The following is a 129,548-nucleotide window of genomic DNA, read 5'->3' on the forward strand; positions in this document are numbered from 1 at the left end:
AACAATGCTATTATCAAATTTTCCTAAATACGATTTATTTTATCTAAATATAATTACGTGTTCAGTAAGTTCGATAATAATAATGTTCGCTTTACCTCACTACTTAGATTTAGTTATATTTATTAATATAACTTGGCGTAGAGTTTTCTTGCTTGAAGGTACACTCAGGCACACTATTCTATCTTATTTCCCTTCCTCTTTCTTCAAGTTTTTATAGTTTATATATGAAAGATCTATTTTAATGTTGTTAATGTTCTTAAAATATTTTATTTTAATCGTTCATTACTTCTCTTGCAGTTCATTTATTTCCTTGTTTCATTCCTCACTAGGCTATTTTTCCTTGTTGGAGCCCTTAGGCTTATAGCAGCTTGCTTTTCCAACAAGGGTTGTAGCTTAGCTAGTAGTAGTAGTAGTAGTAGTAGTAGTAGTAGTAGTAGTAATAAAAAATGATAAAATTATAACAATTTTATTATTATCATCATTATTATTATTATTATTATTATTATTATTATTATTATTATTATTATGTTTATTGTTATCATCATTATTATTATTATTATTATATTATACTATACTATTATTATTATTATTATTATTATTATTATTATTATTATAATTATTATTATTATTATTATTATAATTATTATTATTATCATAATTATTATTATTATTATTGTTATGATTATTGTTATTATCATCATTATTATTATTATTATTACATTATACTATTATTATTATCATTATAATTATTATTAATATTATTATTATTATCATAATTATTATTATTACTATTATTGTTATGATTAGCATTATTATCATTATTATTATTATTATTATTATTATTATTATTATTATCATCATAATTATTATTATGATTATTATTATTATTATTATTATTATTCTGGTTGTATATACCTCAACCAAATGACAATCACCTACCTGTAAACATCAGTAACAACAGAAGTCGATTCTTCATCGTCATCTCTTGGGTGCGTTCCGTTAGGTTGAAAGTTGAGCTTAAGCAGATGTCGACTATAAGATTTTGATATTGTCTGGCGTGATCACTTGATCGGTATTCTTTTTTATACTTCTTGAATTAACCTTAGTGTATAGTTATGATCTTATAAGAAGAACATTGTTTTTCGTGGTGTTTTACGTTGTGGTTGATGTCAAAACTCAATATTTTTTTGGCTTGTTCTTTTCGCTTTTTCGACGTTTCGATTTTTCGGTGTTTTTAGTACTGTTCTTCACGCTTTTTCGACGTTTTGCAATTTTTAATTCTCAATTTCACTTTGGTTATTAACACCTTTATGTTTCACCAGTAATATATGATGAATTTTAAAATGTTATAGACTAAGATTCGTTAAAAATTAAAGTAATTATCATCAACATCTGCATTTAGACAGCGTTCGAACGTGACGAAATAATCGCTGGAAATCAAACCCTTCTTCGCAACTAGGCGAAGTTGACGAGGTGACGCGAGCAGACAGACACAACCTCTTCGGAAGGGTCTCCGTGACAGACTGTGGCGAAAGAAATGTAGAACACTGGTTAAAAGAGGCAAAAAGGTTTGCTTCCAAAGAGAATGGATTATGTGCTAGACGTTCCAGGTGTGGAAAGGGGGGAGCGGGGAAATTGTCTGCCAGGTGTGTGGGCAGTGCTAAGTTGGCTTCCAGAAGTTCCAGGTCTGCTGGAAGTTATACCACTGTTGGTTACGAAGACAATTACGAAGGTGATTAGCGGGGAAGCAATATGTTATTGTTGTTATTTGTTTGTTTTTTTAGTTTTCTATTTTCCGGGAACCTTTTTTTTAATTATTTTGGGTATGTGGCTAACTAACTGAAGAGGTTCAAATACTTCTTTTTGGAAAATAGATTGGAAATTGTATCTAAAGGATTGTCATTATCATATACTCAAAGGGCCTCAGTTAGATTTTGCCAGTCGTCTCTATCTTTGAGCTTTTAAATCAATACTTCTTCATTCATCTTCTACTTCCAGCTTCAAAGTCTTCAGCCATGTAGGCCTTGGTCTTCCAACTCTTCTAGTACCTTTTGGAAAATGAAAAGGATAAAATGGTATCTCAATGATTGTCATTATCATCTAATGTAAAGAGCCTCGGTTAGATTTCGTCAGTCGTCTCTATCTTGAGCTTTGAAATTAATACTTTTCCATTCATGATCTCCTTCCCCACGTTTGATAGCCCTCTGCCGTGTAGGCCTGGGTCTTCCAACTCTTCTAGTGCCTTTTGTATAAAAGATATGATGAAATTGTATCTTAAATTATTGTTATCATCTCCTCCTACGCCCATTGACGAAAAGGGCCTCGGTTAGATTTCGCCAGCCGTCTTTGCCTTGGGCTTTTAAATCCATACTTCACGCTTCATAGTCCTCAGCCATGTAGGTCAGGGTCTTCCAACTCTTCTAGTGCCTTGTGGAGCCCAGTTAAACATTTTATTGTAACACAATTAAACTTAAATGCTACGTATGTTGATAAGATAGAAATAAGAGACAATATGTAGGAGAGAGAGAGAGAGAGAGAGAGAGAGAGAGAGAGAGAGAGAGAGAGAGAGAGAGAGAGAGAGAGTGTGTGTGTTTCGTCTCTTGTAATGCAAACAACCTTCATTTTGACTATTAATTCAAAAAGTATTACTTCTTCTTAAACAGTGGCTAAATTCATCAGCACTGAAAATACGTCAATACAAATTATGCCTTTTATCTTATTTTTTTGTAAACAAACAGTATGTCTGTTCATCCGGAAGTTTTTTTTTTTTTTTTAATTATGAATAATAGTAAAAAAAAAAAAACTCTTGGGTAGTGCCATAGCCTCTGTACCATGGTCTTCCACTGTCATGGGGTAGGGTTCTCTTGCTTGAGGGTACACTCGGGCTCACTATTCTATGTGTCCATATTTGGTAAGCAGCTCCTCTAGGAGGAGGACACTCCAAAATCAAACCATTGTTCTCTAGTCTTGGATAGTGCCATAGCCTCAGTACCATGGTCTTCCATTGTCATGGTTAGAGTTCTCTTGCTTGAGGGTACACTCGGGCACATTATTCTGTGTCCATATTTGGGTAGCAGCTCTTCTAGGAGGACAATCCAAATTCAAACCATTGTTCTCTATTCTTGGGTAGTGCCATAGCCTCAGTATCATGGTCTTCCACTGTCATGGTTAGAGTTCTCTTGCTTAAGGGTACACTCGGACCCTATTCTATCTTATTTCTCTTCATCTTGTTTTGTTAAAGTTTATATAGTTTATATAGGAGATATTTATTGTAATGTTAATATTCTTAAGATATTTAAATTTTCCTTGTTTCCTTTCCTCACTGGGCTATTTTCCCTGTTGGAGCCCTTGAGCTTATAGTATCCTGCTTATCTAACTCTGTTAATCATCTCCTCAGATTGAAGTTGCATTTTCTCTTTCATATTGAAGGGCTGTAATAGCTAATAAGAAACGTCCCTGCCTGACGATCTGCTGGACTGGGGTTCGAGACCCGCTCAAGCTCGATGGTTTCTTGTAGTGTCTGCAACCTCACCATCCTTGTGAGCTAAGAATTGCGGAGTTGGGGGAGCCTATAGGTCTATCTGCTGAGTCATCAGCACCCATTGCCTGGCCCTCCCTGGTCCTAGCTTGCGTGAAGAGGGGGCTTGGGCGCTGATCATATGTATATACAGTAAGTCTCTAGTGCATTGTCCTGCTAGGCACCGCTAGGGCACTGTCCCTGTCCTAAATCTATGCCATTCATGAGCGACGTTTAAACCTTTATAAGTGCATGCTACGTTTAAATTGTTGTGAGAGTGATAGATTTAGAAATACATATTTACAAAAGTAGTAGTAGTAGTAGTAGTAGTAGTAGTAGTTGTAGTAGTAATAGTAGTAGTAGTAGTAAGATAGAGAAGAACATTTATTGGAACTTTTGAAACGTTCTCTTGAATCTTTTCTATTTGCAAATGGAATACTTTCTCCTATTAGTTATAACCCAAGTCACGTACGGTGTGGAATTTTAGATGGATGATCAGAGTTAGCATAATAAAACTCTCTCTCTCTCTCTCTCTCTCTCTCTCTCTCTCTCTCTCTCTCTCTCTCTCTCTCTCTCTCTCTCTCACTAGAGGACATTTTCCACACAAGTAAATATTCTCTCTCTCTCTCTCTCTCTCTCTCTCTCTCTCTCTCTCTCTCTCTCTCTCTCTCTCTCTCTCTCTCTCTCTCTCTCGGCTGTGTGAGATAGTCACATGATTGGATAGATATAAAACTAAAGCTGCTCTCTCTCTCTCTCTCTCTCTCTCTCTCTCTCTCTCTCTCTCTCTCTCTCTCTCTCTCTCTCTCTCTCTCTCATTTGACTTTCTTTTGCATCACTTATTGTAGAATTTGGCGAAAGAAATAGCCAATGTAAACGTGAAATCTTAGGGCTGGGACACTCTGCCATCTGGCGGCGGTCACAGGAACTGATTAACATAATGTGCTAAATTGTTATTTTGCACTACTTTTCAACGAAAGGCGATGAGCTGGATGAGTATAATTGTAATTATAATTGCAAATGGAGCCACTAGAAGTAAATGGAGTCTTAAATTACTTAACTAAATAGCCGGAATAGGGAAAGTTTTATTTTAACTTATATAAATAAAAATACCATATGCATTTTATGTATACCTGTATGTATATATATATATATATATATATATATATATATATATATATATATATATATATATATATATATATATATATATATGTGTGTGTGTGTGTGTGTGTGTGTGTGTGTATCTCCGTACACTTTCACATAATGCTCATCAGTAGTACGTTAAATCCTTTAACTACATTGGCAGCCCTTTCCACTATTATTATTATTATTATTATTATTATTATTATTATCATTATTTATTTATTTATTTATTTATTTTATTTATTATTATTACTAGCCAAGCTATAACGGTAGCTGAAAAAGCAGTTGCTATAAGCCCTAGGGCTTTAGCATTGAAAACAGTAGAGTTTGGAAAGAAAATAATGAAACTGATAGAACAGTTTGTCTTGGTGTACCTTCAAAGAAGAGAACTCTGACCCAAGTCAGTAGAAGTCATAAATACCACCTTTCCTATTTTTTCTAAGTCTTCCTCACCTTCTCCAACTGAGGGTACACTCGGGCACACTGTTCTATCTTATCTCTCTTCCTCTTGTTTTGTTAAAGCTTTTATAGTTTATATAGGAGGCACGAGATATTTATTTTAGTATTGTTACTCTTCTTAAAATATTTTAATTTTCCTTTTCTCCTTTCCTCATTGGGCTATTTCCCCTGTTGGAGCCCCTGGGCTTATAGCATCATGCTTTTCCAACTAGGGTTGTAGCTCTGATAATTATAATAACACTTTGGAATTTTGAGCTGTGACAGCATACTGCCTATGGGAACTGCACAGGCAAACCATGTTAATTTTCCTGGGTTTAAGTCAAATGAATCCCCCCCCCCTCCCCTTTGGGGGTTGTGTTTCCAGTGCACCGGAGGATGTCTTCAGCCTAAAGCGTCCTTTTGGCCCGTAACTGCTCTCACTTTTTAACCTTTATAGTTTACCTCCTTTCTTTCTTCTTGCTGTCCAACCTTTTAACTTTTACTTCATGTTGCATCATCGGGATTTTCATACAATTGCACATAGGGTACTGAATGGCCTTCCGGGCCCGGATGCCGGGACTTATGGATCAAATTAAAAAGATCAAAGATAAATACATTCATACCATATAAAGAAGAACCTATTAATGGTAGGTCTAAAGTGCATTCTCCATTATTAAGGCTTAATGTTTAGTACATAAAAATCGCAGGACATTACCCATGAGGCCATAAGATGCCCATACTGTAAGTAGGAAAGAAACAAACGCTATCTTCTGCTATGTTCTGGTGGCCGATGTGGTGAACGCCAGGCTGGGGTTCGAGTCCCTTTCAAACTCGATAGTCTCTTTGGTCGCTGCAACCTCACCATCGTCGTGAGCTAAGAAGGGGGGCCGGGGACTTAGGGGAACCTATAGGTCTATCTCCTCAGGCATCAGAAGCCATTGCCTTGCCCTTCTTGATCCTAGCTTGGGTCGAGAGGGGGGCTTGTGCGCTGATCATATGATACATTTGGTCAGTCTCTAGGACATTGTCCTGCTTGCTAGGGCAATGTCATTGTCCCTTGCCTCTGCTATTCCTGGGCGACCTTTAAATCCATATGAAGCAATTTAAAACAGGTATGAGTTTTCTAATTAAGAAAATACAATTTTACTTGATTTATCATTTGTATACATGTCATCAAGTACTCTTCAAGATAAAATAATCTTTAGTGGGTCTCGAATTCTCGTCCAACAGATTGTTAGGCAGAGTCGTTTCCAATGGGCTACCATAATTCTATAATAATGTGACTGTTTAAAATGCTTTTATAATTGCCAATTGTAAAAAACAGACCCATCTTCATTACTGTTTGTAAGTTCTGGTTCTGGAAACTGTTGGTTGAAATAGCTGATGATGTAACTTTTGAAGTTTTTTCTCTCTTGGCAAATGCGAAGTGAAGAGACTACTAGAATTAATATAGATTCAGAACATTTGATGTTTGAAGTTTTCATTTCCAAAGCACTTACTGCCCTGAAATATGGTATCGTTTAAAAGGCTTAAAGGCTGCTCATGAACGGCAGGGGCGAGGGACAGTGACATTGCTCTATCAAGCAGGACAATGCCCTAGAGACTGACCATATATATACATATGATCAGCACCTAAGCCCCGTCTCTTCCAAGGCTAGGACCATGGAGGGTCAGGCAATGGCTGCTGATGAATCAGTAGATAGACCTATAGGCTTTCCCAAAACCCCCTTCCTTATATCACAAGGATGGTGAGGTTGCAGCGACCAACGGAACTAATGAGTTTGAGCGAGACTCGAACCCCAGCCCGGCGTACACCAGTCAGGGACGTTACCACATTGGCCACCACAATTGTTCAGAGGGCTTTTTATATTAAGAGTTATCTTAGTATTACTGAATGCCATATTTATTATTTTTTAATATATTGCTTGGATGTTAACAGCCTCCTAGGATTTCTTACCATTCAAACAAAGTAGCTAAAATTAATCAGGTATTTTTGTATCTTTGATTATAATTTAGACCACCATTGGGAGATAACCTGTTTAGCCATCTTTCACAAGTTGTATTTCAGTGGAGAGCTTCTAATGTCCCTTTTAGTGGTTGCACTTTTGCTATTAGCATTTCGTGTATTTTGCGCTTTTTTTTTACCGTACATGTTACAAGCGCACATTTTTCATAGACACCTAAAATTTTGGTTAATGTTCCGATTTTATCATGTTAGGGTCCAAAGGAAAAGAAAAACATCAAACCTACAGTATATTGTAGCTTACTTGGGGTGCAACAAAAATTAACAGTTTCAGAACAGCCCCAAGACTAGCCTACATGGGCCAAATGTTGCTCTTAGTCTCTGCATCAATATTTTGTTGTGGTTCCAGGACTCCAAAAATCAAACCATTATTCGCTGGTATTATGTTGTGCCATAACCTCTGTGCGACTGTCTTGGGTTAGAGTTCTCTTGAGGGTATACTCTGAGACACCATTTGTTTCTTTGGGCTATTTTCTGTGTTGGAGCCCTTGGGCTTATAGCATCTTGCATTTCCAATTAGGGTTGTAGCTTAACTATTAATGAGTTTTATTTCTCTTACTGTGAGATACTCGAAGTTTTCCTGATAGAGGTACAGGTGTCGTTATCGTCATCATCCCCGATATAATCAACTAGCCTAGTCTTCTCTGGATTTCCTAATGAACTAAAAGCAAGTTTCCTTTGTCCTTGTAACTTTTAATTTGGTCAGAAACATAAAACAGTGAGGCAATCACACTTCTCACAACAGTTATTTAAATCAGAGAACTCTCCCCGAGAATAATGAGAATGACAAATAATGGGATATTAAGTGCAACAGAATGGGTTCCTAGATTGCCAAAGAGGCGGGGGAAAGAAGAGGTGACAATGGTTTGACGAGCTAAGAAAATTTGCATTTGTGACTGGCATAGAAAGATCATAAACAGACACGAGTGGAAGGACATGTCTGAGGCCTTTGTCGCGCAGTGGAATAGTCACGACTGTTGACGATGTTGATGAGAATGAGGACTGTCCCCGACTCAAGACACAAAAAGAATGTGGATCATGATCACTCAGAAATGGTCCCCTTGAACAATCTATGCTGTAATTGCTAACAAATCCAGATGAAGACATATTAAAACCCCTAACAATTTGGAAGATGTGTCAAACTGATGGTAACATGGACACTAAAATAACAAGGAGCCTCTGGCATGCCACAACTTCACTTTTTGCCAGTAACTGCTAATGAGTCTCATAACTACTATAGTCCATTTCTTTTAGCGATGCATATTTGCACCGACTCGCGGCGGTGCCCTTTTAGCTCGGAAAAGTTTCCGGATCGCTGATTGGTAGGACAAGATCATTCTAACCAATCAGCGACCAGGAAACTTTTCCGAGCTAAAAGGGCACCGCCGCGAGCCGGTGCAAATATGCATCGCTAAAAGAAATGGACTATAGAGGCATGTCTCTATTGAGAAAGAAAATGGGAAATTGTTTTAATTTTACAGTTAAAGACCTATAAACTGGGAGTTTCCAAAGAAGCAATATGAACATCTGGTGAGTGATAGAAATAATATACTTCTCAAGATATTAGGCAATCATTCATCATGCAAGTTTGGCATTAAGAGATTAAATTAATTGATCTGATTGAGGTCAGAAGTGGAAGGAATTTGGCTGTAAATGACAGACAGGCTAATGGACTATTATGCCATATTTGAGGAAGCAAGATTAAAAAACTTACTAAGAAGTATGTTTATCTGATGTGATGTATATCCTTTGCAAATGCTGCGTCAATACTCTTTGGGATCAATATCGATCTTGTGCATCCAGCGATTGTGGCGAGATAATCAATCAGTCGGGTTGCTCATATACCTATATAGAAGACAACGACCAATATATACTCCATGACTTCCGTATATATTTTCTACAATTTTTCTTTTAGTTAGCATTGCTGCATGTCTCATATGACATTTTGCTATTTCAAAGTTAATTTTTGTGTTTTTACACAAAAGTAATGAATAAAGACAAGTACTGTCTGTTTTTCTTCTCTAAAGTTACATCTAGTGATGCAAAAAGATTGTTAGTAGAATATGCTGTCAGCATAACCATACTCCAAACTCTACTAGATCTCTCTCTTCTAATGACAAGGAAACCATTCCTGATAGATTCTTGTTACAAATACAGTACTGTGATTTACTCCATGTATACAGTGCTGTAATACTATAACTTGTCTGACTTAACCATTACATTACTAGATTGATATCTTGCTATGCCATCTCTTTAGGTGTGATGCACATTTGGATAAACAATTTCAAAGGTCGCTTATGAATGGCAGAGGCAAGAAACAGTGATGCCGTAGAGACTGACCATATATACATATGATCGGTACCCAAGCCCCTCTCTAAAACCAGGGAGGGCCAGGCAATAGCTACTGATGACTCTGCGGATAGACATATAGGCTCCCCCAAACCCCCGTCTTTAGATCAGGATGGTGAGGTTGCAGACACTGCAGTACAAAAAGCTATCGAGCTTGACAGTTTCGAACCCCAGTCCAGCATATCACCAGGCAGGAACATTTCCAATAGGCTATCACAAATTGAATGTCACTTATAAAGTACAGAATACTTCAGGCTAAGAATTAAATTGGATTAGCGAGCTGTTTGATATAGTGAAAATGATCATGTGTAGGCTATGCTATTGGTTCTTTCTTACTAATGAGAAAGCTGGACCTCCAATGCATCTTAAACTAGAGGGGCACTCAGTTGAGTGCAGACTTCTGCCTTTGCAGCTTATTTATCGACCTTATGCTCGACTTTGACCTTGACTTTTGACCTTATGTATTAATTGGCGACGATTTCCATACACTCAAATATGAACCAAGTTCGAAGTCTGTGACAACGATGTCCAAACTTTGGTTGATTACGGGAATTGGACATTTTGCTTGACCATGATCGTGGCCTCCTAAAATTTAATAATTTCCAGCTTTTTACATAACAGTTAATCCCTGCAAGTTCCATTACTATGACAAATTCGAAGATAATTTGTATTTTTCCTAACCATACAAACCTTAGCTATTTACAAAGGGTTATTACTTTTAGCGTAGCTGAAATGGCGAGCCATTAGAATTTAACGAGGGTGTATTACCCCCGCGCTAGTTAGCGGGGGGGGTAGGGGAGTGGTAGCTAGCTACCCCTCCTCCCCCTCACACACAGGTGAATACTCACTTTCACTTAGAGGTAGGACTTGTCTTGGGGGACAGGGCTGGCGGGCAAATATGTGTAAATAGCTAAGGTTTGTATGGTTAGGAAAAATACAAATTATCTTCGAATTTGTCATTTGTTCCGTAACCGAAATACAAACCACGCTATTTACAAAGGGTGACTTATCCCTTAGGAAGGGTGGAAAGTCCCCAGCCATACTGGCTTTGGCTTTACCCGGGGACTCAGAATCCGAGTGAGTCGCACTCGAGAAAAGGAGTCCCTGCACCTCACAAGTTCCTTGCACCGCAAGGAACCATGTGGCCTACGTAAGCTTGTGTGTGAAGGAAGAAGTGTGACCCGTCTTAGGCAGTTGACCTGGAGTTCCAGAAGGAACTCTGGGTTAAGACGTTCCCAATACCACCTCGTCAGGGTATGGGGGACGCGACAGTATTGATTCAATACTCGGAACACAAGGAAGCATGGTTTACCTGCAGAGGTTCGAGGTCAGCTATGCAGAGACCAGGATGCTGCTTCCCCGTAGAGGGGATGATGAAGAAAGAAGTAAGGGCCAGACATACTTCTTTCGTTCATGCAGACTAAAACCTGATAACAATGCCCTCAACCTTCTGCTACCTGTCCAAAAAGGAGCCTGAGGTTAGACCAGCTGTTGTGTAGCCACCACAGAGCGATAGAAAACGTATCGAGACTCCTGTGGGTCACGCCCTGCAGGAAGCGGGCTGCGAAGGTCATCAGACGCTTCCAGACTCCAGCTTGTAGCACCTGCGTCACAGAGTAGTATTACTCGAAGGCGAGGGACGTTGCGATGTATCCAACATCGTGCTGTAGGGCGACGTGATGGGGGAGGGTCTGAAGACAGGTCGAGATGAATGTCCTTGAGTCCGGGCTGAAGAGGTATACTGGTGACTCTCCCCCCATGTCCTCCTTGTGTTCCCAAATCGGCTGCAACTGAGGCCAAACTGCAGCTGTTCCCAGCGCTAACCTCTCGATTCCTGTACTGGCAAGAGAGAGAAGGTCTTGGGACATCAGACACAGAATGGAGACTCAAAATCTTGAATGAATCGGACCGAAGGGTCGGGACCCTCAGATTCTGAGTCTAGCCAACAACTCAGGAGCGAGCCTGAATGTTGCCTTCCCCTCTTCCTTAGAAAGGGGGGGAGTAGTAAGAGACCAAGAAGATTGCTTACACACTGGCCGTGGCCAGAGTGAGCAGAAGACCCAGGGCGGAATACAATTCGAGGCCTGTCGTAAAAGGGTCTTGAGAAGATCTCTTAAAGGACTAAAAGTCCGAGCCATGCTCCAAGTTGGAGGTCTTCCTCCGACTAGGGCAGGGACGATCGTAGCTTCGCATGAGCGAGGATAGATCCAGCGGGCAGGAAAAAGTTATTCCTTTAAGCCTGAAGGTCAGGGAAAGGCTGAGCGACAGGCTTCATTGCCAAGAGCGGAAAGGAGTTTCCTCCCGCCGAAAGGCAATAAGACCGTTATTGCTGGAGAAGAGGCCTCACGGGAAGAGGTATATCTCCCACGGCACCAACCACCTTAGACTCTTCACTTTGCCTGGGAGACCCCTGTGGATGACTATCGCAGATGACGCGACCTCCGTACCGCGACTGTAGCGGGTTGTCTCTTCTAGAGGAGGAAGCGTAGTGTCTCCAGGCATGAAGCCGAAGCGACGCCCCGGTTCGGGAGAGATGTCGCAGTGTGGTTGCTTGAGTAGTCTGCGCCGTGGGAGAAGCTCTCCCGGGAGTTCCGTCAGGGGAAGCAGAGGGTCCAGAAACCGTTCTGCACATAGTCCCAGTGGAGCTCTCCCATTGAAAGGTTGACAGACAACCTGGTTTTGTTGAGACCCATTGTCCGCAGACAAAAAGGAGGGAAGACGCAGGCGTCGAAGTTGTCCCACCATCACCGGAATGCATCTTGCCAGAGTCTCGGGGTCTGAGACTGGGGGGAAAACTAGCGGAAGCTTGAGGTTCCAAGCTGTGGCGATCAGGTCCCCCAGACCAGCACTTGCTGGTTACCCAAGGTCAAAGACCCCTAGGTACACTCTCTCTATGAGGCTCTGCTCGGATAGTCTGAGAGAAACATTCCCCTGCCTGGAATGAGAGAGCCGATGGTGGAATTGAGAGAATCTCAATCATCCCGATATCTCTACTGCAAGATGTGAAGGTGTGAAAATGCGTCCCCTGCTGGTTAGCATGAAGTCGACACGCAACGGGGCGACTTGGCAGGAGCGGTAGGATCTGAAGAGGGGCCAGACTAAGGCCCTTAAGCCTGCCTGAATGATGGAGAGGTATCCTTCAGGTCTTGACCATAGGCCTGGACCGGAACATGCCCCCCCCCCCCCCCTTTCCTTTGACGAGTCCGAGAACCGCATCAAGAATGTGGGGAAAGGACGAGAATATCCACTACCATCAAGAGGCTCCATAGGTCAACACCCATTGCAGGTTTAATAGTTCCGCTGGTCCCATAGGGCCAGGGAGTCCGGTTAAACATTGCCTGAAGCCACCGGAACTTGGATCGCCCCACATGGAACTTATCCTGAGGCGACCGTTCGGACTATAAACGGGTCAATGAGGAAAGAAGAACTAGGAAACGTTCCAAGGTAGGGCTGAAAACTCTGCTTGACTGAGAACAGGTACTGCGACTCTCCTCAGTCTTGCCACGGTGAACCGAAAGGAAGGCTCGGAGGATGTGGTAACAGAATCTGGCGTCCCCAGGTGGCCACCCATCCAAGTACCGACGTTGCTTAACCTCGCTGGACGGACGAGAAGCGGGGTTTCCAACGTGGTAAGGCGGTTGACTCAATATCATGGCCAGATACTCCAGATGTTGAGGCAGAGGAAGAGAAGGCTCCAAGCAAAATACCATGAGCCCACACTCATGGTCAGCATTCGGAAGCTTTTCCCGGCGCTGAAGAAGGTCGAAACCCGAGCCTACCGGAGTTGACCAGCCCTCCAAACAGCAGAGGAGGCGGAAGTCTGCACCTGAGCGGCCAAGAGGAAGGCAGGGAGAGTTCTCTGGGGAAACAAACCTGCTATGCCACGGCGGGATAGCCACACTGCATCATAAGCAGGAATACTTGCAGTTTAGGCTGAATTCGACGAGCACCCTGGAAGATGGATGGAATGGAAACTGAAAGTACCCGTCCTTCCGATCCAGGGTTAAAGGAGTCCTGTCGCCTCGTTACCAGTCTGATCGATTCTGCTGGTCTACGCTGGCCGAAGTTTGTTCGACAAACTTGATCAGGGCTGAGAGGTCGACTATGGACATCCCCTCTCAGATCCTTCCTTACAAGAAAGGATCGACTGAGGGGGCCGGGGGTGAAGCCGTCGATGATCCTAAGGAAGACCTTCGCCTAAGGTATGGATCATTCTGCCCAACCGGGCAACTCTGCTGATGCTATGGCATAGAGGTTCAGAGACACTGAATTCGCTGACAGAGACGGCAGGCGCGATATCCTTGGCTACTCACAGAGATTGTGCGGGAATGGGCATCGGGAAGCTGTCATTCGGATGAGTAACCTTAAGCATCCTCCCAGCGAAAAAACCTGCAATCCTAGAGTTCGTGAACTCCTTTTAGGACTATGCCCCCCCGGGGGAGTCTCCCGTGCCATCTGTTCCTGACAGGAGGAAACTACAATTGGACACCTTGTCCCAGTTGTCGTAGCCGATAACTTAGGCCGACGTGGTTGAAAGAAAAGGGAGCTGGAGCCCTGCAGAGTCTGGAAGAAAGCGCCTTGGAGGAGTGAAACCGGAAGTCGATTTACTCCGCACAGCAGATGTTTAAGTCTCTGTCCTTGGGCAAAGACAAAACTCTTCTCAAGGATGGAAGGGTGTCTGAGGTCGTTGACCTCCACAGATGAGACACCCGAAGGAAGCCTTCAGTCAGTGCGTCCAGATGGTACAACATCGAGCTTGTCCGCAAGTAGATACTTAACGACGAAAGGCCAAGGTGCCTGAGCTCGAGAGGAGGAAAGTACCCTTGATCTTCCTGTAGCTTCCTTGAACCAAACCTCGGGCCGTAACCGAGGAGGGAAAGAACCTGGTAAGCTCCCAGAGGAAGAGGTAAGCAGTCACCCCTTGTCCGATGGAGAAATCTTCAACGGAAAGCCCCCCCCGCCAAAAATCCTTCCAGGGCGGGAGAAGGAGAGAGTACTCGTGCAGGAGAGGGGACCCTCGAGACCGACCTCTTGGGAACCAACTTCGCCCTGGGGGAAGTCACCACGAAGTCCACTCCTCTCTTTCTCTTTAGCGTAGGAGAGACAGCCGCTGGTTTGTTACCCTGGCCGGTGAGTGCTGGTTTCATAAACCTCATTAACGCCCGTGCCAGCGGATCAAACCATGTCTGCTGCTCCAAGGACACAGAGTCCGAAATCCTCGCTAAGGTGAAAGGGATCGGGCGATCCTTTGGAGAGGACACGACGGTTCCTGCCTGAAAAGAAGGTGGGAAGAATGCTGTACTGACCTGTCTTCGTCCTGCACTACCAACCTGTGCTTGGATGGAGGTGATCCCGAGTGCCGCCTAGGAGCACGCGTCCCTGCTGCTACCACCGGCTGTGGAATTCGCCGCGAACTATGGTCGCGCGAGGGCGAACGGTCGCGCAAAGGCGAATGGTCGCGCGGGCGCACAGGCGAGTGGTCGCGCGGGCGCGCAGGCGAGCGGTCACGAGGGCGCGCAGGCGAGCGATCGCGCGGGCGCGCAGGCGAGCGATCGCGCGGGCGAGCGATCGCGCGGGCGCGCAGGCGAGCGATCGCGCGGGCGCGCAGGCGAATGGGCGTGACGGCGAGGGATCGTGCTGCCGCGTAGGTGAAGAAGATCGCTGGCGGTAAGCGATGGCGAGCAGCATGTGTAGGTGAATGATCGCGTGATAGGGTGCGATGGTGATCAGCATCCGCAAGAGGGCGAGCGTTCAGGGTTGTGCGATGAGGAGCAGCATGCGTAAGCGGGCAATCGTGCAGGGTTGTGCGATGGCGAGCAGCATGCGCAGGTGAATGATCGCGTGAAAGGGTGCGATGGTGATCAGCATCCGCAAGAGGGCGATCGTTCAGGGTTGTGCGATGAGGAGCAGCATGCGTAAGCGGGCAATCGTTCAGGGTTGTGCGATGGCGAGCAGCATGCGCAGGTGAATGATCGCGTGAAAGGGTGCGATGGTGATCAGCATCCGCAAGAGGGCGATCGTTCAGGGTTGTGCGATGAGGAGCAGCATGCGTAAGCGGGCAATCGTTCAGGGTTGTGCGATGGCGAGCAGCATGCGTAAGCGGGCAATCGTTCAGGGTTGTGCGATGGCGGGCGATCAGCATCCGCAGTTGAGGGTCGCGCGATGGCGATCAGCATCCGCAGTTGAGGGTCGCGCGATGGCGATCAGCATCCGCAGTTGAGGGTCGCGCGATGGCGATCAGCATCCGCAGTTGAGGGTCGCGCGATGGCGATCAGCATCCGCAGTTGAGGGTCGCGCGATGGCGATCAGCATCCGCAGTTGAGGGTCGCGCGATGGCGATCAGCATCTGCAGTTGAGGGTCGCGCGATGGCGATCAGCATCCGCAGTTGAGGGTCACGCGATGGCGATCAGCATCTGCAGTTGAGGGTCGCGCGATGGCGATCAGCATCCGCAGTTGAGCTAGTAGCTGGCGAACCATGTTCCTTCAGAAGTGTTGGAGAACGTTGGCGTGCCAGCTGTAACACACGTGGGCGATCCGGAGATCGCTGGCGAGCTGACGAGCTGACGATCGCTGGCGAGCTAATGATCGCTGACGAGCTGATGATCGCTGACGAGCTGATGATCGTTGACGAGCTGATGATCGCTGACGAGCAGAAGGCTACGCGTGGAAGCCTTCGCAAAGAAGAAGAGTCCTTGACCCCGACCTGAACCGAAGTTCTAGATCGCGAGGGCGAACGTGGGCGCACAGGGCACGTAACAGGAACCGCAGGGAAGATCATCTTGAAAGCGCTGACGAACAGGAGAGCGCTGACGAACAGAAGGGCGCGCAGGGAAACCCTGACACGCAAGGGAAGAACCCCCGTGGGGGCAACCCTTTGCCCCGAAGGGATCGTTGTCCGCCGGGAGACTGATGTCCGTCGGAAGACCGCTGTCCGTCGGGAAGACCGTTGTCCGTCGGGAAGACCGTTGTCCGTCGGGAAGACCGTTGCCCGTCGGAAGACGAGATTAGACTGCTGTCCATCTGCACCAAGACGGAAGATCGAGAAAAAGAAGTTGTAGGCTGCAAACGGAGATTCAAAAAGGCGCCTCAAGCACCCTTATAGGGAGATGAGAGGCCCTTACGACGAGGCGGACGGAGGGCCTTACGGCGAGGGAGGCCAACAGCAACAGCAACAGAAGAAACCTCCGAAGAGGAGTCTCTATGAGTGTACTCTCTCGCGAACGAAAGAGAAACACTTCGTGGAAGAGACTGGTCAGCCAGTGACCTAAAAGGGGCAATCCTCCGAAGAGGAGCTCCTGCAGTTGCCCAGCCCCTTGAGCGAAACTGCAGGTGCGACCGCTCAGCACCAAGAGCATAGTCGCACGAAAAAAAGGCAAGAGAAGAACCCCCCAAAAGAGGAAAAGCTCAAGCCTGGACAGGAAAAAACTTCCCTCGGAAGGAAAGTTATCCGCCCAAGGAGGCAAGCCTCCTGACTGTTCTAAAATGAACTGGAGAGCTGTCCGTCGACACGGGAGTACTACCAGTAGAAGGAGACACGCCCCTGACGACAATACAAGGGGGGGAGGCAGCAACAGCCGAATCCCCAGGACTCAACCAGACAGCTCGCACCGTTGTTATATTACAGAAACGAACTAGATCGGTAACTGTAAAAAAATAAAACAAATAATATTAGTACACATTCATTCCCCCGGGAAGGCTCCGAAGAGGAATCCCGAGGAAAAGGAACAAGAATTACACAACAGGCACGTGCCCTCACAACCACTTACACTCGCGGAAGGAGAGCTGTAACCAAAACAGAATTATAACAATTATAATTATGTAACTATGTAATTATGTAATTTAAAAATGAATGAACACTAAAGAAAAAAACGAAAACCCCGAAAGGAATCGTTCTACAAGCTGAAAAATCAACAACTACAATTAGATTCATAAACTAATTGAGACAAAATGTACGGCGTAGCAACCCCACCCACACGGGAAGGAAGCTACAAGGGCGTAGTAAAACATAGTAAAAGGGTGAACGACCTCAAGAGAGAGAGAGAGAGAAAGACCGAAGTCAAACTCGATCGCAACCCATAAAATTAGGCCGTGGTGGCCTAACTGCCGAGGCCTCCACGTAGATATCGTACACTACACACACACATCTGAAAAGGAAACTTACTTATTCTATACTCAAATATATATACAAACATGAAAACATGTTTACATATATATTGAGTAAAAGAAAAGTAAGCGATTAAGTAAAGACAAAACAGACAATGGCTGCCAAGCGAGGACCAAGACAGAGACGTCCGTCACAGTCCGAGCCAAAAGTGAAAGTGAGTATTCACCTGTGTGTGAGGGGGAGGAGGGGTAGCTAGCTACCACTCCCCTACCCCCCCCGCTAACTAGCGCGGGGGTAATACACCCTCGTTAAATTCTAATGGCTCGCCATTTCAGCTACGCTAAAAGTAATAACCCTTTGTAAATAGCGTGGTTTGTATTTCGGTTACGGAACAACTAAGATTTAAATTTTGGCCAGATGTAGCCGTTCACAAACAAACACATGCACAAGCAGGGGGTAAAACATAACCTCCTTCCAACTATGTTGGCAGAGGTAAAGATGACTGACTGCTACTCTCTTCCATGTTAGGACACTGCAATACTTGTTTTATTTATAAATTTAAATCCTAAACTAATACATTAATACAAGATGGAACAAATTTTTCTTGGAGTAAAATATAAACAATCATTATTCAATAATTTATTAGAAAAATTGAAAAAGTACATATTAGGAAAACAATTAAATCTGGAATGTTATATTTATCAAAAAACCTAGTTTTATCAGAAAAAAAAATATAAGTAAAACCTCAATGATGTCTATATTTCACTTTCTTTGCCTCAAATTTTGATCAGTAAAATGAAACAATACAAAAGCCATATTCAAGCGATACAATAAACAAAATGAACCACAAATTTTGTAAGTTTTTAACTGATAACTAGATCCATCAAGTCGGCCAAGCCTCTAACCCTAATAATATCTTAGGCAATGCTCAACGATGCTTGCAATGGGCAACAAGCATAAACTCAACAAACAAACAAACAAAATTCCAATCAACTGAGATTCTTTTTCTTACAAATAACAAACAACTCAGAGATTCTTCTTTTTACTCCATATTTATTTACCAGATCTATTAAAGCCTTAAAGGCCACTTATGAATGGCAGGGGCAAGGGACAGTGACATTGCCCTATCGAGCAGGACAATGTCATAGAGACTGACCATATATACATATGATCAGCACCCAAACCCCCTCCACCCAAGCTAGGACCATGGAAGGCCAGGCAATGGCTGCTGATGACTCGGCAGATAGACCTATAGGCTCCCTCAAAATGCCCCATCCTTAGCTCACACGCGGGACTCGAACCCCAGTCTGGCGTTCACCAGTCCGGGACGTTACCACATCGGCCACCACAACCCTAAGAGTTGATTTTTTGTGGACCTTCATTTCTACTTGTTTTGTTAATCCTATTGCGTGAATAAATAACCACATAATAAAAGTAGAAAAAAATAAACTACAAACTTAAGTAACACAAAATCCTCAGTTTAGAACCTCTTACACCCAAGACATAATCATTACACTAGGTTAATCTTTTGAATTTACAGGAGAAACTCAAAATAAAAAATGAAACTTTAGTATGAAATGGAAATTATTTAGCTAAAAAAATGTACAACATAGCATTTTACTACGTAATATCTAACAACACCGAAATTAGTACAATACACAAAACATGTACTAGTCTGCCTTTATCGAAATCCTACGTGTTTAATACAACAGAGCTGCGGTAACATAATACAACCTTCAACGACTACTGACACAGTAGAGCAAAAAAGAAATTCATACAATGTGTTAAATGTGACAATTCATATAAGGACACAATGTTTAAACTGATATTCAACTATTTTGATGCAAATTTCTAGATTTTATTTTAATTTCCAGATAGGTACAGTAAATAATTTTCCCTGGCAAATAAGGTGAAGGTTTATACACAATAATTGATCTTACTAAATCTTTCTATAGTTTATATATGAAATATCTAATTTAATGTTGTTGATGTTTTTAAAACATTTTATTTTAATTTTTCATTACTTCTTAGATCATTTATTTCCTTATTCCTTTCCTCACTGGGCTATTATTCCCTGTTGGAGCCCTTAGGCTTATAGCATCCTGCTTTTCCAACTAGGGTTGTAGCTTAGCTAATAATAATAATAATAATAATACCCTTTCATAAAAATTAGGAACAAAAAATGCATCATAATAAGTAAAACAAAATTAAAAGAGCTGCATAATTATTCAAAAGCTAAAGCATATAAAGTTTCACTTAAATCCCACAAGCCAATAGCAGACCATAAACCTTTAAGCTTTGCCTACACTCAAAGCCAAAATAAAAAGTTTAATGCCAGCCAAAACTACTCAAAACTATAAGAAGCTGCAGGTAACACATCTTGCCGACCTCATAACTTTCATATTTTCTAGTCCGATTCAAATTGAATAAAACATGTCCTTCCAATATTGCAATACTGTACTGTATGTGCATTGAATACAAATTTTTTTCAACTAACTTACGACTTAACCAATGAACACTTATTGACGTAAACAGATAGACAAAACAGCTTTTTGTATTTAGGTAAATGTGACCATTTGAACAAATGTGATCTTGTTGCAGTGGCGTAGAATCAACAATACAGTACTATACTAAATTTTTTTTAATGAGCCGCATTTGCACGGACTCGCAAGGGTGCCCTTTTAGCTCTGAAGTTTCCTACTAGCTGCTTGGTTAGAATTATTTGGTCCAACCAATCAGCTAGTAGGAAACTTTTCAGAGTTAAAAGGGCACCCCTGCGAGTCAGTGCAGATGAGCCTTATTTAAAAGAATTGAGTAATACTATCATAATGGGAAAAGTCTTTCCATACCCCGTAGGAAAAATTACCACTAGCAATGACCTGACCAGGAAAACACGTCTAATGATATACTAGTAATTAGTTATCCCTTCATCATTTTCTGTGTACTTTACATAACCTGTACCATCACTCACATGGACAAAAGAAAAGATTTGAATTCATCAAGTTTACAAACTGGGGAATTTCCTAACAATGTTCCTTTTTAAAAGATATTTTTAACATTTTGAATCAACATGAATACACTTCTGCTAATTATTGTATAGTTATAGAATCAATTCTGTAAATTGCCAAGTAAATACATAATAATCTAGTGCATTAACTCTGAAAAGTTTTATAATATGAGGCTCTATTTTCATCGAATAGTGTTCTGATATACAGCAAAGGGTTTTGATGACATAAAATTTTGGCTCATTGGAGTGATTAAACTTACAAATACAGGTTCTTGACTAAACTTAACCCTTTTACCCCCAGGCTATTTGGAACTTTCCAACCCTTAACCCCCAAGGTTTTTTTTTTTTCAAGCACATTTTGCAGTATATTTTTTTTTAAATTGCTCTAACAGCCTTAATTTTTGTCATAGAGAGGTCAGGTTGGTCTCATTCTCTTGGAAAATGCCTGAAGTTTCCTAAAAAATTATAAAAAATATGCAAAAAAAATGTAAATAGCAGTTTTTCGCAAGGACGTACTGGTACGTCCATGGGGGTAAAGGGATGAGTTTTGTGAAACGTACCAGTACGTCCTTTGGGGGTAAAAGGGTTAACTGGTTCTAAAAAAACTGTTTGTAAGAAAAAAGTTTGTTAAATTTTGAAATTTTGGCCAAGGATAGGCCTAACCTGCCCATGACAATGATTTCCAGCTGCAAAAGGCAAAAAATTATTGGGTTTCATATAAAATAGATATCAGGTTATTACAACTATCATTTTGCTTTCTGTTTTAAATGATACAATATTATTTTTAATACAGTATTTTTTTATCTTATCTTTGTTATTTTTAGATGGATTTGTGTCTATATATATAAAAATGTTTCCAAGTTGATGACCTGCTGTACCAGTGAGTTAATATCATCTCATATTAAATTAAAAAACAGTTTTAACATTGGTTGTTCATTTGCACTGAATAACCAATGATTCTTTAGAAAGGAAAAATGAAAAAGGGAAATATTCAGTGAAAAACTAAAAATAAATTTGCTATTGTAAGTGGAAAACTAAAAATAAGGAACATAATCTTGAATAAATTAACCCTTTGAGTACCAGCCCCTCACCAAATAATTGGGCACCCAATCATTTTGGACATTTTACTTAACTAATTTTTACACAAAAATTATACAAGATAGGACTTAACGACATTTATTACCGCATAGCTGAATAAATTCTCTTTCCATTCGTATGTAATGTTACATATTTTGTAAAATTTTCATACACGTAAATAAAAGAGAAAAGACATAATTACTGGATGTAAAATACACTCAATGGTACCGAAAGGAGTAGAAAAATCGGACGTAAAACACATCCAGTGACGTTCAAATGGTTAAATGCGGTCGGTTAGATAAATCTGGTTCACGTAAAAAGACACACTGTTAAGAAACTCTTCCTAGTAACAACACTGTTTCTCATCATGTATTGTACAGTAGACAATTACATCCTAGTTATGTAGAGTGACTCCTCGCACAGGTAAAAGCCACAATATTAAACTTACATATACCCCATAACATGAATAATACTACAGCTAAAAGTCAGGGTAATTAACGCTTGAATAAATTCACCAATTTAACAAAAGATTCACACATCAAGTCCAAATTTACACTATTAATCGAAGTACACTTTCTAACATGATACAGTACAGATGGCTTCATTAATTTTGGTACACTTTACGGGAAGCTAAGGGGAAATTTGAGAACTCTACACTGTAGCAGGTAATGTTGTATTAAGCAAAATAAAACCTGCTGGCAATGCTATTGGGAAAACAAAGTCGCTGGGCTTGTAAACAAAAGATTAAATTTTTTTTTATTAATTCTACGAAGTATTGTAAAGAAAAATATTGTTATTTGCTTGACAGCACTTCGTAAAAAGAATAAAAACTCTTTTGATCATGTGTTTACAAGTTCAGCTACTGTGTTTTGTAGGGAGAGTTACCGAGAGTTCCTCTTTTGCTAAACACACCGTTACCTGTTACCAATAGTTTCTCTTTTGCTAAACACACCGTTACCTGTTACCAATAGTTTCTCTTTTGCTAAACACACCGTTACCTGCTAAAATGTAGAGTTCTCAGACGTCTCTTTTGTTTCCCGTGAGGTGTACCCGAGTTAATGAAGCCAACTGTACACCAGAAACCGTTAAAAAAGTCAAGTACAGTACACAACTTTTATAAACTTCAACAATGGTGTTTATCATCAGCAAAGTTACTATCATTATGAGTAACTTTACTTCTACATACTATATTGCACTAAAAGGCTTTAGAAAAAAAGATGAGGAAAAGACAACTTCGCATCCAAAATGGTCTCCTGGTGGAAGCAGAAAAACTGTAACAACACTGAGTAAATACAAGGTCTGTACTAAAATATTTATACGATATATTTTGTGGTATAATATTCTGCAGCTGCCAAAGGTTGTATACTTTTATACCATTACATGGGAAGAGTAGACTTTTTTATATTTATACAAGTTTATAACCAAATAGAAGTTTTACTTAAATTCCGAATATCTTACTTGTAGAATTAGAAAGATCCGAGTTGCGAGATTACAGACTCAATGAAATATTGCACCACATCGCTGAAAATTCTCCTTACAGGATTTATCGTAGATTTTCGAGATTCTTCTCATGAGTAAAATCACTATTAAAAAAATTCATATTCATGCTGCTAAGCTAACGCCTCTTTTTCTTGTCCTGCTTTCGGCGGTGATGCTGATTGTGGCCTCTGTGTGGAGGAGATGTATGGGGGGACCCATGGTCTGAGCCATCATCATCGCTTGAATCACCGTCCTAAAAAAGAGATTAAGAATGTTAGGAATACTGAAAAGAAGATGTGTTGTTTGTGAACAGCTTCCTGGCCACAATTTTAATTGTAGAGTAATGAAACTTGCATGGATTAACTGTTATGAAAAAAAGCAGGAAATAATTAAATTTTATAAGGTCAAGGTCACAGGCAAGCAAAATGTCTAATTCACATAATCAGCCATGAGTTTGGATATCATTGTCACAGAGACTTCAAACTTGGTTCATATTTGAGTGTATAAAATCCACGCCAATTAATACAGGTTAAGGTCAAAGGTATAGGAATAGACTTTAGACTATATTGTCAACATTCAAATCCTCACAATTTGTTTTTATGTTTACCAGTTTTAAATATTTACCCAAACAAAACTGTTTAACAATGAACAATCATCTAAGAAAACCTTATAGTGAGATATTGGTTATACAGTACTAGGGCTAAGTACAGTACCTAAAATGTGAAATGTGTGAAACTTACAACCTTCATTGTATCAACGGACAGCTTATATTGTATTGGCCTTCACAGTTAACCAAGAAGTTGAAAAATATTTATCTTACCTAACCTACTTACCCAGATATTATGCTTCAGAAATAGGGCAAATATTCATCCTATTACCTGCGATAAATAACACCTCACTGTCCTTCCTAACCTAACCTAGGACGTCATGTCCTTTGTCAGGATTAAGATAGTGCCATGGTCTCAATACAAAGGTCTTCCATTGTGTTGGGTTACAGCTCTCAAGTGGTGGTACACTAAAGCAAAATTTTCGTTCTATTTACTGTACATATTTTTTTTTTTAAAAAGTGTGTATTGAGCAAAATTAGGAGGCCGCATTTGCACGTGGTTTACCACGATGTTGCCTTTCTTCATTTTCAAAACCATCATCTATTTACCCTCTCAAAATATATGGTCACCTTATATTGTTATTTCTCTTTTGTAGTTTATTCCGTATAGTTTTATCTGTACGCTGTTTAGGGGTACTTTGGCTTTTTATGAGTAGAAACACTGTATAGTGTAGCAGCTCTATCTAGGTTAAGTGCAGTTACATGGGGAAAAAGCCCAAATGAGCACAGACAATGATCCTAGGTTGGGTTATATGTGAATGAGAGAACTTCTTGGGTCCTAGTTAACGATGCACGGGTAAATATTTACCGTTTATTTCTTATATCTCTTTAATTATCCATACCTAGCAGCTTTTCCTATTTGGGGCTTGGATTGGATTTATGAATTTGGATCTTAACACCTACCATTGGGGTTGGGAGGCTATTCAGTAACCAAGCTCTACTACAGTGAAATAATGCAGATGCAGTATTTAGTAAATGTTAAGAGATTGGATAGCAGAAACGAAAAATGAAGGAGTCTTTGTATATCAGCGGCCATTTGTTTATATAAGAACACCAGCTAACCTAAAATACCCCACTTAACCTAACCTAACCTACAAGCTGTGTCCTTTCCTACTTACATAATGGGGCTGGGTCTAAAGCCCCCCTTATACTGCTGTACTCATAGTCGGACAAAACATACTTAGCTTACAAGTGGCCACTATAATGCATACACCCCAAAATGAAGCAGGAATGTAAATATATAACAAGGCTTAAAGTGTGTGGAATTAGAGGCCAAAAAGATGCAAATATCTGTAAGTAATGCCTACAATACACCACTTGAGATGCACTGATGCCACTGGCATTTTAGGGGCAAAGGGTTTAGTCTTGGTAGAATTCTGGGAGCCTTTGTATATCAGCAGCCAGTTCCTCCAGCATTTGCGTTTAAAAAATGGAAATAAACTAACCTAAACGTAACCCCCTAAGGTAACCTACAAGCTTTGTTCTTAACTACTTATGTAACAGGGGGCTAGCAGCCCCCTACGACCACACTTATACTGCCGTATTCTAAGTCAGCCGTCACCATACATACAGGTGGCCGCTATCATACATACACCCCTATCATAATATCTTTTACAGGCAACAAAATGTAATACCCATATGTATCGTACAGTAGAATCCAATACCATAAATTGGCAAGTTCATGGAACCTACAAGGCTACAGCCATGATATAAGGAACCTACATTGGCCACTAAACCATTTTCATATATATTTTGAAAATTTATCCCATTGTAAGTGTTGTGATAGCTTATGGCAAGTATAAGTTTATTGTGGCCGATGTGGCAACGTCCCTGACTGGTGAACGCTAGACTGGATTTGAATCCCGCTCAAACTCTTTAGTATCTTTAGTCACTACAACCCCACCATCCTTGTGAGCTAAGGATTGGGGCTATGGGAGAGCCTATAGGTATATCTGCCGAGTCCTCAGCACCCATTGCCTGGCTCTCCTTGGTTGTAGCTTGGGCTCTGATCATATGTATATATGGTCAGACTCTAGGGCAATATCACTGTCCCTTGCCCCTGCCATTCATGAGTGGCCATTAAACCTTTAGACAACGGTTCGTTATAAACTATGCTAGCCTGAGGTAACGTGGCCTAAACATACTTATGAAAGTGCTTTACACATTAAACTCGAACATAAATTTCATGCAACACACAAAGTGACATAACAGCTTACAAAAAGCCTATAATATTTTAAAATCCGGACTATATAAATTCATGTATTTCCAACGCGTCCTTACGATGCCTCAGGGTAGATACACAAACATGGCAGCCTCCCACATCATCTTACCCGTCTGTCATCTCTGCTCGGGACGAATATCACTGCCCCGATGCACACTAGTTGAAATATGGCACCCAAGAACAACCCATATTTCAATACTTCGTCGAAAATGTCGGTTTCTGTGAGCGAAGGGTCAATTGCCATCTCGACGTTGCTGTTGATTTCGTCCAGGGCTAAAGGGCGACTTGTTGACAGTGTTACCAGATTCGTTTTGCGAAAATCATGTTTGAGTCCAGTCAAAATTATGCGTGGCAGGAAAAAATTATATTATGATAATAATGAAATTAATATTTATCAATAGATATACTAAAAATTATGCTATTTCGGGATATTAAACGTAAATTATACCGAAAGCCTAAAATTATTCGTTATCTGGCAACACTGTATGAGGAAAAACGTAAACAAAGAGTTATGACACCTGTGTCAGATTGATCTGTTTTGTTATTTGAATTTTGTTGACGTTCTAGTAACAAAAAAAAAATATTACGAAATATTGTTCTCTTGTAATATATACCTTGTAATGTTAATAGTTTAAAACATGTATTTTATTAAAAGAAAAAATATAAATCATATCATGTTTTGAAATAAAATCAACTCGACTGGTTTCGAGGTAGAATGGGACAAAAGTAAAGATTTTGAGTTTAATTAATAATATTGTTATTTTACAGGTAAGAAAAGCTTCATTTTAGTAATAAATATGAGCTTAGAAGCCTTGCATTTATTTATAATGTAATAGAGTGGCCGCAAACTTATTTTGCGGAGTGAACAATTAGTTTTTTTTCCAATTCACAAATTGACAATTTGACATTGACCTTTCTCGATGTACTTGAGAATTATAAATCTCCCTTTATGTGGTCAACATTTTAGGTGTTTTTCCTTTTTTATTTGAAATTAACTTCGTTAAGAAATGTTGCAATTTTATAATTTGCTTTCTTGGGAGTGCAAATAACAACATAACTTTGGACAGGACGTCCGCTAGTCATAAAAAATGGAAGGAGATTACGTAACGAAAAAATAAACCATGTATCAGTCACACTACGTAAATTATCTGTCATTTTGAACAACGGCCTATTATTTCTTGCTGCTATAGGTCTATATATATATATTTTTTTTTACGAGAAATCAGTCAGGGCACCAATGTACAAGATCGTTTGACAACAAACATCTGTGCTCAGCACATCAGCCCACAGGAAACACATTTGTTCATTGGAACAACTCTTCAATCCCACTAACCCTCTCAAATCTATTACAGTTTTTAGTAGATCAATTGATCTTTCATACCTTCTTGGAGTAAAATACTTTACTTATTTTACTTTAAGGGCTGCTTATCTGGTCCTGTATAGCAGGGGAACCCTACTTTCTACAGGACCTCCACAGTCATTTTATCATGTTCGTTCGAAAAAGCATTCAACATTTAAGACCGGATATTGTTCGTTTTATTTATTTATTTATTGTCAAATCCTCACTATCAAAGCATTTTGAGAACAAGATAGTCTTCAGTTTCCTTAATTTGATGTTATTGCTGTTGTAAGGACACCGATCCCTTCGTCGTCCAGAAAATCGACAAATTACTTATTTATTTGAATTCTCTTTTCGCCACACTGTGGTTTCCAATGTATATATATTCCGCTCTACCAGAGCTACATTTTTACATATGATCATTTCATAACATGTTTCTTTTAACTCATAATTCATATATTTGTAAGTGTAAGAAAACACATATATTTTGGTAGGCGCTTCAATCTGATTTGGCGCCAACGTCATCCTACCTTTCCGTCCGCACCTTGTAATATACTCCCGTGCACATTCGAATAAAATATCAGTTGATCTTGGTGACGCTTGTCTCACTGTCCTTACAACTGGTGACCCCGGAGTTGAAAGTAGCATCGGTGGTTTTGGCTTTGCCACGGACTTATTACGGCCGTGCTACCTTCTCTATACTCCGTTACCTTAGGCATGAACCTGCCTTTGGTTCTCCCACACTTCGGTGCATGTAAGGCAGTAGGATGAGCTTAACCGACATATCAACTTCTCACCTCTTCGCCGACTCGTCGTCTGGCCACGATGCAGGAAGCAACACGCCCATCGCACCCAACGGCCTCGCCTCCACGCCCAAAGTCAAACTGCCGCCCTTTTCTCAACACAACACCGCTTCCTGGTTCCTGAGAGCAGACGTACTCTTCCGTGTCGCTAGACTCAGCGACTCCTTCGCCAAGGCTGACATCGTTCTCACCTCCATACCTGAAGAGGTATTCGACAAGATTTCCCCATGGCTCGACGCCCAGGCCGGCCAAGTTTTATACGATGACCTGAGAACGAAACTCATCGGTATCTACTCCCTCTCCGTCTCAGCGAGGGCACAGAAAGTCCTGGACCTCGCCGGCAAGCCCATGGGTGACACCTCTCCTGTCGAGGCGTGGGACGAGTTAACCGGCCTGCTTTTGCTCCCCGAAACAGACAGCAACGGCCGACGACGTGAGATTAGCTTATCTCGCGAGATCTTTCTTCGACGCCTACCACAGGACGTAAGAGCCCGATTGACAGACGCCGACACGCTACCGATGAACGAACTCCTGTCGAAGGCTCAGAAGCTCCACGAGGCTTCCAAAGCATCATCGTCAACACCACCTTCGTTCTCTTCCTTCAGCAGCTGCTCTTCCATAGACTCCTCGGAAACGGCCCCTGAGGACGACGAGATCAACGTTCTGTCAAGAAAGAAACTGCCGCAACCAACACGACCGAACCCTAGGACCAACCCAGCATGGTGCTTCTACCACCAACAGTTCGGCAGCGACGCCAAGAAATGTAGAGCACCATGCAGTTTCCCTAAAAGACGACGCCAGAAGCATCCACCTGCCACCATCGCAGCCGCAGGTAACCAAAACAAGAATGGTTTCTATATCCTCGATACCATTTCCAACCGTAGACTCATGGTAGACACCGGCGCAATGCAGTCAACGTTCCCACCTTCCAAGTCCGACCTAGACCGTGGTCCCGACAAAAACGCTCCCTCACTCATCGCCGCCAACGGATCTCCCATACGGTGCTATGGGATTAGGACCCTCAAGATATCTATCATGGGCCGTTCGTATTCTTGGCCCTTCGCCATCGCCGACGTCAATCGCCCCCTCCTCGGTGCGGATTTCCTCGCCCACCACGGACTCCTCGTCGATGTCGCTAACAAACGTCTCATCGACACGGGAACCTGCCAGTCCCGCGCCCTAGAATACGGCCCTGCAACAATGTCCGTATCCGCCGTAACGACGCACCCCTATGCCGACCTCCTACAAGAATTTCCCGAGGTTTTCAAGCCCGAGCTCTGACACTCGCCAGGTTCCCCGTCCAAGCACGGGATCTACCACCACATCACAACGACAGGACCTCCTACTCACGCCAAATTCCGCTGCCTACCGCCCCAGAAACTGAAGGATGCCAAACGCGCCTTTGAGGACATGGAACGCATGGGTATCTGTAAGAAAGCATCGAGCCCCTGGGCATCGCCCCTACACATGGTAAAAAAGCCGGACGGGTCCTGGAGACCTTGCGGCGACTACAGGCGCCTCAACCTCATCACAACGCCCGATCACTACCCGCTGCCCAACATGCAGGACCTAACGAACACGTTGCACGGCGAGAAGTATTTTACCAAGATGGACCTCCTCAAGTCTTACTTCCAGGTCCCCGTATTTCCGGAAGACATCCCGAAAACTGCCATTGTAACGCCGTTTGGATCCTACACCTTCGCATACTCAACCTTCGGTCTACGCAACGCCGGGGCGACCTTCCAACGACTAATGGATAGCATTCTGGGTGACCTACCTTTCTGCGTCTGCTACGTCGACGACATCCTGATATTCTCAAAAACCAAGGAGGAACACCGGAGGCACGTCCGCACCGTCCTCAAACGCCTACAGGAGAACGGCCTGGTCGTACGTTTCGACAAATGCACGTTCGGTGCGGAAGGAGTGGATTTCCTTGGTCATCGCGTATCCTCACGCTGGGTAAAACCCATGACAACCAAGGTCGATGCCATCAGGAAGTTCCCGACGCCTACGACCATCCGCCAACTTCAGGAGTTCCTGGGAATGGTCAATTATTACAGGCGCTTCATCCCCAACATCGCACAAACCCTGTCACCCCTCGACGACGTCCTGAAAGGAAAAGCAAAAAAACTCGAGTGGGGTTTGCCCCAGCAACAGGCATTCGCTCGGACGAAGGATGCCCTTGCGAATGCCACCACCCTGGCTCATTTCGACGACAACGCGCCCCTGCGACTAACGACCGACGCTAGCAACGTCGCCTGTGGGGCTGTGCTGGAGCAACTCGTCGATGGTTCTCCTCGACCGCTGGCATTCTTCAGCAAGAAATTGAAACCCGCCGAAACAAGATACAGCACCTTCGATAGGGAACTCCTCGCCGTCTCCCTCGCCGTCTACCTCGCCGTCCGCCACTTCAGGCACATCTTGGAGGGTACCCCCTTCACAATCGTGACGGACCATCAACCCCTCGTACACGCCTTCACGAAATCGACGGACGCATGGTCCTCCCGACAACAACGTTATATCGCATCAATCGCCGAATTCGGGTGCACCATACGTTACGTCCCAGGAAAGAAAAACCCAGTCGCGGACGCCCTTTCAAGGATTGAAATTGATGCGATCCACCTGGGAATCGACTACGCCAATCTCGCAACCGAACAACGCACCGACCGAGAAGCACAGGATCACCTGACGGGGCCATCCGCGCTCAGGATAAGTGCGATTCCCCTCGGACCTGCAGGAGTAACTATTCTTTGCGACACCAGCACGGGCCGCCCACGTCCCTGGGTACCAGCCTCCTGCAGAAGGAAAATATTCGATATCATCCATGGACTTTCACACCCCTCAGGACGCACCACCGCTCGCCTTCTGTCTGAAAAGTTTGTCTGGCCAGGGATAAAAAAGGACGCCCGGGAATGGGCGAAGTCATGCATCAACTGCCAGTCAAGCAAGGTCAGCCGTCACACCGAATCGGGGGTAGGCGATTTTCCCCAGCCAAAAAGACGTTTTGGCCATATACACATCGACGTCGTGGGACCATTGCCCCCTTCTGGATCTGCTCGCTACCTACTTACGATCATCGATCGCTCCACGAGGTGGTTGGAGGCATCGCCGATGACCGAAGCTACGACTCAAGCATGCGCCGAAGCCCTCCTGTCAAGCTGGGTGAGCAGGTTTGGCGTTCCTGACGACATCACGACAGACAGAGGCCCCGCTTTCCTCTCAGAAATATGGCTCGCTTTGGCGAACCTGATGGGGACGACGCTCCACAGCACCACGGCATACAACCCCGCGGCAAACAGCATGGTCGAAAGAACTCACCGCGCCCTCAAAGCGTCCCTGATGGCGAGCTGCACCGACGGGGACTGGAAATCACGACTTCCTTGGGTACTCCTCGGCCTTCGCACCGCCCCTCGCGCAGACGGCGAACCTTCGCCCGCCGAAAAGGTTTATGGGGAAGCGCTCGCAGTTCCTGGCGAATTCTTTCCCTCATCAACCGACGACACGCAGCTGGATCACCTAAGGGACATCGCCAGGAAGTTCAGGCCGTGTCTCAAAACTTACCAGGACAGAACCAAGCACTTCAAGCCAAAAAGCCTGGATGACTGCAGGTACGTTTTCGTCCGTGTCGACGCTCATCGAAAACCACTGACTAGACCTTATCGAGGCCCCTACCGGGTAATTAAAAAGACAACGAAAGCCTTCCTTCTCGACTTCCACGGCCAAGAGGACTGGGTCTCAATAGACCGCGTGAAACCAGCGTTTCTCGAAGGAAGCGACACCGCCTCCGCCGGACCTGGCAGATCCAGAGTTCCACCTCAAAACAACCCGCCCAACGAAAGAAAAATCATCAAACGACGACAAGAGGAAGAGATCCTTACACCGACCGCCAGCGCGCCCCTCCGTTCAAAAACAAGAGGAACCCTCCGACGCCCGAAAAGATACGAAGATTTATCATCAGCCCTCTACGCCGCCCGATGTCTTGGGAGGGAGTACTTGTAAGGACACCGATCCCTTCGTCGTCCAGAAAATCGACAAATTACTTATTTATTTGAATTCTCTTTTCGCCACACTGTGGTTTCCCATGTATATATATTCCGCTCTACCAGAGCTACATTTTTACATATGATCATTTCATAACATGTTTCTTTTAACTCATAATTCATATATTTGTAAGTGTAAGAAAACACATATATTTTGGCGGGCACTTCAATCTGATTTGGCGCCAGCGTCATCCTACCTTTCCGTCCGCACCTTGTAATATACTCCCGTGCACATTCGAATAAAGTATCAGTTGATCTTGGTGACGCTTGTCTCACTGTCCTTACACTGTTCTTAAACCTCTGTAGTTTTTCTTTATTTCCTTCACTCACTGGGCTATTTTCTCTGTTGGAGCCCTTGTGTTTGTAGCATCCTGCTTTTCCAACTAGGGTTGTACCTTAGCAAATAATAATAAAAAAATAATAATAATAATAATAATGTCTAGTGGGAGCTTATTGTATAGTCTTGGGGCCGCATATTTAAAGCCTCTAGAGCCTACAGTAGACATATATGATGCTTCCAATAGAATTTCAGAACAGGGCCGATACGTGAACTGTGCTGACTCAAGGTAGACACTAGAACAGTTCATCATTTGATACTTTGACAGACATCGGAAAACATCAAGAAGATGAAACAAATTTTTGACAGATTAGGTTAAAATCCCTGGTGCTTTTCGTCATTGACGTTTATAAACCGTACCGGTAACTAATAGTGTTATTGAAGTCATCCACCGTGACAAAAAAAGGTTACTGCCACCATCATTGATAAATGGCAGAACTAAGGACTAACCATTTATATTATTCAGATGTATAACTGGATTCAGGAGTAGCTTCGACAAATATTCTCATATTTATGATATGTATAAGGCCGATTTATAGAGAGAAGATCGAGAAGGAGGCAGAGAATTAGATTGCGAGATGAGGTGAAGGATTTATGGAGAAAAGAGGTTTGGCGAAAGAGGGCGCATTAGGCAACCGACCCCTTAATGTAGGGATTGTACCAACCGTGTGTCACACGATCGTACATAGTTCATTTTGTGCTTGTATCTTCGCTCTCCCCTCGCACTAAAAAGAACCTGAAAAAACATGTCTGTTTTTCTCAATGGCAACGGTGTCGATTTTTGAACAGGAAATTTCCTGTCGCCTTGAGCTTTTGTATATAAAGGAGAGCGTTCAATAATAAACCCACTCAGTTGCTTCCATCCTGTCTTTGAGTCGCAACCTTCTCTCGGCTCGTCACAGGATAATGGTGAGAAAGAAAATTACATATGGTGATAGTCACATGTGAACACTTTTGAAAAAAAAGGTGACAACAAATTAACTTGGAAAAGGAAAACGAAACACTTTTGTTAAATTTAACTTATAATTTATTTAATAAGAAAATAACCAGTCAGAGGATTTAAGCTTGGACGTTGGGACAAGTAAAACAAATTTATGGCCGAGGGTACACTTGGGCACACTATTATATAAGTTTTTATATTCTATAGTACATGCAGTATCTATTTTAATGTTACTGTTCTTAAAATATTTTATTTTAATTGTTCATTACTTCTCTTGTAGTTTGAGCCCTTGGCATTACCGTTTTAAAAACATATTTTGACTTGAAGGAGTTATATCACTGTCACCAACCGTAAAAGATGATAACAAAGTACGGTAAAAATTACGGTCGCCTGTATTTTACTGAAATATGGCTGAGAACAGTATATTTTTACAGAGAATTTTCGATTAAAATTAGGTTTGTTTGGGCTCGAGCAATGTTGTCCTGATGGAAGTTCCTCAAAGGCAGCTTTCTACTTGGGATATTTCTGAAATATCCCAATTAGAAAGATGTCTTTGAGGAACTTCCATCAGGAAGACATGACTATCTCAGCCAAAAATAGATTTTCCCTGTGTCAAAATGCGTTTTTTAATAGTGTACGTTTTCAGCTTAGTACCCTTCATTGTATCAATGGGGTATCTCATACTACATTAACCTTCACAGTTGAATTAAGTTAACATTCCATACATGCATGTTCTAGTACTTTATAACTAATGAAAATGTTATAGAAAAAAAACTTATGTGCATACACCATTTGCAGAAATTCCCTATGTTACTTAAAGTACTTAATAAGACTTATAGCTAAGAGATTGTACTAGTTAGTGTACAACTCTTAATGAATGAAGAAACGGCCTCAGCTTTCCCCTGTGTGAGATCAGGATGTGTGGTGTTTAAATTCTTCTGGAAAATGACCGAATCACGTCCGAACAAGGAGTCGTAATAGGCATCTAGTTCCTTGCAGACTTCGGTCTCGTCGTACGTCGACTTATTTTGCGCTTCACAAAAGGCTTCGTCTATTTCCACGTAGTAGTTTTCGCTTCTCCTGTCGCAGTTGAATCTGACAGGCTGGGGATGTGCTTCCACGTTTAGGTCGGTTCTTGATGTAGGTAGGACTTCCCTCAAGGCAGATACGGCTGCTCTGGTTTCTGTAAGTGCAGAATTTTTAGCTATTATGGATATAAGTGAATAGTATTGAGGCAGGTATGGCTGTTTCAGTTTCTGAAATTGCAAAATTTGTAGCTATTATGTATATAAGGGAATGATATTGAGATCAGTTCTTGGTGTAGGTGGGACATCCTTCAATGCAGATATGGCTGCTTCAGTTTCTGAAATTACAGAATTGGTAGCTATTATGGATATAAGGGAATGATATTGAGATCAGTTCTTGATGTAGGTGGGACTTCCCTCAAGGTAGATATGGCTGCTCCAGTTTCTGAAATTACAGAATTTGTAGCTATTATGGATATAAGGGAATGATATTGAGAATAGTTCTAGATGTAGGTGGGACTTCCCTCAAGGCAGATATGGCTGCTCTGGTTTCTGAAATTACAGAATTTGTAGCTATTATGGATATAAGGGAATGATATTGAGAATAGTTCTAGATGTAGGTGGGACTTCCCTCAAGGTAGATATGGCTGCTCCAGTTTCTGAAATTACAGAATTTGTAGCTATTATGGATATAAGGGAATGATATTGAGAATAGTTCTAGATGTAGGTGGGACTTCCCTCAAGGCAGATATGGCTGCTCTGGTTTCTGAAATTACAGATTTTTTAGCTATTATGAATATAAGGGAATAGCATTGAGATCAATTCTTGAGGTAGGTGGGACTTCCCTCAAGCTAGATATGGCTGCTCTGGTTTCTGTAAGTACAGAATTTTTAGCTATTATAGATATAAGGGAATAATATTGAAATCAGTTCTTGGTGTGGGTGGGGCTTCCCTCAAGGCGAATATAGCTGCTCTGGATTCTGTAAGTACAAAATTTTTAGCTACTATGGATGTAAGGAATAATATTTATATTTTATTTTCTTATTTGCTAGTATTGCACATTTAAGATAGCCTGGATGAGACCATAGACTGAAATGTGAAATTCTTTCCTTAAACTATAATTCTAACTTTTCCTTATTGATCGAAGCCTGTTAGTTCATATAACAACAAAACAACAACAGCAAGGGTAGCCGTTTTTAGTCCACTGCATGACAAAGGCCTCAGCCATGTCCTTATTCATGTCTAGGGCTTGGCCAATTTTCACCACCACTCACCACCCTGGTCAACTGCGGACTGGTGATGATGGGATATTGTCGTTTGATCGCTCACAGAAAACCAACCTAATATAGGTGACCCTGACTAGTACAGCTTTGCTGATCATGGTGATACATAAAACACTTTCACCACGTTAAGGTAACCCCACTCAGTAAGAGTTCATAAACCATTCATTGTTATGTTTGGCAAAGGCCTTTTTGCACAATTCAGGACACGTGTTGTTTTTATTCTTATCAAGGTTGTTATTGTCTTCAACTCAAGATTAAAACTTGACTTGAAAACTGCTAAGGAAAACATATTTCTTAATGATTATTTCTGTAATTTATTTTTTAACTGATTATTTCATTACTAGTGCACGCGACCCGTAAAATTGTTGGCTCAATGTTTAGATAGATAGGCACACACACACACAGCCCCCTCTCACCAGGGTATGACTATTCTCTCTCTCCCTACCTGAGGGACTGGGGAGAGCTGAGCGTGACCGATATACTGTATATATATATATATATATATATATATATATATATATATATATATATATATATATATATATATATATATATATATATATTGTATATATGTATATATATATGTATGTATAGTATATATGTATATATGTGTGTATATATGTATACAGTATATATATATATATATATATATATATATATATATATATATATATATATATGTAATATATATATATATGTACATATGTATATATATATATATATATATATATATATATATATATATATATACAGTACTATATATATATATATATATATATATATATATGTATGTATATATATATATATATATATATATATATACACAGAATATATATACAGTATATATGTATATATATATATATATATATATATATATATATATATATATATATATATATATATATATAGCCCGACACTTGCTCTTTATTATATAGGAGAGATTACATTATCCACTTTCTTAATCATTTTCATTCTTCTGAAACATTAAACGATGCATATAATACTAAAAAACTTAAAAAATACAACTACTAGAAGAAAGTACATATGATTCATCCTACAGATAAGTTATAGATACCCACTATAGATAGATAGATAGATAAATTTTTAATTATTACAAATTTTATATTAAATATTTCAATAAACATAATTACTTGTTAGCATGAATCTATTACACACATTGGAATATTTACATAATTCATACACAATTTAGTCCTTGAAATTACAGGATTCCTAGAAGTTCCTTAGTATATATCACATTTAAAACCATTAAAACATATTTCCTAAAAATCACCTTAACATAAAATTATAAATTAATATTAAACCAAAAAACACATACAGTATATAATCTATTTAATTTACACACAATTTAGTCCATAAAATTACAGTATTTATAAAAGTTCCTTATCATATATCACATTTAAAACTATTAAAACATAATTCCTAAAAATAACTTTAACATAAAATTATAAATTGATATTAAACCAAAAAACACATACAGTATATAATCTATTTAATTTATACACAATTTAGTCCTTGAAATTACAGGATTCATAAAAGTTCCTTATCATATATCACAATTAAAATCATTAAAACATATTTCCTAAAAATAACTTTTAACATAAAATTATGAATTAATATTAAACCGAAAAAACATATACTGTATATCATCTATTTTACATTTTTTTTTAATATTTTCTCAATTTCCTGATCGATTATGAATGGAAAATACTCTACCTTTAATCCTTTTCTATCTATTTAATATTTATCTTTAATATTTTCTCAATTTCCTGATCGATTATGAATGGAAAATACTCTACCTTCAATCCTTTTCTATCTATTTAATATTTATCTTTAATATTTTCTCAATTTCCTAATCGATTATGAATGGAAAATACTCTACCTTTAATCCTTTTCTATCTATTTAATATTTATCTTTAATATTTTCTCAATTTCCTGATCGATTATGAATGGAAAATACTCTACCTTTAATCCTTTTCTATCTATTTAATATTTATCTTTAATATTTTCTCAATTTCCTGATCGATTATGAATGGAAAATACTCTACCTTCAATCCTTTTCTATCTATTTAATATTTATCTTTAATATTTTCTCAATTTCCTGATCGAGTCTTGAATGGAAAATACTCTACCTTTAATCCTTTTCTATCTATTTAATATTTATCTTTAATATTTTCTCAATTTCCTGATCGATTATGAATGGAAAATACTCTACCTTCAATCCTTTTCTATCTATTTAATATTTATCTTTAATATTTTCTCAATTTCCTAATCGATTATGAATGGAAAATACTCTACCTTTAATCCTTTTCTATCTATTTAATATTTATCTTTAATATTTTCTCAATTTCCTGATCGAGTCTTGAATGGAAAATACTCTACCTTTAATCCTTTTCTATCTATTTAATATTTATCTTTAATATTTTCTCAATTTCCTGATCGATTATGAATGGAAAATACTCTACCTTCAATCCTTTTCTATCTATTTAATATTTATCTTTAATATTTTCTCAATTTCCTAATCGATTATGAATGGAAAATACTCTACCTTTAATCCTTTTCTATCTATTTAATATTTATCTTTAATATTTTCTCAATTTCCTGATCGATTATGAATGGAAAATACTCTACCTTCAATCCTTTTCTATCTATTTAATATTTATCTTTAATATTTTCTCAATTTCCTGATCGAGTCTTGAATGGAAAATACTCTACCTTTAATCCTTTTCTATCTATTTAATATTTATCTTTAATATTTTCTCAATTTCCTGATCGATTATGAATGGAAAATACTCTACCTTTAATCCTTTTCTATCTATTTAATATTTATCTTTAATATTTTCTCAATTTCCTGATCGGATCATGAATGGAAAATACTCTACCTTCAATCCTTTTCTATCTATTTAATATTTATCTTTAATATTTTCTCAATTTCCTGATCGGATCATGAATGGAAAATACTCTACCTTCAATCCTTTTCTATCTATTTAATATTTATCTTTAATATTTTCTCAATTTCCTGATCGGATCATGAATGGAAAATACTCTACCTTCAATCCTTTTCTATCTATTTAATATTTATCTTTAATATTTTCTCAATTTCCTAATCGATTATGAATGGAAAATACTCTACCTTTAATCCTTTTCTATCTATTTAATATTTATCTTTAATATTTTCTCAATTTCCTGATCGATTATGAATGGAAAATACTCTACCTTTAATCCTTTTCTATCTATTTAATATTTATCTTTAATATTTTCTCAATTTCCTAATCGATTATGAATGGAAAATACTCTACCTTCAATCCTTTTCTATCTATTTAATATTTATCTTTAATATTTTCTCAATTTCCTGATCGAGTCTTGAATGGAAAATACTCTACCTTTAATCCTTTTCTATCTATTTAATATTTATCTTTAATATTTTCTCAATTTCCTGATCGAGTCTTGAATGGAAAATACTCTACCTTTAATCCTTTTCTATCTATTTAATATTTATCTTTAATATTTTCTCAATTTCCTGATCGATTATGAATGGAAAATACTCTACCTTCAATCCTTTTCTATCTATTTAATATTTATCTTTAATATTTTCTCAATTTCCTAATCGATTATGAATGGAAAATACTCTACCTTTAATCCTTTTCTATCTATTTAATATTTATCTTTAATATTTTCTCAATTTCCTAATCGATTATGAATGGAAAATACTCTACCTTCAATCCTTTTCTATCTATTTAATATTTATCTTTAATATTTTCTCAATTTCCTGATCGAGTCTTGAATGGAAAATACTCTACCTTTAATCCTTTTCTATCTATTTAATATTTATCTTTAATATTTTCTCAATTTCCTGGTCGATTATGAATGGAAAATACTCTACCTTTAATCCTCTTCTTCTCCATTCGAATCAAATGAATGATTAAGGCAATTCCAAGGACCAATAGAATGCAACTTAATACTGACAGTGTGAGGTTGGTTAATTGTAAAGGATCCTGTGGTAGAGATTCGTTTGCTTCCAGATCGACTCCTTGACTGTCTGCAAGAGGAACATGGAGAGTCTTAAGAAATACGAATTTGAAATGAGAAATGAACATATATCACAAGCACACGTGATTTCAATCAATGTAAATATCACCCACGAAAGGCGTTTTATACCGAATTCTATCTTGGGAATATATATCCACTTGGAATTCATTTTATGGTAACAGCTTCTGGCCGGGTGGAGATTCGAACCCCCACCTGTGGGCCGGAAACCATACCAGCTTCTCATCCACTTGGAATTCAGAAGCTGTTACCATAAAATGAATTCCAAGTGGATATATATATTCCCAAGATAGAATTCGGTATTAAATGCCATTCGTGGGTGATATTTACATTGAAATGAGAAATGTAACAATTTTTTGGAAATTGTATATGTTATCAGTAGCCCCTGTAGAATTTTATTATTATTATTATTATTATTATTATTATTATTATTATTATTATTATCATTACAAGCTAAGCTATAACCCTAGTTAGAAAAGCAAGATGTTATAAGCTCAAGGGCTCCAACCGGGAAAATAGCCCGGTGAGGAAAGGAAATAAGGAAAAACTACAAGAGAAGTTTAAGAACAATAATAACATTATTATTATTATTATTATTATTATTATTATTATTAAACTACAACCCAAGTGGGGAAAGCCGGATGCTATAGGACCAAGGGTTCCAACAGGGAAAATAGCCCAGTGAGGAAAGGAAATAAGGAAAAATTACAAGAAGTTTAAGAACAATAATAACATTGAAATAAATCTTTCATATATAAACTTGAAAATAACAAGAGGAAGAGAAACAAGATAGAATAGCGTGCCCGAGTGTACCCTCAAGCAAGAGAACTCTAACCCAAGACATTGGAAGGCTATGGTACAGAGGCTATGGCACTACCCAAGACTACCCAACGAAAACTGACGGTTTGGTATAAAATTTTACCATTTCTCAATATCTTTTGTTTTAAAACTTCGCGAGAAATTGAAATACAATAGAGTTCTCTTGCTTGAGGGTACACTCGGGCACACTTTTCTATCCTGTTTCTCTTTCTCTTGTTTTGTAAAGTTTTATAGTTTATATAGGAGATATCTATTTTAATGTTATTGTTCTTAAAATAATTTATTTTCCCTCGTTTCCTTTCCTCATTGGGCTATTTTTCCCTGTTGGGGCCTCTGGGCTTATAGCTTCCTGCTTTTCCAACTAGGGTTGTAGCTTAGCAATTAATAATAATAATAATAACTGTACTTTTAGCATTTTATTCTTGCAACATTCGACTTTGAAAAACGTTTATGAAGAAAACTGTTTCCTGTTTTTTTATAACTTCATATTTATTCATTTATTTGTTCTTTGTTACTCATATTACACGGAAAGAAATATCAATTTTTATGACACTAAGTCTGTAAAGAGGAAAAGTACATTTTAGTTAAATGGCAGGAGAGGATTAGAAATGAAACTCAGAGATTACTCGAGTGCCATACGGGAACGAGATCATGGTGAGGGGTAGATAGAGATGGTTTTGGGCATGCTCTTCGCACTCCCCAAGAGAGATTAGTTCACCAAACTTTCAATTGGGCTCCACAAGGCACTAGAAGAGTTGGAAGACCCAGGCATACATAACTGAGGACTATGATCCGTGAAGTAAATGATGGATGGAGAAGTATTGATTTACAAGCTCAAGATAGAGACGACTGGGGAAATCTAACCGAGGCCCTTTGTGTCAATAGGCGTAGGGGGAGAGGATGATGATGACTTACTTAATAAGGATAGATAAAAGTTATTGGAATCATATGCGCAAACTGTGAAATGAAACAATATGAATTGTGTAATTTGCAAACAACTACAGAAATTACAGAAAAATTCAATATCTTACCAGTCGGATTTGGCTCATGAAAACCAGACTCCATCATTTCCAACATTGAGGTCCCAGTGGCAGGTTTTGAAAGTAACTGAGAAGAAGTAACTACGGAAAGTAACATGTTACTAGAAACAACTTCAGAGAGTAACACGTTACTAGCACCAACTTCAGAGAGTAACACGTTACTAGCACCAACTTCAGAGAGTAACACGTTACTAGCACCAACTTCAGAGAGTAACACGTTATTAACACCAACTTCAGAGAGTAACACGTTACTAGCACCAACTTCAGAGAGTAACACGTTACTAGGACCAACTTCAGAGAGTAACACGTTACTAGCACCAACTTCAGAGAGTAACACGTTATTAACACCAACTTCAGAGAGTAACACGTTACTAGCACCAACTTCAGAGAGTAACACGTTACTAGCACCAACTTCAGAGAGTAACACGTTACTAGCACCAACTTCAGAGAGTAACACGTTACTAGCACCAACTTCAGAGAGTAACACGTTATTAACACCAACTTCAGAGAGTAACACGTTACTAGCACCAACTGCAGAGAGTAACACGTTACTAGGACCAACTTCAGAGAGTAACACGTTACTAGCACCAACTTCAGAGAGTAACTCGTTCAAAAATGTGCTCACAAGTTAGGAACACTTGTGCAGGAACACCATATTTCCGGAGGAGACTTTCAACTGAAGCTTCCTAACTTTTGGTCGTTCACAATCTTGATTTCACTGAAATTCTAAGATTTTCAAGTAATATCTTATTGCAACTTCAGAATTTAGGATTACTGATAATTTTTTCATAGGATCGTGTTATTACAACTTTAGGATTTAGGATCAATGAGAAATTTTTTTCAGATAGGATTTCGTTATTACAACTTCAGAAGGATCACTGGCAATTTATTCCAGATAGGATCTCGGTATTACAATCTCAGAATTTAGGATCACTGACAATTTATTACAGATAGGATCTCGGTATTACAACTTCAGAAGGATCACTGGCAATTTATTCCAGATAGGATCTCGGTATTACAACTTCAGAAGGATCACTGGCAATTTATTCCAGATGGGATCTCGGTATTACAACTTCGGGATTTAGGATCACTGACAATTTTTCAGATAGGATCTCGTTATTACAACTTCAGAATTTACAACTTCAGGATTTAGGATCAATGAGAAATTTTTTTCAGATAGGATCTCGGTATTGCAACTTCAGGATTTAGGATCACTGACATTTTTTCAGATAGGATCTCGTTATTACAACTTCAGGATTTAGGATCAATGAGAATTTTTTTTTCAGATAGGATCTCGGTATTGCAACTTCAGGATTTAGGATCACTGACAATTTTTCAGATAGGATCTCGTTATTACAACTTCAGGATTAGGATTATTGCCAAATTTTCAGGTAGGATCTTGTTATTACAATTTCAGAATTTAGATTCACTGAGAAGTTTTTTCAGATAAGATTTCGTTATTACAACTTCAGAATTTAGGATTACTGGCAAATTTTCAGATAGGATCTTGTTATTACAATTTCAGAATTTAGATTCACTGAGAAGTTTTTTCAGATAGGATTTCGTTATTACAACTTCAGAAGGATCACTGATAATTTATTCCAGATAGGATCTTACTATTACTTTTAGCTACTGTGCGCCTAGACATTATAATAAACTGCCAACTGCAATGAAAGACTTAAAGGGAGCAATTGAATTTAAGAAGAAACTAAAGACATTACTTTTCACAAGATCATATGATTTGGAAAATGCTGCAATCAAGGAATTGTACAAGTTATAAGGGAAATGTTTCGTTAGATGATTGATATGGACCCGCCCGAGAAGTAGTTCACTCGACTTCAGTGGAGGGTTGGATTTAAACCCAAAACAATAACAATATTACAACTCAGAACGTATAAACGTATAATCACTGGCAATTTTGAGTACCTCCGAGTCAAGCACAGTACAGAAGTGGTTTTCAAAACAGCTCAGGAATCACTGTACGTCAAGCGGATATCAAACTACGTGATTTTCTTGTTTACGTCAAAAAACAAGATGGCAACTCGAGATTATAACTTCCCTTCGTGCCATTTAAAAGCAAAATCATTAAATTGTTTTAGTTATGTGAGATATATCGTCAGAAATTGTTCATTTAGCCATACAAGATTTAGCTGAAATTATAGATATAGCCATGCAAAATTTCGCTGAAATGATTAATATAGCCATAAAAGGTTTTGCTGAAATGATAAAGATAATATATCAAGAGAAGGAAAGTTTTGTTGTGTCCGACTAGACTTTTTTTTTTTTTTTTTTTTTTTTTTTTTTTTTTTTTTTTTTTTTTTAGCAGCTGCTCACTGGCTAGACCGGATCTGACTATGCATAGCCAAATGTCAAATATTCGTTTGGCTAAAATAAAAATGTTCCTATTATTGTTTAAAGGCCGCTCATGAATGGCAGAGGCAAGGGACAGTGACAGTACCCTATGGAGCAGGACAATGCCCTAGAGACTGACTATATATATGATCAGCTCCCAACCCCCTATTCACGCAAGCTAGGACCAAGGAGGGCCAGGCAATGACTGCTGATGACTCAGCAGATGGACCTATAGGCTCCCCCAAACCCCCCATCTGTAGCTCACAAGGATAGTGAGGTTGCAGCGACCAGAGAAACTAACGAGTTTAAGCGGGACTCGTACCCCAGTCTGGCGTTCACCAGTCAGGGACGTTACCACATCGGCCACCACAACCCTAGTGCTAGTGCTTGGGAAATATAAACTCGTATTACTGAGATAGCTGTACCATGACAACGGAAGCGTGTGGACAATGTGTTTTTAGGAAATACAATTGATACATTATTAAAGAAATGTAATTTAAAGTAGTGTATTTTCATATATATATATATATATATATATATATATATATATATATATATATATATATATATATATATATATATATATATATATATATATATATATATGTGTGTGTGTGTGTGTGTGTGTGTGTTCGTGTTTGTGTTTGTATACATATATATATATATATATATATATATATATATATATATATATATATATATATATATATATATGCATATATATATATACGTATATATATATATATATATATATATATATATATATATATATATATATATATATGTATGTATATATATATATATGTGTGTGTGTGTGTTTGTGTTTGTATACTATATATATATATATATATATATATATATATATATATATATATATATATATATATATATATATATATATATATATATATATATGCATACACACATATATGTATATATATATATATATATATATATATATATATATGTATATATATATATATGCATAAATATATATATATATATATATATATATATATATATATATATATATATATATATATATATATATATATATATATATATGTATATATATATATATATATATATATATATATATATATATATATATATATATGTATATATATATATATATATATATATATATATATATATATATATATATACACATATCTGTGTGTGTAGGTGTATGTTTGTTTGTGTGTGTTTCATCTTATCTCCAGCTTCGCATGATATATATATATTGGAATCCAGGTCAGGTAGGAGTGGTGTTAAATATATAACGACTCAGAAAATCTATTTAAATGATATGGCCGAAGTAATAATGTGGTTGAGTAATCATAATGAAATAAAAATAAATAGCTTATCGAAAAAGCTTCCTAATTTTAACAACAGGAAAATGGGTCAGAAAACATTTGTAAAAAAAAAAAAATTAATCCTTCTACTCTGTTAGCGTTACTGTAGGCTGAGTCTAGCATTAGTCAATGCCCTAGAAACTGACCATATATACATATGATCAGCGCCCAAGCCCCCTCTCCACCCAAAATAGGACCAAGGAGGGCCAGGCAATTGCTGCTGGTGACTCAGCAGATAGACCTATAGGCTCCCCCAGACCCCACATCCTTAGTTTTTGCCTATGTTAAGATTTTTGTCTCCTCACAAGTTCATTCCTTTCCTCACTGAGCTATTATCCCTGTTGGGGCCCCTGAGCTTATAGCATCCTGCTTTTCCAACTAGGGTTGTAGCTTAGTAAATAATAATAATAATAATAATAATAATAATAATAATAATAATAATAATAATAATAATAATAATAATAGGCTACACAAGAGAACTCCTAATGCTGTCTTACAATTTATATGACTATTCCAGATTTGAGACAAAGTAATAAAAGTATTTGGACATAAAAACATGCAACTTTACTATAGATGGAAATCATATATGAAAGGAAAATAGATAATTTATGGAGGAAATGGAGAAGATACAGCATTTTTTTTTTTAAAGTAGGTCTATGTACTAACAAATTAGATATAGGCCTACAACTGAGGAGTAAGTTTGAAACTGTTCATACAATATGCAAATTATGAGAAGAGGAAGACGAAATTCTGACACATTTTCTGCTTTATATAGAAAATATGTATTGACAATGAGGGAAACCTCTGAATATAAGAATATTTAAGAATTGTGCAGTCAGAAAAGAAATGTTAAAAGAAGTCTAAACTATTAATAAGAACTTTAAATCCTAAAAAAATAGTAATGAATTAGTGAAATTTATCAATGAAACCACACCCAGAAATAAAAAAAAAACAATAAAAACATTGTTACTATTCAAGATAGACAATGAGATGAGCTTTTGAATATAAGAATATTAAAAAAAAATGTGTAAAACCAGATAATAAATGATAAAATAACTCTAAACTATTAATTGGGAATTTAAATAAAAAAAAATCCAAAAAACGGGTAGCCGTTACAAAGACTGCGACTCGATATAATACTATATTGGATTTGACGACTAAGACAGGGTTGCCATTCGTACGATAATTATCGTACATGTACGATTATTTTGGGTCCGGTACGATATACGATACATACCTCTGGTATATACAATGTATGTGTGTGTGTTCGATTAAACAATTATACTAAATTACCTTGAAATAAACTATATATGTTACTCCTTAATAATCATGTTGAAAGAGTCTACGATAATTTTGGTTTAAAAAACGATAATTTTAAGGTTCATGTATGATAATCCAGTGGAAATCATCTGGTAACGCTGGACTAAGAATTTATAAGAAAGTCTGGCAGACAAGACAGACGTAGAAGACCAGCTGATTCCATAACAAACGTCCTTTTTAAGTGTGTTTATAGAGTATTTTGTATAATATTTAATCAACGTGTGATATTTTGTGTAATTTAGGTAAGCTAGTCTCTTTAGGGTTAGCAATTTTTACTATAGGCTAAAACAAAAATCCTAGTATTAGGGTAGCGTAGCCTCATGGCACTTAGTGCTTAGCCGGTGAATATTTACGGTATTACTGTACTTCCCGTCAGGGTAACTTTTCCTAGTGAATAAAAATAAGTGTTTTGATGTATTAAGAGTTATAGGTATTTTTGGAGCCAGGAGCCTTAAAAATGGACATCAACTAACTACCCTCCCCCCCAACATAACCTACAATCCATGGGGGTGTATGTATAATAGCGGCCACCTGTTCTGTATGATTACGGCTAACTTAAAATACGGCAGTGTAAGGGGGGTCGCATTGGGGTGTTAGCCCCCTCTGTAAGGTATTAGGTAAGGACACGGCTTGTAGGTTATGTTAGGGTGTAAAGTTTAAGTTAGTTGATGTCCATTTTTAATCCACTCGGGAGGAACTGGCCACTGATATACAAAGGCTCCAAGTGTTATTAGTGTATTACAGTTATAGGTATTTTGGGAGCCTGGAGCCTTTGTATATCAGCGGTCAGTTCCTCGCGCATTGATTAAAAATGGACATCAACTAACCTAAACTTTCCCCTCCCACAAAACCTAAGCTACAAGCCGTGTCCTTACCTAATTACCTAACGGGGGCCGCTTTACCCCCTTTACTCTGCCGTATTATAAGTTAGCCGTCATCATACATATAGGTAGCCGCTATCGTACATACACCCATAGAGCTTTGTGTAGTTGGGACTGATCGGTTCAGTAATAAAGATTTCGGTAAATATTTACATAACCACGATATTCTTACGGAAGAAAATGAGTATTTCTGGTCTATTTATTGGTGCTTGGAACTGTTCTGGGGTGTATGTATGATAGCAGCCACCTGTATGTATGATTACGGCTAACTGAGAATAAGGCTAAGTAAGGGGGTTGCGTTAGCCCCCTCCCCCCCCCCTGTTAAGGAAGTAGGTAAAGACACGGCTTGTAGGTTAGGTTATGGGGGGGAAAGTTTAGGTTAGTTGATGTCCATTTTTAATCCACGCGGGAGGAACTGGCCGCTGATATACAAACGCCCCACTGTTCTAATGCAAATAATTGTAGAAACCCATATTTTTCAAAATTTGGCCATTTTCAGATACCAAAAGCTATTCCTGAAAAACCACATTCTAAAAGGGAACCAAACACAGTAACACCACTGCTTGAAGTTCCCCTGGCAAATTTTTAGTTACGGACGGAACAACATTTTGATCAGAAAAAAGTAGTTTATCCTGTAGTAAATAATGTGTTTTCTCTGAATATGGCCTTTATTTCAACAGCAAATGAACCGAAAACCTGTTAGACCGTCTTAAGAACGGGGATATTTTTTTTAGAAAGATGATTTCTGCTCCACCGTGCGCTCGCTTCGCTCTCAGATAAAGAAAAACATTAAGCTCCTATATACTGGCAGGCGGTACATGCTGAGCTGTGTGCGCTAACCCCATTGAATATTATTTCCTAGATAATTAAGTTTTTATTTGCAGTGAAAATAAGTGTCATTTTTGAAGAAAGCGGATGTTTTTCTAAAGGAAACACCTGGTTTTTAGTATAAAAGTTTTTTCCATCCATAACTATAGTAAAACCGTTCCCCAAAATCTATCCGAGGCTCTTTGCGTCAATGAGGTAGGAGGAGATGATGAATGTTGAGAAGCTCATGCTTTATTGATATTAGTTATGCGGCTTCCAGATAAGTGTCGAAATATATTTTATTATTGAAATTCTATTTTTAAATATTTAACTTAGCCGGTGAATATATAATAGCTGAGCCTCCGGCGGCTCGACAGAAAAACACAAAAACTCGCGAGCGATCGCTATGAAGGTTGCAGGTGTGCCCACTAGCGCCAACTATCGGCCAGATACCGCATATATATGTAAACAGACCCAATTCTTCTCTGTCGGTCTGATCGACAAGACGTACCATTACTCGCTATTAACCTGGAGATTTTCAACAGTCTTGGTGAAGTACTTCCTTTTGGTTTGAGCTTTCGCAGTGCAGGTGTTTTATCTTCAACTTAAATCTTGAACTCTTTTTTGGATAGATTTAATTGTTGATGACTTTGGATTGTTTTTTGGACTTTCTTTGACTTTTAAAAATGGCCGACCCTTCCCTTAGTACGGAAGTGTGTTTTAGGCTTTTAGCAATTATCTTATCACGTTATAAATTGTTGTTGTTAATTATAGATTTTCCTCTATATATTTTATATCTCAACCGCCTTTATTAGGCCTCTTCGATTAGCTTTCCATTTATAATAAACATCAAGATAAATTTTAATGATTTGTTTATATGCGACCTTACCTATTCCTCCCCTAATCCGAGAGTAGGCGGTCCTAACTTGGAAACCGAAGTTAAACAACGTTGAGCCCTTTCAATCGTAAATAACTTTTACAGAGCAAATGATTTAAAACTTATTAAATGAATATTTTTTAGTAGATATTTTATGAAAGATTTTCTTTGAATAGTCTTCGTACTGTTTCAAAGATGAACTAACGTTTGGTTTTTTTATGCTACGCAGTTTGCGCTCTATCGTTACGATAGAGAGAGAGAGAATCACGGTTTCACTTTGCAGAAAGAGTAAATCGATTCTGACGTTTTGTTCATTCTTCTTTCAAACTTAAATGTTTTAAATACTAATTTAAAGGAACTTGTTAATTTTAATTTTCTTAGTCTTTTCAGTTTTTTCCTTTGGTCAAATAACCTGTTTATTGACGAAAGGTGAGTGGGCTTTTCTCTTCGGTGTGAAATCAAGAGAGAGAGAGAGAGAGAGAGAGAGAGAGAGAGAGAGAGAGAGAGAGAGAGAGAGAGAGAGAGAGAGAGAGGAAGAGAGAACGTTCCGATCTTTATTCTCGTCCCAAGCGAGTAACGTTGTTCTCGAGTCAGTTCTTTACTCTCGTCCCAAGTCTCTGTACGGGGAGAAAGGATAAAACGTTTTTAGTTTTTATTCTCGTCCCAAGGCACTGTACGGTGAGAGATTGAAAACGTAGTTTTGAATGAACTAGTGTTTAGTCTCCTCCCCAGTCACTGATCTTTTTATCTTAATATATGTTTACTGTTTTTTGCTTGTATTAATGTGCTTACATTATACGACTTATTTCGCAATTATAACCTTTTGATGTAGGGTAGAATTGCGTGCTTCAGGTAGAAATCAGTTTTATTCATGCCTAATGTGAATTGTTGAAAAATTCGATTTCAGTGAAGTAAGTGCAAAACAGAAAATCGTAGTGATAAAGTGATAATTGCGCAAAGTGTTATCAGTGTTGCGACCGAGGGTTCGTCTGTTCGTGCCTGTCGTTCGCCTAGTCCGGGACCTCTTGCAAGCTCCCAAGCCCCAGGGAGAAGTAATGTCGTACGACTTATGGATTCGAGAGGCCTTGATCAGCGAACAGACGTTCCCTCTATGGTTTCAGGCGTGTCTCATCAAGACCACCCCTACCATAAGACGAGCGAGACGATTTTCTCCTCGTCATCCGAAGGCTTTTCGCGTAAGAAACCGTGGAGCAAGGTTTCGAGGCCATTAAAGCGAAAGTCAGTCCCTTCAGGACAGGTCCAGCGTCCTGGTTGTAGCCATTGGGACAGCTCTGACCCTATGCAGTCATCGGAAGACTGCTCGCTGCCTAAACAAAAGCGTAACACAGGCTCCGAGAGTCTTATTGTAGGCAAGGTTTTGCAGTCACAGACGTTACCCTCGTCTCTTACCGCACCCATTCCCGTTGATCCTAAATGGGTTGTACTGCAAGACATGCAGAATAAGCTTGCCTCTCTTATGGAGGACTATTCTGCTGAGCAGGTTCACGATGATCCTCGCCGCTTAGCTGATCGAGATCCTGGCCGTCAGCCGCCCAAACGAGCCTTTGCTCGTCCTGTTGACATTGACGTTACAAAGTCACGTCAATCATGTTTTGTAGAGCCTCACTCGATGCAGTCCCGTGTTGACTCTCAGCCGCTTGTGGACGTTCAGCCGCTGCCGCTTGCTCTTGTTGACGTTCAGGACGTTCGCCAACCAGCATAGTTGACTTGTTTTGACGTTGAGCGTCAAGCACCGCAGTCAAGAGTTGTTTTGACTGCTCAGTCTAGGCAGTCAAGGCAGTCTCGAGTTGACGTCGAGCGTCCTCCCGCACCTGTTGTTGTTGCTGGTCAGTCCTTTAAGCAGTTACATGACATAACGTCCTTGACTGCTACTGTTGCTCCTTTGCGTGTGGACTCTGCTTGTCAAGCATTGCCACCACGGCAGGTCTCTCCCTTGCTTGAGACTCGGCAATTGTCGGACAAGGTTCCTTCAGATGAGGAAGTTGCTGATCCCCCTCCTACATATTCCCTTGAGGACTCTGTCAGACGGAGAGGAGCCTAAAGCTGATCAGCCCTCTATGGACTTTAAATAAATCATGCTGATTTTTAAGGATCTTTGTCCGGATCTTTTTGTAACTGCTGCTCCTCGTTCGCCTAAACGTCAGAGTTTACACTAGGCCTAGCTACTTTGAAGCCGTTGTTTTCTAAGCTAGTGCTCTCTCGCTCTTCTAAGAGAGCTTTACGTTTGCTAGGCGACTGGTTAATCACCAGGAGTTTGGGGGAGACAGCCTTTGCTTTCCCTACTTTTAAGCTGGCTTATAGAGCGAGAGTCTGGTATGACACGGGAGAAGTTCTCGGCCTGGGAGTTCCTGCCTCTGCCCAGATAGACTTCTCAAACCTCATAGACTCTCCCTGGCGCCTGGCCATGAGACGCTCCAAGATTTTATGGTCGGCTTCAGAGCTAGACCATCTCCTGTTAGGAGTTTTTTCGAGCGTTTGAAGTTTTGCTGTACAATTATGTCATGCATAAACAAGGCTTTCAGGGATGGCTCCATTAATCTGACAGCCACGTTCTCTGCAGGAACAAGTCTATCAGGGATGGCTCCAATGATCTGGCAGCTACGTTCACTGCAGGAGTACGTAAGAGGCAAGTGCGCTCAATGTGTTCATTTTCAAGACAAACTTCACGATGAAGTCTACCAGGCTGTCTTGACAGCATTAATGGAAGGCGACTGGATGGTCTCTCTCGACCTTCAGGATGCATACTTCCACATTCCTATACACCCGGATTCCCAACCGTTTCTGAGGTTTGTTTACAGGAATGTGGGGTACCAGTTTCGAGCCCTGTGCTTTGGCCTCAGTCCTGCTCCTCTCGTGTTTACGAGGCTCATGAGGAATGTGGCAAAATTCCTCCATCTATCGGGAATCCGAGCCTCCCTGTACTTGGACGACTGGCTTCTCAGAGCATCGTCCAGTCTTCGCTGTCTGCTGGATCTACATTGGACGTTGAGTCTGGCCAGGGAGTTGGGACTTTTGGTCAACCTAGAAAAGTCCCAACTGATCCCATCCCAGATTATTCTATATTTGGGGATGGAGATTCGCAGTCCAGTTTTTTCGGGCTTTTCCGTCTGCCACCCGAATAGAACAAGCCCTGCTCAAAGTCCAACTAATGCTGAAAAGAGAACGTTTGTTCAGTCAGGAGTTGGAACAGTCTCGTAGGGACTCTCTCATCCCTGGAGCAGTTTGTCTCGCTAGGGAGACTACACCTTCGGCCTCTCCAGTTCCATCTAGCCTCTCACTGGAACAAGGACAAGACGTTAGAGACGGTATCATTCCCAGTCTCCGAACCAGTAAAGGCATGCCTGAAATGGTGGGACAGCAATATCAGTCTGAGAGAGGGACTATCCCTAGCAGTCAAGAACCCAAACCACGTGTTGTTCTCAGACGCGTCGGATTTGGGTTGGGGTGTGACCCTGGACGGTCGGGAATGCTCGGGTCTGTGGACCTCAAGTCAGAAGAGCATGCACATCAACGGCAAGGAGCTATTAGCAGTCCACTTGGCCTTGATGAAATTCGAAAGCTTTCTTCGAAACTAAGTGGTAGAGGTCAACTCAGACAACACCACAGCTTTGGCGTACATCTCCAAGCAAGGAGGCACACACTCCCTCACGCTGTACGAGATCGCAAGGGACCTTCTCATATGGTCAAGAAATCGAGGCATCTCCCTGTTGACGAGATTCATCCAGGGGGACTTGAACGTCTTGGCAGACTGTCTCAGTCGGAGGGGTCAGGTGATACCCACGGAATGGACCCTCCACAAGGACGTGGGCAAGAGTCTTTGGGCTACTTGGGGTCAACCCACCATAGACCTCTTTGCCACCTCGTTGACCAAAAGGTTACCAATCTATTGCTCACCAGTCCTAGATCCAGAAGCAATCCACATAGACGCGTTTCTACTGGATTGGTCTCATCTGGACTTATATGCATTCCCACCATTCAAGATAGTCAACAAGGTACTGCAGAAGTTTGCCTCTCACGAAGGGACAAGGTTGACGTTGGTTGCTACCCTCTGGCCCGCGAGAGAGTGGTTCACCGAGGTACTTCAATGGCTGGTAGACATTCCAAGAAGTCTTCCTCTAAGGGTAGATCTCTTACGTCAGCCCCACGTAAAGAATGTTCATCAAAGCCTCCCCGCGCTTCGTCTGACTGCCTTCAGACTATCTAGAGACTCTCAAGAGCTCGAGGATTTTCGAAGGAGGCAGCCAGTGCGATTGCGAGAGCTAGGAGAGCTTCTACCATCAGAGTATACCAGTCGAAGTGGGAAGTCTTTCGAGACTGGTGCAAGCCGGCATCTGTGTCCTCTTCCAGTACCTCTGTAGCCTAAATCGGAGATTTTCTTTTACATCTGAGAAATGTTCGCTCCCTCTCAGCTCCCACGATTAAGGGCTACAGGAGCATGTTGGCTTCGGTCTTTCGTCATAGAGGCTTAGATCTTTCCAACAATAAAGATCTCAAGATCTCCTTAAGTCTTTCGAGACCTCTAAGGAACATCGTTTGGCAACTCCTGGATGGAACTTAGACGTGGTCCTAAGGTTCCTCATGTCAGACAGGTTTGAGCCATTACATTCAGTCTCCCTGAAGGATCTCACCCTCAAGACGCTTTTCCTAGTGTGCTTGGCTTCGGCTAAAAGGGTCAGTGAAATTCATGCCTTCAGTAAGAACATCGGCTTTTCTACAGAAAAAGCCACATGTTCACTTCAACTTGGTTTCCTGGCCAAAAAATGAACTGCCTTCTCGTCCTTGGCCTAAGTCTTTTGATATACCTTGCCTGTCAGAGATCGTAGGCAACGAACTTGAAAGAGTGCTGTGTCCAGTTAGAGCTCTTAAGTTCTACTTAGCTCGTACTAAGTCCTTACGAGGTGGATCTGAGGTATTATGGTGCTCAGTTAAGAAACCATCATTGCCTATGTCAAAGAATGCTTTGTCATATTTTATCAGATTTTTTAATACGAGAGGCTCATTCTCACTTGAATGAAAAAGACCGATGCTTGCTTAAGGTTAAGACGCACGAAGTAAGAGCTATAGAAACCTCCGTGGCCTTTAAGCAAAATAAATCTCTGCAAAGTATTATGGACGCGACCGTTTGGAGAAGCAAGTCGGTATTCGCGTCATTTTACTTAAAAGATGTCCAGACTCTTTACGAGGACTGCTACACACTGGGTCCATTCGTTACAGCGAATGCAGTAGTGGGTAAGGGTTCTACCACTACATTCCCTTAATTCCAATATCCTTTTAATCTGCTCTTGAAATGTTTTTTAATTGGGTTGTACGGAAGGCTAAGAAGCCTTTCGCATCCTTTTTTGATTTGGCGGGTGGTCAAATGTCATTTCTTGAGAGCGCCCAGATTAGGGGTTTGATGAGGTCCTGTTGTATGGGTTGCAGCCCTTGATACTTCAGCTCCTGGGAGTCTTTCAGCATCCTAAGAGGATCGCTGGGCTTCGTGAGGAATACAGACTAATAAGGCAGAGTAATAGTCTAAGTCAACTTCCTTACCAGGTACCTATATATATTTGGGTTTTGTTATGATATAACTGTCAAAAACTCTAAGCATATATGCTGTAAACTTAATTAACTCTGGTCTCTACCCACCACCATGGGTGTGAATCAGCTATTATATATTCACCGGCTAAGTTAAATATTTAAAAATGATATTTTAATTATAAAATAAATTTTTGAATATACTTACCCGGTGAATATATAATTTAAAGGCCCCCCCCTTCCTCCCCGATAGAGACCCAGCGGGATGAGAAGAATTGGGTCTGTTTACATGTATATGCGGTATCTGGCCGATAGTTGACGCTAGTGGGCACACCCGCAACCTTCATAGCGATCGCTCGCGAGTTTTTGTGTTTTTCTGTCGAGCCGCCGGAGGCTCAGCTATTATATATTCACCGGGTAAGTATATTCAAAAATTTATTTTATAATTAAAATATTTTTTTTTTAAAAATCATATTTTAGTTATAAATGCTACCATAATTTGGTAAAAAAATTGACATCTTATGTTGATTTTTCTTAAAAAAATCATGGTAATGGATGAACTGCATTTTAAAACCACTTTGAAGTTTTGCCTCATTTACAAAAGAAGCACTGGTTTGTGATACTTTTGCGTTTATTGTTTATATGATACCTTTTCACCCTTATATATTTTTAGAATATTTTATATTCATATTTTATAGTTCATTCTTTTTATCACTACAGGAACGTTTGCAAAAGTGACCTTATGATAAGAAGCATGGCTGCGTTATCCAAGAAGTTTATAGGTAAGTAAACGTTGTATATCAGAAGATTCCAATATTCTTTACAAATAAGATTTGCTTTTCAGGTTTAGCATTTACAATGCTTCCAGAAGGCTAGAATTACAGACTGCACCACCACATGCACTTACTGCTTGGCCTTACATAGTTTATAACACTTTCAGAAGGCTGAATTCATTGGCTTCACCACAACTTGCACTTAATGCACAACCTTTACAATGTTAAGAATGTTTTCGGAAGAGTAAAATTACTGGCTGCACCACAGCTTTCACCTTTATTGACCTAATGAGAAAATTTGCTATTGTAAGGTGATTAAGAAGTCGTTTGACATCAATTTTTGTTTAGTTTTGTAGGGGAAAGTTTACAATATTTTGTCTTTATTAAAATGCTTAAATTATTCTGGACATATAAGAAAGTTAAGGGATTTTGACGCAGGAAAAATCTATTTCTGGGAAGAGACCTGTGACGGCCGGTGAAAGAAGTCCTTTACACTTTTCTAATATAAATCTTCCAAATATACTAGAGAAAGATAATAGCATGGAATGCAGAGGTTACTACCCTCGCGCGATCACCTTGTGGGTGTCGTGTATACAACAGGGGCGTGTGAAAACCACTATTCACAGGCTGTCTTCCATAAAGTTAATGTCTTTCTAAACATTTGAGCAGGTTTCATCTTTCTGAGACGCTGTCATTATGCTGTGAAACAATTGACAAAATATGAGAGGTTTTTACTGTCAGAGGGCATTATTATTACCTCCACCAACAAAGTTGGAAGGAGGTTATGTTTTACCCTCTGTTTGTGTGTGTCTGCAAACAGCTTCCTGGCCACATTTTTAATCCCAGAGTAACGAAACTTGCAGGGATTAACTCTTATGTAAAAAGCTGGAAATGATTAAATTTGGAAGGTCGGGGTCAAAGGTTAAGGTCAAGTCAAGCAAAATAGCCAATTCATGTAATCAGCCATAAGTTTGGACATCGTTGTCACAGAGACTTCAAACTTGGTTCATATTTAAGTATATGAAAATATAGTTGAAGATAATATTGCATACAGTACAAATATGTGATAAAGATTTTCTCACTTGTAATAGAAAATATATAAAAAACTTATCAAGTTAGAGGATAGTCATGCAGTAAGTTGTGAAACAATAATTTGTTCCTATGCAAAATACAAAGCTTACGTTCTTTACATAGGAGAAGAGCTCAGCGCCAGCTGTCATACGACTATAGAACTTTTAACGCAGTGTCAACAACAATTGTGGTTGATAGCAGTGGTAGCGGGAGAAGCCGTCCCCCTTGCTCACTCACAACTTCTCTTTGATCTCAGCCGTGGTCGAAGAGTGACGTTTCTCTTCCATGTTAACAGGCTTAGCTGAAAACTATGACTTTCAGAGATACTCCTGCTTGGAGGCTTCTCCTTGCCTGGGGTGGCCATCCTCCCAAGGGGAACTGTCTGGATATAGTAGAGGAAGTCTTGGGGATTTTTCTCTTGAAGATATCCCGACTTCTTTCTCTCTCTCCTGGTATCCTCCTCTTTGGCTCTTCTCTAAAAGGATCTCCAGTTCTTTTGATAACAAGCTTTCAGAAAGAGTACACCCACTTTGGGTTGTGGCTGTTGTCAATTAAGTCCAGTGAGCACTGTCTCGTGCGCTCTCAGTCCACTCTCTTCTTTCTCTGTCTCAGCAATTTTTCCCAGTCCTGTTCATGTTATTGCATATAGCTTAATCAAACGGCTATTCCTGCTTTTTCAACTTGCTCATTTCAAAATCATTCATCGAATTCACTAGCCATCAAAGTGAATTTCTGGATCTTGGCTCTTGTCTCAACCAGTCTTACCCACAGTACTTCAAAAGTTGTATCAACCAGTTTTAACCGTATTTCCTCTCTGTTGAGTTTTACGTTTCTAAGATATCTTGCATTCTGTTGTTATTGAAACTTACTGAAATAAGACTGCTGATGTACTGAGTTACTTTCCCAGACTCTTGTAGGGGTCAATCAGAAGGATTTACTCTTGAATAAGAGTCACAATTTTGAGTAGTGTAAAGTTTGATGGCAGATGAAGAGGAAACGGGTAAAAAGTTGATTGACGAAAGTACTCTAATGCAGCTGGGATATAGTACAGTATTGTACAGTCTAAATTGTATCTCATAAGGCGTACTGTAAGGAGTAGCCCATTTTAGCGTAAAATGAGCGTGGACGACAATATTCGTCAGCGTCTATGGCAACCTTGAGGAGGAGAAAGAGGAGACAACTGCTCTCTCAAAGCCAAAGAGAAAAAGTGACCAGTTCACTATTCATCGAGTATATACACAGGTGGCTGGTACCCCTAGCCACCCCCTACCCAATGTTTGGGTAGGGTTGCCACCTCGCACCAAAAAGTCCAATTGGCTACATTCAAGCTTTGCCGAAAGAATATCCATAATAAATAACTCCGGGTTTGTATTAGTTAAGGAAAAATATGAATTATCTACGAATTTGTCTTTTTAGATGTGCACCCTTAAATAGTTAGTGGTCTTCCCATTTAGAGAACTCTGTCATCATACCTAAGGGTACTGCAGTTGCTTGGCTCCAGAAAGGCAATGGTTTGTAACTTGTAAAAAGTCGCTAATAAAATTTTATGTTTTTTATATAGTCCGTGTAGTACATTAAGCTGTCTCCTCCCTCTCCTGCAACATAACTGTACAGTTTTTATGGTTAAGTTAGTTGATGGTTGTTGAGTTGCTTTAGTTACTTTAGTTATAAGATAACTGTGATTCATATAATGTATACAGTAAATATTTAAAGTTTTATAAGGTGATAAAATTTGTTTGAATAAACAAGTTTTAGTAGTTATGTCGATGCATATATCTTGACCAGGTTATCAAATTTTTATAAATGTACTTGAAAGTCTTGAGAAGATATATTTGGTTAATACATACATACATATACCAAGGCATTTCCCCCATTTTGGGGGTTAGCTGACATCAAACAAATGAAACAGAAAAGGGGACCTCTCCTCTCTACGTTCCTCCCAGCCTGACAAGGGACTCAACTGAGTTCGGCTGGTACTGCTAGGGGTGCCACAGCCCACCCTCCCCCATTATCCACCACAGATGAAGCTTCATAACGCTGAATCCCCTACTGCTCTTACCTCCGCGGTCTTCCAAGGCACCGGAGGAAGCAGCAGAGCTTACCGGAACTGCGTCACAATCGCTCGCCATTCATTCCTATTTCTAGCTCGCTCTCTTGCCTCTCTCACATCTATCCTCCCATCACCCAGAGCTTCCTTCACTCCATCCATCCACCCAAACCTTGGCCTTCCTCTTGTTAATAGACAGAAGAATCATCTCTATAGTATATGAAAACAAAAAGCATTTTATTTGTCATATTGTTGATAGAAGCATGACTGTGGAGTATAGACAACTGAGTCATTATTTGAGATAAAATCAATTACATTTTTTGTATTATATATATCCTTTCATCCCCTACATTGCTATTACATGTATTGATTTGTGATATTGTAACTAATTCTTCACCATATTTTATTATATAAGAGAGGCCTGCATTTAAGCACAGTAAGAATGTTGCATTAATAAGGAAATTATCCTCCACGACCATACGATCGTGGCTACAGGTTGCCTTACTTGACAGACTGTAGGCAGGGCTAAATGTTTTTTGAAGGTATCCCTTAAACCCTTAGCTGCATTTTGACCCTATTAAACAGATCTCTTTCCTTCTCCCTGTCCAAGTTCTTTAAGAAGGTTGGCCCAGTATTTACGTAGCTGAAGAATAAATTTTTTTGGCCATGAATAGCCAGCCATTGAGATACTAATGCTAGAGGAATACAGTGAATAGTCTGGTCTGTTCTTTACACATGTTCCTCTTTCCTTATACACCTGACAGCACCTAAGATAATTGAAAAATTGTTCTTCACTCAAGGGGTTAACTACTGCACTGCAATTGTTCAGTGGCTGCTTTCCACTTGCTAAGGATAGAAAAGACTCTTTAGCTTTGGTAAGCAGCTCTTCTAGGAGAAGAACATTCCAAAAACAAACCAATGTTTTCTAGTCTTGGGTAGTGCCATAGTCTCTGTGCCATGGTCTTTCACTGTCTTGGGTTAGAGTTCTCTTGCAAAGAAGGTACACAGGCACACTATTCTATCTGTTTGTTTTCTTTCCTCACTGGGCTATTTTTAAATATTTAACTTAGCCGGTGAATATATAATAGCTGACGTCTCCGGCGGCTCGACAGAAAAACACAAAAACTCGCGAGCGATCGCTATGAAGGTTGCGGGTGTGCCCACCAGCGCCAACTATCGGCCAGATACCGCATATACAAGTAAACGGCTCCAGTTCTTCTCTGTCGGTCTGATCGACAAGGTGTTCCATTACTCGCTGTTAACCTGGAGTTTTTCAACAGTCTTGGTGAAGTACTTCTTTTTGGTTTGAGCTTTCGCAGTGCAGGTGTTTTATCTTCAACTTAAACTCTTGAACTCTTTTTTGGATAGATTTAGTTGTTGAAGACTTTGGATTGTTTTTTGGACTTTCTTTGACTTTTCAAAATGGCTGACCCTTCTCCAATTCCTAGATTTCGTAAATGTAATGCTAGGGATTGCAATAAGCGTCTTCCAAAGGCCTCTCTCAACCCACATACTGTGTGTTCTAATTGTCGGGGTAAAACCTGTCAATTAGGAGATCGGTGTGATGAGTGCGTGGGCCTTTCGGAATTCGATTGGCTTGAGTTTGACAAGTATTCTCGTAAGCTAGAGAGAGATAGGGTGAGGAGAAGTTCCTCTAGATCGTTAGAATTTTCCTCCTCCCATGCCCCTGAACCTAATCCTTCCCCAGTAGTAGTTGTGCCTGAACTCTCTACTAGCACTCAGGAACCATCAATGCGGGATATGTTACGTGCCATTCATGCTTTGGGCGAGAGAGTTGAGTCGTTAGCTACGGACCGTAATCAACTCATGGCGGACGTAAAAGAGTTAAAGTGTCAGAGTGCCACATTAGAAAATCGTGGGAAAGTGATTAGTGCGCAAAGTGTTATCAGTGTTGCGACCGAGGGTTCGTCTGTTCGTGCCTGTCGTTCGCCTAGTCCGAGACCTCTTGCATGCTCCCAAGCCCCAGGGAGAAGTAATGTCGTAGGACTTATGTATGGGTTCGAGAGGCTTTAACCAACGAACAGACGTTCCCTCTATGGTTTCAGGCGTGTCTCGTCAAGACCGCCCCTGCCATAAGACGAGCGAGACGGTTTTCTCCTCGTCATCCGAAGGCTTATCGCGTAAGAAACCGTGGAGCAAGGTTTCGAGACCCTTAAAGCGAAAGTCAGTCCCTTCAGGACAGGTCCAGCGTCCTGGTTGTAGCCATTGGGACAGCTCTGACCCTGTGCAGTCATCGGAAGACTGCTCGCCGCCTAAACAGAAGCGTAACACAGGCTCCGAGAGTCTTAGTGTAGGCAATGTTTTGCAGTCACAGACGTTACCCTCGTCTCTTACCGCACCCATTCCCGTTGATCCTAAATGGGTTGTACTGCAAGACATGCAGAATAAGCTTGCCTCTCTTATGGAGGACTATTCTGCTGAAAAGCTTCACGATGATCCTCGCCGCTTAGCTGATCGAGATCCTGGCCGTCAGCCGCCCAAACGAGCCTTTGCTCGTCCTGTTGACGTTGACGTTACAAAGTCACGTCAGTCACGTTTTGTAGAGCCTCACTCGATGCAGTCCCGTATTGACTTTCAGCCGCTTGTGGACGTTCAGCCGCTGCCGCATGCTCTTGTTGACGTTCAGGACGTTCGCCAACCAGCGAAGTTGACTTGTTTTGACGTTGAGCGTCAAGCACCGCAGTCAAGAGTTGTTTTGACTGCTCAGTCTAGGCAGTCAAGGCAGTCTCGAGTTGACGTCGAGCGTCCTCCCGCTCCTGTTGTTGTTGCTAGTCAGTCTGTTAAGCAGTTACATGACGTAGCGTCCTGAACTGCTACTGATGCTCCGGTGCGTGTGGACTCTGCTTGTCAAGCATTGCCACCAAGGCAGGTCTCTCCCTTGCTTGAGACTCAGCAGTTATCGGACGAAGCTCCTTCAGATGAGGACGTTGCTGATCCTCATCCTGATGATAATCCTTCAGATGTAGATGAACCTAAGGCTGTTCCTTCTTCGATGGATTTCAAGAAGATCATGATGATTTTCAAGGATCTTTTTCCAGATCACTTTGTTGCTGTTGCTCCTCGTTCGCCTCCGTCTGAGTTTGCTCTAGGCTTAGCTGCTACCAAGCCAGCCTTTACTAAGCTAGTGCTTTCTCGCTCTTCTAAGAGGGCTTTACGTCTTCTAGGCGACTGGTTGGATACCAGGAGGAGTTTGGGGAAGACGGCCTTTGCCTTCCCTCCTTCTAAGCTTGCTTCTAGATCGAGCGTCTGGTATAACACGGGAGTAGTTCTCGGCTTGGGAGTCCCTGCCTCTGCCCAGGGTGACTTCTCAAGCCTCGTAGACTCTCCCCGTCGCCTGGCCATGAGACGCTCGAAGATTTGTTGGTCCTCCTCGGACCTTGACCATCTGCTTAAAGGCGTATACAGAGCCTTTGAAGTGTTTAACTTTCTTGACTGGTCATTAGGAGCTTTAAGTAGGAAGATCTCGTCTGCCGACCAAGATGTTTCCTTACTTATCATGTCCTGTATGGATAAAGCCATCCGCGATGGCTCCAATGAGCTCGCCTCCACCTTTACGTTGGGAGTCTTAAAGAAGAGAGAAACCCTTTGCTCTTTCCTTTCGGCAGGAGTTACTCCCTGTCAGAGATCGGAATTGCTCTATGCTCCCTTATCAGCGGCCTTGTTTCCACAACAGCTGGTCAAGGATATAGCTGCTTCGCTTGTGCAGAAGGATACCCATGACCTGATGGCGTCCTCTGCTCGCAAAGGGGCTCCTTCTTCATCCTTTGCTGTGAGACCCAGGATCGAGACTCCTGCGTCTAGATTTATCCCGCCCTTTCGTGGCAGAGCTCCCAGCAGGGGAGGCTCTCGTGCCGAGGGAAAGAGAGGTAAGAAGAGAGGAGCCAAGTCCTCCCGTGGCAGAGTCTGACTGCCCACAGCCTCAGACAGCGGTAGGTGCCAGATTGAAGAGCTTCTGGCAGGCCTGGGAGAAGAGGGGTGCAGACCAAGAGTCTGTTCTGTTGCTCAGAGAGGGGTACAAAATACCGTTTGTACGCAAACCTCCTCTAGTAACAACTCCCATAGACCTCTCTCCCAGGTACCGAGAGGAGTCAAAGAGACAAGCCCTAAATCAAGAAGTGTCTGTTGCTAGAGAAGGGAGCGGTGGTGAAAGTCTCGGACCTTCAATCACTGGGGTTTTACAACCGTCTCTTCCTAGTCCCAAAGCATACAGGAGGTTGGAGGCCGGTGCTAGACGTCAGTGCGCTCAACGTTTTTGTTACAAAAACAAAATTCACGATGGAGACCACGAAGTCCGTCTTAGCAGCGGTCAGAGAGGGAGACTGGATGGTCTCTCTCGACCTACGAGATGCGTACTTCCACATTCCTATACACCCGGATTCCCAACCGTTTCTGAGGTTTGTTTACAGGAAGGTGGTGTACCAGTTTCGAGCCCTGTGCTTTGGCCTCAGTCCAGCTCCTCTCGTGTTTACGAGGCTCATGAGGAATGTGGCAAAATTCCTCCATCTATCGGGAATCCGAGCCTCCCTGTACTTGGACGACTGCCTTCTCAGAGCATCGTCCAGTCATCGCTGTCTGCAGGATCTACATTGGATGTTGGGTCTGACCAAGGAGTTGAGACTTTTGGTCAACCTAGAAAAGTCCCAACTGATCCCATCCCAGACTATTCTATATTTGGGGATGGAGATTCGCAGTCCAGTTTTTCGGGCTTTTCCGTCTGCCACCCGAATAGAACAAGCCCTGCTCAAAGTCCAACTAATGCTGAAAAGAGAACGTTGTTCAGTCAGGAGTTGGATGAGTCTCGTAGGGACTCTCTCATCCCTGGAGCAGTTTGTCTCGCTAGGGAGACTACACCTTCGGCCTCTCCAGTTCCATCTAGCCTCTCACTGGAACAAGGACAAGACGTTAGAGACAGTATCAATCCCAGTCTCCGAACCAGTAAAGGCATGCCTGAAATGGTGGGACAGCAATATCAGTCTGGGAGAGGGACTATCCCTAGCAGTCAAGAACCCAAACCACGTGTTGTTCTCAGACGCGTCGGATTTGGGTTGGGGTGCGACCCTGGACGGTCAGGAATGCTCGGGTCTGTGGACCTCAAGTCAGAAGAGCATGCACATCAGCGGCAAGGAGCTATTAGCAGTCCACTTGGCCTTGATGAAATTCGAAAGCATTCTTCGAAACAAAGTGGTAGAGGTCAACTCAGACAACACCACAGCTTTGGCGTACATCTCCAAGCAAGGAGGCACACACTCCCACACGCTGTACGAGATCGCAAGGGACCTTCTCATATGGTCAAGAAATCGAGGCATCTCCCTGTTGACGAGATTCATCCAGGGGGACTTGAACGTCTTGGCAGACTGTCTCAGTCGGAGGGGTCAGGTGATACCCACGGAATGGACCCTCCACAAGGACGTGTGCAAGAGTCTTTGGGCGACTTGGGGTCAACCCACCATAGACCTCTTTGCCACCTCGTTGACCAAAAGGTTACCGATCTATTGCTCACCAGTCCCAGATCCAGAGGCGATCCACATAGACGCGTTTCTACTGGATTGGTCTCATCTGGACTTATATGCATTCCCACCATTCAAGATAGTCAACAAGGTACTGCAGAAGTTCGCCTCTCACGAAGGGACAAGGTTGACGTTGGTTGCTCCCCTCTGGCCCGCAAGAGAGTGGTTCACCGAGGTACTTCAATGGCTGGTAGACATTCCAAGAAGTCTTCCTCTAAGGGTAGATCTCTTACGTCAGCCCCACGTAAAGAATGTTCATCAAAGCCTCCCCGCGCTTCGTCTGACTGCCTTCAGACTATCGAGAGACTCTCAAGAGCTCGAGGCTTTTCGAAGGAGGCAGCCAGTGCGATTGCGAGAGCTAGGAGAGCTTCTACCATCAGAGTATACCAGTCGAAGTGGGAAGTCTTTCGAGACTGGTGCAAGTCAGCATCTGTGTCCTCTTCCAGTACCTCTGTAGCCCAAATCGCAGATTTTCTTTTACATCTGAGAAATGTTCGCTCCCTCTCAGCTCCCACGATTAAGGGCTACAGGAGCATGTTGGCTTCGGTCTTTCGTCATAGAGGCTTAGATCTTTCCAACAATAAAGATCTCCAAGATCTCCTTAAGTCTTTCGAGACCTCTAAGGAACGTCGTTTGGCAACTCCTGGATGGAACTTAGACGTGGTCCTAAGGTTCCTCATGTCAGACAGGTTTGAGCCATTACATTCAGCCTCCCTGAAGGATCTCACCCTCAAGACGCTTTTCCTAGTGTGCTTGGCTTCGGCTAAAAGGGTCAGTGAAATTCATGCCTTCAGTAAGAACATCGGCTTTTCTACAGAAAAAGCCACATGTTCACTTCAACTTGGTTTCCTGGCCAAAAATGAACTGCCTTCTCGTCCTTGGCCTAAGTCCTTTGATATACCTTGCCTGTCAGAGATCGTAGGCAACGAACTTGAAAGAGTGCTGTGTCCAGTTAGAGCTCTTAAGTTCTACTTAGCTCGTACTAAGTCCTTACGAGGTGGATCTGAGGCATTATGGTGCTCAGTTAAGAAACCATCATTGCCTATGTCAAAGAATGCTTTGTCATATTTTATCAGATTTTTAATACGAGAGGCTCATTCTCACTTGAATGAAAAAGACCGATGCTTGCTTAAGGTTAAGACGCACGAAGTAAGAGCTATAGCAACTTCCGTGGCCTTTAAGCAAAATAGATCTCTGCAAAGTATTATGGACGCGACCTTTTGGAGGAGCAAGTCGGTATTCGCGTCATTTTACTTAAAAGATGTCCAGACTCTTTACGAGGACTGCTACACACTGGGTCCATTCGTTGCAGCGAGTGCAGTAGTGGGTGAGGGTTCTACCACTACATTCCCTTAATTCCAATATCCTTTTAATCTGTCTCTTGAAATGTTTTTAATCTTGTTTTTGGGTTGTACGGAAGGCTAAGAAGCCTTTCGCATCCTGGTTGATTTGGCGGGTGGTCAAATGTCATTTCTTGAGAGCGCCCAGATTAGGGGTTTGATGAGGTCCTGTTGTATGGGTTGCAGCCCTTGATACTTCAGCTCCTAGGAGTCTTTCAGCATCCTAAGAGGATCGCTGGGCTTCGTGAGGAAGACAGACTAACAAGGCAGAGTAATCGTCTAAGTCAACTTCCTTACCAGGTACCTATATAATATATATTTGGGTTTTGTTATGATATAACTGTCAAAAACTCTAAGCATATACGCTGTAAACTTTATTAATTCTGGTCTCTACCCACCACCATGGGTGTGAATCAGCTATTATATATTCACCGGCTAAGTTAAATATTTAAAAATGATATTTTAGTTATAAAATAAATTTTTGAATATACTTACCCGGTGAATATATAAATTAAAGGCCCCCCCTTCCTCCCCGATAGAGACCCAGCGGGATGAGAAGAACTGGAGCTGTTTACATGTACAGTATATGCGGTATCTGGCCGATAGTTGGCGCTGGTGGGCACACCCGCAACCTTCATAGCGATCGCTCGCGAGTTTTTGTGTTTTTCTGTCGAGCCGCCGGAGACGTCAGCTATTATATATTCACCGGGTAAGTATATTCAAAAATTTATTTTATAATTAAAATATTTTTTCTGTTAGGGCCCTTGGGCTCATAACATTTTGCTTTTCCTACTAGGGTTGTACCTTAGCTAGTGATAATAGTAGAAATGACTGCTTAGAGGGATATGTACTCACTAATCTTCTTCGAGAGTTTGAGAATTGAGTAAATAAATGAAAGTGGTCAATTATCTTAGTCTAATTGTCCAAGGTTTATTGAATATGATTAATGAATCGATATTAGTGTATAATACCTGAATAGCAGAAGCTCTAGTGCTTTGATTTTGTATTTGAGAATGTATTTTTTTTATCCGATCCTTATTTCATGGTATCTGAAAGACCAAATTTGTTACATCTTCAGTTTTATTGAGCTACTGTATAAGCATGTACTGTATATTGAAAAGTATCTTATGCAATATACAGTACTAGCATGCAATAAGGCTCTGTATTCTCATGTTATTTACGCCACATTTAATGTTTGGATGAAATTTGTGACAGACAGTGTACCGATGTCCATAGAGGAGAATGTTTTTATAGAACTTGCTTATGCAAAATAACATTTATCATTGTCCAGTAGACTTGAGGACACTTTGCATAAGCAGTTTTTTTTTACCGTGCAACTGCATCATAAAAAAGAAGCAAGTACGGTATTATTATTTTCACTGGCTAAGCTACTATCCTAGTTGGAAAAGCAGAATGCTATAAGCCCTAGGGCTCTAACAGGGAAAAATAGCTCAGTGAGGAAAGAAGACAAGGAAATAAATAAACTAGAAGAGAATTAATAACAATTAAAATGAAATTCTTAAGATAATTAACAACATTGATTTATATGTATCATATATACTAACTATGAAATCTTAAAAAAAAAAAAATACAAGAGGAAGAGAAACAAGATAGAGTAGCATGACCAAGTGTACCCTCAAGCAAGAGAACTCTAACCCAAGACAGTGGAAGACCATGGCACAGAGGCTATAGCTCAAAGACCCACACAATAGATGCAAAAGATGTAAAAGTATTTTAACAAGTGTATCAGCAATTTATCTTTGACTTGGAGTGTTTTATTTTATGCCATCAATATTTACAGCACTCGCAAACATGATCCATCTGGTGTCAGTTCGAGATGGCATACTGCATTTCATTTTGTATCTTGGGGATATTACATGTAGTAGAACAAGGAGTAGATCTGGAAGTTTACTGAAAGCTGTCTAAAGGGTACTCATGAATGGCAGAGCCAAGGGACAGTGACATAGCCCTATCAACAGGACAATGCTCTAGAGACTGACCATATATACAAATGATGAGCACCCAAGCTAGGACCAAGGAGGACCAGGCAATGGCTGCTGATTACTCAGCAGATAGACCTATAGGCTCCCCCAAACCTCCTATCCTTAGCTCACAAAGATGGTGAGGTTGCAGAGAACTAAGAAACTAACGAGTTTGAGCAGGACTCGAACCCCAGTCTGGCGATCACCAGTCAGGGATGTTACCACATCGGCCACCACAACCCTCAGAGAAAAAATGTAGCTGATGGTAAAGAATTGTAAAATTGCTAAAAGAAAGACAAAATAACAATTAATTGGAGTTGGCCAAGATGTGTTATTGACTAGTGAACTTTCTAGCTTGGAAGTTTTGTTAGGAATTCTTCAAGGGAATCACTTCAAAATGACCTTCTCAAACAAAGAGCCAATGCTTTGACCCAAATCATCGCTACCTATGAAGAATCTCAGAAGTTTGAGAACTCTATTGCTGGCTTACAGAGAGATTTTCAAAGAGAAATACCACACAGTGGATGGAAAGAAGTGGGCTTCTATGGACATGAAAGCCCGTCTATAAAACAAACTAAAAAACAAACTAAATGTTATGTTATCTGGAAAACATCTGTTAACCTTACATTTAGATTTAATAATCCTTTGATTTGTAATGAATTCAATAGATTAAAAATATGTGCTGGCCTGGAGAATTTGCAATGAAAAATTTTATCACTCGCATAATTTCATTTAGTGTTTTTTATTACAAATCATGCAAAAATTGTCTCATATTAAGATGATGAATTATGACAAATTTATTCAATATTTAAAGTAATTATATCTTCCTTAAACTAATATCCCCACTTGTTGACAGGTCAAGGCAGTGATGAAAGGGATGACAATTTGGCAGATATTCCCAGTGAACACACTGCCCATACAAGGATGGTGACCCAAGTGGAACAGATATGTAGGTCACCAGTTAAATTGCCCGAATATGGAAGTCTATATTCGATAATGCAACATCAACCTTTACACCCACAATGCCATTCATTGCAGAATCAAGACTTAAGTAATGTGATCACTCATGGCAAAATGCAGACGCAGTCTATTCCTGTTTCTCAGTCACTAACCTATCAAAAATATGCAGCCCCATTAGTTAATTCAGTTCACTTACCTCAAAACCTTGATGTGATATATGATGCAAGTGCATCGGGTGTGGTCTATGCTGCTGAGAGTGACTTTGAGATTCCTGCAAGTGGAGCTAACATAGACAAAAGTGACTTCAATTATAATAAATGCGAAATTGCTGGTGGCTCCCAAATGCTTCATAGTGATCTTGAAAATGAGGCGCTCGTCATAAAGGAAGGGAATAACTGGAAGAGAAATATCAGGAAAAAACAAAAGAACCTTGGTAAATCATATACCAAAAAGAATGGTAAAGTAGTCCCTGCCAAAGAGTTTAAGGTGGTCAATAAGTGCTGCAGTGTTGGATGTTTCCAAAGTGTTTCTGAAAGTGATCAAAGAAATGGATTCACTTCATATTGGAGTTTAGGCGAGTGGAGCATGCAAACCAAGTTTTTGTGGGACCACGTACAGATCAAAGATACTGCAAGAAAAACTGTCGATGGGAAATCCAGAAGGATTCACTCGAGATACTTCTATATTCCAAGTCAGAAAGGTGAAAAAATCAAGGTTTGCAAAAGAATGTTTTTAAACTTGCTGCAAATTTCCAATGGGCGTCTTAGTTACACCCTTAGTCAGAAGGTACCCGATTCTTCTGAGGTCGTCCTGAAAGATAAACGTGGCCTTAATACACCCCCAAATAAGACTCCTCTGGAATGTATTCAGGAGGCTGATGAGTTTATTCACTTATTGCCCTATTGTAAAGTAAATTCTGAAAATGGAAAGGTTATCTTTTCAGTTCCCCAAGGAATAACAATTCGGAAAGTTTATTCCCTGTATCAAAGGTCCCTTACAGAGAAAGGAAAATCCCCTGTTAGTTTGAAAGTATTCAGAAAGCTACTTCCTGAGATTCGTAAAAGTGATGCTTTAAGTTTGCCCTTACCTTTGGTTCCTTATCATCAGTATAAAAAGAAATCTTCAGCTGGTTCTTTATCAGGACCCAGTGAAAAAAGGCAGGATGATTTCTCTCACTGCTTCCAGAATACCGTGTCGTCTTTTTCAGCGAGAAATAATCAAATGCTACAGATTTATCCGTGTCAATCAAGCAGTCAAGTTAGACCTCAAGATTCTTCATATATTGTAGCAGGAGGAGAATCATACTCACATAAGATTCCATCGCCTGTTTCGCAATCAACCACTCAAGTTAGTCAAGTTAGACCTTCTCAAGACACTTCATATATTTGTGGAGGAGCAGAATCATACTCACATAGGATTCCATCGCCTGTTTCGCAATCAACCAGTCAAGTTAGACCTTCTCAAGACACTTCATGTATTGTAGGAGGAGAGTCATACCCACATAGGATTCCATCGCCTGTTTCGCATGATGATATGTCAGGAGGTTACTTTGAAAATCAAGAACATTTTCAAGAAATTACTAATGCATGTTTCCAGGAAGAAGATCATGTGAGCTTTCAACATGAGGAATCTTCTTCAGGTATATCGAATCAATTACAAGATGCCTCCAAACACGATTTCTGCCCATTGCTGTCGCAGCAGAATCCTAAAAATGACTTTAAGGAAAAGAAAGTGTTGAGCCACAGTGTTCGTAAGCAACTCCGAAACGAGGGGAAAACCTATACGACTCCCACGGGGAAAGTAATTGAGAGAAAGGAATTTGTACCTCAGTATTCATGCTGTTTTAGGAAGTGTTACCAGTTGATATCATTAAAACAACAGGAGTTATTATTCAAAAGTTACTGGGCGATTGGCTCGTGGAACCTTCAAACAAAATTTCTGTGGGACCATATAGAGGTTCACAGCACACGGTCAAAAACGGTTAAAGAAAAAGATTCTCGCCGAGCTCTCACGAGGGACTTTTATTTGAGTACTCATGATGGGAAGCGAAGTAAAGTCTGTAAAGTTCTCTTTTGCACAACATTACAAATATCTAATGGAAGATTAACAAGAGCTGTCAATTTAAAAATAAACAGCTCGAGTCCCCCTCAAGATAAGCGTGGGAAAAATAGCCCTGGAAATAAGGCTTCGTCAGAGGATGTGGAATTCATGATGTACCATGTATGTCAGCTGTTAAAACGTTGCAGTAATCAGGCTAAAAGGCTTCAAAAGTTTATTCTGCCGCCTAATATGACGCTAAAGGCAGCCCACGAATCGTACAAAACTGCTTGTACTCAACAAAATAAGAAACCCTTGTGTTACACACTTTTTTCACAAGCTTTTCACAAGGAGGTTGAAGTTCCTAGTGGGGTTTCTTAATTGCCGGATGTTGATGGTGTGGAGAACGGACATGAAGGTAATTATTTTTTTATCTGTGATATATTGCTCTTTTTCATTAACCTGTTGTATTTTTATTTGTTCCGTAACCGAAATACAAACCACGCTATTTACATTGGGTTTACCTTTTAGCGCAGCTGAAATGGCGAGCCATTAGAATTTAACGAGGGTGTATTACCCCCGCGCTAGTTAGCGGGGGGGGGGGGGTAGGGGAGTGGTAGCTAGCTACCCCTCCACCCCCCTCACACACTTTCACTTTTGGCTCGGACTGGGACAGAAGTCTGTCTTGGTCCTCGCTTGGCAGCCATTGTTTGTTTTGTCTTTACTTAATCGCTTACTTTTCTTTTACTCAATATATATGTAGACATGTTTTCATGTTTGTATATATATTTGTGTATAGAATCAGTAAGTTTCCTTTTCAGAGTTGTGTGTGTAGTGTACGATATCTCCGTGGAGTCCTCGGCAGTTAGGCCACCACGGCGTAATTTTATGGGTTGCGATCGAGTTTGACTTCGGTCTTTCTCTCTCTCTCTCTCTCTCTTGAGGTCGTTCACCCTTTTACTACGTGTTACTACGCCCTTGTAGCTTCCTTCCCGTGTGGGGGGGTTGCTACGCCGTACGTTTTGTCTCAATTAGTTTATGAATCTAATTGTAGTTGTTAATTTTTCAGCTTGTGGAACGATTCCTTTCGGGGTTTTTGTTCTTTCTTTAGTGTTCATTCATTTTTAAATTATATAATTACATGGTTTCATAATTATAATTGTTATAATTCTGTTTTGATTACAGCTCTCCTTCCGTGAGTGTAAGTGGTTGTGAGGGCACGTGCCTGTTGTGTAATTCTTGTTTCCTTTCCCTCGGGATTCCTCTTCGGAGCCTTCCCGGGGGAATGAATGTGTACTAATGTTTTTTATTTTATTTTTTTACAGTTACTGATCTAGTTCGTTTCTGTAATATGGCAACGGTGTGAGCTGTCTTGTGGAGGCCTGGGGATTCGGCTGTTGCTGCCTCCCCTTTGGATTTTCGTCAGGGGCGTGTCTCCTTCTACTGGAAGTACTCCCATGACGATTGACAGCTCTCCAGTTCATTTTAGAACTCAGGAGGCTTGCCTCCTTGGGTGGGTAACTTTCCTTCCGAGGGAAGTTTTTCCTGTCCAGGCTTGAGTTTTTCCCCTTTTGGGGGGTTCTTCTCTTGCCTTTTTTTCGTGCGACTATGCTCTTGGTGCTGAGCGGTCACACCTGCAGTTTCGCTCATGGGGCTGGGCAACTGCAGAAGCCCCTCTTCGGAGGATTGCTCCTTTTAGGTCACTGGCTGACCAGTCTCTTCTACGAAGTGTTTCTCTTTCGTTCGCGAGAGAGTACACTCATAGAGACTCCTCTTCGGAGGATTCTTCTGCTGCTGTTGCTGTTGGCCTCCTTCGCCGAAAGGCTCACTGTCCGCCTCGTCGTAAGGGCCTCTCATCTCCCTATAAGGGTGCTAAGAGGCGCCTTTTTGAATCTACGTTTGCAGCCTACAACTCCTTCATCCGCCCTGGTGCAGATGGACAGCAGTCTGACCTCGTCTTCCGACGGGCAACAGTCTTCCCGACGTACAACGGTCTTCCCGACGGACAACGGTCTTCCTGACGGACAACGGTCTTCCGACGGACATCAGTCTCCCGGCGGACATCAGTCTCCCGGCGGACAGGCAACGGTCTTCCGACGGACAGGCAACGGTCTTCCGACGGACATCTGTCTCCCGACGGACAACGAGCTCCTGCTCAGTGTTAGGGCACAGGCGCTCTCCTGCTCATCAGCGCTTCCTGATCGCCAGCGCTCTCCTGTTCGTCAGCGCTCTCATGATGATCATCTCTGCTGTTCCTGTTGGTTCCTGTTACGCGCCCTATGCGCCCACGTTCGCCCTCGCGATCTAGAACTTCGGTTCAGGTCTGGGTCAAGGACTCTTCTTCTATGCGCAGGCTTCCACGCGTTGCCTTCTGCTCGTCAACGATTATCAGCTCGTCAGCGATCATCAGCTCGCCAGCAACCTTAGACGCGTCAACGTTCACTTGCTCGCCAGCGATCTGCCACGCGTGTCAGTTCCCCTGACCACCATCAGTAGCGATCTAGCGCTCGCCTGCTGTGGACCACGATCTCCGGTAGCTGAGTCTTGCCGTAGATCTTCCTCCTGCTCGCCAGCGCTCACCTTTTCTTCTGTCCTTCTGTGCGCCAGCTTTCTTCAATCGCCAGCGCACGTCTGCGCGCTCTTCTTTGCCGCGCACCAATGGGCGCCAACGGGTTTCTGACCGTCTAGGATCGCCTGATTAACAGCTGGCTTCAGCGCTCACCTTCCTGATGCACCTGCGCGCCTTCCGTTAGCCCGATGCGCGCCTTCCGTTAGCGCGATGCGCGCTAACCATCACTAGTCTCTCTCACGTTGGCAATCGCCTATGCACCCGCGCGATTCTTCATCTGCTCGCTAGCGTTTTGTTAACGCACCACCGCTCGCCAACGCGCCATCGCTTGCCAACGCTCCGTCACTCTCCTGCGGGCTATCGCCTCGCCAGAACGCGCCACCGCTCGTCAACGCGCCATCGGTCTCCCGACCGCCTGTGCTCACCTGCGCGCCCACGTTCCTGCGCGACCGCACGCCCACGTGCCTGCACGTCTACGCTCATGCGCGACCGCGCACATGCTCTCCGATGTTCGCCCGCGCGCGAACCAACGGTGTTCCATCGCGCGAACGGACGGTTTCCGTCGCGCGGACGGGCGGTGTTCCGTCGCGCGAACCGACGGGGTTCCGTCGCGCGAACCGACGGTGATCCGTCGCGCGAACCGACGGGGTTCCGTCGCGCGAACCGACGGTGATCCGTCGCGCGAACCGACGGTGATCCGTCGTGCGAACCGACGGTGATCCGTCGTGCGAACCTACAGTGTTTCTTCGCACGAACGTCTGCTTTATTCTTGCAGTATCTATTGCTCGCCTATGGGTTATCACTCGCCGACCACCAGCTCTCGCCCTTCCTTCCATGCTCGCCCTCCTTCTGCGCTCCTTCGCTCACCTTCGTTTGCGTTCCTGCGTGACCGCGCATGGGCGCTTCCACGTTCGCCCACGCGCAAATCATTGATTTACCATCACGCGAGCTCCAGGGCGATTGCGACCACGATTCCCATTGGGGTTTTCGCAGCATGGCCAGCCTGGCGAGTTTTTCTGGAGCGTATTTCCAGAACACGGCCTCACCCCGTAAACGCAGAGCATGGCACTTGCAAGAATAGGAAGAATCTTCAGGGAGGTCTGAGCAACACTCCTCTTTCCAGAACCTGGGTTAGCCCTTCCACGTCATTCCCTGGAAGGATTTTTGGCGGGGGGCTTTCCGTTCGAGATTTCTCCATCGGCCAAGGGGTGACTGCTTACCCCTTCCTCTTCTCCACCTCGTGTAGGGGGCTTACCAGGTCCTTTCCCTCCTCGGTTACAGCCCGAGGTTTGGTTCAAGGAAGCTACAGGAAGGTCATGGGTACTTTCCTCCTCTCGGGCTCAGGCACCTTGGCGTTTCGTCGTTAAGTATCTAACTTGCGGGCAAGCTCGATGTTGGACCATCTGGACGCGCTGACCGAGGGCTTCCTTTCGGGTGTCTCATCCGTGGATGTCGACAACCTCAGACACCCTTCCATCCTTGAGAAGTGTTTGTTTGTGCCCATGGACAGAGACTTAGACAGCGGCTGTGCGGAGGAAGTCGACTTCCGTTTTCACTCCTCCAAGGCGCTTTCTTCCAGACTCTGCAGGGCTCCAGCGCCTTTTTCTTTCAACCACGTTGGCCTAAGTTATCGGCTACGACAACTGAGACAAGGTGTCCAATTGCAGTTTCCTCCTGTCAGGAACAGATTGCACGGGAGGCTCCCCCGGGGGGGGCATAGTCCTAAAGGGAGCGGCAGAGTTCACGAACTCTAGGATTGACACCCCCCCCTTGCAGGTTTCACACTGGGAGGATGCTTAAGGTTACTCATCCGGATGACAGCTTCCCGATGCCCATTCCCGCACGATCTCTGTGATCAGCCAAGGATATCGCGCCTGCCGTCTCTGTCAGCGAATTCAGTGTCTCTGAACCTCTTTGCCATAGGGTCGGCAAGAGTTTGCCCGTTTGGGCAGAATGATCCATACCTTAGGAGAAGGTCCTCCATAGGATCATCGACGGCTTCACCCCCGGCTTCTTCAGTCGATCCTTTCTTGTAAGGAAGTATCTGAGACGGGAGTTCCGTAGTCGACCTCTTAGCCCTGATCAAGTTTGTCGAACCAACTTCGTCCAGCGTAGAACAGCAGAATCAATCAGACTGGTAACGAGGCGACAGGACTCCTTAAACCCTGGATCGGAAGGACGGGTACTTTCAGTTTCCATTCCATCCATCTTCCAGGGAGCTCGTGGAATTCAGCCTAGACTGCAGGTATTCCTGCTTATGATGCAGTGTGGCGATCCCGCTGTGGCATCGCAGGTTTTTTTCCCCTGAGAACTCTCCCTGCTTTCCTCATGGCCGCTCAGGTGCAGGCTTCCGCCTCCTTCGCTTTTTGGAGGTCTGGTCAACTCCGGTAGGCTCGGGTTCGACCTTCTTCAGCGCCGGGACAAGCTTCCGGATGCTTACCATGAGTGGGGGTTCATGGCATTTTGCTAGGAGCCTTCTCTTCTTCTGTCTCAACATCTGGAGTATCTGGCCATGATATTGAGTCAACGGCCTTACCACGTTGGAAACCCCGCTTCTCGTCCGTCCAGCGAGGTAAGCAACGTCGGTACTTGGATGGGTGACCACCTGGGGACGCCAGATTCTGTTGCCACCTCCTCCGAGCCTTCCCTTCAGTTGACTGTGGCAAGGCTGAGGAGAGTCGTAGTACCTGTTCTCAGTCAAGCAGAGCTTTCAGCCCTACCTTGGAACGTTTCCTAGTTCTCCTTTCCTCATTGACCCGTCTATAGTTCCGAACGGTCGCCTCAGGATAAGTTCCATGTGGGGCGGTCCAAGTTCCGGTGGTTTCAGGCAACGATTGACCGGACTTCCTGGCCCCTATGGGACCAGCGGAACTGTTAGACCTGCAATGGGTGTTGACCTATGGAACCTCTTGATGGGAGTGGATATTCTCGTCCTTTCCCCACATTCTTGATGCTGTTCTCGGACTCGTCAAAGAAAAGGGTGGGGGCCATGTTCTGGTCCAGGCCTATGGTCAGGACCTGAAGGATACCTCTCCATCATTCAGGCAGGCTTAGGGGCCGTAGTCTGGCCCCTCTACAGATCCTACAGCTCCTGCCGAGTCGCTCCGTGCGCGTTGACTTCATGATTCTGGCGTGTTCTAATCAGCAGGGGATGCATTTTCACACCTTCACATCTTGCAGTAGAGATACCGAGATGATTGAGATACTCTCAATACCACCATCGGCTCTCTCATTCCAGGCAGAGGAATGTTCTCTCCGACTATCCGAGCAGAGCCTCGTAGAGAGAGTGTACCTGGGGATCTTTGGCCGTGAGTAACCAGCAAGTCCTGGTCTGGGGGACCTGATCGCGACAGCTTGGAACCTCAAGCTTCCGCTGTTCTTCCCTCCAGTCTCAGACCCCGAGACTCTGGCAAGATGCATTCCGGTGATGGTGGGACAACTTCGACGCCTGCGTCTTCCCTCCTTTTTGTCTGTGGAGAATGGGTCTCAACAAGACCATGTTGTCTGTCAACCTTTCAATGGGAGAGCTCCACTGGGACTATGCGCAGAACGGTTTCTGGACCCTCTCCTTCCCCTGACGAACTCCCGGGAGAGCTTCTCCCACGGCACAGACTACTCAAACAACCGCACTGCAACATCTTTCGCGAACCGGGGCATCGCTTCGGCTTCATGCCTGGAGACACTACGCCTCCTCCGCAAGAAGAGACAACCCGCTACAGTCGCGGGACGGAGGTCGCGTCATCTGCGATAGTCATCCGCAGGGGTCTTCCAGGCGAAGTGAAGAGTCTTCGGTGGTTGGTACCGTGGGAGATATACCTCTTCCCTTGAGGCCTCTTCTCCAGCAATAACGGTCTTATTGCCTTTCGGCGGGAGGAAACTCCTTTCCGCTCTCGGCAATGAAGCCTGTCGCTCAGCCTTTCCCTGACCTTCAGGCTTAAAGGAATAACTTTTTCCTGCCCGCTGAATCTTTCCTCGCTCATGCGAAGCTACGATCGTCCCTGCCCTAGTCGGAGTGAGCCCTCCAACTTGGAGCATGGCTCGGACTTTTTAGTCCCTTAAGAGATCTTCTCAAGACCCTTTACGACAGGCCTCTGATTGTATTCCGTCTTGGGTCTCCTGCTCACTCTGGCCGCGGCCAGTGTGTAAGCAATCTTCTTGGTTTCGTACGACTCCGCCCTTTCTAAGGAAGGGGGAAAGGCAACATTCAGGTTCGCTCCTGAGTTGTTGGCTAGACTTAGAATGTTGGGGTCCCGGCCCTTCGGTCCAATTCCTTCAAGATTTCGAGTCTCCATTCTGTATCTGATGTCCCAAAACCTTCTCTTTCTTGCCAATAAAGGAATCGAGAGGTTAGCTTTGGGAACAGCTGCAGTTTGTCCTCAGTTGCAGCCGATTTGGGAGCACAAGGAGGACAAGGGGGGTCACCAGTATACCTCTTCAGCTCGGACTCAAGGACATTCATCTCGACCTGTCTCCAGACCCTCCCCCGTTACGTCGCCCTACAGCACGATGTTGGATACATCGCAACGTCCCTCGCCTTCGAGTAATACTACTCTGTGACGCAGGTGCTACAAGCTGGAGTCTGGAAGCGTCTAATGACCTTCGCAGCCCGCTTCCTGCAGGGCGTGACCCACAGGAGTCTCGAAACGTTTTCTATCGCTCTGTGGTGGCTACACAACAGCTGGTCTAACCTCAGGCTCCTTTTTGGACAGGTTGCAGAAGGTTGAGGGCATTGTTATCAGGTTTTAGTCTGCATGAACGAAAGAAGTATGTCTGGCCCTTATTTCTTTCTTCATCATCCCCTCTACGGGGAAGCAGCATCCTGGTCTCTGCATAGCTGACCTCGAACCTTTGCAGGTAAACCATGCTTCCTTGTGTTCCGAGTATTGAGTCAATACTGTCGCGTCCCCCATACCCTGACGAGGTGGTATTGGGAATGTCCTTACCCAGAGTTCCTTCTGGAACTCCAGGTCAACTGCCTAGGACGGGTCACACTTCTTCCTCCACACACAAGCTTACGTAGGCCACACAGTTCCTTGCGGAGCAAGGAACTTGTGAGGTGCAGGGACTCCTTTTCTCGAGTGCGACTCACTCGGATTCTGAGACCCCGGGTAAAGCCAAAGCCAGTATGGCTGTGGACTTTCCACCCTACCTGAGGGGTAAGTCACCCAATGTAAATAGCGTGGTTTGTATTTCGGTTACGGAACAAACGACAAATTCGAAGATAATATGTATTTTTCCTAGCCATACAAACCTTAGCTATTTACACATATTTGCCCACCAGCCCTGTCCCCCAAGACAAGTCCTACCTCTAAGTGAAAGTGAGCATTCACCTGTGTAAGGGGGTGAGGGGTAGCTAGCTACCACTCCCCCCCCCCCCCCCCGCTAACTAGCGCGGGGGTAATACACCCTCATTAAATTCTAATGGCTCGCCATTTCAGCTGCGCTAAAAGGTAAACCCAATGTAAATAGCTAAGGTTTGTATGGTTAGGAAAAGTACAAATTATCTTCAAATTTGTCGTTTTACGATATTCTGGAAGCCGCTTTTACTTCTTGAAGTTAGTCATGGTAGAGTGTATGTAATATTCCTACTAATTAGAATAACTAGTTCAGAGGACTGTCGTTCAATTAGTTCATTATGCATGTTGCATAAGATTTTTCATAATTCTGATCATCCTTTACATTCAGATCTTCCTGGATATTTCCATCCTGTTTGTAATGCTAGGCATGCAGTTAATTCTAATAGTCAGGTCTTTTCCATCGTGAGGCTCAATACTACACAGTTTTCTAGAAGTTTTATTCCAGCTGGGACCAAGTTGTGGAATTATCTTCCTAATAGGGTAGTTGAATTGATTGAACTTCAAAGGGCGTCAATGACCTTAGATGTCAGGATGCCAGAAAACTTTTAATCAATCAATTGAACTTCAAAAGTTCAAACTTGCAGTAAATGTTTTCATGTTGAGCTGGCATAAGTCATTTTATGGTGTATATATTAAATATCTGTTTTGATTTTGTTACTGTTTTTAAGATATTTTAATTGTTCATTATTATTTATCCCTGTTGGAGCCCTTAGGCTTATAGTACTGTATCTTGCTTTTCCAACTAGGGTTGTATCTGAGCTAGTGATAATAATAATATGAAATAAAATCTGAGAATGTTCCTACTCATATACAAATTTTATTTTGAACGTTCTTAAAATATTTGTCTACCTACAATTTATTGACATCGGTAGTTGTACCGTATAGTAACTTAGGTAAGACTGAGCTCGCCTAATAGGGAAAATGTATAACCAGATCATGGATGCCTTTTCCCTATCTATTTCTTTATCTTCTTCTTGGGTATTCATTTTCAAAACCATTGTTACCGTCTTCCCTTCAGTTGATGTGGCTATTCTAGAGAGCATGAAGTCTTGCATGGTGTGCCGACGCCTCCATGTTGACAAATTTTATCTAACTTTTTGTCTAGTCTATGAGTTGTATAAATCATTTCATGTATACTCGTGTACATATTGTTTTTTGTTATCATTATTAAGTTTGTTTTAAGTATGATGATATTATTTTATTGCTTTTAATTCCTATCTGATTCTTGAGGTGCAACAATGTGGTGGAGTTGCTGACCGTAATTCCAGATACCTTTGCCCTTTAAAGCTCTATAAATGGCTATAGGGCCAGGAACACTGCATTAGGTTTTGGGAAATTGATATGATGAAATCTCTTATTTTGACCAAGTTCCTGTCTTGTGGAGACTGAAAAGTGGAGTTCTCAGCCTTGTGTCAAAGTGTCCAGAAAGAGAAGGCTGGGATAGGATATGCGTATTATAAAACCACAGCTGACAAGCACTTTGAGAGCTGCAATTATAAGGACCTCAACCCATACTTGGCCTCTGAAATTTCTGAATTTTGCCAACAGTTTGAGACATTTTGTTTTTGTCATCCATATGTTAATTTCTATCCCTAGTTATGCAGCATTACTGGATGCAACAAAGTTCTGACTTTAATTGATATTGTTATTATCATATTAATATTATTATTACTAGCTAACGTACAGCCCTAGTTGGAAAAGCAGGATGCTAAAAGCCAAAGGGCTCCAACAGGGAAAATAGCTCTGTGAGGAAAAGAAATAAGAAAACAGTTAGAATAGTGTGCTTGAGTGTAACCTCAAGTAAGAGAACTCTAAACTAAGACAGAATTGTGTTGACCAATTGAAAGCGTCCCTGCCTGGCGCCCGCTGGACTCAGGTTTGAGTCCCTTTCACACACGATAGTTTCTTTAGTGTGTGTAACCTCACCATCCCTGTTAGCTAATGATTGGGAGTTTGGGGGAGCCTCTAGGGCCACCATCATAGTCATCAGCTGCCTTTGCCTAGCCCTCCCTGGCCCTAGCTTGTGTGGAGAGGGCTTGGGCACTGATCATATGTATATATGGCCAGTCTCTAGGATATTGTCCTACTTGCTTGGGCAATGTCTCTGTCCCTTGTCTCTGCCATTCATGGGCGGCCTTTAAACCTCTTGTGGAAGACCATGGTATAGAGGCTATGACACTACTCAGACTAGAGAACAATAGTTTGCTTTTGAAGGCCCAACTGTTAGCAAAGATTGTATGAACAATTCAGCTTCCTTTCGTTCTTTTGGGGACTTGGTTAGAATAGTTGTCCTGATATTGCCACAGCCTTATGCTAGACTGATGTACTTATTGTAGGTTACTAATAGTGTTAAAGTGCAATAAAAAAAAACATAAACTAATGCCAAACTGGTATATAAGATAATGATTTGTAAGGTCATATCTTTCCAGAGTAATTGCAGGTACAGTAGTGTACTTTCTTGATAATTGGTTTATTAGGATGTGGAAGTACACATCATGCAGGTTTAAGGATGTCCAGAAGTCCCTCTTCTCAGTAGAAAACCTCATTGACTCTGCCATCTCAATCTAAGGGACATTTTTGTAGAAATTTACTCTAGGTTGATGTTGACGATCTTGCTCCATCGTCCTCCCTATCTTCAGGAGCTGAACCAGAGGACATCATTGTTGTAGCAAATCATTTGCCACCTCGGTAATTGCTTGCTTTCCTTTTTCAAAGCCTTGTACCACTGATCTTCCTAATAGTTCTGTAATTTAAGCTCTACTAGGTACAAGGTGAATAGCACCTTGTCTCTAGAAAGAAGTGTCATTAATTGGCACGAATTGAATCTACCATTCACGGTTTTGCTCTACTTTCCTATTATGACCTCAAGAATGTTGTTACAGGTTTGCTCTACTTTCCTATTATGACCTCAAGAATGTTGTTACAGGTTTGCTCTACTTTCCTATTATGACCTCAAGAATGTTGTTACAGGTTTGCTCTACTTTCCTATTATGACCTCAAGAATGTTGTTACAGGTTTGCTCTACTTTCCTATTATGACCTCAAGAATGTTGTAAACCACCTCCAATGCTGCTCTTTCCTATGCCTATAAGGAAAGAAGTGGGCTGCCTCCATCTCATATTGATAGATGTTTTAACCCTTCTACCCCCAAAGGACGTACTGGTACATTTCACATAAGCCATCCCTTTACCCCCATGGACGTACCGGTACGTCCTTGCAAAAAAATGCTATAAAAATTATTTTTTTCATATTTTTGATAATTTTTTGAGAAAATTCAGACATTTTCCAAGAGAATGAGACCAACTTGACCTCTCTATGACAAAAATTAAGGCTGTTAGAGCAATTTAAAAGAAATATACACCAAAATGTGCTGGGAAAAAAGTAACCCCTTGGGGGTTAAGGGTTGGAAATTTCCAAAAAGTCTGGGGGTAAAAGGGTTAAGAAAAATCAAGAGTTTTTATTTTATAAGCCATTATGTGTTCTGTGTTGTGGCTGTTGGTGTATAAATTTCAAAGATTGGTAAGGGAAATATGTGCTCTTAGTAATTTCTTTTGAGAATAAATGATGTTATTGCATGCATTTTAGTTACAGTTGAACCATAAGTTTCCAGATTATGATTAATAAACACATTGAAGAATTGAAGACATCTAAATCTTTTCAATGTAGGTAATACTGATTTAGTCACAAAAATTACACAGTAAATTAGCCAATTTATTTCTGTAAAGTGTGAATGCAGTGTTATTAATTTAAATTATCAGATTACTTAAGTGATAAGTATTAACACTTAATTACAGTATTGCTCTTTTTTTGTATAAAGCAATGAAACTTTTTTTCTTAAATATGATTTGTGTGACCAAATCAATATTATATATATTAGGTAGGAGATGAGATATCACAAAGCTGTTGGTGAATTATACTTTTTTTTTCTCAAATTATTGCTTTTATTGTTTTCATTTAAATTTGATTTTTTTTAGTACGGTATTGTTTACCACTGTTCAGTGTTTTAACTTTGGACATGAAGTAATTTGTTTTTTGTCACTTGATAATTAATTTTGCTTTAAGCCGAAAACAAGTTGCTTATATCCAAAAGTATTTTTTAGGATTTTATTAGTGATTATCATACATTATCATAATTAATGTTATTACTAGTTAAGTTGGAAAAGCTGGGGGCTATAAACCCAAGGGCCTCGACAGGATAAGTTACCATAATTACAATAATCATGTAGAGAAATTTAGTTGTAAAAGAATTCTGAATCAAGTATTGTTAAGTGTTTTAATTTTACAGACATTGGTGCTAATCTTACCGATGAAATGTACCAAGGGATATACCACGGTAGCAAGAAGCATGAAGCTGATCTGGATCAAGTTTTGAAAAGAGCATGGGATGCAGGACTTGCCAAAATGATTATTACTGGGACGAGCCTCTCTGATAGTAAAACTGCTTTGGAGTTAGCTAAAACCAACGGTAAGTAGAGATATTTTTCGTTTTAAAAATATGAAATCATTTCAGTTGGATTTGTGGTGGCCGATGTGGTAACATCCTTGACCGGTTAATGCCAGACTGGGGTTCTAGTCCCGATCAACCTCGTTAGTTTCTTTGGTCGCTGTAATCTCACCATCCTTGTGAGCTAAAGTCATCATCAGCTGTTACCTGGCCCTCCTTAGTCCTAGCTTGGGTGGAGAGGGAGCTCGGGTGCTGATCATATGTAAATATATGGTCAGTCTCTAGGGCAATGTCACTGTCCCTTGTCTCTGCCATTCATGAGTAGCCTTTAAATGTTTGCACGTTGAGGACCTTATTATATATGTCCTATACATGTATTGAACATGAAAAACATACAATTTGCAATCATTTTTTAAACACCAGGAACCTACATTAATAAGCTTCCATGTCAAGTATAGTTTGTACAGTACAACACTTCATTATTGTGCGACATAAAATCCAATGTAAGTTCTGGTAAAACAACGTAAATTGGGTTTTATTTTTGCATTTATTGCTTAAGGAAGAACAACATAAACTCGGAATTGACGTATGTTCAACCTATGTAAAGTGTTATTACTGTACTGTAGAAGAATGCAGATAGCAAGGCATAAACCCATCAAAAGTTTAACAAGCATACAATGATCTAGAATTAGAATCAGATTTTGGGTTAAGCGTTTATAACAGTATACAGTATAAACATGAAATACATTCACATGTAATTTTTATTATGAGCTGCTTTTGTATAATGATATCACTAGATTAATTCCAGTTGGTACAAGGTAATGCTGAATGAATTTAATAGCTATGTGGAAAGAGACTGCAAAGAACAGAGACCCTATCCCTTCAGAGTAATGTTTTTTAAAAGATCTCTGGTATTTTTATATAATAAAGTTCCTTCAGAGAAAGAAAATTTTTTATTTGTATGCGTAAGTAAACATTTTGTTCTTTATAGTATGGAGTGTTTTCAGCGGAGCTTGAAAAACTGTTGAATTCGTTAGCAAGGTAGTTAATGACAGTTAGTGAAATTGTGAAAGTAGCCCCTCCAACTCTCATGTCAAACACTTAATTTTTGTCTTCGGCTGGAACTGGTTTAGATTTACTTTTTGTGCCTTAATAAGACGATGTTATTACTTTTTTCTCATTACAATTTGAATGTTTGTGTTGGCTATGTCTGTCATCATGGAGGTGAAGCAGGATGTTTGTAAATGCCAGGACAAAAGTGGTTGGTGTACAGAAAGCGACTCATGGCTATAATGGTGGCCGTACCTCTTTCCCTGTGTGCCGTTATGGGGTGGATGACTGATTGTTTGCAGTCATCCCATTTGCCGAGTGGAGATTTTGACCTCTTGTTTAATGGCTGGCATTCACTTTGAGGAAGAAAAGGAAGTAAAAAACTGCTCTGCATTATCTTTGGCAACGCATGAGCTGTTGATAAAGAAACTGCATAAATCGTGGCCTCCTGTTCAGTGGCTGGTGTTCCCTTTGAGGAAGAAAAAGAAGCCTAAAGATCTCTTATGGGAAGTTGATAACCTATTTAAGACATTTACAAGGTTCATCAAGGCAGAAGAACTGTTTTGAGCAAACACAGTCAGCAGGGACTCGATGTAAAAGTCAGTTATGGTCGTTACACCATTGTGTCCCGTAAAGGTTTCTTCCTTCAGAATTTCACCATCGCTCAACCGGCTCGACATTCAGTGGGACAAGAAACATCCTGTTTTTAAATATTAAACTTAGCCGGTGAATATATAATAGCTGACGTCTCGGACGGCTCGACAGAAACCAAAAACTCGCGAGCGATCGCCATGAAGGTTGCGGGTGTGACCACCAGCGCCGACTATCGGCCAGATACCGCATATACTTGTCAACATCTCCAGTTCTTCTCTGTCGGTCTTATCGACAAGTTGATTCCGCTCGCTGATGACCTTGAGTTTTCGTCCTTTTTGGTGAAGTACAGTAGGGTCCCGAATTATGCGAGAATTTGGTCGATGAAAGGCCTCGTGTAATTGGAAATTCGTGTATTTCGAAACACATCATGGCGGCAAACAGCAACCTACCCGTCAATTTTTTTTCACTCCATTTCTAGCTTTCTAGCTATATATATACTGTATATACACTGTGTGTGTGTATGTATGTCTGTATGTATGTATGTATTATATATATAAAACACACATATATATATATATATATATATATATATATATATATATATATATATATATATATATATATATATATATATATATAATATATATATATATATATATATATATATATATATATATATATATATATATATATATATATATATATATATATATATATATATATATATATATATATATATATATATATATATATATATATATATATATATATATATATATATATATATATATATATATACTGTAGCTTTTATCTTAACAATACTGTAAGAAATCCTTCTTATAGATTTTTTTTTATAAAATACTGTACAAAATTTCTTTTATGGATAAATAGAACAATAAAAAGTTGTTAAAGTTTTGATAATTTTCTATGACTGTAGTATTTACTACTGTACTATGCATAGCTTACTGTTTTCAGTATTTTCCGAATAATGTAGAATTATATCCTATAGATACAAAAAACAAAAAAGGGTTTTCAAGGTTTGATACAGTATCTAGCAATAGTTAAAAATTACAGTATAGTACTGTATATCCATGATGACACTCCCACACGTAAACACAGCCACTAGGCGCAAGTGTGCACTAGGCTGCTGTACGATAATCTACCGTAATTTTCTGCCAGAAAACATCTAAGCGTCCCCCCTGGACCAGGTTGCCGCTAACGTACCGTCACGCTTTTTTTGCCCTGAGCGGTCATTTCACTAATGATAATTTTTCAAAGTTGATATCATTTCTTTATGCTTATAATTCGTAATTATAGTTAAAAGTAGGGATATCAATTAAATGGTTGAGTAAAAAAAACAATTAATACTACTATTATTTCATTTCAAATGGCTACATAATACTGAATATTCTAATGGGTTCTTTTTATCTTCAATCGTGAATCTTACGCCTGGATAAGCAACAAAAGGAAAGGGATGTCTCTCTCTCTCTCTCTCTCTCTCTCTCTCTCTCTCTCTCTCTCTCTCTCTCTCTCTCTCTCTCTCTCTCTCTCTCTCTCTCTCTCTCTCTCTTCATATCGTTTCCTGTATAGTTTTCAAATATGTTCGTCATACATTTGTACATTATTTATCCACTTTATTCTCTCTCTCTCTCTCTCTCTCTCTCTCTCTCTCTCTCTCTCTCTCTCTCTCTCTCTCTCGGCGTTTCCTTTCCCTTTATAGTTTTGTGAAATTTCGTTGTCCAGTCATTCGGTAATGAGAAGTCATTTTCGCTTTCGGCATCGAAGAAAACTTTGTTTCTTCAATATACTCATCACTGGAGGATTCAGAACTTGTGCTCTCATTATCAAACAGGTTATCATTATAAAATTACTCAACAAGAATATCATTTATTTCATCTAAAGAAATAACCTTCCTCTTTAGACCGTTCATTACAAAAGGAACAACAAATAACCACTTATGCATGAACGCCCGAGCGCACTGATAGGAAACCAGTTTTGTAACATCAAGCTACCTTCAGAAAAATAGTTGCCAGACATCATATAAGTTTCTATTCACAGTCCCCATATGCTGAGAGTGTTGCCAAGTGGTGATCCTATACTTACTATACGAGTAAACGTAATATCACGAGACTGACGGCTTGTAAAAGGCAATTAAAGTCATGAACGAAATATACAGTTGAAGGCGGTACCGAGTAGATCGTGGTGAACGGTTTATCACGTGGGTGGCGCTTAACAGGTTAAAAAAACATTTTATATAGTTCGGTATTTTCTCTATCCATCCTCTCCCAGAAAACCTTCAAATGTGAATTATCGGAATGTGTGCAGATCTTGACAGTGCGATAACTAGTTAGCGACTGAGATTAAAAAAAATAAAAAGCCCGATTGACGATGCTGATGAAGAGGATATCGAATACCGATTTTTCCCTAATTGATTTTTTCTACGTTCTGTCTAATCCAATGTACAGTACATTCTTATGTAAAGGGCGAACCCCAACATTTCTTGATGCTGCTACACTTTAATTATAGATATTTTACCACCTATTTATAATCTTTATTTATAATAACATCTTTAGTAAAAGCTCTTCAATATCACTTTCAGGAGTAAATGCGTTTATGATCGACGATGAAACGTAAAAAAAAACGTTTTCCTTTTAAGGAGGCGTTTTTTTAGGAAAAAAAAGCACGAAACAAAATTGCTCATATTTAATTTATTTTGATTTTCTATGGATAAATAAAACAACATTAATTATAACATTATTATTACATAGTACCTGGTAAGATATCTTTTGCCACAAAAGTTAACCTATAGACAGATGTTAAAATTGGTTAGCGAGTTCGTTATGATCGGCGATGGAACGTACTAAACAAAGTAAAAATTAATTAGTACAAATATGGGATATTATACTTATAGGTGTTGGACAGTTAGGCTAGCCTAGCGACAAGTTCACACAACAGATGGGCAAACCTTAACATTTTTTAATCCAAAACTAGTCTTAAAATGTTTGAACAGAAATCTTTCTCTCACATTCTCCCCCCCCCCTTCTCAGACATCGGGGAACCATCACCCCCCCCAATACAATTAAGAAAACAATAGATTTCCTACGCTTCGCGGTGCTTGACTCGCGGATTTAGAATGCTCCTCGCAGATACAGGAAATTTAATTTTTAAAAACTATCGATCGCGTAATTAGAACACGTGTAATTCGGGACCCTACTGTACTTTATTTTGGTTGTTTTTGAGCTTTCGCTGTGACGGGTGTTTTTTCTTCAATTAAAACTCTTGAAACCCTTTTTTGGCTAGTGTTTATTGTTGATGACTTTGGATTTGTTTTGGATTTTCTCTGATTGTTCAATATGGCTGACCCTTCACCTATCCCTGGACCTAAATTTCGCAAGTGTAATGCGAGGGAGTGTAACAAACGTCTTCCCAAGGCCTCTCTCGACCCACATACCGTTTGTTCTAATTGCCGGGGTAAATCCTGCCAATTAGGAGATCGGTGTGATGAGTGCGTGGTCTTGTCGGAATTCGACTGGCTTGAATATGATAAATATACTCGTAAGCTGGAGAGAGATAGGGTGAGGAGAAGCTCCTCTAGGTCGTTGGAATTTTCCTCCTCCCATGCCCCTGAACCTATTCCTTCCCCTGTAGTAGTTGTTCCTGAACCCCCTACTAGCACTCATGAACCGACCATGCGGGATATGTTTCTTGCGATTCAAGCTTTAGGCGAAAAAGTTGAGTCCTTAGCATCGGACCGTAACCAACTCATGTCAGATGTGAAGTTATTGAAGTGTCAGAGTGGTAAATCAGAAAATCGTAGTGATAAAGTGATAAGTGCGCAAAGTGTATTTAGTGTTGCGACCGAGGGTTCGTCTGTTAGTGCTTGTCGCTCCCCTAGTCTGAGACCTCTTTCAGGCTCCCCTGCACCAGGGAGAAGTAATGTCGTAGGACTTAAGGGGACGAGAGGCTTTAACCAACGTACAGACGTTCCCTCTTTGGTATCGGACGTTTCTCGTCAAGATCGCCCTTACCATAAGACGGGTGAGACTGTGTTCTCCTCGTCATCCGAAGACTTTTCGCAAAAGAAACCTTGGCGCAAGGTTTCTAGACCCTTGAAGCGAAAGTCAGTCCCTTCAGGACAGGTCCAGCGTCCTGGCTGTAGCCATTGGGACAGCTCTGACCCTTTGCAGTCGTCGGAAGACTGTTCGCCTATTAAACGCAAGCGTAACACGGGGTCCGAGGGTCGCGGTAAAGGCAATGTTTTGCCAACACAGACGTTACCGTCGTCTCGGCCCGTTCCGACTCCCGTTGATCCTAAATGGGTTGTCCTGCGGGACATGCAGACTAAGCTTGCCTCCCTTATGGAGGAGTATGACGTTGAGCAGGTTCACGATGATCCTTCGATTTCGAGTCGCCGTTACGCTGAACGAGACTCTGGCCGTCAGCCGCCCAAACGAGTATTTACTCGTCCGTTTGACGTTAGTGCTGACGTTTCTTGTACTTTGAAACGTGATGTCAGTAGTTTTTCACGTCAGTCATGTGACATGGATCCTTCCTCGCTGCAGTCTCGTGTTGACTTTCAGCCGCTGCCGCAGTCTCGTGTTGACGTTCAGCCGCTGCCGCAGTCTCGTGTTGACGTTCAGCCGCTGCCGCCGCAGCCCCGACCTGACGTTCGCCGACCGGCTCCGTTGCCTCGACGTGACGTTGAGCGTCAATCAGCGCAGTCGGAGGTTGTTTTGCCTGCTCAGTCTATGCAGTCAAGGCAGTTCCGACGTGACGTCGAGCGTCAATCAACTTCAGTTGTTGTTGTTGGTCAGTCACAAGGATTTCAGTCTTTTCAGCAGCGGCGTGACGTCGCTTCCTCTACTGCTACTGCTGCTCCTTTGCTTGTTGACATTGCTTGTCAAGCATTGCCGCCGCGGCAGGTCTCTCCTTTTCATGAGACTCGGCAATTGTCGGACGAGGTTCCTTCAGATGAGGAAGTTGCTGATCCCCCTCCTACTGATATTCCTTTGGGGACTTTGTCAGACGGAGAGGAGCCTAAAGCTGCTCAGCCCTCTATGGACTTTTAAGAAAATCATGCTGATTTTTAAGGATCTTTTTCCGGACCATTTTGTAACTGCTGCTCCTCGTTCGCCTCCGTCAGAGTTTACGCTAGGCCTAGCTACTTCGAAGCCTTCGTTTACTAAGCTAGTGCTCTCTCGCTCTTCTAAGAGAGCTTTACGTTTGCTAGGCGACTGGTTGATCACCAGGAGGAGTTTGGGGAAGACAGCCTTTGCTTTCCCTCCTTTTAAACTGGCTTCTAGAGCGAGCGTCTGGTATGACACGGGAGAAGTTCTCGGCTTGGGAGTTCCTGCCTCTGCCCAGGGAGACTTCTCAAGCTTCGTAGACTCTCCCCGTCGCCTGGCCATGAGACGCTCTAAAGTTTACTGGTCCTCCTCGGACCTTGACCATCTCCTCAAAGGGGTTTACAGGGCCTTCGAAGTTTTTAACTTCTTAGATTGGTCGCTAGGAGCCTTAAGCAGGAAGAACTCGTCGGCCGACCGTGATGTTTCCGTGCTTATTATGTCCTGCATGGACAAAGCCATCCGTGATGGCTCTAATGAGCTCGCCGCTACCTTTATGGCAGGAGTCCTGAAGAAGAGGGAGACTCTTTGCTCGTTCCTTTCGGCAGGAGTAACTTCTCTTTGCCCCGTTGTCATCTGCCTTGTTTCCTCAGCAGTTGATCAAGGATATTGCGGCTTCTCTGGTGCAGAAGGATACCCACGACCTGATGGCTACGTCGGCTCGCAAGGCTGCTCCTTCATCGTCTTATGTCGTAAGACCCAAGATCGATACCCCAGCGACGAGGTTTATCCCGCCCTTTCGTGGCAGAGCCCCCAGTAGGGGAAGCGCTCGTGCCGACAGTAAAAGAGGCAAAAGGAGAGGATCCAAGTCCTCCCGTGGCAGAGTCTGACTGCCCACATCCTCAGACAGCGGTAGGGGCCAGACTGAACAACTTCTGGCAGGCCTGGGAGAAGAGGGGTGCAGACCGAGAGTCTGTGTTGTTGCTCAAGGAGGGGTACAAAATACCTTTTGTACGCAGACCTCCTCTAGTAACAGTTCCTTTAGACCTCTCTCCCAGGTATCGAGAGGAGTCAAGGAGACAAGCTCTACATCAGCAGGTGTCTCAGTTGCTAGAGAAGGGAGCTGTGGTGAAAGTCTCGGACCTTCAATCACCGGGATTTTACAACCGTCTCTTCCTAGTCCCAAAGCATACAGGAGGTTGGAGGCCAGTGCTGGATGTCAGTGCGTTCAACGTTTTTGTTGTAAAAACAAAATTTACGATGGAGACCACGAAGTCCGTCCTAGCAGCGGTCAGAGAGGGAGACTGGATGGTCTCTCTCGACCTGCAGGATGCGTACTTCCACATTCCTATACACCCGGATTCTCAACCGTATCTAAGGTTTGTATACAAGAATGTGGTGTACCAGTTCCGAGCACTGTGCTTCGGCCTCAGCCCTGCTCCTCTTGTGTTTACGAGGCTCATGAGGAACGTGGCAAAATTTCTTGATTTATCGGAAATTCGAGCCTCCCTGTACCTGGACGACTGGCTACTCAGAGCGTCGTCCCGTCATCGCTGTCTGCAGGACCTTCAATGGACGTTGGATCTTGCAAAGGAGTTGGGACTGTTAGTGAACTTAGAAAAGTCTCAACTGAATCCCTCCCAGACGATTCTCTATTTGGGGATGGAGATTCGCAGTCTAGCTTTTCGGGCTTTTCCGTCTGCCACCAGGATAGATCAAGCCTTGCTCAAAGTCCGCCTCATGCTGAGAAAAGACCGTTGCTCAGTGAGAAGTTGGATGAGCCTCCTAGGGACTCTGTCATCCCTGGAACAATTTATCTCACTAGGGAGACTTCACCTTCGCACTCTCCAGTTCCATCTAGACTCCCATTGGAACAAGGGCAAGACTTTGGAAGCTGTTTCAATCCCGATCTCCGAGCCAGTAAAAACGTGCCTGAACTGGTGGGACAGCAACATAAGTCTTCGAGAGGGTCTGTCCCTGGCGGTCAAGAACCCAAACCACGTGTTATTCTCAGACGCGTCGGATTTGGGTTGGGGAGCGACTCTGGACGGTCTGGAATGTTCGGGTCTTTGGACGTCGGATCAGAGGAGCCTGCACATCAACTGCAAGGAGCTGTTGACTGTTCACTTGGCCTTGACGAGTTTCGAGTGTCTTCTACGAAACAAAGTGGTAGAAGTGAATTCGGACAACACCACAGCCTTGGCGTACATCTCCAAGCAAGGAGGCACTCACTCCCACACACTGTTCGTCATCGCAAGGGACCTCCTCATCTGGTCAAAAGATCGAGGCATCTCACTGTTGACAAGATTCATCCAGGGGGAATTGAACGTCTTGGCGGACTGTCTCAGTCGGAGAGGTCAGGTGATCCCCACAGAATGGACCCTCCACAAGGACGTGTGCAATAGTCTTTGGATGACTTGGGGTCAACCCACCATAGACCTCTTTGCGACCTCGTTGACCAAAAGGCTCCTGACCTATTGCTCTCCAGTCCCAGATCCGGAGGCGGCCCACATAGATGCTTTTCTGCTGGACTGGTCTCACCTGGACGCGTACGCATTCCCGCCGTTCAAGATCATCAACAGGGTACTGCGGAAGTTCGCCTCTCACGAAGGGACAAGGTTGACGTTGGTTGCTCCCCTCTGGCCCGCGAGAGAGTGGTTCACAGAGGTACTTCAATGGCTGGTAGACGTTCCAAGGAGTCTGCCTTTAAGGATGGATCTCTTATGGCAGCCCCTCGTAAGGAGTCTTCATCAAAGCCTCCCCGCGCTTCGTCTGACTGCCTTCAGACTATCGAAAGACTCTCAAGAGCTCGAGGATTTTCGAAGGAGGCAGCCAGAGCGATCGCGAGGGTTAGGAGAACATCTACCATCAAGGTCTACCAGTCGAAGTGGGAGGTCTTTAGAGATTGGTACAAGTCATCATCCATTTCCTCTTCCAGTACCTCTGTAGCCCAAATTGCAGACTTTCTCCTGCATCTGAGAAATGTTCGCTCCCTCTCTGCTCCCACTATTAAGGGCTACAGGAGCATGTTGGCTTCTGTGTTCAGACATAGAGGCTTGGATCTGTCCAATAATAAAGATCTCCAAGATCTCCTTAAGTCCTTCGAGACCTCTAAGGAGCGTCGTATGTCAACTCCTGATTGGAACTTAGACGTGGTCCTAAGGTTCCTAATTTCCGACAGGTTTGAGCCATTGCATTCAGCCTCCCTGAAGGATCTCACCCTCAAGACGCTTTTTTTGGTGTGCTTGGCTTCAGCTAAAAGGGTCAGTGAGATCCATGCCTTTAGTAAAAACATCGGCTTCTCTACAGATAAAGCCACATGTTCGCTTCAGCTTGGTTTCTTGGCCAAAAATGAACTGCCTTCTCGTCCTTGGCCTAAATCTTTTGATATTCCTTGCCTATCAGAGATAGGTGCTCCATTAAGAAGCCCTCATTGCCTATGTCTAAAAATGCTTTATCGTATTTTATTAGATTTTTAATCCGAGAGGCACATTCTCACTTAAGTGAAAAAGATCGTTGTTTACTTAAGGTCAAGACGCACGAAGTAAGAGCGATAGCAACTTCCGTGGCTTTTAAGCAAAACAGATCTCTGCGAAGTATTATGGACGCTACCTTTTGGAGGAGCAAGTCAGTGTTTGCTTCATTTTACTTAAAAGACGTCCAGACTCTTTATGAGGACTGCTACACACTGGGTCCATTCGTTGCAGCGAGTGGAGTAGTGGGTGAGGGTTCTACCACTACATTCCCTTAATCCCAATATCCTTTTAATCTTCTCTTGAAATGTTTTTAATCTTGTCTTGGGTTGTACGGAAGACTGAGAAGTCTTTCGCATCCTTTTTGATTTGGCGGGTGGTCAAATGTCGTTTCTTGAGAGCGCCCAGATTATGGGTTTTGATGAGGTCCTGTTGTATGGGTGGTCGCCCTGGATATAACAGCTCCTGGGAGTCTTTCAGCATCCTGAGAGGATGGCTGGGCTTCGTGAGGAAAGCGGACTAATAAGGCAGAGTAATCGTCAGAGTCAGCTTCCTTACCAGGTACCTATATTTAATTGGGTTTTGTTATGATATAATTGTCAAAAACTCATGAGCATATACGCCTTTATTGTATTAATACTGGTCTCTACCCACCACCATGGGTGTGAATCAGCTATTATATATTCACCGGCTAAGTTTAATATTTAAAAATGATATTTTGATTATAAAATAAATTTTTGAATATACTTACCCGGTGAATATATAAATTAAAGGCCCTCCCTTCCTCCCCGATAGAGACCCAGCGGAATGAGAAAAACTGGAGATGTTGACAAGTATATGCGGTATCTGGCCGATAGTCGGCGCTGGTGGTCACACCCGCAACCTTCATGGCGATCGCTCGCGAGTTTTTGATTTCTGTCGAGCTGTCCGAGACGTCAGCTATTATATATTCACCGGGTAAGTATATTCAAAAATTTATTTTATAATCAAAATATCATATTCTGCTCCCCAGTCTTAACCCAATGGCAGTGTTCTAGTACACCTTAGAACATCCCTGGGAATTCTTTAAGCTTACTCCTTTCCACCCACTTTACTGTTTCTCCAATTACAGTCGGTTGATGACATCAAGGCTCAGCATGACCCTGATCGCTCCCGAGCGACCATACACCGGATAGTACAGTGTCTGGACCAGCTGTCTTCTATCATCCTTAATCAGGGAAACTCCTCAATCTTCTCGGTGAAGGATACCGCTCAGTCCTCGATCCAAGATTTTAATCTAGGATTTAGGGATGAACTCTATGTGAGAATTGCCGAGAATCGTGGAGTTCCTAAGGAGCTCAGGCCGCATGAAATGTTTCACAAGTTTGGAGGCCTTTCAAGAGATGGTTCAGGATTTCGTGGCCAGGACCCATAACCTAGATGTTCACAACTTCAAGTACTCCATTGTCTAAAGAAGTGATTAGCGGGGACCAAGATGACTTGTCTACCTGTCCTTGGAGGACGCTATGACTTCCTACAGCAGTAGAAGAATAAGAGCAAATATCCTTGAACACAGTTTCTTTCTGGCTCTGCAGGACAGTCAGATGTACTTTTCCGGCAAGGGATGAGACAAAGGGACCATTCTGTATTCGAGTGCATGAAATCAGACACATTGGATCTATCCTAGCTCTCAGGAGGAACCTATCTTGAGTTCATTTCTTGAAGACCAGAGTCAGGTAATAACAGACAACCTTCTTTGACCATCACCTACTTGAGTTTACGGGACAAGAAATGACTCTTCTAAAATATGGGTCGTTGTATGACATGAGTCTAGAATGAGAGATAAGATCGGCTGGTCTTTTTATCTCTTCTTTCTTCCCTTTCCTTGGGGTAAAGCAGTCACCTGGTTATTTTCCAGATCGGACGCTTGATGCAAGTAAGCCTCATGATCAAGCATCTTTTCTTAACAGATAACTTTTGTTTTGGAGTACCTCCCCCTTGAGGATGACTAAATTTATGCAAGTCTATAGTATTTCTTTTAAGTGACCATACATCCAGACAACATATCCTCCATATGGATATACAGTAGGTTTTGCCTTGACAGTCTACTACTCCCTGGTAGTAATCTAGCCTAATACGCGCCTCGTCTTCATGCCCAGGAAGTTTGACAGGAGTCATCACTTTCACTAGGATCAAAGTGTTTTGACATTTCCCCGGGAAAGTAAATCGGCCAGTTTGGTAATAGGGACTTCCTCTCTAATAAGGATAAGTCTCCTATTAAAAGACGTAGGTTTGTATCTGTGTAGGAACAAAAAGCAATATGTATTTCTCTTTCAACGATGCAAACCTAAATCGTTTAAGTTATACTTCCCACCTCAATCACCTCGCAAGTCCTAGGTTTAAGTTCGAAATAGGAACTCGCTTGACTGTCAAGTGGGCGGGCCTTGCCCACCACCCTCCAGCTAAACACAGCTACCTCGTTAAGATTTTAACAGCCATATCCAGCTTCACTGAAAGTATACAATATTCTTATCAAAGGACCCAGGTTTGTATAGTAAGAAAACACACAAATTACTCTTAAGATTTGGGAGTTTTTTCTTATGATCACATTCTTATAAACAAGTAGAAAATGTTTGCATATTAAAATATCCTATTGTAAAAGAATGTAAGAAAAGGGTAATAAAGCCTAATATAAAATTGTAAAATACAGGTGGCCATAAAAAATTAGCAAACAAATATACAGGTACTTTACAGTACAGTAAGTAAATTCATATGTAAACAACTATTACAGGGCTTTAGATTTTTTGTTATTTTTCTAATAATCTGTACAGCATTACAATTCTTATGGTATTTGGATAATTATTGTGATTTAATTATGAATTAAGAATATTGAATATGAATCAAATTAGAGTTATTTTCTCTAGAGCACAGTATGGGCTTCTAGCATCCTGCTTTTTCAACTAGGGTTGTAGCTTAGCATTTAATAATAATAATAATGGCCTTAAGAATTATATGTATAAACCATTCTCAATTAAAAAAAAATGTGCCATTATTTCATTATTGTCAACTTTCTTTGTGATACCACTACTCCTATTGATTAATAAAAGAACCAGGAAGTTTATAACAGATTTTCTATTATCTTCACAGAACATCTATTTAGCACCGTGGGTTGTCATCCGACTCGTTGCGGAGAGTTCGAGAAAGATGATACTGATCCTGACTCCTACTTAGAAGGGTTACTCCAGTTAGCGCTAGACAATAGAGAGAATGTCGTTGCTATTGGAGAATGCGGTCTCGATTACGATCGGACGCAGTTTTGCGCTCCAGATATTCAAAGAAAGTAATTGTTACTAAACTTTTTTGTATGGTACAGAAGGTCCTCAAATTACTAACGTTCGAAGATACAAACGCAAATCCAACTGAAAATAATAGTGATAAGATAAAGAAATATTATAATAAAACAATAATACATCATTTAACCCTTTTACCCCCAGGCTATTTGGAAATTTCCAACCCTTAACCCCCAGGGGTTATCTTTTTTCAAGCACATTTTGCAGTATATATTTTTTAAATTGCTCTAACAGCCTTAATTTTTGTCATAGAGAGATCAGGTTGGTCTCATTCTTTTGGAAAATGCCTGAAGTTTCTCAAAAAATTATCAAAAATATGCAAAAAAAAAATGTAAATAGCAGTTTTTTGCAAGGACGTACTGGTACGTCCATGGGGATAAAGGGATGAGTTTTGTGAAACGTACCAATACATCCTTTGGGGGTAAAAGGGTTAATACTGTAACAAAACAAAATTTTGTAATAACCTGATATCTACTGTATTTTGTATGAAACCTGACTATTTGTTGATTTTTGGAGCTGGAAATCGTAGACATGGAATTCAGGTTAGGCGTACCTTAGGCCAAAATATAACAGAATTGGACTTACAAACAGTTCTATTTACAAACAGCTTCTTGGAGCCAATTAAGTTTGTAAGACGAGGATCTTCTGTACAGTAGTTTGTATTATTTTTTATGTAGAGTTTTTCATTCAATTTAATTACGGATGTACAGCATTAGTAGATGCTTAAGTGTGATATTCTAGTATAGTATTTATTAATGAGGTTATGATCTGAGATAATTTTCAGTTATTATTATTATTATTATAATCTTAGCTACAACCCTAGTTGGAAACGCAGGATGCTAAAAGCCCAAGGGGTCCAACAAGGATAACTAGTTCAGTGAGGAAACAAGGAAATAAATAAATTAAATTACAAGAGAAGTACTGTAATGAACAAATAAATGGAATATTTCAAGAACAGTAAGATATAATCATTGATCACACAAAATATGTTTTTCAATATTAAACTTACCCGATAATCATGTAGCTGTCAACTCCGTTGCCCGACAGAATTCTATGGAGGGATACGCCAGCTATCACAATACTAGAAGGGGGTGTATTTACCAGCGCCACCTGTGGCCAGGTACTCAAGTACTTCTTGTTGACACCTCCTCAATTATTCCTCTGTCGTGCTTCCGGCAAGACGTTCTGGGATACGCTTATGTTCTTGGAGTATTTTCACGACTTTGGTGAAGTATTTCTCTTTGATTTCGGCTGTCGCTTTACTGGAAACTTCTATATTAGCTTAGTTAGCTTTTGGAATTAATTTGATTAATTATGGTGACGAAGAGAGTATGAACTCTCGTTCACCTTTCAATGGCCGACCCTTCCCTTAGACGGAAGTGTTGGTGTCTAAGAGAGTATAGACTCTCTTTCTTAATTTTGCTTAACAAAAGTTATAGATTTATTTTATATCTCTCCGCCTCTTATAGGCCTCTTCGATTAACTTCCTTTTATTATAAACTTATTAAAATTAATTTTTATATTTGTTTATATTCGACCTTCCTAATAGTAGGCGGTCTTTTCTTGGTACCGAAGTTAATTAACATTGAGCCCGTCATTTCGGTTTTACCTGTTAACATATTATGCTATTTCCGCCACAGAGTTTGAAAGAATTTCTTTGATAGTCTCGTACTGTTTTCAAAGTTGAACTAACGTTTTGTTTTGTCTCTGCAGTTGTTGACGTTCAGAACGTTCAACTTGCACTCTATCGTTACGATAGAGAAAGAATGTTCACGGTTTCACGTTGCAGTAAGAGTAACCGTGTCTAGCGTTTTGTTCATTCTTTCTTAACTTAATGGTTTTGATCCTAATAAAGGAACTTTTCAGTTTTTTCCTTTAACAATAATATGTTTTAACGATATATATGATTGGGCTCTTCTCTCAGGTTCTAAGTCAAGAGAGAGAGAGAGAGAGAGAGAGATAGAGACGGAGGGAGAAAGAGGATAAACGTTTCATTCAAGCCTGCCAGGCGTACGAGTAACGTCGTTATCGTTTTTGCTCTTCTCCCTAGTCTCTTTAGGGGAAGAAACTAAACGTTTCTAGAGTGATCTAGTGTTTAGTCTCTTTCCAGCCACTGAATTATCTTTCATTAGATTTTTCTGTTACATTGTAATTCTGTTTTCGCAATTACTAACTTTTGAGAAAGGATAGAATTGCGTGTTTCAGGTACAAACCACTTAAAGTTTCGAGTTCAGTGAAATAAGTGCAAACAGAAATCAAAGTGATAATTGATTAGCGCAAAGTATGTCAGTGTTGTGCGTGAGGGTACTTTTGTGCGCGCCAGTCGTCCTCCCAGTCCGGGACCTCTTGCAAGCTCCCAAGCCCAGGGGAGAAGCAATGTCGAAGGGCAGAAGGGTTCAGCAGGCCTTGATCGGCGCACAGAAGTATCCTCGGTGGTTGTGGGCGTGTCTTACCGAGACCGTCACTCCCACCCGCAGACGATTGAGCCCTTATTTTGCTCGTCTGCAGAAGAAATTTAGGGGAGAAAACGCTGGTCTCAGGTCTCATGACCTTTTAAACGTAAAGTCCAGACCTATGCCAGACGTACGAAGTTAGAGTTCACAGTCATTGGGTTAGCTCTGACTCTCCTCAGTCATCAGTTGAATGCACTCCACCTAAGAGGAGTAAGGTTCTGCCACAACAGAGCTCGACTGTTAAGGCTTTACCTCAGCCTACTGTAGTTTCTGCCGACCCCAAGTGGACTCTACTACAGTCCATGCAAGCACTGCTTTCGGACTTGATGCGTGAGTGTCGGGCTGAGAGTGTTGCGCCTCCGCCTCCGCCTACACTCCCTCCGCCTATGCTCGCCCCGCCTGATCGCAGTACCACCTGCCAGGCGTACGATGTTGTGGACTCTACTACAGTCCATGCAAGCACAGCTTTCGGACTTGATGCGTGAGTGTCGGGCTGAGAGTGTTGCTCCTCCGCCTCCGCCTACACTCCCTCCGCCTACACTCGCTCCGCCTGATCGCAGTTCCACCTGCCAGGCGTACGATGTTGTGGACTCTACTACAGTCCATGCAAGCACAGCTTTCGGACTTGATGCGTGAGTGTCGGGCTGAGAGTGTTGCTCCTCCGCCTCCGCCTACACTCCCTCCGCCTACGCTCGCTCCGCCTGATCGCAGTACCACCTGCCAGGCGTACGATGTTGAGCCACGTGCTGAGTTTGCTGTTCCCAGTGGTGTTCAGCCTCCGCCTTCCTTAAGGCAACCTTTACAATGGGATCAGGAGGATTATACCTCTCTTCCTCCGCCTCCACTTGCTGCTACCACCAGTGATGCAACACTCGGTTGAGGTACAACAACCTCTCCCGTCCATGAGTCAGTCTCCTCAGCTCTCGCTGCAGCGAGCTCAACCCTCCACAAGGCAAGCACCACAACACCTTAGCCTTGCGCCTCAGGAGCCTCAGCTTGCGAGACATTTACCTTGTTCTGCGCAGCCTCTTCCTCATCGCGCTCCGCTCACACCACAGGAACTGGAACTTGCTACTCCGCTTCCGCCAACCGCTCAGCAAGCGCAACCCTTGGGTTCAACCACTCATGCTAGGAGTCAGCCTCCTCCACCCATGCGCCTTCCTTCTGCTTGTCTTTTATTCAGCCTTTGCAGACTGAGCCTCAGGTGTTCCCTCAACAGAGTCTTGAAGAGGAAACCACAACTATTGTTGTTCCAGCTCGTTCTGACTCTGCTGTTCAGCATACCTTACCTCCATTTTCAAACCATGGCAAAAATATGAATCATGAGTTATGAATGTAAGGTAAACATTATGTTGATTTTTAAACCCCATGCAAGCATGCATAAAGCACTCTAGCACTGGTCATGGAATTTCTGAGAAATGTTAAACGCCATGCACACGCTCTGCTTTCCTTACAGCAGGCTCTGCTTACAGCAGGCTCTGCTTACTCCATGCTCAGCATACAGCATGCTCTGCATTCAGCATGCTCTGCATACAACATGCTCTGCATACAGCATGCTCTGCATTCAGCATGCTCTGCATACAACATGCTCTACATACAGCATGCTCTGCTTACAGCATACTCTGCATACATCATGCTCTGCATACCTTACCGCATGCTTCTCAGTCACACATCTTGGGTTGTTGCCAACTCTCTAGACTGTCAAGCAGTTTCATAACGTTGCCTTCTAGTCTGCTGCTTTTGCACCAGTGAACCCTCACTCAGAGAACTTAGCTTTTCTAGGATAAGGTCCCTGTAGATGAGAAAGTTCTTTTCTCCCTCCTTCTGATATTCCCTTGAGGACTCTGTCATTTGGAGGGAGCCTTTAGCTGCATAACCTCTTATGGACTTTTATTTAAGCATAACATGCTTCCAGGGAAGGTTTTGGTTCCACTTCAGTCGCTAATCCCGTCTGTTACCACACCTGCTCCCATAGACCTTGAGCTGTGTTGCATGACATGCAGTCCAAGCTTAGTCCTTGTTAGAGGATTTTTTGTTTACGGAGTCAATGTGTCACGGGGAAGACGTTCAACAACCAACAGAAGTGACTTGTTGTGACGCAGTGCGGCAACCTCAGCAACCCGTTAAGGAGTTGTCTGTACGACCCAGACAGTCTAGACAGATTCGGGTTGTCACTGTACTTCCTCGCTTGCCCATGATTGACAGTTCACAGACTGTGCAGCAGTATCATGATCTTGTGTCCGGCTCCGTCAGACGACTGGCTTTTAAGAGCTCCCACAAGTCGTCGCTGTCTGGAGATTTTCAAATGGACTATGGATCTGACCAAGGAACTGGGCCTCCTGGTCAATTTTGAGGAGTCTCAGCTCGTTCCATCCCAGACCATTGTCTCCTTGGGTATGGATCTTCAGAGTCGAGCTTTTCGGACTTTTCCGTCGGCCCCAAGGATCTTCCAAGCCCTAGAATGCATCCAGAGCATGCTGAGAAGGAACCGATGCTCAGTCAGGTAGTGGATGAGTCTAACAGGGACACTTTCATCGCTGGCCCTGTTCATCGTGTTAGGGAGACTCCACCTCCCCTCCCTTCAGTACATCTAGCTGCTCACTGGATAAAGGACATGACGCTAGAGACGGTCTCAGTTCCTGTTTCCGAAGAGAGGAGGTCTTCTCTCGCGTGGTGTAAGAACAGCTTTCTTCTCAAGGAAGGCTACCTTTGGCTGTTCAGAAACACGACCGCCGTCTCCTCTCGGACGCATCAGACACGGGCTGGGGTGCGACTTTGGACGGACAAGAATGCTCGGGAACATGGAATCAGGAGCAAAGGACACTTCACATCATTTGCAAGAAGTTGTTGGCGGTTATTCTGGCCTTGATAAACTTCAAGTCCCTCCAGCTTAACAAAGTGGTGGAGGTGGACTCTGACAACACCACAGCCCTGGCTTACATCTTCAAGCAGGGAGGGACTCTTTCGTGGAAGTTGTTCTAGATCGCAAGGGACCTACTCATCTGGTCTTTAGATCGAAAGCTAACTGGTAACGAGGTTCATTCAGGGCGGTATGAATGTCATGGCAGATCACCTCAGACGGAAGGGTCAGGTCATCCCCACAGAGTGGACCCTTCTCAAGAATGTTTGCAACAGACTTTGGGCCCTGTGGGGTCAGCCAACCATAGATCTGTTCACTACCTCGATAACCTAGAGACTCCTGTTGTATTGTTCTCCGATTCCAGACCCAGCAGCAGTTCACGTGGATGCTTTTCTGCTGGATTGGTTCCATCTCGACCTGTATGCATTCCCGCCGTTCAAGATTGTCAACAGAGTACTTCAGAAGTTCTCCTCTCACTAAGGGACACGGCTGACGTTGGTTGGCTCCGCTCTGGTCCGCGAGAGAATGGTTCTTAGAGGTACTGCAATGGCTGGTCGACATTCCCAGGACTCTTCCTCTAGGAGTGAACCTTCTAAGTCTACCTCACGTAAAGAAGGTACACCCAATCCTCCACGCTCTTCGTCTGACTGCCTTCAGACTTTCGAAAGACTCTCAAGAGCTAGGGGCTTTTCGAAGGAGGCAGCCAGAGCGATTGCCAAAGCAAGGAGAACATCCACTCTCAGAATCTATCAGTCTCTAGGGGAAGTCTTCCGTAGCTGGTACAAGACCAATGCAGTTTCCTCAACCAGTACCACTGTAACCCAGATTGCTGACTTCCTGTTATATCTAAGGAAAGTAAGATCCCTTTCAGCTCCTACGATCAAGGGTTACAGAAGTATGTTGGCAGCGGTTTTCCGCCACAGAGGCTTGGATCTTTCCACCAACAAAGATCTACAGGACCTCCCTAGGTCTTTTGAGACCTCAAAGGAACGTCGGTTGTCCACTCCAGGCGGAATCTAGACGTGGTCCTAAGGTTCCTTATGTCATCAAGATTTGAACCTCTCCAATCAGCCTCTTTTTAGGACCTCACATTAAAAACTCTTTTCCTCGTGTGCTTGACAACAGCTAAAAGAGTAAGTGAGATCCACGCCTTCAGCAGGATCATTGTTTTCACATCTGAAACGGCTACATGTTCCTTGCAGCTCGGTTTTTGCTAAACGAGCTTCCTTCACGTCCTTGGCCTAAGTCGTTCGAGATCCCAAGCCTGTCCAACTTGGTGGGGAATGATCTGAAAAGAGTACTTTGCCCAGTTAGAGCTCTTAGGTACTATCTAAAAAGGTCTTAACCTTTACAAGGACAATCAGAAGCCTTATAGTGTGCTATCAAGAAACCTTCTTTTCCAAGTTCTAAGAACTCAGTTTCTTACTATTCAGGCTTCTGATTAGAGAAACACATTCTCGTCTGAAGGAAGAAGACCTTGCTTTGCTGAAGGTAAGGACACATGAAGTGGGAGCTGTGGCTACTTCAGTGGCCTTCAAACAGAACCATTCTCTGCAGAGTGTTATGGATGCAACCTATTGGAGAAGCAAGTCAGTGTTCGCATCATTCTTTCTCAAAGATGTCCAGTCTCTTTACGAGTACTGCTACACCCTGGGACCATTCGTAGCAACGAATGCAGTAGTAGGTGAGGGCTCAGCCACTACATTCCCATAATCCCATAACCTTTTAACCTTTCTCTTGAATACTTTTTATGGGTTGTACGGTCGGCTAAGAAGCCTTCCACATCCTTGTTGATTTGGCGGGTGGTCAATTCTTTCTTGAGAAGCGCCGAGGTTAAAGGTTGTGATGAGGTCCTTTAGTATGGGTTGCAGCCCTGTATACTTTAGCACCTTTGAGTTGATTCAGCCTCCCAAGAGGAACGCTGCGCTCAGTAAGGAAGACGATCTTATTAAAGGCAGAGTAATGGTTCAAGTCGACTTCCTTACCAGGTACTTATTTTTTCATTGTTATTGTGGATAACTGATTATATGAAATACGGGATACTTAGCTATCCTTTAGTCTTGTACACTGGTTTTTCACCCACCCCCCTGGGTGTGAATCAGCTACATGATTATCGGGTAAGTTTAATATTGAAAAATGTTATTTTTATTAGTAAAATAAATTTTTGAATATACTTACCCGATAATCATGATTTAATCGACCCTCCCTTCCTCCCCATAGAGAACCAGTGGACCGAGGAATAATTGAGGAGGTGTCAACAAGAAGTACTTGAGTACCTGGCCACAGGTGGCGCTGGTAAATACACCCCCTTCTAGTATTGTGATAGCTGGCGTATCCCTCCATAGAATTCTGTCGGGCAACGGAGTTGACAGCTACATGATTATCGGGTAAGTATATTCAAAAATTTATTTTACTAATAAAAATAACATATTTTCTACTTTTTCAGATATTTCGAAAAGCAAATAAGCTTCGCAGAAGTAACTGGCCTACCAATGTTTCTGCATTGCCGAAATGCTGCTGCAGACCTCCTGAAGATTCTGTCACCATACCGAGAGAAAATATCCGGAGGAGTCGTGCATTCGTTTGACGGCACCAAAGAGGAAGCCCATCAGATTTTGGACCTAGATCTCTACATTGGGGTGAATGGTTGGTGGGTGACTTACTTCACATTATTGTTTTGGGACTTTGAATTTTATATTCTATATGGAATTTCTGATTTTGATTTTTTCAGGTTGTAACACCGAAAACTGTACAGTATCTGAGAGAACAATTTGCATTGTGTAAATCTTCTTGCGTACTTTAACGAGAAATATGAGGATGATATTTCTTCTTTTTAGCCTATATTCATGACCTCATAGTGCTTCATGGCCGAGGACTATGAAGCACAAAGTAGGAGATGATGAATGGAGAAGTATTGAATTAAAAGCTCAACATGAGACGACTGGCGAAATGTAACCGAGGCCCTTTGCGTCAATAGGCGTAGGAGGAGATGATGATGATTGTTCATAACAAGAAATTTGCAATGTTTTAATTTGATTTTGGGATTATTTTCAGTAGTCTATCTCTTCCATAAGTGAGACCCTAGTTATATAGTTGAAAGTTTGATGAGAACTGTACAAGGTACTTTTAAGAAGAATCTATGATGATATACACTTTTTATAATCATGTCCTTGCCTGTGTAAGGTTACTTGGTAAACTATACATAAAAGGTTTGCCTTTTCTTTACCATAGATGTTATTGCCTAGGCCTACAAGTATGAAAGCCTTTAGACCAGTTCCGTGTTTTTTTTTTTTTTTTTTTTTTTTTTTTTTTTTTTTTTTTTTTTTTTTTTTTTGTGTGGTATTAGAAAAAGATTCAGATAATGTCTTGAGGCTAGTAACCATAGATATATCATCATTTATTGGCTGCTTATAATTATTTGTAGGACTTGCTAGTGGTAGATCCTCCACAATAACCCTATTGGCTGATGATTTTGACATCAAGCAGATTAATGAGGAATTCGATCTTCCTCATTCCTCTTTTCCCGAGGCTAAATTAATTAGTTTAGCTTTTCGGTCCATAAAATTATCACTCTTAGTGGACCTTGATGCTAATGGAGGTCGAGACCCAAATGGTATTTTTCCGCTGGTTTTTATAATGACCGCTAATTTTTTTTAAGACTTAGCTATTCCTCATGACTTTCATCACATGTCTACACCAATCTCAGTCTGGGATATCTTTCTGTTTACCATTTTTTGGACACTAAATCTTCCAGCTGCTTTCAAGCCATGTATCTTAACCCTTTTACCCCCAGCCTATTTGGAACTTTCCAACCCTTAACCCACAGGCGTTATTTTTTACTCAAGCACATTTTGCAGTATATATTTTTCAAATTACTCTAACAGCCTTAATTTTCGTCATAGAGAGGTCAGGTTGGTCTCATTCTCTTGGAAAATGCCTGAAATTTCTCAAAAAATTATATAAAAAAAAAAAAAAAATTGTAAATAGCAGTTTTTTGCAAGGACGTACCGGTACGTCCATGGGGGTAAAGGGATGAGTTTTGTGAAACGTACCAGTACGTCCTTTTGGGGGTAAAAGGGTTAACATTCTCTAGCTATACCTCATCAATGTCCACTCCATCTTTTGCCGATCTTTATTTCTCTTAGTGTAAAGCAGTATGTGCTTCATGTTCACATAAAATGTAGCTGGTTTCTGATGGGATACTCATATTCTCCAGTAATCTATCAATATATCTCTACTTCATGCAAGCAGTTGCTGCTACTTTTTACCTCCGCCAACGAAGTTGGAAGGAGGTTATGTTTTTCGCCCTTGTTTGTGTTTTTGTTTGGGTGTGTGTGTGAACAGCTTCTTGGCCACAATTTTAATTGTAGATTAATGAAACTTGCAGGGATTAACTGTTATGTAAAAAGCTGAAAATGATTAAATTTTGGAAAGTCAGGGTCAAAGTCTAGCAAAATTTCCAATTCATATTATTAGCTGTAAGTTTGGACATCGTTGTCACAGAGACTTTAAACTTGGTTCATATTTGAGTTTATGAAAATCCACGCTATTTGATACATGTTAAGGTCAAGGTTGAGAAATAAGCTTCCGCGGCGGAGGTCTGCAGTCTACTGAGTGCCCCTCTAGTTTTCCTACTGCATTCTTTATGCAATTGCATCTCAAGTTGCTCATCTTATAGTTCCTAGAAATTCTGTTACTCACTTTTATGTTTTGCATTTATGAGTGTCTGCTGTGATACATTTGGTTATACCCAATAGAAAGCAGACTGGAATGGGATTTTGCATGATCTTTTGTGCTTGAATTGGTCACAATTATATAATAGTGTAGATCCTGTTGTCCCTTTGAATGAGAATCTAGTCAACATAATTGATAGGCGTATCCCTTCTCGTGTGCTAAGGTACCGAATGAAGGACAAACCGTGGTTCAATGATGGTTGTAGACGTGCTTATTTTAAATATTAAACTTAGCCGGTGAATATATAAATAGCTGACGTCTCCGACGGTCGACAGATTCCAAAAACTCGCGAGCGATCGCCATGAAGGCTGCCGGGTGTGCCCACCAGCGCCGACTATCGGCCAGATACCGCATATACTTCTCAACCAAACCAGTTCTTCTCTGTCGGTGTTAAAGACAACACTGGTTCCGTTCGCGCTTGACCTCGAGTTTTCTACCGATTGGTGAAGTACTTGGTTTTGGTTTTATTGCTTTCTTTGCCCTCTCCAATTTCACCTAAACCATTGGAACAAGGAGAAGGGCTTAGAGAGTATCTCTTTCCCAATCTCCAACTCAGTCTAGACATGTCTGACTTGGTGGGACAGCAACATCAGACTTCGAGAAGGTCTTTCTCTTGCGATCAAGAACCCAAACTATGTGTTGTATTCAGATGCATCGGATTTGGGTTAGGGAGCTCCACTGGACACTCTGGAATGCTCGGGTCTTTGGTCCACGGATCAGAAGGAACTCCATTTAAGGCAAGTAACATCTCTCTTTTGACGAGATTTGTGCAAGGAGAAATGAATATCTTGGCGGACTGCCTCAGCAGAAGAGGACAAGTCATCTCCATGGAGTGGACGTTGCACAAGACTGTGTGCGAGAAGCTATGGATGACATGGGGTCAACCCACCATAGATCTCTTTGCGATTTCACTGACAAAGAGGCTCTCGACTTACTGCTTTCCAGTTCCAGATCCAGAGGCAGCCCACATAGATGCTTTATTGCTGGACTGGTCTCACCTGGACGTTTATGCCTTTCCACCTTTCAAGATCCTAAACAAGGTGCTGCAGAAGTTCACCTCTCACGAAGGGACCAGGTTGACGTTGGTTGCTCCCCTCTGGCCCGCGAGAGAGTGGTTCACAGAGGTACTTCTATGGCTGGTAGACGTTCCAAGAAGTCTGCCGTTGCGGATGGATCTCTTGCGACAGCCTCACGTAAAGAGATTTCATCAAAGCCTCCCCACGCTTCGTCTAACTGCCTTCAGACTATCGAAAGACTCTCTTGAGCTCGAGGGTTTTCGAAGGAGGCAGCTAGAGCGATCGCAAGGGCTAGAAGATCCTCTACCATCAGGATCTATCAGTTGAAATGGGAGATATTTAGAGACTGGTGCAAGTCGTCCTCTATTTCCTCTTCCAGTGCCTCTGTAGCGCAGATTGCGGATTTTCTGCTTTATCTGAGAAACGGTCGCTCCCTCTCTGCATCCACCATTAAAGGCTACAGAAGCATGTTAGCTTCTGTTTTCAGGCATAGGGGTTTGGATCTTTCTAATAACAAAGATCTCCAAGACCTGCTTAAGTCTTTCGAGACTTCCAAGGAGCGTCATATTTCGACTCCTGCTTGGAACTTGGACATGGTCCTACAGTTCCTTATGTCAGACAGGTTTGAACCATTAAATTCAGCCTCCCTGAAGGATCTTACCCTCAAGACACTTTTTTTGGTGAGCTTGGCTTCGGCTAAAAGGGTTAGTGAGATACATGCTTTTAGCAAGAACATCGGCTTCTCCACTAATAAAGCAGTATGTGCTCTTCAACTTGGTTTTTTGGCCAAGAATGAACTTCCGTCTCGTCCTTGGCCTAAATCATTTGAAATCCCCAGTCTTTCTGAGATTGCGGGGAATGAAGTTGAAGGAGTGCTGTGCCCCGTTAGAGCTCTTAAATTTTATTTATCCAGAACTAAACCGCTACGAGGTTGTTCAGAGGCTTTATGGTGCTCCGTTAAAAAGCCCTCTTTGCCCATGTCTAAGAATGCGTGGTCTTATTTTATTAGACTTTTGATTCGGGAGGCACACTCTCATTTAAGTGAGAAGGATCGTAATTTACTTAAAGTCAAGGCTCATGAAGTTAGAGCGATAGCAACTTCAGTAGTGTTTAAGCAAAATAGATCCATTAAAAGTATTATGGACGCGACCTTTTGGAGAAGCAAGTCGGTATTCGCTTCATATTACTTGAAAGATGTCCAGACTCTTTATGAGGACTGCTACACACTGGGACCATTCGTAGCAGCGAGTGCAGTAGTGGGTGAAGGCTCTACCACTATATTCCCTTAATCCCAATATCCTTTTAATCTACTCTTGAAATTTTTAATCTTATTCTGGGTTGTACGGGAGACTAAGAAGTCTTTCGCAATCTTTTTGATTTGGCGGGTGGTCAAAATATTGTTTCATGAGAGCGCCCAGATTAAGGGTATTGATGAGGTCCTGTTATAGGGGTGTTCACCCTGGATATAGCAGCTCCTGGGAGTCTTTCAGCATCCTAAGAGGATCGCTGGGCTTCGTGAGGATAGCGGACTAATGAGGCAGAGTAATTATCAGAGTCAGCTTCCTTACCAGGTACCTATACTTAAGTTTGTTTTTTGAATAGTTGTCAAAAACTCTTGAGCATATACGCCTTTATTGTTTTAATACTGGTCTCTACCCACCACCATGGGTGTGAATCAGCTATTTATATATTCACCGGCTAAGTTTAATATTTAAAAATGATATTTTCATTATAAAATAAATTTTTCAATATTAATCTTACCCGATGATCATGTAGCTGTCAACTCTGTTGCCCGACAGAAATCTACGGTCGGGATACGCCAGCGATCGCTATACAGGTGGGGGTGTACACAACAGCGCCATCTGTGGTCAGGTACTCCAGTACTTCTTGTCAACACCACCTCAATTTTTCCTCTGTCGTGCCACCGGCTAGACCTACTTGGATACGCTGTTGATTCTGGAGTTATTGTTCACGATTTGGTGATGTATTTGCTCTAGAGTTTAGCCTTCGCTATTCAGGAAGCTTTAACATTAGCTTAGCAAGTTTTTGGAATTAATTTGATTTAATTTTGGTGACGAAGAGAGTATGAACTCTCTTTCACTTTTAAATGGCCGACCCTTCCCTTAGACGGAAGTGTTGGTGTCGAAGAGAGTATAGACTCTCTTTCTTAATTTTGCTTAACAAAGTTATAGATTTATTTTATATCTCTCCGCCTTTTATAGGCCTCTTCGATTAACTTCCTTTTATTATAAACTTATAAAAATTAATTTTTATGTTTGTTTATATGCGACCTTTCCTAATAGTAGGCGGTCTTTTCTTGGAACCGAAGTTAATTAACATTGAGCCCGTCATATCGTTTTTACCTGTTAAGATTTTATGCTATTTTAATTTTAATGTTTTTGAAAGAATTTCTTTGATAGTCTCGTACTGTTTTCAAAGTTGAACTAACGTTTTGTTTTGTCTCCGCAGTTGTTGACGTTCAGAACGTTCAACTTGCGCTCTATCGTTACGATAGAGAGAGAGTATTCACGGTTTCACGTTGCAGTAAGAGTAAACCGATTCTAGCGTTTTGTTCATTCTTTCTTAGCTAAAATGGTTTTAATTCTAATAAAGGAACTTTTTATTTGGGAAATCTTTCAGTTTTTTTCCTTTAACAATAATATGTTTTAACGATATATATAATTGGGCTCATCTCTCAGGTTCTAAGTCAAGAGAGAGAGAGTTAGAGACGGAGGGAGAGAGAGGAGGATAAACGTTTCGTTCAAGCGGGTAACGTTGTTATCGTTTTTGCTCTTCTCCCTAGTCTCTTTAGGGGAAGAATGTAAACGTTTCTAGAGTTTTATTCTTGTTCCCAGGCTTTATGCGGTGAGAGATTTTAAACGTAGTTTATTTGATCTAGTGTTTAGTCTCTTTTCCAGCCACTGAATTCTTTATCTTTCATTATGTTTTTCTGTTACATTGTAATACTGTTTTCGCAATTACTAACTTTTAATGAAGGATAGAATTGCGTGTTTCAGGTACAATCCACTTAAAGTTTCGAGTTCAGTGAAATAAGTGCAAACAGAAAATCAAAAGTGATAAAGTGATAAGCGCAAAGTGTTACAGTGTTGCGTTCGAGGGTTCGTCTGTTCGTGCCAGTTGTTCGCCTAGTCTGGGACCTCTTACAAGCTCCCAAGCCCAGGGGAGAAGTAATGTCGAAGGACTTATGGGTTCATCAGGCCTTGATCGACGAACAGACGTTTCCCTCCGTGGTTTCGGGTGTATCCACTCACGTAGCCGACGTGATCACCCCACCCACACAAAGACGAGAGAGCCCATTTATTCCTCGTCTGCGGAAGAGGTTTCTCGCAGAAACCATGGACCAAATCTTGCAGCTTTTAAGTGCAAGTCGGTCCCTTCCGCGCAAGTCCAACTCCTAGGTGTAGCCACTGCCACTGGGTCAGTTCGGACTTGCTGCAGTACGACAACTGCACACCTCCCAGAGAGGCAAGGTGGTACCGCAACAGGCAGTAACTCCGTCTGTTGCCGCACCAGCTGTTTTAGACCCTCAGTCTCAACGGACAGTAGCTCCGTTTGTTGTTGTCTTTCATAGACCCTAGTGGTCCATGCTGCAGACTATACAGTCTCAGCTTGCTCCTTCATACAGGAGTATCATGCTGGAAGGTTGACAATGCAGCCTGTTAACCTACAACCCGCCGAGGTTGTGCGCTCAGCAGATACTGCGGCTGCCTGCTCCCACCCTCCACCTGTGAGAGCTCCACCTCCGATGCGCAGTCCACCCTGCCAGACGCATGTTCTTGCTGCGCCTCCTGCTTTCATGCGTGAGTTGCCGCATCGGGAGTTGCCGGGTTCCAGCACTATGAGGCAACCTCCTCAATCCATGAAGCAGGAGCCTCATGCTATGCGGCATCCTCCTCTACCCATGAGGCAGGAGCCTCATGCTATGCGGCATCCTCCTCAACCCATGAGGCAGGAGCCTCATGCTATGAGGAGCCTCATGCTATGCGGCATCCTCCTCAACCCATGAGGCAGGAGCCTCATGCTATGAGGAGCCTCATGCTATGCGGCATCCTCCTCAACCCATGAGGCAGGAGCCTCATGCTATGAGGAGCCTCATGCTATGCGACATCCTCCTCAACCCATGAGGCAGGAGCCTCATGCTATGAGGAGCCTCATGCTATGCGGCATCCTCCTCAACCCATGAGGCAGGAGCCTCATGCTATGAGGAGCCTCATGCTATGCGACATCCTCCTCAACCCATGAGGCAGGAGCCTCATGCTATGAGGAGCCTCATGCTATGCGGCATCCTCCTCAACCCATGAGGCAGGAGCCTCATGCTATGCGGCAACCTCCTCAACCCATGAGGCAGGAGCCTCATACTATGCGGCATCCTCCTCAACCCATGCGGCCTGAGCCTCATCCCTTGCAGCATGAGCCTCATCCCATGCAGCATGAGCCTCATACCATGCAGCATGAGCCTCATCCCATGCAGCATGAGCCTCATCCCATGCAGCATAAGCCGCATGCCATGCAACATGCTCTGCATACCTTACAGCATGCTCTACATACAGCATGCTCTGCATACCTTACAGCATGCTCTGCATACCTTACAGCATGCTCTGCATACCTTACAGCATGCTCTGCATACCTTACAACATGCTCTGCATACAGCATGCTCTGCATTCCTTACAGCATGCTCTGCATACCTTACAGCATGCTCTGCATACCTTACAACATGCTCTGCATTCCTTACAGCATGCTCTGCATTCCTTACAGCATGCTCTGCATACCTTACAGCATGCTCCTCAGTCACACTTCTTTGGTTGTTGCCAACTCACAAGACTGTCAAGCAGTTTCATAACGTTGCCTTCTGGTCTGCTGCTTTTGCACCAGTGAAACCCTCACTGAGAGAACTTAGCTTTTCTCGGATATGGTTCCTGTAGATGAGAAAGTGCTATTCTCCCTCCTTCTGATATTCCCTTGAGGACTCTGTCATTTGGAGAGGAGCCTTAAGCTGCTTAGCCTCCTATGGACTTTTATTTAAGCATAACATGCTTCCAGGGAGGGTAATGGTTCCGCTTCAGTCGCTAACCCCGTCTGTTGCCACACCTGCTCCCATAGACCTTGAGCTTTGTTGCAAGACATGCAGTCCAAGCTTAGTCCTTGTTAGAGGATTTTTTGTTTACGGAGTCAGTGTGTCACTGGGAAGACGTTCAACAACCAGCAGAGGGGACTTGTTGTGACGCAGTGCGGCAACCTCAGCAACCCGATAAGGAGTTGTCTGTACTACCCAGACAGTCTAGACAGTTTCGGGTTGTCGCTGTACTTCCTCGCTTCCCCATGGTTGACAGTTCACAGACTGTGCAGCAGTACCATGATCTTGTGTCCGGCTCCGTCAGACGACTGGCTTTTAAGAGCTCCCACAAGTCGTCGCTGTCTGGAGAATCTCAGATGGACTATGGATCTGACCAAGGAACTGGGCCTCCTGGTCAATTTAGAGGAGTCCCAGCTCGTCCCATCCCAGACCTTTGTCTACCTGGGTATGGAGCTTCAGAGTCGAGCTTTTCGGGCTTTTCCGTCGGCCCCAAGAATCTACCAAGCCCTAGAATGCATCCAGAGCATGCTGAGAAGGAACCGATGCTCAGTCAGGTAGTGGATGAGTCTAACAGGGACACTTTCATCGCTGGCCCTGTTCATCGAGTTAGGGAGACTCCACCTCCGCCCCCTTCAATATCATCTAGCTGCTCACTGGATAAAGGACATGACGCTAGAGACGGTCTCAGTTCCTGTTTCCGAAGAGAGGAGGTCTACTCTAACGTGGTGAAAGAACAGCTTTCTTCTCAAGGAAGGTCTACCTTTGGCTGTTCAGAAACCCGACCGCCGTCTCTTCTCGGACGCATCAGACACGGGCTGGGGTGCGACTTTGGACGGACAGGAATGCTCGGGAACATGGAATCAGGAGCAAAGGACACTTCACATCAATTGCAAGGAGCTGTTGGCGGTTCATCTGGCCTTGATAAACTTCAAGTCCCTCCAGCTTAACAAGGTGGTGGTGGTGGACTCTGACAACACCACAGCCTTGGCTTACATCTCCAAGCAGGGAGGGACTCATTCGTGGAAGTTGTTCTAGATCGCAAGGGACCTCCTCATCTGGTCAAAAGATCGAAAGCTCACGCTGGTAACGAGGTTCATTCAGGGCGATATGAATGTCATGGCAGATCGCCTCAGCCGGAAGGGTCAGGTCATCCCCACAGAGTGGACCCTTCACAAGAATGTTTGCAGCAGACTTTGGGCCCTGTGGGGTCAGCCAACCATAGATCTGTTCGCTACCTCGATAACCTAGAGGCTCCCGTTGTATTGTTCTCCGATTCCAGACCCAGCAGCAGTTCACGTGGATGCTTTTCTGCTGGATTGGTCCCATCTCGACCTGTATGCATTCCCGCCGTTCAAGATCATCAACAGGGTACTTCAGAAGTTCGCCTCTCGCAAAGGGACACGGCTGACGTTGGTTGCTCCCCTCTGGCCCGCGAGAGAATGGTTCATAGAGGTACTGCAATGGCTGGTCGACATTCCCAGGACTCTTCCTCTAGGAGTGGACCTTCTACGTCAACCTCACGTAAAGAAGGTACACCCAAACCTCCACGCTCTTCGTCTGACTGCCTTCAGACTATCGAAAGACTCTCAAGAGCTAGGGGCTTTTCGAAGGAGGCAGCCAGAGCGATTGCCAGTGCAAGGAGGACATCCACTCTCAGAGTCTATCAGTTTAAAGGGGAAGTCTTCCGAAGCTGGTACAAGGCCAATGCAGTTTCCTCAACCAGTACCACTGTAACCCAGATTGCTGACTTCCTGTTACATCTAAGGAACGTAAGATCCCTTTCAGCTCCTACGATCAAGGGTTACAGAAGTATGTTGGCAGCGGTTTTCCGCCACAGAGGCTTGGATCTTTCCACCAACAAAGATCTACAGGACCTCCTTAGGTCTTTTGAGACCTCAAAGGAACGTCGGTTGTCCACTCCAGGCTGGAATCTAGACGTGGTCCTAAGGTTCCTTATGTCATCAAGATTTGAACCTCTCCAATCAGCCTCTTTTAAGGACCTCACATTAAAAACTCTTTTCCTCGTGTGCTTGGCAACAGCTAAAAGAGTAAGTGAGATCCATGCCTTCAGCAGGAACATAGTTTTCACATCTGAAACGGCTACATGTTCCTTGCAGCTCGGTTTTTTGCTAAAACGAGCTTCCTTCTCGTCCTTGGCCTAAGTCGTTCGAGATCCCAAGCCTGTCCAACTTGGTGGGGAACGAACTGGAGAGAGTACTTTGCCCAGTTAGAGCTCTTAGGTACTATCTAAAAAGGTCATAACCTTTACGAGGACAATCAGAAGCCTTATGGTGTGCTATCAAGAAGCCTTCTCTTCCAAGGTCTAAGAACTCAGTTTCTTACTAAATCAGGCTTCTGATTAGGGAAGCACATTCTCATCTGAAGGAAGAAGACCTTGCTTTGCTGAAGGTAAGGACACATGAAGTGAGAGCTGTGGCTACTTCAGTGGCCTTCAAACAGAACCGTTCTCTGCAGAGTGTTATGGATGCAACCTATTGGAGAAGCAAGTCAGTGTTCGCATCATTCTATCTCAAAGATGTCCAGTCTCTTTACGAGAACTGCTACACCCTGGGACCATTCGTAGAAACGAATGCAGTAGTAGGCGGGGGCTCAGCCACTACATTCCCATAATCCCATAACCTTTTTAACCTTTCTCTTGAATACTTTTTATGGGTTGTACGGTCGGCTAAGAAGCCTTCCACATCCTTGTTGATTTGGCGGGTGGTCAATTATTTCTTGAGAAGCGCCGAGGTTAAAGGTTGTGATGAGGTCCTTTAGTATGGGTTGCAGCCCTTTATACTTCAGCACCTAAGAGTCGTTCAGCATCCTAAGAGGACCGCTACGCTCAGTAAGGAAGACGTACTTAATAAAGGCAGAGTAATGGTTCAAGTCGTCTTCCTTACCAGGTACTTATTTATTTTATGTTATTTTTGAATACGTAACTAATAAAATGAAATACGGGATACTTAGCTTCTTTGTTAACATGTATGCTGGTCTCCACCCACCACCCTGGGTGTGAATCAGCTACATGATCATCGGGTAAGATTAATATTGAAAAATGTTATTTTCATTAGTAAAATAAATTTTTGAATATACTTACCCGATGATCATGATTTAATTGACCCACCCTTCCTCCCCATAGAGAACCAGTGGACCGAGGAAAAAATTGAGGTGGTGTTGACAAGAAGTACTGGAGTACCTGACCACAGATGGCGCTGTTGTGTACACCCCCACCTGTATAGCGATCGCTGGCGTATCCCGACCGTAGATTTCTGTCGGGCAACAGAGTTGACAGCTACATGATCATCGGGTAAGTATATTCAAAAATTTATTTTACTAATGAAAATAACATTTTTGAATATACTTACCCGGTGAATATATAATATTAAAGGCCCTCCCTTCCTCCCCGATAGAGACCCTACGGACTGAGAAGAACTGGTTTGGTTGAGAAGTATATGCGGTATCTGGCTGATAGTCGGTGCTGGTGGGCACACCCGGCAGCCTTCATGGCGATCGCTCGCGAGTTTTTGGAATCTGTCGACCGTCGGAGACGTCACCTATTTATATATTCACCGGGTAAGTATATTCAAAAATTTATTTTATAATGAAAATATCATTTTGGAGAAGCAGGAGGCCTATCACCTTTGGAAGGGTAACAGATCAGATTTGACCTGGAACAACTATACTCAGCTTCGAGCTTTTGCTCTGAGAGTTTATGCCTCAACTGAAAAGGAGTACAATTTAATCATAAAAGAAACCCTCTCTGGTACAACTCAGGAACATAAATGGTGGTCTACCCTTAAATCTGCACTCTTTGGTGTAGATGCAACAGTTCCTCCTTTACTTAAACCAGATGGCTCAGTCACTCACTGTCCAAAGGAAAAGGCAATCCATTTGGCTGATGTTTTTGACAGTAAACAGAGTAATGAAAAACTTCCTCATTCCTGTTTTCCTGAGGCTAAACTAACTAGTTTAGCTTTTCGATCTCGTGAGATTAAAGCTCTGTTGATGGACCTTTATGCTTATGGAGGTGTAGACCCAAATGGTATTTTTCCTTTGTTTTTTATAAAGACAGCAGATTTCTTAGCTCCAAAGTTATCTGTTATTTTGCGCAAGTTAGCAAGAAGAGGAGCTTTTAGCTCTTGTTGGAGAATTGGTACTGTTACTCCTCTATGTAAATGTGTTTGTGGTAGCTCAAGTCCCACTGATTACCGCCCAATTTCCATAACTCCCATATTATCTAAAGTTTTTGAACGTCTTCTGGCAAAACGTCTTAATAGGTTTGCTGAAGGTAATCATCTATTCCCTAGTTTGCAATTTGGTTTTCGTAAAGGCCTTGGAGCATGTGATGCCCTTCTTACAATCTCCAATGCAGTACAGAAATCCCTTGATTGTGGTCGGGAAGTTCGCATGATTGGCCTTGATTTTAGTGCTGCCTTTGACCGTGTTAATCATGAGGCTCTTGTTTTCAAACTGAAACAGTTGGGAGTGGGTGGGTCGTTTCTTAGCATTATTATTGATTTTTTAAGTAGTAGATCTCAAAGAGTTGTTGTTGATGGGCACCATAGTGAGTATAGGAATGTGATATTCGGTGTTCCACAGGGTAGTGTTCTTGGCCCATTACTTTTCATACTATATACACATGACATGTGGTTTGGCCTAGAAAATAAGCTTGTTGCATATGCAGATGATGCTACTCTCTTTGCATCAATTCCATCCCCTGAATGTAGATCTGGGGTTGGTGAATCCCTTAATAGAGATTTAGCTAAAATTAGTGCATGGTGCAAATTATGGGGTATGAAGTTGAATCCTAACAAAACTCAAAGTATGATTGTAAGTAGGTCAAGGATGGTGGCTCCTCAACATCCGGATCTCAGTATTGATAATGTTTCTTTAAATTTGTATGACTCTTTCAAAATTTAATTGTGATTCTCGACAGCAAATTTACTTTTGAGAAACATATAAGGTCTGTGTCTTCTTCAATTGCACAAAAATTTGGCTTATTGAGAAAGTCTTTTAAGATATTCGGTGATCAATCTATTCTGAAGAAGTGTTTTAATTCTTTCATTCTACCTTGTTTTGAGTATTGTTCTCCTGTCTGGTCTTCAGCTGCTGATTCTCATCTTAATTTGTTGGACAGAAACTTAGGGTCTATTAAATTTCTTATTCCTGATCTAGATATTAATCTCTGGCACCGTCGTTCAATTAGTTCATTATGCATGTTGTATAAGATTTTTCATAACTGACCATCCTTTACATTCAGATCTCCCTGGACAATTCTATCCTGTTCGTAATACTAGGCAGGCAGTTAATTCTAATAGCCAGGCCTTCTCCATCATAAGACTCAATACTATGCAGTATTCTAGAAGTTTTATTCCAGCTATTACCAAGTTGTGGAATGATCTTCCTAATCTGGTTGTTGAATCAGTAGAACTTCAAAAGTTCAAAGTTGGAGCAAATGCTTTTTTGTTGACCAGGCGGACATGAGTCTTTTTATAGTTTATATATGACATATTTGTTTTTGACGTTGTTAATAGTTTATATATGACATATCTCTTTTGACATTACTTTTTTTAGAATGATTTATTGTTAATTTGTTCTCTTCAGTTATTTATTTCCTTATTTCCTTTCCTCACTGGGCTATTTTTCCCTATTGGAGCCCCTGGGCTTATAGCATCTTGCTTTTCCAATTAGGGTTGTAGCTTGGATAGTAATAATAATGATAATAATAAAAGGACAGAGTTCGTCTCCATAAATGTATAGCATCCACATTGGCACTTTCTTAGTTGACCTTATTCTTTTTGTCTTTCTTATCTCCAAGAACTTTGCTTTACAGTGCTTAAATTGATTTTCAATCTTCTCTCAATTCCACTGTTTCATATTTATTTATGCATCAACTACCTTTTGATCCTGCATTTAATATTAGATCATCTGTATGCAGTAGCTCCCTGAGACCTCCCTTTCAAAGCTTACATCACAGTTTACCTGATATTCCTCTGACATACTTTCTACTACGGTCTGTTTCATCCTAGCTGGCAACTGGAACCGAACCACGGTTTGAAAGCTTGTCGCTGATTGGCTTGTTGGGCGTGCTATAAAGATTCTCCGGTGATAGCTTCACTTCAACTCGCATTTTAAAATTTATATTAGGCAAAGTGGATATTTTATCACCGAAATTATGGTCTTTCATTATTGATCTGTTATCAAAGAACCAAGTAGATATGACTAGAAATAAGTGTGATTAAATTTTGGAATGTCAAGGTCACGGTCAAGCAAAATGTCCAATTCACGTAATCAGCTATAAGTTTGGACATCGTTGTCACAATGACTTCAAACTTCATATTTGAGTGTATGAAAATCCATGCCAATTACAGCAATAATGTTAAGGTCAAAGGTCAAGGTCAGAAATAAGCTGCCGCGGAAGAGGTCTGCTCTCTACTGAGTGCTCCTCTAGTTAAATTCTACATCTATCAAGAGCTGTAACAAGGACTCTCACAGCCTTAAGTTGAGCATAGCAGTTTGCGTCACATCGATGTACAGTTCTAGGATTAATTTGTATCATTCCTTCCTAGAGGTGTCATGGTAGAATCATTGAGAGACTTGATCGTAATACCTACCTAGGAATGAGACTTGATCGTAATACCTACCTAGGAATGAAGGCATCCTTTCTGTTGGTGTTTGAACTGGTATAGATTATGTCCACTTAAGATTAATGTATATTTTTGCGTAGTTCTCATTTCAGTATTGATTAGTAGTTGATCATAATTTTCGACTTGCATTCTTAACTATTTGGTTAATCTGTTAATGAAAATATGATACCATACTTTGTAGAGCTTTGTATAAAATTTAGATAGAGAGTATCAAATGGCAAACAGGTTGACAGTTTATACAATTTTCTAAAAAGGACCGAGAGGGGATAGATAATGTTTTTCCAGAATTGAACCATATAGAACATCCTATTCAGACATTTTATTTATGAAGAACAGATTCCAACTCTATTCTTGTTTTTCTCTCCATTTTTTAATCTCTATTTTTTTTAAGAATGATATACTGCAAATCATTTAGGAACACCACACCTATACAGCATTGTATTTCAGTTCCTTAAAGACGGAGGAGAATCTGGCTGTTGCCGCAACGATACCAGTAGAGAGGCTGTTAATTGAGACTGACTGTCCTTGGTGTGAAATTAGACCCACTCATGCAGGTCATAAGCATATCAAAACAACATTTGTAAACAAGAAGAAAGAGAAGTGGCAGTCTGGGGTCATGGTCAAAAGTCGAAATGAACCAAACTGTATAATGTAAGTATTTTATTGGTTATTATTAACATTTTGAAGGGTAGCAGTAAGTGTGTTTTACTGTACTGAAGATTATTGTATGTAAATTAGATAAAAGTCATTTTACTGGTTATTGTAAAAATTTTGAAGATTAGCAGTAAATTTGTTCTACTGAAGATTGTTTCATACGGAATCTTTTGGTACGTAAAATAGATGCAAAGTATTTTACTGGTTATTTTAGATATTTTGAAGTTTAGCAGAAAGTGGTTTTACCGAAGATTGTCTCTCTCATACAAAATCTTTTGGTACTTAAATCGGATAATAACATGCTCTACGTACTTTCCTTACAGACAAGTTCTAGAAGTTTTGGCTGCGGTACGGAAAGAGGATCCAGATGTTTTGGCCAATACAATATATGAAAACAGCTTGAAGCTTTTCTTCGCTTCAGAGGCCAAATGAAAATCGATAACATATAGGTAAACTTTGATCATTTTGATAACAATAAAATGTTTATTGTTCTTCTATTTGATATGATTATCCTTTCATATTCTAAGAATATGTTTAATGTTACTGTAATACTTATAAGTTATTTTAAGTGTTTCATTACTACAAAATAAATTTTTTTAATTAGTTTACTTTAGAATTTTTTTGTTTTGTGCATATTTAATAAAAGTAAATAAAGTATAGTGAATAGATAGAAAAATAAACTTTACCATCTTATTGACTTTCTATAGGGAATGAGTTGGAATGTTTAAGCCCAGTGAAAAAAGGAGATTATGAAAATGTTATATAGGCAAACACTATTCTTGTAGACAGTATCAGTATTCTTCAAGCATAGAGTACTTCAATATCAGTTACTAGGTAAGTATTTACTCAAAATATTGTTGTTGAATACCATTATTCTATTAGTATGGTATCATTGTTCTCTACTTGTGGACAAGAGAATAAACTTTATCAAGTTGCAAAGGTTAGTACATCACAGAACAAGGTTACTTTGCTCTCCAGCTGCCTTCATGGCAAGCTTGTGAAAGTTTTGCAACCTTCAAAACTTTATTACCTCTGTCAACGAAGTTGGAAGGAGGTTATGTTTTTCCCCTGTTTGTGTGTTTATTTGTGAACAGCTTCCTGGCCACAATTTTAATCAAAGTATAATGAAACTTGCAGGGATTAACTGTTAGGCATAAATATGAGAAATATTAAATTTTGAAAGGTCAAGATCAAAGGACATGGTCAAGCAAAATGTCCAATTCATGTAATCAGCCATAAGTTTGGACATCGTTGTCACAGAGACTTCAAACTTGATTCATATTTGAGTGTATGAAAATCCAAGCCAATTAATACATGTTAAAGGCAAGGTAGAAAAATAAGCTGCTGTGGCGGAGGTTTGCACTCTACTGAGTGCCCCTCCCGTTGTATTAATATGGTATCTTATTGTTCTTTACTCCTGGACAAGAAGATAAACTTTATCAAGTTGCAAAGGTTGTTAAATCACAGAATAAGGTTACTTGGTTTTCGAGCTGCCTTCATGGTAACCTTGGGAAAATTTTGTAACTTTCAAAACTTTATTAATGTTGTAGAGAGGAACACTCCAAAATCAAACCATAGTTCTCTAGTCTCGGGTAGTCCCATAGCCTCTGTACCATGGTCTTCCACTGCCTTGGATTAGAGTTCTCTCGCTTGAGGCTACACTCGGGCACTCGGTTCTATCTTATCTCTCTTCCTCTTTTTTTTTTTATTTTTTTTTTATTTTTATAGTTTATATATGGAAGATCTAATTTAATGTTGTTATTGTTCTTAAAACATTTTATTTTGATTATTTATTACTTCTCGTAGTTTATTTATTTCCTTGTTTCCTTTCTTCACTGGGCTATTTATCCCAGTTGGAGCCCCTGGGCTTGTAGCATCTTGCTTTCCCAACTAGGGTTATAGCTTGGCTTGTAATAATTATAATAATAATACTGTGATAGTAATAGCTCCACTGGCTTGATTATGCTCTGTTCTCTTGTCAAATGGAACTGTCATGATAGAAAGTGATTGAGAAAGTGGATCATGATCACCCAAAAGCTATTCTTATGCATAACAATGCAAATCTGAAGACAAATTAAAAATATTAAAATCATACATACATATACCAAGGCACTTCCCCCAATTTTGGGGGTTAGCCGACATCAACAAATGAAACAAAACAAAAAGGGGACCTCTACTCTACGTTCCTCCCAGCCTGAGAAGGGACTCAACCGAGTTCAGCTGGTACTGCTAGGGTGCCACAGCCCACCCTCCCCTGTTATCCACCACAGATGAAGCTTCATAATGCTGAATCCCCTACTGCTGCTACCTCCGCGGTCATCTAAGGCATCGGAGGAAGCAGCAGGGCCTACCGGAACTGCGTCACAATCGCTCGCCATTCATTCCTATTTCTAGCACGCTCTCTTGCCTCGCTCACATCTATCCTATCACCCAGAGCTTTCTTCACTCCATCCATCCACCCAAACCTTGGCCTTCCTCTTGTACTTCTCCCATCAACTCTTGCATTCATCACCTTCTTTAGCAGACAGCCATTTTCCATTCTCTCAACATGGCCAAACCACCTCAACACATTCATATGCACTCTAGCTTCTAACTCATTTCTTACAACCGTTCTCACCCTCACCACTTCGTTCCTAACCCTATCTACTCGAACACATTCAATTTCTGTCTCTCCATCACTTTCATTCCCCACAACTCCGATCCATACATCACAGTTGGTACAATCACTTTCTCATATAGAACTCTCTTTACATTCATGCCCAACCCTCTATTTTTTACTACTCCCTTAACTGCCCCTAATACTTTGCAACCTTCATTCACTCTCTGACATACATCTGCTTCCACTCCACCATTTGCTGCAACAACAGACCCCAAGTACTTAAACTAATCCACCTCCTCAAGTAACTCTCCATTCAACATGACATTCAACCTTGCACCACCTTCCCTTCTCGTACATCTCATAACCTTACTCTTACCCACATTAACTCTGAACTTCCTTCTCTCACACACCCTTCCAAATTCAGCCACTAGTCGGTCAAGCTTCTCTTCTGTGTCTACAACCAGTATAGTATCATTCGCAAACAACAACTGATTTACCTCCCATTCATGGTCATTCTTGTCTACCAGTTTTAATCCTCATCCAAGCACTCGAGCATTCATCTCTCTCACCACTCCATCAACATACAAGTTAAACAACCACGGCAACATCACACATCCCTGTCTCATCCCCCCTCTCACCGGAAACCAATCACTCACTTCATTTCCTATTCTAACACATGCTTTACTACCTTTGTAGAAACTTTTCACTGCTTGCAACAACCTTCCACCAACTCCTTATAACCTCATCACATTCCACATTGCTTCCCTATCAACTCTATCATACGCTTTCTCCAGATCCATAAACGCAACATACACCTCCTTACCTTTGGCTAAATATTTCTCGCATATCTGCCTAACTGTAAAAATCTGACATCTGGAACGGAGGGGCTCACATTGGCGTTATTCCTTGTTGACTTAGAATTAGGGAAGCTATTTGACATGTGCAGTTTATTAATGTTAGATGCTGGACTAATTGCTTTAGTAGTGGCAGTAGTATATTGGAAGGAAAGAAAACAAGATAATTTCTGTTATAATAAGGAATATTTTGACATTCCAAGCATCCTAAGTCAAAAGCTATATTGTCATCTGATTAGCTTAGAATTAAGAAATTTTATTAATGAATTGAGCCTGTTGTTGTTAGAATGAATTGCTTACCTATTACTACATGCTGAATTGTACAGTCGGGAATGATCTAAATGCAAACGAAGGTCAGAATTATGAAAATTCTTGTGCAAACTGCAAAAAAAATCTGATAAGGGTTGTGCCAGAGATTGATATCTGGATTAGGTTACATCAAACGAGTTGATACCTTGTTTAAATGCCTATTTAACATGAGGAGAATAATGTTGAGATTGCAGGAGGAAAGGGAAAGAGAAATAACTACTGTTTCTGGTAAATAAATATAATAGAATATAACTAAATATAAATTTGCTTAGCTCAAATAAGGTAAATGTAATAGGTGAACATTAAAGTAGAGCTTTGCTCAAGGAAATGAGAAAAAGAGGGAAATTGTTGGAAAAATGCAAAATACCCTAATTACATATATGGTATGTATACATATATCTATACTGTATAATATGTATATGTATTATGTGTGTACCTACAGTCAGACGTTACCATTTACCAATTGGGAATTTCATAATTCTCTGGAAGGCCCTGAAATTTCCTCAAATAATATTTATGGGTAAATATTCCCAACTATATAACCCCAAATACAAAACAGGCCTTGATAGATAAGACGGCAAAATGGCCATTATAGTATTAGAAAAGGACTTAACTTAGTCCCCTTTTATACATACATACATATATCAAGGCACTTCCCCCAATTTTGAGGGGTAGCCGACATCAAACAAATGAAACAGAAAAGGGGACACTCCTCTCTACGTTCCTCCCAGCCTGACAAGGGACTCAACCGAGTTTGGCTGGTACTGCTAGCGGTGCCACAGCCCACCCTCCCCCGTTATCCATCACAGATGAAGCTTCATAACACAATCCCCTACTGCTGCTACCTCTGCGGTCATCCAAGGTACCGGAGGAAGCAGCAGGGCCTACCGGAACTGCGTCACAGTCGCTCGCCATTCATTCCTGTTATATAACCGATTATGCTGTAGTGTATTTTGTCTTGTGTAATACAGTGTATTGTTTTGTCTTCATTTAAATTGTGTCCACAATTAGGTAAGTTTGAGTATACCTTAACCCTTTTACCCCCAAAGGACGTATTGGTACGTTTCACAAAACGCGTCCCTTTACCCCTATGGACGTACCGGTACGTCCTTGCAAAAACCTGCTATTTAAATTTTTTTTTGCATATTTTTGATAATTTTTTGAGAAACTTCAGGCATTTTCCAAGAAAATGAGACCAACTTGATCTCTCTATGACGAAAATTAAGGCTGTTAGAGCAATTTGAAAAAAATATACTGTAAAATGTGCTTGAAAAAAAATAACCCCTGGGGGTTAAGAGTTGGAAAGTTCCAAATAGCCTGGGGGCAAAAGGGTTAACTGATGAATAAAAAAAAAAAAAATATGGAGTTATACAAAATCAAATACAGTACAGCACAATCACTTATGTAACAGGAGAGGGTAAGTTAACCCTTTTACCCCCAGGCTATTTGGAAATTTCCAACCCTTAACCCCCAGGGGTTAATTTTTTCCCAGCACATTTTGCAGTATAATTTTTTTAAATTGCTCTAACAGCCTTAATTTTTGTCATAGAGAGGTCAGGTTGGTCTCATTCTCTTGGAAAATGCCTGAATTTTCTCAAAAAATTATCAAAAATATGGAAAAAAAAAAACAATTTTATAGCGTTTTTTTGTAAGGACGTACCAGTACGTCCATGGGGGTAAAAGGATGGCTTTTGTGAAACGTACCAGTACGTCCTTTTGGGGGTAAAAGGGTTAAGACTACGGTAATACTGTACTGTTATCGTTTAAACAGTAAGTGAATGATTTATTCTGAGTGGTGAAAGGGTTTGCATATTGCCATGACCAGCAAAGATATACTAGTCAGGGCCACCCATACTGGTTCATTTGCTGTGAGCGATCAGACAAATATCTCCCACTATTGATGAAAACTGGCCAATCCCCAGACATGAATGGACATGTCTGAGGCCTTTGTCCTGCAATGGACTAGAAGTGTCTGCGTATGTTGTTATAGTGTGTACAGTATATAAGTTTACAGTGTGCGTATAGTGAAACCTCTAGATACGAAAGTTTCTGTATACGTAAAACTCATTTTACGAAAGGACACGGAAGATTGTTTTCGCCTCATGTTACGAAAAATTACTCACGATACGGAATGAAATTCGAGCGGTTAGGTTAGGTGTACTGTACAATTTAAATGAATTTGGCTCTATTTCATTCTATATCCTTATAAGAGAAAATCATGTTACGAAAGCCAATCCATAACGAATTAATTTCATACCGTGAGGTACTACTTATATGGTATATACAGTGTATATATATATATATATATATATATATATATATATATATATATATATATATATGTATATATATATATATATATATATATATATATATATATATGTATATATATATATATATATATATATATATATATATATATATATATATATATACACAATTGATTTTCTTTCCTCTCAAGGCTGAGATACACATTGTTCTTGCTATACAGTATAAGGAAAGGAGAATCTGAGTGTGTCATTATGGGTGCAACAAATATTTGTGGTTTTTCAGCATTCGTTGGTGTGCCTGATACCTAACCCCATCTAATTGTAAGGGTCTAATTGTGTAAAGATATTGATTAAAATCTAAAGCATTTGTGGTTTAGACTTTCAACACAACACTTTTAGCAGCCTTTATCATTTCTTATCTTCGGGGCTAGAATTTTGAAGGAAAGAAAAATTATTTAACTTTTGCCCACAGTAATTTAAGCTGAGTTATGACTATCGTCAGACATCCTTTCAAAGAAATCACAAACCATATGTAATCGTAGTGCAATCATTGAAACAAAAAATAGAACAAATATAAAAAATTTAAATGGGAAAATTTCTACATATACAGTACAGTGGATTGCTGAAACTGTGAAATGACATATTTGTGTAAATTTCTATGCAAAGGTTTTCATAATTATTTCTATGTTAAATTTGTTCTGATATTTGTTTGAATGGTTGGCTTGCCCTAAGTAACGGTTATGATTTCTTTGTAAGTATGCTTTGGTGATAGCCATAAGTTATTGACTAAAAGTGATGTCAGCAAAAGTCAAATAGACGAAGCAGCACATTTATACGTTCTGTCATTCTTTAAAACTCTTTCCATGAAGATATGAATAGATTGAAGAAGTTAGAATACTGTTGTCTTGAATTGATGCAGATGAGATGAACTGTGTGAAGTGTATGAGTTTTAAAATGATTTGGGAGACTAATAAATGTGAGGATGTGTAGTGCCATAGCCTATGTAGCAATGTCTTCCACTGTCTTGGATTAGAGTTCTCTTGCTTGAGGTACACGCAGGCATACTATTCTCCCTGTTTCCTTATTTCCTTTTGCTCACTTGGCTATTTTCCATTGTTGGAGCCCTCGGGCTTCTAGCATCCTGCATATCCAACTAGGGTGGTAGCTTAGCTAGCAATATCAACAATGGCCTCAATACCATGGTCTTCCACTGTCTTGGAATAGAGTTCTCTTGCCGGAAGGTACACTCAGGTATGCTATTCTATCTGATTCTTTATTTCCTTTCCTCACTGTTCTATATTTCCTGTTGGAGCCTTTGCGCTTATACCATCCTGCATTTCCAACTATGGTTGGGCTTAGCTAGTAATATTAATAATGTAGAAGAATCTGTAAAATGCTTAACATAATCGAAAGGATAGATGAGAGTATTTTGAGGTGTTTATGTCTTGTGGAAACAGCATGACAATAGTTTGGCGAAGAGTGAGTAGTTAGTTTAACTTGGAGTTAAACGTGTAGAAAAGGTTTGATTGATGTTGTAGAGGACAATGTGAAAGGAAGGGCTATGCTATCCAGGATACACAAGAGTACATGCACAATAAGGGGTGAGTAGTGCATTACAAGTGTGGAGGTTTGACACACTGCTGATGAGCCTTCTGGGAATACGGCGTCTAATAATGTTCTAGAAATTCCAATTTATGGGGATTTGTCCCTTCTTTGAAAGTTGAAGGATGACTGTGGAAATAACTATTGTGTTGCTTTTCTGGAGACACCTCCTTTGAGGGGAATGGCTTTATGTGGAAATATATACAGCAGCTTTGCTTTCAAGAGGAAATGTACATAGCACCTTCACTTTCAAGAGGAAATATACACAGAAGTTTTGCTTTCAAGAGGAAATATACTCAGCACCTTTACTTTCGAAAGGAAATATACACAGCACCTTCACTTTCAAGAGGAAATATACACAGCGGCTTTGCTTTCAAGAGGGAATATACACAGCACCTTCACTTTCAAGAGGAAGTATACACAGCAGTTTTGCTTTCAAGAGGAAATATACACAGCAGCTTTGCTTTCAAGAGGAAATATACACAGCACCTTCACTTTCAAGAGGAAGTATCCACAACAGTTTTGCTTTCAAGAGGAAATATACACTGCAGTTTTGCTTTCAAGAGGAAATGTACACAGCACCTTCACTTTCAAGAGGAAATATACACAGGAGCTTTGCTTTCAAGAGGAAATATACACAGCACCTTCACTTTCAAGAGGAAATATACACATCAGTTTCGCTTTCAGGAAGAAATATACACAGTAGCTTTGCTTTCAATAGGATATATACACAGCAGCTTTGCTTTCAAGAGGAAATATACACAGCACCTTTATTTTCAAGAGGAAATATACACAACAACTTTGCTTCCAAGAGGAAATATACACATCGGATTTACTTTCAAGAGGAAATTACACAGCAGCCTTGCTTCCAAGAGGAAATATACACAGGAGTTTTGCTTTCAAAAGGAAATATACACAGAAGCTTTACTTTCAACAGGAAATATACACAGCAGCTTTTCAATTAGGCTGAACACATCTGATGACACCTTTTGTAGGTGAGGATGCTCTAACCCAACCAGCTGGTGGATTAGTGCGTCCACGCTCTAACCTCGTGTGCCAGTTCAAATCGTGCCACAGAAGGTGGAATCTTTTTTAATTCCCTCTTGGATAAAGGCTTAGTAGCAACAAGTATAGGTTATCTCCAAAGATTGCATGAAAGATGAGAAATTAAAAGAGGTCATCATAGCCCTTCAAAGTACAGGTTTAAAGGTCACTCATGAATGACAGAGGTAAGGGGCAGGTCAATGTCTTAGAAACATATAATCAGTGCCCAAGCCCCTCTCCACCCAAGCTAGGATCAGGGAGGGTCAGGCAATAGCTGCTGATGACTAAGCAGGTAGACATATAGGCTCCCCCCATCACTAGCACGTAGGGATGGGGAGGTTAAAAATACTATGAGAAACTATAGAGTTTGAGCAGGTCCTAAAGTCTCGTCAAACAGATTGCTAGGTACGAAGGTTTTCAATAGCTGCTTAAAGATTATATATATATATATATATATATATATTTATATATATATATATATATATATATATATATATATATATATATATATACATATATATATATATCTATATCTATATCTATATATATATATATATATATATATATATATATATATATATATATATATATATATGAGTGGGTGTATTTTCAGATTTCCTTCAGAACCACTGAATTCATTGAATTCTTTCCATGGTGGAGCTGTGCGTGAATGTGCGCTACTGTGAATAATTACTCCCATTACATATAACTACCGAAAAACTATCTTATTAGGATGTTCATATAAAATATGCCAAATGGGATTATTTCCTGAAGCAAAACGTTAATACTCATAATTATTATAGTATTAAGATCTGATTTGATATGCTATGTTAAATATATCGATTTGGTTCGTTGAATGTAGTTAGCAAGTTCGCTCTTAAGGAGATTGGATGAATGAAATATAGAATTATTCTGCTCGTTATGAGTGAACAAGTATCTTCTCTATATAATGAAGAGCAAGTGTGTGTCTGTGAATATATATATATATATATATATATATATGTA

At 41.4% G+C, this 129,548-nt stretch overlaps 3 protein-coding genes across 7 annotated transcripts; 1 reads left to right on the plus strand and 2 right to left on the minus strand.

Annotated features, from left to right (window-relative positions):
• Positions 1-21,143: 21,143 nt before the first annotated feature.
• Positions 21,144-26,276, minus strand: LOC137629835 (protein anon-73B1-like). The gene is made up of 2 exons (XM_068361483.1): positions 26,076-26,276; positions 21,144-23,391 (listed from the first exon to the last, which is right to left on the minus strand). The coding sequence occupies exons 1-2, from the start codon at positions 26,208-26,210 to the stop codon at positions 23,275-23,277; spliced, it is 252 nt and encodes an 83-aa protein (XP_068217584.1). The 5' UTR covers positions 26,211-26,276; the 3' UTR covers positions 21,144-23,274.
• Positions 26,277-33,537: 7,261 nt separating this feature from the next.
• On the minus strand, positions 33,538-42,549 carry LOC137623037 (uncharacterized). Its single transcript, XM_068353673.1, has 3 exons — positions 41,649-42,549; positions 39,635-39,790; positions 33,538-34,608 (listed from the first exon to the last, which is right to left on the minus strand). The coding sequence occupies exons 1-3, from the start codon at positions 41,752-41,754 to the stop codon at positions 34,265-34,267; spliced, it is 606 nt and encodes a 201-aa protein (XP_068209774.1). The 5' UTR covers positions 41,755-42,549; the 3' UTR covers positions 33,538-34,264.
• Positions 42,550-46,770: 4,221 nt separating this feature from the next.
• On the plus strand, positions 46,771-120,360 carry LOC137629846 (deoxyribonuclease TATDN1-like). Of its 5 annotated transcripts, none has more exons than XM_068361504.1 (7): positions 46,771-46,865; positions 55,508-55,569; positions 82,736-82,915; positions 96,201-96,393; positions 104,163-104,366; positions 119,659-119,862; positions 120,189-120,360. In XM_068361504.1, exons 2-7 carry the CDS (start codon positions 55,530-55,532, stop codon positions 120,295-120,297), a joined length of 930 nt encoding a protein of 309 aa, XP_068217605.1. In that variant the 5' UTR covers positions 46,771-46,865; positions 55,508-55,529; the 3' UTR covers positions 120,298-120,360. The 5 variants fall into 5 exon arrangements, with proteins under 5 accessions (XP_068217605.1, XP_068217603.1, XP_068217606.1 ...); XM_068361505.1 differs by having other exon boundaries at positions 46,809-46,926; XM_068361506.1 differs by lacking the exons at positions 46,771-46,865; positions 55,508-55,569 and adding an exon at positions 70,804-70,943.
• The last annotated feature ends 9,188 nt before the right edge of the window (positions 120,361-129,548 follow it).

The sequence above is a fragment of the Palaemon carinicauda genome, chromosome 2, assembly GCF_036898095.1.
Source record: "Palaemon carinicauda isolate YSFRI2023 chromosome 2, ASM3689809v2, whole genome shotgun sequence".
NCBI classification, from domain to species: Eukaryota; Metazoa; Arthropoda; class Malacostraca; order Decapoda; family Palaemonidae; genus Palaemon; species Palaemon carinicauda.

What these genes read in the sequence shown, in the direction of transcription:
- LOC137623037 (XM_068353673.1), bottom strand. Translation starts at nt 41,754, where the DNA reads ATGTTACTTTCCGTAGTTACTTCTTCTCAGTTACTTTCAAAACCTGCC. An exon ending in TCATGAGCCAAATCCGACTG is followed by an intron (nt 39,791 to 41,648) that starts GTAAGATATTGA and finishes TTCCTCTTGCAG; the next exon opens with ACAGTCAAGGAGTCGATCTG. An exon ending in GGAGAAGAAGAGGATTAAAG is followed by an intron (nt 34,609 to 39,634) that starts GTAGAGTATTTT and finishes CTGCACTTACAG; the next exon opens with AAACCAGAGCAGCCGTATCT.
- LOC137629835 (XM_068361483.1), bottom strand. Translation starts at nt 26,210, where the DNA reads ATGGCAATTGACCCTTCGCTCACAGAAACCGACATTTTCGACGAAGTA. An exon ending in CGAGCAGAGATGACAGACGG is followed by an intron (nt 23,392 to 26,075) that starts GTAAGATGATGT and finishes TCTCTTTTTTAG; the next exon opens with GACGGTGATTCAAGCGATGA.
- LOC137629846 (XM_068361502.1), top strand. Translation starts at nt 55,530, where the DNA reads ATGATAAGAAGCATGGCTGCGTTATCCAAGAAGTTTATAG. An exon ending in GTTATCCAAGAAGTTTATAG is followed by an intron (nt 55,570 to 68,384) that starts GTAAGTAAACGT and finishes ACTTGTTGACAG; the next exon opens with GTCAAGGCAGTGATGAAAGG.